Source organism: Lepisosteus oculatus, chromosome 15 (genome assembly GCF_040954835.1).
Source record: "Lepisosteus oculatus isolate fLepOcu1 chromosome 15, fLepOcu1.hap2, whole genome shotgun sequence".
NCBI lineage: Eukaryota > Metazoa > Chordata > Actinopteri > Semionotiformes > Lepisosteidae > Lepisosteus > Lepisosteus oculatus.
The window spans coordinates 32,045,647-32,173,821 of NC_090710.1; the positions used below are offsets into that span (position 1 = coordinate 32,045,647).

Sequence of the window (128,175 nt, forward strand, 5' to 3'; positions counted from 1 at the left end):
AATCCTATATTATGTGTAAAAAACCCGAAGTAACCTACAGTACTAGCACATCTTTGGACTGTCAAGGGAAACAAAACAAACAGAAATACAGTCTTCCAAAGCCCTTCAATGACTGTGGGAAATGGCTGCTTTATTTCAAGATGAAGGCTGTCAGTCTAGTGCTGTTCTGATCTTCCAGATTCCCATTCAAGAGATCAGTAGAGTGTTATAAGAGAACACTGCCCGAGCCTGAATGTGGTGCTCTGGCAGGGAAGACTCTTTCCGAGTTGTTACGACTGAACTTGAGCAATGCAAAACAAATTAAAATACCATTTGTTTTTAAAACGAATACATTTTACTTCGGCGGGAGACTACTGCTAAACCATTTGGAAGTAATTAATTACTTAATTCTGGTCCCAGAAAGAAAATGCAATCTCGATTTTTTTTATGAAACTTGAGAAAAACGGAGAGTTAAACACGAACGAAGAATAAAAACACATGATAAATCGAAAATGAGAGGATAGCATATTTTATTCCCCCTGTCCTGCCAAGAGACAGTTCTCTGATAGTCCCATAGAAGAAGTTAAGGCGGCAGACTTTAGCTGTTACAGAGTAATTTAACAATGGAAACAAACGCTGCCTTTCCTCTGAGATGTTGCAAGTAACCTAAATCATCATCTGGAAACTCTGGATTCTAGTATATTTTTTATTTTCAAATTGTTTCATAATTTCATTTTAACCTCCACCTTTTTCCTGGTGTAAAAAGATACATCCAGTATATTTCACATCGGCGTTTTAAATCTGCGCTGACAGTGGCCCACCTGTGTTGCCGTAGTTCCTGCGAGAGGCCGGGTGGGCTTGACCTTCCTTGTTTACCCCAAGATGGCGCTGCCCGTGAGGACGAGCATGAACAGGCTCTCGGGTTTCATTCAAAACTTTAAAGTGGCGAAAGTGTCGTTCAGTGCTGGAAAGGATTGTGAAAAAAAGGTAAAGTTTTTTAAGGTCGTGTTTTTTTTTTTTACTGTTGGTTAACAAGACCAAGACAGAATAAACTCTAGTGTCCAATTAGTTGAAAGAGATGGGCTGATTATGCTCATATTGTATCGTTTTTAACTAGGTGAAGCCCAGATGACAAACTGAAAAATACATCCCCCTTTTGTTATTTTAAACATCAATGAAGAAGAAATAAACAAAAAATAAGATGTTAAAAATGAAATTATGATGTATGTGGCTTTCGTGTTTAACATCACACACAGGTTGATGTTAAACACAACAGGAATTCAGACACGGAAAAACGTAACCCTCGTTTTAACACGTTTATTTGATCGCGTCTTGCGAAGGAAAGAGTTTCAATTAAAAAATGGAGTTTAACGAAACGACGGCATCAATTTACCATTTCTATTAGTCACCACTAGTTAAGGTAGTTTGTGGTGGGAGTTTCCTGCGCTTTGACTTCATTATTTCGCCTTAACATCATAGTATACCTTAGCTCTGCTTTTACGTTTGGTTTTAAACATAAGTGTGAGAGCAACTGCATCGTTTTAAAGACAAAAAATCGTTTTTCACGATGTCAATAAAGGCAAAGCTTGACTAAGTGCACTTCATCAGTAGTAGGTATCAATATACACTATGGAACAAGTAATAGATTTATTCCATGCTGAAAAAAAGAAGAAATAAAACACAACGTTTCGTCCGTGGAGCCTTCCTCAGGTGTGAACATGTTAATTCAGGTGTGACACCTGAAGATGTCTCCACGCCCGAAACGTTGTGTTTTCTTTCTTCTTTTTTCAGCATGGAATAAACCTATTACTTGTTCCTTTGCAACCTACGAATGCTGACGCAGCTCCCCGCCTGGAATATACACTATGTGCTAATAGTTCCATACTGGAAGAACTGGAGTTTGGATCAAACCGTCATTCTTTATTATAATTTCATTTACTACTCTCAGTTTATCTGCTTTTCTTTTCATCCATCAATTTATGAAAGAGTGATAGTAACGTCTTCCTTTTTATTTTCAGCTATCAATCCTTTGTGGTTAAGTTTTTACTTCAAGGCAATATTCCCATACACATGTATGTATTAGTCTTTTGATTAGTTTGATTATATTATTGATATTAATTTTCCAGAGTGTTTGCAGTCAAAAAAAAGAATTATCAGTACAAAATACATAATGTGGAATAAAATGTGAGTAATATTACATGATAGACCAAACAACGATACAAAGACTATTGAAATACTAGACTCTAGAAGCTCAGTCTCAAGAAAGTGAACAGGCGTAGAGCTTTCTGTGATAAATCATAACATCTATATGTTGATTGGCATCTTGATATATAGGGAAACATGTTAATCAGTGTGTCATTAACTGTCATGCCAGACATATTACAGGTGTGTTCGTCTTTGACCTGCATAATATTGTGGGCCACGCCTTCATTTTCTCTAGATTGGATCACTGAAATTCACTGCTTGGTGGTGCTTCTAAGCACACTGTTGATGGACTTCAGCATGTTCAAAACAGAGCTGCTACAATCTCGACCAGATCCAAGTCCCCACGTGAACACCACTTATGTTTAAGCCTCTATGTTTTGTCTCTTGCTATCTAACTTGGAAATACTCCTCCTGACTTACAAAACCCGAAATATTCAGGGGTCTTCCTACCTTAAGGATCTGCTGAGCTGTTGTGCTGCATCTGAACGGTTCCACACTTCTTAAATGAAGACCCGCTATGTCCCCCTGTGACAAGATGCTGCAGTCTGGGCGATATGGCCTTCTTCTGAAGTGTTAATCGGTGGAATACACTCCTTACATTACTGACGAGCCCCCCTGCTCTGTCTTCAGGTGCCTTTTAACAATGCATTTCTTAATTCAGTTGAATTTAAAACAATCCATCTCAGCATTTGCTTTCTGTGTAAAGCACTTTGCAGATACCTTATTATAAAGAAAAAATATTCTTCAATCTGATTCACCATTTGATATTAAAATTCCTTATTTGTTGGTATTTTTCAGTTTTAAGTGATTTTGTATTTTATGAGCATAATCAAAGAAGAGTTTTGACATCCTCTGGTGCTTTGGTGTGGTACATTCCAGCTTTTTACTCACACAAGAAATAGACACCACTTTAACAGTACTTGAGTTTACTTTGCTTTACCCCATGTTGACAGTAAAGAGATTTCTTATGGTGAAGCACCCAGAACAAATCATCTACATAGAAATTGTATTATTTTATTCCGTCCATACATCTGATTAGAACAAAAAATACTTTGTGTTCCAGCCTGTGATTTCAAGTGAGCATAAGTATTGATCCGTATTTACAAGTCAATTTCAAAATGCAAAAGTCATTATTTGTCTGCATCTCCCTTTGAGACAATAATTGCAGGATACCTGTGATCTATTGTGCTCATCTCTCTGTGTAATCATTTGAAATGCTATGCTGTAGTCATTTTGTGTTCTTACCTGTTTTTGAGGGATTCTGACTTCACTTGTTTATTCTGCATGGTTAACTCATGATTAACTGTGTTTAATGTAAGATTTTCCACTTTTTTCTCATGCCAATCTCCTTGGGTGCTTTGGCACGTGATATTCTGGGTCATTGTCATTCTGCCTGGTTAAGTGCCTCCTAATATGTATGAAAACAAAGTGGTGTTTTTTTAGCATTTGCAGTTTTTTTTCTCTGCAATTTAACCTTCTCATCTTTCATTTTTGTGAAACTCTCCCGGCTCATCTTGGCTTGCCCAAGCAAATTCAGATCTGGCGTTTCTGTTCTTGGAGCTGATGAGAGGCTTGCATCTTGCAGCCTGTAAGTCTGCTGTCTCGGTCCTCAGCAGGCGGTGGAGTTTGGTACCTCCTACACTCTGGAGGCTGCTGTTGGTGTCACTGACAGTTTCAGGGTTTTACCTGGGCAGCTCTGCTTATCTTTCTGTCATCAGCAGCAGATGTTTTTCTTGGCCGATGCGGTCTTGGCTAATTGATAATTACACCTGTGGTTTCTTTATTCTTCAGTATATTCTGAGTTGTTGGTTTTGGTGTGTCCAGTTTCTGCGCTGTGGTTCTGATTATTGTTTCTATTTTACATTTTTCAAGTGGACTCCAAGCTCTAACAGGTTGATAGGACGATCACAGCTCTTTAACGAGCCAAGAACAAACACTTGACAAGCAGGAGACCCCCGGTCAGCCAGTTGCCCCAGTAACTTTGCTCCCTCTAAAGAAAGGGCTCCAGTGCTTTCAGTTCAGGGTGGAACTTAAAGTTTTAAGTAAACTTTAAGTTGACTTTAAGAAAAATAAAGTTTTGGGGAGTTGCACTTCGCAAACATGTCTTTAATGAAATATTATTATTATTATTATTATTAGAGATCATGGTGAAAGTCTCAGTTTATACCTCACTGTCCTCATTTGACACGGTAGAAAAAATGATACATTTAAGAACATATATAATGAGGAGGCAGAGGTGGCTGTTCTGCACATATAGCCTGCAGGCAGTGTTCAGGAGACGCCAGGCAGTTCTCAGCATGGCTGTGTTGATTGTTCCAAACCTTCACAGCCATATGGGTGATGAACTGTCTCCTGCTTCCAGTTTTCATGCATTTCATTAGCTTCCACTTAATACGCAGAATATCTTGTAATGTTCTGTGGGAAAGTCGGCACAGCACTAACTGTATGTCACAAAGCGCAGCATGAAGCGACTACAGCTGTCTTATAATGACGTTGTGTATTTGCCCCCTCTGACTTATGACCAATACATCAATTTTATTGTCATGTTGGATTATGAAGAGGACATTAAATAAAGCCCAGAATATTTGCCCTTTCCTGCAACTGAATTGGCAGTTTTAATTCCACTCAAGTTTAACTTAAAATCCTGTACTGCAAAGCCAAACTAACTGCAGATGTTTTTCATTCTTCATCGTATTTCCTTGAAATTTACTGCTCCGCTGTGTTCACACCTTTGTGTTTGTTGGTCGTATGACCGTTTTTTGTCTGGTAGAAGAAGAGAATGTGTTAAAGCTGAAGAAAGATTTCCTCATTAGCTTGAGTCCTCTCCTCATAATGACTCCTTCACAAGCACTGTTGAAGGTAAACCTTAAACACTGCTGGCAGCAGGTATTCATGAGTTATGTGTTACTGCACATAACACAACGATGGAACTGGGACTTTTTTATTGCTTTCAAATTAAAGCTTGTTATTCCTACTTATTTAGTTAAGGATTAAGAGGAAGAAGCTGACAGAAGTTATTTGAAATGTGTCTCTGTGTTTGCTTTTGCTAATTGGCCCATTGCAGTCTGTCAAACTTTCAGCTGCCAGTCAGCTGGGAAGCACTGGTTTTAGCTTTGCTTGCAGTCCCCGATCTTTAAGGTAATTTTGGCAGCATCAGATGCATTTGATCTTACTTCTCTGACTTTTTAAGCCCAAAGAACCTTTCCCCCCCTCCCATCTTGTTTTACTCATTTTTGTCACTCTTTTCTTTGACATATTTATAAGAGATCTGAAAAGCCTAATCACTCTGTTCCTTTATCAGCTCCCTGGATCTTTATACTTGAGGGACTGCGATGCGATTTGAAGTACCGGTTTGTGTGCAGCTTTTGATGCGGCCAAGATTTCTAGCTCAAATCATAATGAAAGCTAAAGCACAGCAAGAAAATAAAAGGCTAAAGAAACATGAACAAAAGCAGGGTGTTGCCTAACTGTGACACGTGGTGGAATTGCTCACTCAAGAGTGCCGAGATGTCTTCGGCGGATTTTCTAGTGTGGGATTAGAGCTGGGCCTCTCCTGTCAGCATGGCACGAGCAGCGCTCAAGAGCTAATAGAGTGCGAACTCAAACAATGAGTCCCAAGGCGCATGTAACAATCATTAGTCCGTTTACCAAAAACAGGGGCACTAATTATTAGGCTGGTCCTGCATTATTGCACAAATAAGCCCCTTATGCTTTGCTAGCTCTTCCAGATGATGTATGAGCTGTGTGCTGTAAAGTTGCTGTGCAGTGTTTTATTGTTGGAATGTGAGGTAACCGCTGGGCGTCTGTGTGTTGTTAAGACTGGTCTTGAGGGTCTCTGGGAAGGTGTGTGCTGGGATGGGAGGAGGGTGGGCAGGCCCTCAACATGGCAAGAGTTCTTTACCAGAAACATCATCAGAAATGAAGTGTTAGTTTGCGTTTCATTAACCTGCCCCAAATGTGTGCGCTGAAATGCACAACGTGTGTTCTTGTTTTAAAAAAATAATTGTTCCCGTAATGTAAGCAAGAAGTTGCAGTCGACCCCTTGACACGCGTCAAGTGAGGGCAAATCTGAAACGTGTTTTAGCGGATGTGTGATAAAGAAGCGCGTTATATATTGCCTTCCACTAGAGTATTTTAATCTTTACCTATATGATTTCCGCACAGAAACAGCCCTCTTTATAGGAGAAAAGACAACAGAACATAATTCTTGTAGTGGTGGCAACTCTATCTCCCTTCTTAACTGCAGGGCCCTGTAGGTGTGGTTTGGCCTCTTTTTAAAATAAAATTTCTAGTTACCTAACATATTTTATATATATATATATTAAATCAAAATATTATTTTTAACTGATGCATTTTCCATCTGCCTTTCCTAATTATTTAGCTTTTTACTTGTTTACAGTTGTGGAGCCTGTTTTTGCATTTTCTTTTTGTGCCGATTACTCATGAAAAGCCAGTCTGACCGGCTGAGACAACAGCACAGTTCGGAGGATAAAAATCGCGTCTGTGATGAGTAAACCTTTCGTCGCCACGTGAATCTAAAAGTTATTTCTTTTTCCTGAAATGTGTGTTTTGTTTGCATGAATGTGTTACAGGCACATTTGCTCTGTGGAGCTCGGGTTTGAGTTTTTTTACAGATAATTGAAGGAATCGGTCTGTGATGGCACATTTCAAGCTGTGTGCTGCTAAGAAATACTGTTCGTTTGTCAGAAATTGATCCTGTCTGGCCTGCTCTGTGCACAATAAGGATATATTTGAGAACCAAAGTGGGGTCTCTTACTACTTCCTGCCTTTGAAATGCACCGAATGTCTTCAGACTTCAGACTGGTGTGTATATTTGTACATCTTTCAAAACTGAACTCTAGCATTTAAAAATATACACAAGAACAGTTTAGATACTAAGCATGAAACAAAATTCAATCAAGGCTTTAATTCTTCAGGCTGTTCATTAATAATATATTTTTCAAATGCAACTAGAGCATGTCCAAGAAATGTTTTATTTGTTTTTTTTTTCATTTAGATCTTAGCATTTCAGATGTATTCCTCTGTTGGAAATAAGCTCCGTAAACTCCCATAAATTTTAACGGTGCCGTATAAATACTCCACATCACATTTTGCAAAGTTTGGACAGATTTCTTAGGTTTTGATTAAAATGTCCCACATATCTGGTATCAGACCTCTGGGTCCTGTTCAAGTAAGCAGCGATTCTGCACACAGAGGAAATGACCAGAGTTGTCGGAGTGGCTCTTGGCTGGAGCTCTTCTGACTATTCCCATAATTAGACATTGATGAATTTATGAGGTACGTCTGTTATTTTTGTTTCCTTGTTTGTTTTAATCTATGTTATTTTTTAACCTCATATTCTGAGCTAAAAGAAGCACTTTCTGCGTCACTATGCTCTAAGTAGAAACACCTGGAAACGCCAAAGTTTCGGGCTAAAATATGTCCTTCCTTCTATTTCGTGTCTTATCTTGTCTTTTCTGCCTTCCTTTGTCTGCTTCCGTCTTTCAGTTATGCCTCTTTATGACTATATAGGTTAAAAGTTCATTTTAGGAACCAGCTTTGTAGACTGACAGTTAATAAGCATGGGCCTTTCACATTCATTATATATCAAAAATTTTTGGGGCTCTCTGTGGTCTGGATTTGTTGCAGAGCGGACTTTGCTTTGAAGAAATCAAAGTTACAGAGAGAAAATTTTTATATTAAATTTTACCTCAAATTGTATTGGCCTCCCGAGCTCTCATTTGAAAGCTGTACGACTGATTAAAAATCTAAGCTTATTTTTAGGTCTGTGTTTTTTCTAACTGTGTGCGTTTTTGGAGAGCTGCTTTAGTAAATATCACTGGGGAAGAGTGTGAATTCCACAAAGAGAAAAAATAACACGTTCTTAGAACTATGCGCACTGAATTATTTAAAATTGAGCTTGCTTTTAGCAACACAGCTGTGAAGTATTCTCTTGAATTTATTGCAATACAATAATTAATTGATTATTAAGTAATCTAACAAGCAGTCCATACAAAATACAGTATATACAGTACGACATAATAGCCTGTAACCTCTTTTGGAGAAAAATCACTTCATCCTTCATGATCATAGAAGACAGCTGCTCATTGTTTATTAAACATCATTATAGTAACTCTCTTGGCAGGCATGTTCCTGAATATTACCAAAATTATACGTTGATTAATTTATGAAGTGTGTGTTGATTTTGCTTTATGTGGCAGTTTGTTTTGTTAGACTTAAACATATGCTATTATAGTTTTGACATCCAAGCCATCATAAACTAAAAATAATAATGCAATCATGCAGAACTAGAACGATTCCAGTGAAGTCATTCGGTTTGACAATAAGTTACAAGCGTCCTCAATCCAGCATTACTTTAAAAATAAATCTTAGCCTCTTTGACGTTGTACGCTTTCTTATCCAGACAAATGTTTTAGAATATTTGTTTGGATAAGCAAATCTGTATTTTGAAGGTATTTGGTAAGGTAATTTCTAGTTTCCCAGGTTAATTACTTTTGCAAGTGTATGTTAATTGAAGGAGCATTAAGATAAGGAAGGGCTCTGCTACAAAGTTGAATGTAAGCCCTGTACAGTAGATCAGCGCTTCAGGCCGATTCCTCATCTGCTAGACTGGCTATTCTTAACTGCTTGGTTATTTTTGGAATCTTTTCCTAACTTTCTACTGGGAATGCTGTTTTGAAGTCATTTTAGCCTCATTAATCAGATTTCGGACCCACGTTGTGTAGGCTCTGGCTCCTACAATGTGTTTTTCTGTTTTTTTCCCTCTCAGCACAGTGTGAAGCGTAGAGGAAAATCATCAATCTTACCTGTCTGAGACGTCAGCCACAGATTTAATCAAATGCTCCATTCTGTCTCTCTCTTGCCCTCCCTCTCACTGTGCCTCCTTTGGACTCTGTTTCGTTTGTGTCCTTAATTCTTTCTCTTTTGTTTTCTTTTTTCCATCTCTTTTTCCCTGTGCAGTGAGGTTTGTATCTGTTGCCCTCGTACACACAGAAAATGGAGCATTCAATATTTCACTGCTGTTTCCTGCTTTTCTAAAAGAGATTGGAAATGTTTAAAGTACTGTTGCAGTAGGAACAGAGGGCACATTACCTAGAAATGCCTTTTTGTGGTCAGCATGATGTCTGGTTTAATGGTTTTACGGTTTACCTTGACAGAAGTGTGTACTGTGGGCTGCACATTTAAAGCACAGCAGGACCCTCAGGTTAACTATGGGGGAGTGTGTTGCAAATGTTAGGCCTCTTTCCTGGTTGCTTATGGGCTTGTTCTCCACTTTCTCAGAGGTGAATGTTCTGCCCTTTAAGTTCAGCGAGGTGACACTTGGCTCCCTACCTGGAATTTCTACCTTTGATGTGTCAGCAGCAGCTGGAAGAGCTCTCACATCTTTCTCTTCAAAGAGTTACACTGGCTGAACGTTAGGATCAGCGTTAGAAACCGTTCATTGTGCGCGCTGGGCTACACAAATGAAACAGGCCGCCGTTTCCAAGCGAGCTCTGTGGGCACTGTTATTTTCTCGGCAGCCAGCAGTGACAAAAATAAGCTTTGGGCTGCCACGTGCGCGGAAGGGGGCACAGGGATGCTTTCACACTTTTCTTTCTAAAACAGCCCTCTGTTCGTTTTCACAGTGAACCCCAGTGATGCGGCAGGGCTGTGATAAAGCAAGCCGCTCGTGGGGTGGAAACCCCAGGTACTTGGCAGGTTTGGGTTTTTAAAGCCTGAACCAGAAGTAAAAAAAAAAAAACTTTTTACTGGTTTAATTTCCACGTGTTTCTCATTTTTGCCTGGGAGAAGAAGTGATTGCAGTTGTGGTTCAAGCACTGGAAAATCAGGAGGACGATCCTGGGAAGAGTCCTAGAGTCATTATCGATGAGAAATATTTGAAAAATTAACATTTTAATTCAGGAGAGCTGAGCTGGAGCTTTTTTTGTAATAAAATGCTTAAATGCATGTTTGAAATACGCGTAGTGCATGAATTGCTGCTACCAGCAGCAGTATCAATTAATAATTCTTACACCATATGGTAGCAATGTATGAAAACCTGCTTTCCTTGCTTTCCTCAGGCTAACACAACAACATAACCTCAGTAAGCATAAAATATGAACACGGAACACCCCGTAATAATACTGCTGTGAGGGGTATCGAGAGGGACCATGAATTTCAGAAGAAAACAACAGGCTGAATTGTGGTTTCCTCAAGAACTGCCTTTCCCTCTAGTTGCAAACCTGACATAATGTTAAAGCTGAGGGCAGGAGGCACTTTCCTACACACTGAATTGTGTGAATCTGGAACAAGTTACCCAGCTGTGTTCTTGAAGCTGATACCCTGGCATCTTTCATGAAACGTCAGCATTAACTCCAGTCCATTAGATACTGGTGAGCAAACAGACTAGGGTCTTTTAAATTAAATAGCATTCTTATGTTATTAGCAAAGAGAAAGATCTGAGGGTTCCTCTCTGTGTTCTAGCCTGTCCTTTTCCATTGACATTGTTCGTGTGTTCTTGTTTTTGCAATCAGAGTAAATTATATAGAAACGTTTATTCTCAGCATTGAAGGCTAGCTTGAAGTAGTTATATTGTGATGAACGTACTTTAAAGAATGGACATAATGTTGAATTTTCACTTGATACTTAAGTACAGTGACCCAATGGCTCAAGCATTGGAGAGTCAGTCAGTTACTTCCCAAAAAATGAAGACTTATTTCCTTGATGAGCTCGAGTTTGGGGATTGTAACTGAGGTTCGAATGAAGTGATGTGTGATGCAGGTTTCTCAATTGCGCCCACGACAAAGAAAACCGATACGAGTAAGGAAGCAGTTTATGGTTTAAGGGCATATGACCTGTTCTTCCACGTTCTTTGTTACTCATTCGCAAAAGTAAGTTATTGTTTCTCATAATATGTGCCATATCTGCAGTTGTAATAAAGTTAAATTGTCACCTATGCCTGATTAAAAGTTTTCCTTTAGAGTTAGTAACTTTAATAATTTGGCCGAGACCTTGGCTTGGGCGCATGTGGGTCGTATAGACAGAAAACGTGCCTTTCTGCAGGTACTGGACGCTACCTTGCGTCTTGCAGAGGCAGAGCCAGGCCCTGTTCAGTGTAGGTTTCTTCCCCTCGGCTGTTCCCTTGGAGTAAATAGTTCTAGCAGTACTGTTTGTTTTGCATAGAAGCGAGGAGTCAAGCTGTTGCATCACTTGAACGGTATGTGCCATGCACTGCCTCTCGTGGCTCGCTTGGGAATTTCTCTTGTTCATTTTGGCAGCTTTGCATCCACACGGCAAGCTGGCCGCACCCCCCTCCCCACCCGGGCACACCTCCTCCTTCCATTTCTCCATTCTCCATTCTCCCCGTCTTTACGAGCCACATTCCTGGCTCATGATTTCATGGTACTGTACCAGGCGTTACTGTGCTGCCTGAACCACTCTGGAGCATCGCCAAACCCGTGCCTGCTGAGTCCCAGCACATCCACTAGAAAGAAAACATTTGTCCAAGGCTCAAAAACACACTGTAATTTAGTTTTAATTTAGCACTCCCCCACCTCTTCCCCCGAGTTAAGAAAGTCCTGGATTTTTTTATGAAGCCCTGAACATGAGCAGACGTTTAGACTGTTGCTTTTAGTTTTGCCAGGATGTGGGGAAGAGCAGAGGTCAGGGCTGGGCTGTCCGGGTGTAGACTCTGGCAGCCTGACTGGAGGCTTTACTGTGGTCTTTCTGGGCCGCTTAGACTTTCTAGAGAGGTGTTGTACTATCTTTCAGTACGCCTGCTGTTGCACTTAGAGCGGTAGTGGATGCTGACCTGCGTAATTTTGGTTTTCATACTAGAACATAAGAGATAAAGAGCACAAGAAAGACTGGGAATAAGTGCAGGCCATTCAGCCCATCAAGCATGTACCTAGTAGTTAACTGAGCAAGGATCTCGTCCAGTGTTTTCTTGAAAGCGGCCAGACTCCCAGAGTGCCATCTCTTTTCAGCACAAGCACATGGCAGGACTGAGAGGCCCCGTCCACCTGAAGTCTGTTCATTGAACAAAGACCGTGTTTCACGGTGTCTGGTGCCTAGTAGGCCAGATGGAATGGAGAAAAAAACTTTGCTAATACTTGACTTTTCTGTAGTGTTCGTTTTAGAGATTCTTCATGTTTTAACATCTCTTTGTTTCTCGGTGTCAGTGTTGTTAATGTTCCTGTTTGGTCTGATGATATCCATATGTATGACTTTGAGGAAAAGCTGGAAGTTGCCTTGAAGGAAAATGTCATTTAAGTAAAGAGATCTGCATTGTGCAAAACCGCTAAGCTAATTGTGCAATTAGAGAACCGTACAGCTAAGCTTCAGTAACTGGCAGTTCAAGTGCTGCTACCTTTGCCAACTGGCAGCTCACGGCTGCTTATCTGGTACCTTTCCAGTGCAATCCTTGGCCAATCCTTGGCCTTTGTTGAGTGGCAGTACAAGGTCTCACAGAATCTTTTGAACATTTCCAGTGTGCCATGTGGGCCATTGCAAAAACCTCTTGCTCCTGTCAGGTGTTTCATTTTCTAAGTGGGCTGACTTTTTTTGAAGCCTGCTATATACATCAATCGGACAAGCACGTCTTAAACTCTGGCTGGCAGTGGTGAGCTATACATGTCCTGTAATTCCAGCAAAATGGTCTGTATTTCTGTTAAATGTATCTGGTCATTTGTTTTTAAGACTGTAAAAATCCTATTACAGGACCTAAATGATCCTATTATCATTTTCGGTAGTGTTGACTGTACCAACAAATTAACTCCCAGCTGGCAGCCCACTGGAGCTCAGCAGGTGTGAGCCTGGTCAGTACCTGGATGGGAGACTTCTGGGAAAAACTAAGGTTACTGCTGGAAGAGGTGTTAGTGGGGCCAGTAGGGGGCGCTCACCCTGCGGTCTATGTGGGTCCAAATGCCCCAGCATAGTGACGGGGACACTATACTGTAAACAGGCGCCATCTTTCGGACGAGACATAAAACTGAGTTCCTGACTCTCTGTGGTCATTAAAAATCCCAGGGCGTTTCTCGAAAAGAGTAGGGGTGTAACCCTGGCGTCCTGGCCAAATTTCCCATTGGCCCTTACCAATCATGGCCTCCTAATAACCCCCATCTCTGAACTGGCTTCATCACTCTGCTCTCCTCCCCACTGAGAGCTGGTGTGTGGGGAGCGTACTGGAGCATCATCCAGGTGGGGCTGCACATTGGTGGGGGTGGAGGGGATCTCCATTACCTGTAAAGCACTTTGAGTGGAGTGTCCAGAAAAGCACTATATAAGTGTTAGCAATTATTATAATTATTATTAACAACTCTGCAGTCACTGTACCGTGCCTCCTCCTATATCAGGGATCAATGTCATGAATGGCATTAAATGGAATGACAGGCTATATGGAAATTGCCAGCGGCTGAAAGGACCCCCGGGGGAGGAGCACAGGTCCAGAACGTTGCCTGGGAATTCGTTCCCCATAATAACGGCCGCGTGTCGGACTCGTCTGCCCTGCAGGAGGTGGAGGAGCGCGTCTTCTCCGGGATCCAGCCCACGGGGATCCCCCACCTGGGGAACTACCTGGGTGCCCTGGAGAGCTGGGTGCGCCTGCAGGGGCAGCACGGCTCCGTCCTGTACAGCATCGTGGACCTCCACTCCATCACCGTGCCGCAGGACCCCGCCCGGCTGCGGACCAGCGTTCTGGACGTGGCGGCAAGCCTCATCGCCTGCGGCATTGACCCGGAGCGGTCCATCCTCTTCCAGCAGTCGCAGGTCAGGACGGCCACACACTGTACTTATGTTCCTTATACCCACACTGTACTTATACTTATGTTCCTTATACCCCACACTGTGCTTATACTTATGTTCCTTATACGCACACTGTACTTATACTTATGTTCCTTATACCCCACACTGTGCTTATACTTATGTTCCTTATACCCCACACTGTACTTATACTTATGTTCCTTATACCCCACACTGTACTTATACTTATGTTCCTTATACCCCACACTGTGCTTATACTTATGTTCCTTATACCCCACACTGTGCTTATACTTATGTTCCTTATACCCCACACTGTACTTATACTTATGTTCCTTATACCCCACACTGTGCTTATACTTATGTTCCTTATACCCCACACTGTACTTATACTTATGTTCCTTATACCCCACACTGTACTTATACTTATGTTCCTTATACTCCACACTGTACTCGTAATTTTTCACAGTTTAGGATCATCTCTGTGGGTTCCACCGATTGACAGGGAGGTTTACAAAGCATGTGCTCCTTAAATCTAGTCCTCAGTGCTTAGAGATTTGCTGAGAAATTCAGTGATAAAAGACGGGTTTTTTATTTTTGGAAACATCGGGGCTAGACGCACTTGTGAGCTCACTCCCAACACGTTGTTTTTTAAAACGCGGATACAGTGCAAAGCCAAAGCACTGTGATCAAGATGAAAAAAGATCTGTTGAGAAAACAAAGATGTCTTTCCACCGCTGTATTTCTGGGAGGTTGTTTTCTCAGTAGTGTGGTGATTTTAGCATTTCAGGATTGCTGGTCCCTTCAGACTGGAACTTTGAACGTTCACCCCCACAACCCCTGTTTTTATTTTAGTTAAACTTCATGCCACATATCTTGGCTCTGCTGGGGACCTCCCATCGAATACAACGTACAGTTCATTCCACATGTAAAAATAAAACCTATATCCAAAAAAAACACTTGACCTCACTGAACATCGTGACGAATTGAAATCAATAGTGTCTTAAGGAGGGGGCAGTGGGAGAGGGTTAAAAAAGAAGAAATCTTAGGGTTCATAAGTGAATTAAACACTTAACCTACTGGAACGACAGCCTAGGGGGGTGTAGTGTTAGTTTTTGTGGCATGCCAGTGTACAAAAACCAAGGGGAACATGCAGTAAAATTAACTGTGTGTATATAACATTTCTTGCTGTTACCAATGAGTGTCTGAAAAGAATTAAATGTTGTAATAATCCAAATCATATCTCTGATTTATTTTTTAGTGTATGATTCAATTCTTTGGCTGTTCTTTTAGGACCCGTGCTGAAATTCTAGTTTTCATTTGTTTTAACTGGAGTTATTGAAAACCGTCAGGGCTCTGAAGCGTTTGCATAAATTAAAAGGCGAATCAGGGAGAAAAACAGTTGCACTGTGATGAAACGGTGTCTGAAATTCCTTTATAGGTCCGTGATACTGCTCCTGCACTTGGCCGGGCTTCGTTCTGATCTCGGTAGAGTCCTGGTGTGTCTTCATGTGTTGTGACATGAAGCTGGACACACCCGCTCCGTCACTGGGTGCCCCCAGACCTGTCCTGCAGGGGTCTGTGTGGCCCATTGCTGGTTGATAAAACAGCTCCCAGATGTCTGCTCTGGTGTAATAGAGATTGCGCCTGGGGCAGATTCCGGACCGCCCCAGGGGGTTTTCTTCCTGTGGGATCGTGGAGGAACCTTTCAGTGGGCGCGGGTGGTGTTCAGCGTGGAGCCTGGAACAGCGAGAATCCGCACACTTGGCAGGAATCGGGCGGTGTCAGAGCCACATGATGTGTGAGCCGTGAACGAGCTCGTTAAAACCGTGCAATGGTCTTGACAGCGAGGAGCGCCTCTCTGGGCAGGAAACTTATATGAACACGGAAAGCCCCCCCTTCCCCTCTCCCTTTTCTGACTCCACTGTGGGACCAACAGTGTCCCTGGTGACGATGTAGCGACGTTGAAATGTGGAGTGTTTAACCTGCGCTGCTTGGCATTAGCCCATAATACTGGATTGGGTTCATCACACCTGGAGAACCTCGGGTTTTAAAAACGGCGATCAAGAAGTGTGAACTAGTTCAGGGGGTCGAAGAAGTAACAAGCTTGAGAGCTGGAATGTAACCCTGTGAAGTGTTATCGATCACTAATTACATTTTGGGGGAAGAATGAGCTTTTCATGCCAGGCTTGGCATAGCCATGTATTCCAAGGCTCGCAGTGAAACGTATTTTGTCTGCTGATGTTACGACTGCTGCAGCCGATCCGGAAAGAGAGTCAGGTGAGAAGAGGAGTTGCTAAGCCGAGGCCGACGTGGTTGTATCCTCGCGAGCATGTTTTGATGCTGCATAAAGACAAGTGGCTGAAGAGAAAGTAAAAAAGCTAATTCACATCCAGATTAGGGGGGAAAAAATAATGTTTCTGAAGGATTCAGACATTTTCCACCTTTCTGTTAATTGTGCAGGTATTTGCTGACCAGGCGTCGTTACTTAAGCGATCATGTGAGCGTTACCGTTGTCTTCTTTGCTTTCCCACAGGTGTCTGAGCACACAGAGCTCTGCTGGGTTCTTGGCTGTCTGACCAGCATACCTCGGCTACGACATTTACCTCAGTGGAAGGTAAACAGTCTGTCTTGGCCATTTTTGTATCTCTTGGTGACTTATTCAACACCAAGTAAGTCTTGTATGCTTCAGGAGGACATTTCTAAAACTGGCAAGTATTTTCTAGGTCAGAGATTTAAAACTGTTAGAAGTCTTGCTGAAGTATAAGACAGTTTTGACTTTGAACAGCCAAAGTCTTGCTGCACATCGGATCTTACAAAAACAAACGTGTTAAGTCATTCAGGTCCATAGCTAACATGTAAAGGGCTCCCTGAGCTTGGAAACACTCGTGCAAGTTTCCCGCAGAATGACGGGTAAGGGTCACTTCTGCAGTGGAGGTTCACTGGGATGTCCTTTTCCAAAGCAGCGTGAAACGCATCTGGTGTGTCTGATCCTTTGTTTCCTTTTTCTGCACCAGACGAAGAGCAATCGGAAGAATGAAGGCAGCGTGGGCCTGTTCGCCTACCCCATTCTGCAGGCTGCAGACATCCTCTTATACAAGTACGACGACAAGTTATGACATTTCCGCAGACAGGCATTAAGCCTACTGTCGGAAGTCTTCCAGCAACAGCCACAGCCCTGGTCATGTTGTTGACCGTCCTTAATGAAATAAAACAGCTTATTTCTTTCTGCTTTTGAGGGCTTATTAAATCCGGCAAGCCATAGCTAGGTGACACAATTTCCTTATCAGGTAAATGATCTGTGATTCGTAAGGGGCTTTTGAAGCAACACAAAAAAGGTGACCTGTTTCTCAGAATATCTGACACGCCTGTCCTTCCCCTTTGAGTGCCGACATGCGAGACGTGCTTGTTGTCAGGGGAAAGTCCAGCCGACGGTTCCAGATCCTTTACGGAAACCTCGTGTGTTGCTGCAGGTCCACCCATGTTCCGGTGGGAGAAGATCAGATCCAGCACTTGGAACTGGCGCAGGACACTGCTCGCATCTTCAACCAAAAGTACGGGGACTGCTTTCCCATCCCACAGCCACTTTTGAGTAAGTGGAGTCCGATCACCATTTTCAAGTGCTGTTTAGTAACTGTAGTTTAGGTACAGTGCAGGACAATGGGTTGGGTCAGACAAGGAGACGGGCTTTATTAAAACAATGCTGTAAAATTCAACCAAGGTTCGGATTTACTAGTGCGAAAAACAAGTCTTTTTGATGTCGTGCATTTGCAATATTTTGACCCCACAAGGAGAGAGAGTTGTTTCTGGAGCGGCTGTGGCATTCTTACACCTATGATGCACGTACCAGTCATCGCCTCTTTCTGAAATCATCTGAAAGGTGCGATGGACAGGGGTGGAGGGGAGGTCTTCGGTGATAGGAACGTACAGTTTGGATAGAACGCAAGTCCAGCTGTAGTGGGCCATTTTCTGTATTGATTTTAAAATTAAAGAGCAAGAAAGTCACTTTCGTTTATTCTTTGTTTGTCTTCTCAAAATTCAGGTGTAACAAGAAAGGTAAAATCCCTCAGGGACCCCACATCCAAAATGTCTAAATCCGATCCTCGGAAGTTAGCCACCGTCAACATTACGGACACTCCAGATGACATCCGGCTTAAATTCCGTAAAGCAGTCACGGATTTCACCTCCGAAGTCACCTTCGATCCCGAGAACAGGCCTGGCGTCTCCAACTTGGTGGCTATCCATGCAGCAGTGACTGGACAGACAGTGGAGGAGGTGGTTCACCAGAGTGAGGGACTGGAGACGGCCCAGTACAAACACGTTGTAGCTGAAGCTGTCATCCAGAAGTTTTCCCCGATCCGGGCTGAGGTGCAGCGACTCCGGGCCGACGCTGGGTACCTGGAGAAGGTGTTAAGCCGAGGGGCAGAAAAGGCTAAGGAACGTGCTTCTGTTGTTTATCAGGAGGTTAGGAGACGTATTGGGTTTTCCTGATGGAGGAATTTTCCTGGAGGCAGGAGCATTCTGGGAACTGCCGGCAGTGACGGTCATAGGTGTGCTCCACAAAAAACTCTTCTGCGTTTGCAATTTATCTTTTTGAGACATGCAAAATGTAGCTGCCAACAGAAATGCAGCTTCTGGATGTCATTAATTCACCTGGAATCTTTGCTGCTGTTCACTAAATCTTTAAATCTGTGTTGAGTAACCATGAAAAGATCATTTAGGAAACCAGCATTTAGTTGAACAAATAATCTGTTGCTTTTTTTAAGTAAAGCTTTTCAGTACTTTTGTAATAGCAAGTGCAATCTGAATGCTGTCCATTTTTTTCTGTACTTGTCCAGAAACAAGAGAGTTACGTGTCTGGTGCTCAGAGGAATCTAGATATGCTTTGGTTTCTACAATCTGTTCTGATCACTGATGTAAACTAATATAACCCTTGGTAGCCCAGTGTCATTCCTGATTAATGTCAACATCAGGCAGCTTTCGTGACTTTTTATAAACAAGGGGAGCAGCGGATTTTACTTATGGAATATGAACAGAACTTACTTTTCAAATGTTGCTAGGGACATCAGTAAGTTTTCAACATTATGAGATTCACTGAACATCCCCCAGTTATCTTTAAAAAGACAACAGATGGAGACCTACACCTTGAAGATTTCAGCAGTTCTTCATGGTTTATATTTGTTTAGTGGCTCATTCATTCATTTGATTCATTTAAGTGTGATTTTACTGTGGTTGAAAGTTAAGGATGTTCTTAAGATACATGCAGAACACAGTACAAGAGCATAGTAATTAAGTACTTAAACTTATTATTCTTTTAAATGAATAAACCTCACTAAGTCTAGGTATGTTGACAAAAACGCAAGAAATGCATACTCTAGGGTTTTATAATGTTGCAATTTTAGGTTTTAGATGTAAGATCTGTCTCTGTTCTGATCCTGAAATGTTCTTAAGATGCTTCCTCCTATAGAATGTTATTTTGTGAAATACCTCAAAATTGACCACGTTAAGTGTGTGAGATGAAGTTTAGAAAGCACTAATCCTTGTGAAATCCTTGTGAAAAATGCTTAATTCTTCACTAGCTGACTCATCTTTCCTTAAGAGGTGATCTTTTACTTGCTGCTGATCTCTAGATGATGACATTTCTGGGGGACATTTACCAGTCATCTCTGAACACACACACATCTCAGATGTAACTCCAGTGTTTGCCAGATGGGACTGAATATAACATATCTGCAAACCGACCATACAGTTTTGTATCATTTTACCCCGTGTTTAAAATTTTGTTTGCAGATTTCAACATCTGCTAAATCTTTTCTCTGCTGAGCTCCATATCTAAATGCTGCAAAATCTGTTGATGTGGCTCGTTTCCTGGATGTAGGAGTAGATCAGTCTCATACTGGATACAGTGTCTGTATTCACTGCATCAGCAATGTGAAAGGCAACGTACAAATCCTCCTATATTCTCCTTCTCCAGTCTACATAGAGATTGCAAGGAAAACACAGGGGCGAACTACATTGTTTCAGGTTGATCTGGTAATTGGAAAGAAGAGCTCTACCAGTTTACTTCAACATCTGGTCTACAAGAGAAGCTGTTAACCAATCTTATGCTGGGAATATTTAGTAAAAGGGAATTTTGTCCCTGCTGTTATGTAACTGGTTTGAGTGTTAATATTCTGTTTTCTAAACTGTAAATGTTTTAAAGTTACGTTAAATATTATCTTTAAAATTATGAAAGCTAGAGAAATGTCAAAGGATCGTGCTATAATCTCTCTGTATCGAGTCTTTGTAAGCTTTATGTTAATATTTTGGCTGTGACGTAACATAGCCAGAAAACTGAAAACAATTTGGGGGAAAAAAGACAGTTTAACATTTTTATTTTTTTATGTTTAATGAATTAAATTAATGAAGAATTAAACATGACTGATCTTATTTACAGTAACTGCTCTCCTGAGATTGTTCAGTAATGCTTTAAAAACTAAATTTGTTTTTAAAGAGCAACGGCCTCTTTAAGCAGTCCCCTTTTTTCTGATGTTTTTTTTTAAGAAAGTGCAATAAGATTGCTGTAATGTTTCTGCAATCATAATGTTTTCACCTTGGGAATAGAATTTTATAAATTGTGGACTTCTTCCTGAAATGTTTTATTCTTTTAACTCCAATGACAGCTAACAGAACACACCACTCAGCAATTTTCCATTTTTCAATGGAACATTATTATGCACTGTTTGGAAAACGGAGTAAAACTGTTTGCTATTTGTCAGTTCCAGGAAAACCCTCCTGAGCCATACCTGTTAGCTGAAAATCAAAAATAGCAATTATCAACAGTTAAGTAAAATTATTATTTTAGAAGTATTTTTTCTCTCCCTCAAGACCCCCTCTTAAAAACGAGGTTAATGCCCATCCCGCGACTAGTTTTGCTCATGTGGAGCGCAGTTAATGATGTTTCCCCAGCCTTCTCGAATGAGAATAGCGAAATTACTTCCATCTGGACCTTTTCTCCTAATGTTTAAAATGATCAAGAGTGTGGAGGGGTTAGTTCTTTTCAAGAGACAGGCACTGTTAATATGAAAAGTGTTATCATGGGACAAAATCGACGGGCTCTTTTTTTAAAGCTAAAAATGTTTCAGGCCTCTAGGTCTTCCCACAGTCCCTTGTTCCCTGTCTGTAGGGGCAGATGATTGGTAACCACTTCCCACTGCTCTTGAGGGTTTATAAGCCGAGTTAATTGAAGCTCCTCGAACCAAATTTAAATTTGTCATGTAATTGTAGATCAGTATGTTTCTTTGATCGCTACATTCTTCATACTGTACTGTATGACCCAGAGAATCGAAGAGGAAACCACAGATATTTCTCCCATCATTATGGAATGTGTCCTTAAAGGATTCTGTCAATTTTACTACGCGTTTGCACATATTGACATACTGGGGGGGGTAGAAATCGCCGCTAACAGCCAAACTGTTCGTGCCTTGATCTTATAATAATATAAAAACATGTTTCAGTCTTCCATTCGTATGTTGGAAACCCAAAATAAGTACTTCTGATACATGTTTATATTTCTTACAAGGGGACGTTTCGAAGGGCAACGTGAAATCACAGAAACAACAAGGAAAATCTTCTTTTACACATCCGTTGGTTTCTCAGGAAACTCGGGAGCCGAACTCAAAGGTCCGCTTGACTACATGAGCAATTTGCTTGAGGCGGTGATGTGCGCCACCATATATATATATATTATTAGTATAGGCCTTTGGACTCAAACTAATTTGGCTGGTTCACAGCGGACTGATAGAACAGGACACTAACTTCAGCGCTCTGCGGTGTGATGAGGCCGTTTCTCTTGAAGTCCTGCGTGTTTTTCCAGTTTGTGACGAGTGCTGTTTCTCCTGCAGTCGATTCAGCGTTTAAGGTTGTGTCGAACGAGGTTTTCAACTTCTGTCTTCTTGATCAATTCGCGTTCATTATTTAAGCAATTTCCCCAGCAGAACGTGCACTTCAAGTCCGCGTTTGAGCGTGTAAATAATACCTTTCCAAACCGGGTTCGCTTGAAGCTGGAGTATACCTGTTACAACAGTAGGGGGCACTCCAAAGATTCACAGACGTTTCGCGCTGCCAGCTTTCCGCTGCTAAGCAGGCTGTGGAAAAATGTAATGTACATATTTGATCGTGTATGCATGGGATTGGTAAGAAAAATAATGACTTTCAGGCTTTTAAAATTACAGTCCAAAGGTAATAAGCGAGGTTAGATGTCTTAAATCCCACTGACGTCGTATAGCATATTGCCTGCAATTTAATATAAATATAAATTACAACTTGTTATGGTGACGTGTAGAGTTGGCCGTTTTCAACTTGAATTCGAATAGGAATGTTTGACCTTGGCCTTTTTCTGACATACTATTATTTCCTTATACTGTATAGCCGAAGCTATGGGATACCTTGCCGGGGAAGAACATACTGCTGTTCCGTAGTTTGCCCACAAGGATGGAATAATGTTCCCCTCGCTCGTCAACATCATCGCTATAACTGTAGTTGTTATTGTTCTTGTTGCAACTGTTATTATCATCGCCCCTTTACATCTTATCATCCTGAATTAAAAACGCATTTAATTAATTTTGCGGTTCGCTTAAATATTATTTTACATTTTGAGTATTATATACCGAACTCAATCCCGTCACGTAAAAATATCATTTATTATTTATGTTATTTCTTGTGTTCTCCTTGCTGCATCTGCGCGTCATCTCAACTCTAATTATCAAGATAACACGATAATAAATGTGATCAACGTCTTTATTATTCGCCTCGCTTCGCTAATTTGCAGTGCGGTGTTGCTATAACCTTAGGCCATAGTACTCGCGCAACCAAGACACCAGAAATAATTGCGAGGTATTAATAAGATCTTAACCTCAGATCGTTGTGAGTTTTTGTGAGCGCGTTCCTCTTCGTTTCCTGTAACGGGTTCTTTAAAAAGAACAGTCCTTTAAAGTTACAGAAATATTTCAAATACCATATCACGATGCGGGGTTTTTAAACTGCTTTTTTTTAAAAAAGAAACATTGGCGATGCGTCGTTCTCATATGTCTGAATAGATGTATTAAAAGGGAACTGAATTCTGACAGGATCCTTTTTAAACGGTAATCTGAAAATATTCTGCTGTTCCTTTGCATTCTTAATTACAATTATAACATTACTGACATCCGGAGTTTTTCTCTGTCCTCCGCAATCCTGCTCTCGGGTCGGGTTGGTCTGGATTAAAATGACCGTTTACTTTACAACGGTATACGAGGCTAAAATGCAATACTTTTAAATTAACTTGTCTTTGCCGTACAGTTACGGAAATAATGACACGGATAAAATGTACTAATTCAGTTTTCGCTTCCCGCCTGCAGGCAACCTCACAACTTTAACTGTTGTTGGTGTTTCCATACAGATGGGGCTGCGTGTCGCAAGCAGGACGATTAGGATGACCGCTCGTTGCGTCTATACGTCTATTTACCCTGCTTGGTGTTTTAAAATCATGTAAAAGCCCACTCATCAGTGCGGCTGTGCTATTGTTTTTACCCAATGCCTTCCCGAACATCGCTAATTCTAGGGCCAGTTATTTATCATCGTCGCTATGAAATGGCAGCCAGGTCAACCTGCTGCTTCAGTGGAAAAAAAAAAATCATGAAGTGCGGAATGCCCAAAGACCAGACATAACAGTGTGTTTTGTGAATAAAATTGACCAGTCAGGGAAATAGGAAACTTGTTCAGCTGACGTTAAACTTCAGTTGAAACCTTAAATGAATGCCTTTCAGTATCATGAAAGAAAATCAGCTGGTTAATAGTTTTCTATTTTTATAACCTTTTTAAAATATATATATATAACGCTATAGCCCCGTTATTTAAGGAGCGCTTGTTATTATATCTAAAAACGACGGTTTTGCACCTGTCGTCACATGTTAATGGGATAAAAGTCGAGTGCGCTGCATGTCGCGATCGTGTTACGTAAAACATTCCAATTATATTTGGATCTGTGCTACAACCTTTGACCTCATACAGGACTGAAACCGGACGGTGGAAAAGGCGCTGAATTGCATGAGACGCAATGGCGTAGGTTTTCGAAGACAGGGTTCTCGTTAATGGAAATACAGTTAGTATTTTCTCTTCGATATTTCTAACAGCTTAAACAGAATAAACGTATAATCTTTTTTTAAATGAACATTTAAATGTATATGTGTGTATATATACAGTGCATGCTGTGGTGCTGGAGCGAGGGAGCAGAACGTGAACAAAATGTACTGTACGGGTTTATCGTTTCTTTATTAACATGACATTAAAGGTGGACAATACGCAATGAGGTCTTCTAAAAAGTAAAAAATGATGTGACTATTTCGACGACTTTAATTTGAGTTGCCAGTTTCTGCTCCCGTCGCTACCAGACATTCTGCTGAAGTTGGTGCTAATTCTGGGTCTGAACACCTGTGTGAGTTTTGTGACTGTGGGTCCCAGTATTAAGCTCAGTGTTTTCTGCTTTCCCTCGTTACACGTGGATGCAAGTCTGGGAGTGACCGGCTTGTTCTTGACAGGGTATTTTTCATCAGGAAATTTCCGCAAAAGAAATTCTGGTCGTCTTTTTATTCCGTTCCATTCCCTTCGTGAATCACAGTTCTGTTTTCTTTTCACAAATCAAGAACGAAATAGTGAAGAACATCAATAGAATAAAATGGACTGTAAACATTTAATCTTTTTTTTTAATACCTGAAGAAAATTTCGGGAACGTTAACGCGAGTGGGCGGAAAAAGTCATAGAAATAAGCACAATTACAGGCAACAGACATTAATGGGAAATTATTTTCTGCCATGTATTTTTAAAAGATGAATGCACTTATTTTGATCATATATTGTATATATGTTCAACAAAAAAAGTGAGTTTTTAAGTCGCACCAAAATAATGGTTAAATTACTCAGCGTTTACGTAGCTCATATACAGTATAAGTCGCGGTACTACTTTAATATTGTGCTATTATATACAATATAATTAAGACAATACGTTCATCGAATATTATTTTTTAATTTTTAGCCTGCCTTTTTACGACTCAAAACGGGAGCCGTCCAGTAACGTATTTCCTACTAAATAAATAGTGTACATTTAATAGCAGCCTGCACAAAACTATATCGAAAACAAGACATCGGGAAGAATATTATTTTTCTCCAGTACAGTTTCAGCTTGCACGTGTAGGATAACAAAACACGGAGATATCATTTTCTGAACTGAATCAAAAAAACGTGCCGTTGTTTGGAAAAAAAATATTTTGCTGTTTTTTGATTATTTTTTTTCCCACTGCAAAGCCAGAGTACCTCAATCTGCATTCCTCCTACCAACGATCTTCCCAATCGAAACGTTTGCAGTCGGGTGCTCTCCGGCATATCCCGTTTCGGCGAGCAGTTACTTTGACACACACATTTAATAGTTCAACACAGTGACGAGTACAGTAAGAGGAATAAATAAACACGGATATAGAGTCAACTCGTCGCGAAACTCGCGGGGAAAGGCAAAACCCTCGAGTCGAGGTGTGCTTTCTGGAATATATTAGGCTGTGTGTATGCGTATTTAGGTAATGTTAATAAGCAAGATAACATTTTGTCAACATCACGGCAACGTATACAGTACGTGTCCAATTAAAACCGTATTTGTTTGTCGAATTAATTTTAATTTAATTCAGAAAGACGGTTTTATTGCCAATCCAATGACATCTTAAACGATTTGCGCTGTGTAGCAGGCTGGTATTTTGATTTCACTGGTTTTCTGGGATAAGCTCTTAGTGTTTGCATAAAGTGCGATTTTTCTCTCAATTTAAGGAGTTAAAATATTACTTTAACTCCTTAGAGTTTTCTTTGCGTCTTGCGTTTTTGTGGTGGTACAGAACAACCTTTTGTATATAACAGAAAAATCTACAATTTTCACCAAATCCATGCAAAACCATTCACTACTAATAACATCATTATTAATGCTGCCATCTCACCTAAACTAATGTCAGCTACATCTGCTATTATGAAAACAATATGTACTATTGCTGGTTAAGTAGTCAATAATATTCCACTTATAATGTAAAACGTATTGCGGAGTCGATAAAGTAGATCGAATATAAACGATGAAACCAGGCAAATGATTTAAATGTCATTCCTATCGGCGTCGCGTTTAGTTAGTGTTTTTTACAGATAGATGTTTGCGACGTTTAACCTTTAACGAGTGATTCTGACATCAATTATCATTGTGAAAATCAAATCTAGTGAAATAAACCAGATATCCAGCTCAACGCGTCGTGCTGTTTCCTGTACACAGTTCATTGGAAATCTCATCGCAACGACCAAGCCACCTGCCATAAACTTCAGAATGGGACAAGGGTTGTTTCCTTTAAATATTGAGGTTAATTATGAGAATAAAAAGATCAGCGCTCTCATTCAACAACAGGTATCCTCATGTCAGACTAATGAGAAAATAACCAATTCACGTCTAACTGCCGTGGCATATTGCATGTTTTAGGATCATACCGTACGTGCGACCTGGAATAAGAGTCCTAATACGCCTTTTAGACTGAAACAGAGGGAAAACTCGCGTCTCGAAATGTGAGCCTTTTAAATGTGGTCTATACATGAAAGAAAAAAATGTATAGTATAGGAGACGTAATGAATCCGAAATATATGTGCCACACTCCTAAATAAACTGCTTTCATCACCATATGAAATACCTAACTTGCATCACAAAAATAATGCACTTTTATTGCTTTTCTAGACTCATTTTGCGATAGTTGTATGTACGGTAAATGTCAGGTTGCATGGAATAAAAGCGCATGCACATGGAGACTTTACTACTTTTAAACTCGGAAACAATGATCGCAAAAGCACGAAAGAGGGCCTAAAAGACGTTTGAACTTCTCCGTTGGTTTCCCAAATACAGGCCCGTCGTCGAGAGAGCCGGCGAGGTGTCTGCGCAGAACTCCTACTGCAAGACAAGTGTGAGAGACTTCTTGTACTGTATAGACTAAGAGTCAGCTCGGCGCTTAAGAAGCCTCTTATTATTTTAACGTAGGGAAACCATACATCAGTAGAATACAGATGCTGTGTGCGTTTAAAGCTGCAATGATATTCATCAGAATATATATAAATATATGTGTTTTCCTTTAGACGGATTGAGCCTAAACCGCAGCTGTCGCGGTGGCCACTTTTTCAGGTGCTGTGATGCTGTCAGTGCCGCGCTGTGCTGATGGGGTTAATTGAAGGGATGTCCAGTAATGACCATCTGGTTTGAGGGCTTCACACCGGGGGGTTCGCGTTTCTCCGCGCCGCCATTGGGCGACACGTTTCGCTGCGCTCCCTCTCCGCGCCGCCCATTGGACGCCCGGCGTTTGACAGGGGCACGGAGGCAGCCCGGTTCCTTCCCGAAGAAAAAAAAAAGTTCCGCAGAAGTGAGTATCAATCAGAGACAGCCCGAAAGAAGCGAAAGAAAGAAGAACTGCAGCAATCGGCGCTCCAAAGCCCGAGATCCCTCCAAAACAAAATCTCCCGACAGGTTTTAAACTAGGAAAAGCTCCAGGCATGGAACCTCATCATTAAAAGCTGATGTAACCCTTTGCTAGTCATAGTCGCTGGATTACTTTTTTTTTGGCAAGTGTTTCCGTCTTTAACATTCTCTGTAAGTGTTTTTTTTTCCGGGTAATTTTGGAAGGAGCTCTTTTTTTTGTGTGTGTGTGTGAGTGTGTTGTTTTCTTCTCTTGGATTTGCTGTACAATGAGCGACAGAAGGAGATCCGCGGCGGCGCTTAGTTCCAGGGCTCATGCCTTTTCAGTCGAAGCGTTGATTGGGACGAACAAGAAGAGGAAGCTGAGAGACTGGGAGGAGAAGGAGTTGGAGTTGTCCATGGAGAGCCTCAGCCCCAGTGGACAGCTAGGAGACGAGGACGACCCGGCTCACTGTCTGGATATCCACCCCGGTTAGTGCTCAGACGACAGGCTTGCTCGGAGGCAGACATCTCCACAGCTCCGCCGTGCGCCCGCGGGGGCTGAGAGATTCGAATAGAGTAGAGAAAAAACATGATCCCGTCTTGCCATCAGGAAATATGGCACTTTAATTGTATTAAGGCCCGTATCTGTAATACTGGATGACTGCTTGACTGGTTGTGTGTTTTTACAGATAATTTAACGAAACGAGTTCAGGAAATAGAAATGACCACAGATATTGGCTGGATTAGTCTTACATTAAACAATTTAATCCAAGTGCATTCAACCGATTCATCAGTCAAAGAGGTAGACGAGTAAATAGCTGAAGGCTCGTCTGGACCGTTTTCTGATCATCAGCAGGCTTTAATGTTATTATGATGACACTTATTTCAACTGTCATACCTGTTGGTATGGTGACATTGTGGTCCACCTGGAGTTTTCACATATTTTCGTACCGCAAAAGACCCCTTATTCCACTTTCATAGTATTGATCGATTATTCGGGTGTTCGATTTTGTTCTGATTTACAAAATCTGTTCCCCGTTTTTTTGGGATCCGGCAAAAAGTATGAAAATTCTTTATATACTTATTTTTCCAAGACGAAACATTCAGAGAGGTTTTGTCATAGTCCAAATATGTCTGCAGGTCATTTCAAATATGTCTGCGGGTTTCGGCGTGTTAAACTCTTACAGACATATTTCATTAAATATTTCTATTTATATAGTGTCATGCACGCACGCATACAAGTATAAATACTTCAGTGAAGTCTAGGGAAATCAATCTTATTACTTCGAGTATCAAACACGATCTCCTGAAACCGCCGCTTCACGATATTTACACGTGCAGAGATTGATTTGCCAGATTAACAGCGGAGAATTGTTCTACTTATTACATTAGGAAGAGGCCATTCTGCAACGAGTTCATGTGCACAATTCCTAGATGATCGAGTTGTTGATGCTCACAGAAAAACAGTACATGTAAATTATTTCATTTCTCCTTTTATTAAAATGTAACACAGGAGGAAAACAACTAATGTATTTGTTCACTATTAAAACAGAAATGTATACCTTCGCAATACATGAAAAGTTATATTTAAAATGATAGGTATATATAGGGAGAATTCTATTAAATAGAGATCGTTAGAAAAATAGTTTTGATAATGGAGCAGCTAAATACATACAAATCATGAAACAGAATTGTTCTGCTAATGTACACGCCAACAGGGATTTAGAACCAAGACATATGTTGACCTCGCTATTTTGCAACGTTGTGTAGTTGCGTTCTCTTCTCAAAATCTTTTTTTGGGGGGCTTTGAAATCGGAACTTGTTATGGATGTGAATGCTCTGTATATGAATTGAAAAAATCAAATCGACGTATGCGCGAATGTTAAATACTACCGGTGGTATTACACTGGGGCATCGGACATCGGTTTGTAGTGTCATTTTGCGAATAGAATACACACGTTGAAAGTATCAGTACTGTCATATTCCCAATGTCCTAAATGAAATGGTAAATGTATTTTAATTTTCCTGCAAAAATGAAAAAAAAATCCGAAATTTAAAAAATTGTTATATATTATAATCACGCTTAGTTTTATTTTAAACCGTGCAATAAATTGCCAACAACCCTGTGCTGCGATATTTTGATTTTGCTGCGTTTCTTAAACCATTTAAAGATACTGTAATTTCATTTATTCTTTCAATTGTTCTTCACCTACCGAGCAGTGATATAGATGCAATTATAATCCAGTTATATCTTTCTATAAATGCTCCATCCTTCACATAACCTAGTCGACATAAAACTGATTTGTTAGTAATATTATATATTTTCTTACAATTATTCATTAATGAATTAATTAACAGATTTTTGAAAAATAACATTTGAAAGCCATCATAATTTTCAAGAATATGCTCATATTCAAAATATTGCAGAGTGGTCTATTTAAATAATTTTAAATACATATTTCGACCTGCCGGTTAGTTTCTCACAGTGAGCTGTTCAAAATCGATCGGGTGACGCACAGCAAAAGTCCTGCTCACAATTGATCAAGCTGCTCTAACTATATGCCCATTTCTGCGAATTTCTATTGTAAAAAACGAACATAAAATACCGATTTTTATTATTGTCATTTTATGCCGTTGTTATTATTATCACATTAGTAGGCCTTACTGTTATTGCGTGGCGCAGTCGAGTTTTGATTTAATTATACTGCAAAATTTACTCGTAGGACCAGAGGAGTGAGTTATTTACGCGGATGTGGAATATTAAGACTTGAACTAAAGTTTGATCAGATGCTTATAAAGAAGTAAAATATCGATATTTATATTATAATAAACTTTGATTTTTTTGTTCACATTTTTTGTCGTTCACACCTATTTAAATGCTATCTCACTTTGAACGCCTATCCATGTCAATACGCGACAGCTTGTTTTGGGGATCATTGCATTGAATTTATGAACATTAAAATGGCCTGCTTTTCCATCGGTAGAAATTGAAAGTGGGACATATATTTTTTGGTCACAATGAAAAGCATGTACTACTTAAAACATGATTTGAAAGTTAATCAAGGTAAGAGGATGTACTAAATATACAGCTTCACAAAAAAGTAGGGTAACCGGTTTCTGCGGGCGCTCTGCGATTCCGTACAGTAGTTCAACCTGGACGAGTTGTGGTCGGAGTCTTACTAAATCACTGTGAAACATTTTCAGTGTTGTAAATTAATGAAAGCGACATGCGTGAAAATTAATACATAATTCATAGTTTAACAAATTCATTCCCGAATCAATTTCCCACAACCAGAAATAGATGCCTTCTCTTGTTAATCAATATTATTCAGTTCAGCGATTACTGAAGAACAACACTGAGATACAAACCTTTTTTCGTTCTGGGGTATCATTTCATTTTGAGACACCAAGCGATGTGACAGTAGTATTTTTTAAATTGGTGTGATGCGCAGATAGCCAAGCGCCTAGGCCAGTGCACAACAGCACGTCTTAAAAAAATAATTCATTCTCACACGCAGTTATCATAATTGTACATGCACGACTTCTTAATACCAATAACTAGATTTATAAATAATCTTCAGTTACTAAATAATAATAGTAAAGGAGTTATTTTCTCTGTCAGAAGTTGACTGCGTCGTCAAGCTAATGAATTTTCATTCAGTATTCTTTGCACAGTATTGTGCTCGTACGTATTGTTTCACAGCCACGTATTTTGAGTAAGGGATGAAACTGGGAGTTCCGTTTCTTCCTCCCAGATGACAGAAGCATTAAAACAACTCGACTGTGTTAACAACCGCAGCTTCAATAGCACGGGAATGGGAGCGATTCGGATTGCTGCGATGAAAAGGAGATTCTCTCTGGGAACTAGGCCGTTCATAATCCCCGAAAGGGGAAGGGGAAACAAGATATTCTAACATTTATATCACTCTTATCTACAATTAATTTGGAATTAATTAACACCCGAAGAAGGCTCCACAGCCGAAAAGTTGTGTTTCTTTTCCTCTCTTTTCAGGAAGGAATAAACCTTTACTTGTTCCTCTGACGCAGCCGCCCACCTGAACTACAACATTCATTTTGCCGATTATAATAAATTATCCCAAAATGGGGAATAAGTATTTTTCCTCATGAACTAGACCGTAATGTGTCTCACAGCCCATAGTCCAGAAACACACACCAGCCGAGTGAAATGTCTTGATGTTAAATCATTTCTGTTCACACGTCGTCCTCAGTCTTCTGCGCTTCTGCGCTTTACAAGAGCTCGCCAGCAGCGCGACTCCCAGCTCGCTCGTTTGTAAAAAACGGAATAGATCGGTAACAGCAAAAAGAACACCAGCTCCTGTCACGTCTACCCGTGACTGTGAGGAGGATATTAAAAATAGCACCGTGGTGGTGAATTCTAATCGAGATTTGTGGTAAATTGTGACTGGCTTTAACAAGAAAGACACGCATCTATTTAAGAAAATCCCAGTGAGACAATCAGGTTTTACCGAAAGATTACTATAAAAATACATTTGCGAGATTACTCGTATTAACTACTGTACGTTTGGGCTGAAATAAATCAAGTAAATACAATGGAAATTTAGCAGGGACCGACGCTATTACGGACGGCGCCGGGAGAGTGATTGGGCCAGCTCCTGGATAAGACACTGCAGGTGATTTCAGTTTCCTCGCAGAGGACAGCACCGGCGGCTGAGCAAGTCGCGTTACAATTTCTAATTCCTGCTTTATCGGGGTTAGCTTTGGTCTGTTCCTTGGAGTCGTGCCCCAGTGTTTGAAAACCTCTGCATCTTGAAGGCTATGGACTTTGAAGTTTGCTGGCACCGCATTTTTCTGAATGTGGGTGTCCTGTCTTTTCAGCGCTGTGTATGATCATCAGTGAGCAAATGGTAGCCTACACACTTTCAGAGCAGCAGCTTTCTTGTGGTCAGTGTGTGGTTATTATTATTATTATTTTTTGTTCCTTAAGCAGAGAATTGTTCTCAAATGTTTGCCTTCAAAATATTATATGCTGTACACTTGGAAGTACATGACTGGAGCAAAAATTAAGATCAAAAGTTTCAGAAAACCAAAAGCATTAGCAAAGCAGGATTCATCACGGCTGTGCGCCTTTTCGGATGATGGGCCTCAACGAAAAATGTGAAAGCTCTGGAGCAGTTTTAAGGTCAGCTCCATGAGCAAAATGGAGGTGTTTTATTCTTCTGATATATTGAATAAAGATATTAAAATATCTTTATATTTTAAGTATGTCCAGAACACTGTAATGAAAGGACTAAAAATTACTATCTTCTTTGCATTTTATAAATATTATAAGTGAACAATATACATTTGTGATAAACAAATCTGTTTTTGATTGTACTCGTTTTGCTATTGAGTGCATACATATTTTTGGAAAATCTAGACTTTCTCTTGCAAATAGGTAGGACAGAATTATATATTATAATGAAGTTTCGCATTGTAATGTTAAACTTTGAGTTAGATACACAGCAGTATAGCAATAGATGAGTATGATATCTTTTAAATAAATTTACAATTTAAAAAACTAAAACAAGCATTTTTTGACTCTATCGATAGAAAAAACAAGAAAAATCTTGTTTTTTAAAAACTGTTTTATCATATGCAAAGAGAAATAATGAAGGCCCCATAGTACCAGACAGAAGACTGCGCTGATCTCTATACCATACAGAACCCCTTGCTCTCAGGAAGTACTTTTAATTTGTGTCAGGATTGAGAACTGTGAATCGCTGTTATGCTAAAATATGAAGCTATGGCCAAATGAATCTGCAATAATTTGGTACCATTGAGGCAGATTCTGCACTTTAAATACTTTAAGTATCTATTTCAATAGAGTGAGAGTTTCTTAAGATCTAAACCACCACAAGGTGAATCATGCTTCCCTGTAGTTGTAGTGAAATTCTCAGTATACTGTAAATGTCTTCATTACTTCTGCCCAATTGGATTATCATGCCATGTACAGTACACTAAGCTGTGTCTGTTTTCTAGAGAAGGGTAGGGTTGTTCGGATATCACTGTCCGATGGTCTTATGAACTGTTCCTGCAGGGTCCGCCAAATTTGTTCCTCACTTTTGTCTATTTTACTTTATATTTTTACTCTTCGTTATAATGAGTCTCTCGGCTTTAACAGACATTGTACTCGGACTCTCAGGTCTGACCCGTTTGCTTATTTTTCTCACTAATTAATTTTGCTATACCAGTTACCAGACTTTCAGCCTTGTACACATTTGAGGTTTTCTGTGGATCTGCCTGATGTTTTCGACCTGTGGCTAGTCACATTATTGTGAAGGTGTTTCCACTCGTGTAGACATGAACATGTTTTACGTGGCACTTCCTTGTTGCGGTAAACCATTGATGTATAGTTTGTCCATGCAGTTGCAATTCAGTTGTTTTTTAAAGATATGTACTGTGTGTAACATGCTATGGTGCTGTGTTATTATAGCATTGTTTTTTTCATTTAGCATATGGTTGTGATTTGGACCCATATTATGCAACATAATCTTAACGTTTCATTGTTTGCACAGGAGTACGGATGCTTCTCTTTGTATGCACACATGCAAATTATGAATATATTTTAAACATGTATCCAGAAAATTATATGTGGATGTATTTTGAGTCCAACTAGACATTAAGTCACTGATATATCAATTGTATACACACATGTATCATATGGATTTTGTACAATACTTGGTGATTGTTTTTGCCTGTGGACCTGTCGAGTCTCAATCCAACAGCTTTTATATATAACCACTTACTCACCAATTTCTAAATACTTACAACGTTTTAATTTTGTTTGATGGAGCAGGTAATTTGTTCAATTAAGTAACTGGAGTTCACCTGGCAAGAAATCTAAATACCCTTCAGCTCTCAAACAGCATAGTTACCCTAATGGAAAAAATAACTTGTTTAATTGATTAATAGCTTGCAAGTGTTCCCCGTCGCTCGAAACAGGAAATCTAGACCGACCTATGAAATGCATTGGATTGGAATTCTGTCTCCATGACCAGGGTTGGAGACCCCTGTTTTAGAGAAATCACGTAGAGAAGGTACTGCGTATCTTGAAAGCATTGCGTCGAGACGGTGGTACAGATTTTCCGCTTCAATAGCTAAATGCAACACATATGACAGGTTTTATGGAGAGTGGGCCATGATGATTGACAAGAGATCCTCGCTCTCCTTTTGTTCCCATGGTGCCCCAGTACATCATGTTTTCCCGGGATCTCTGCTGTGCAGCATATAAATGTATCGAGCCAGGAACCACAGTACATGGTGTTTTTTATATAACTGTTGTCAGAAGGACTTTTCATCATACATCAGATGTTATCATAATATTACATTGATGGAAGGCTGGCTGTGATTTAAATATTGCTGTAGGATCTAAATATTATTATCCATATTAATTTATGTTCCAGTATGAGCATTAATACCAATGAATGGAAAAAGATTCTCTAACTTGTGTGTTCTTTTGGAGACATAGTCATAAATTGGCACTAATCTTCTCCTCTTGAAAACAAAAATTTCAGATCATGGCCAAGATCATGTGAGTCTTCTGCGATGGGTGAATTTGTCAAGCCTACAAGTAATTTTTTAGTTTACAGACCATATAATTGTATTAGTAATACCATTTCTGCAGTTAATTTAGGTGTACTGAGGCCTGCTCAAACTTTCCTGTCCCTGACACACGCGTAGTTACAAATGTTAATCGAAGTTTGGATTGCTGCAAGGCTGCGTAGACTTCTTTCTGTATATAATATAACAGTGTAGTTCCATAGATAACATTACACAGCTAGTGTCTGTTCCAGCGCAGGCCTGTGGGGACTGCACCTGTGTTCTGTGAAGCCCTCAGCATTTACCAGCTACCTACACAGGAGTCCAGAGAGCTGGAGCCTTTACCATAGGTCATTTTGCAAAAATAAATCTAAAACCGAGCTTTAGTAGAAACTAACCTACCAGCTGTAACTCTTTTCATATGAGATAATTTTGTTTTGTTTCTTTCCAGTCTGGTACTTTTCTCATACCTCTAAGGTTACCCATCCCATTTTGAAAACTGACAGACGCGCCTGCTCTCGGAAGATGCTCGGGCCTGGTTCGTACTTGCTGGGGAGACAGGGAATACCTGAATACCTGGGGGCTGTGCCACGTGTGTGAAACTGATACACTGGCTTCTTTTAAGAAGTGGCAGAATGAGAACCTTGAATCAATTAACTAATTAACTAAAACGAGCTAGATGGGCTGTGTGGCTCCCTCTCTTCTGTAACTTGTCTCATGTTCTTAAGGTGTTCCTGGGACCTCATCTGTGGAAGCAGACTGCAGCAGGGATGTCCCAGTCCTAATTGTCACTTTTCTCCTTTGGCTTGTAAGGCGTATCTGTCTGAATGCTTTGGTGTATTACTCTATTCATGAACAGAAACAGGGATAGTCAATCCCACTGTTATCAACAGAACTAACAAGTATTTCAAACAGAAGAAGAGGACGTATTGGTTGATGTCCCATTCTTGAGAGCATTATTATTTGTCTTAACACAAATGTCTAAATTAGGCACTTTGTCGTAATGCCATAGTTAGTAATTCACATATCCTATTAATGTGTCTGTCAGAGAAGAATATCCTTCTACTACTTTCCTTTCTATTTCTCTTCTACTCCTTTTTATGTTTATTATTATGCAAGTGTCATTTTATTAAATTCTAAAGAACTGTATGATATATGGTATATTTATAAACCCTCATATTTATAAACTTCAGATTGAAGGGACAAAATCTGCTAAAAGGGAATTTTGTCTGTAAAAATCAGAAATAATTGACTTTCCCTGCAATAACAGGCACACATAATAAAACAAGATCAAAACAACCACCACACAGGTTAGGTTAGAAATTCAGGAGCAGTGCTGGTGACCCAGGGGTAGGTCAATTGCTTGCAATGGGTGTTTCATGTGCTTTCAAGAAATTCTATGCAGTGTATTTTCCACACGTGAAATAAAGAGCTTGTGTATTTCTGATTGGACAGTTCAGATTAGAAGCAACAATTTTCATTGGCTGTGTTGATTGCAATTGTTAAAAAATAAGTCTAAAAAATCCACCAAGCATATTTAAAGTATGTATTTATGTTTTTTCTCCTCTAATAGTGTGTGTAAAAAATGTATTTTGTGTTTTAACAGACACCCCTTCCCGCCAGTAGTTCTGTTAACCGAGGGTTTGCTGTGCATATGTCACACTGTGTCCTGGGCTTTAACATGACTAGCTCAGTATATCTTTAACAGATAGGTGCTGCTTGTTGAAAATGTGGACTGTATTTCCAGTGAAGGCAGTTGTTCCAGTCTGGACTGTTTCTCTGATTCCCTGCTCTGTGTCAGCCTCTATTAAAGACTCACACTCTCCTGTAACAGCTCCAACAGCTCTCTCCACTGTTTCCCTGCACAGGAGAAGCTGTATGGCCCTCTGAGGTCCCTCTCCCTCTTGCCAAGCCAGTAATCACCTCGATACTTAAAAGCAGGCCCGTTCAGAATAGACACACACAGGATCTCTGGCAAATGTGAAGAAAGACACATTTCCAGAGTGTGTTTCACCGAGGTGAAGTATCTGTTTTCTACTAACGCAGGTAAACTACAACAGTAGTAATTTCCCTGGTTTATACATTAGAGTTATTATGCTTGCGGTGAATGCACAATTTAAATCCGTGAAACATAATATTCATGAGACTTGCAAGATAAATTTGAACAATTACCTAAAAATAAAGCATTCATATTCGATATTTTTAAGATGAAATGATGTGTACACATACAGTATATACACAAAATAGAGGTGTATAGAATGAAGTTTAAGGATGGGTGCAAATACACTGTTGTTGTCTAAAGTATACTTTTCTGAAAATACATTATCATGGAATACTGTTTATTGCAAGACTTCTGCAGATGACAAGTCATTACAGTATATATCCTGATAACCAGGCTTTCGTAAAATCACAGTCTTTTAAAAGAGCTAAGTCTTTGGCTAGTGTACAGTGAATACAATTTGCTGGTTGCAGACATTTTGACAAAGAATGCCAGATGTTAGAAAAATATGTCATTATCGGCTTCATTACTTTCTTAAGGACTACTCACTGAGAGGATGAGAGATGCATTTAGTTCCAGTGCTCATTTGTTGTGTTTGAATGCTTCTCCGTGTACAATGAGGGTGCTGTTGTGGGAGGGGAGCTGTTGACACAGGTCAGACCGAGAGATGAAAGCTGGTTCTCTGGAGGTCTGACCTGCATGTACAGTACGTGAGGTTGAATTCAGGTGATACTTGTTTTCTCCCTACAACCTGTAGGTCCTGTCTCTTACGCGAGGTCTGCTCACTCTTTGATCAGATTCCCTCGAGGAACTCCTGTTTAACATTACCCCAGAATGTCTATGTGCTGTTTGGAAATTTCTCAAGATCTATTGTCCTGTGGTTGTAGTCCACTCTAAGTAACCACTTGCTCTGCTGTTTGTGTGATCTGTAAATTATTCGGGTCTAAATGTGTACGTCTACTGTGCAAGCCAGACAAGAGTACTATTCTACTCAACTATTTTGCATTTAATTTTTATTAGTTACTAAAATGTTGCTACAAGGCAATGATTCCTTAATGGGCAGTTACTCATTTTAAATAAAAAGTAAAAGTACTTTTTTCTTTTTCTTGTGTACAGTATTTTAGGTTTTCTATATTCCGTATTCAATGAATGCAAACTCACAATTACGTGAGGTGAATAATCCAAAATGGAGCAATTTAGTCTAACATTATGTAGTCTGTATGGTTAACAATATTTTAATGCTGTTTTTTTTAATTTTCTCATGTATTTTTCTCACATATTAAACACATACACACAATGTAATGAAAATATTTTGTAAGGCAAAAGTAAAACAATTGATTTTCATAGAAGGCTAGTTCTAATTTCAGCAGCCCTTGACTCAGAAGTGGAATTACACCTGTAATTAAGGCTCTTGTAGGGGCCGTCCTGTTGTGTGGTAAATGTACTGCAATAATTCAACTCCTCTAGTCACCAAACTACGTTTCCTTAATATGACCCAGTCTGATGCGTATGTTGTGGTTCCAGATTATACAATCATTGTTTGTTGTTGGGAGTCACGGGTCATGGTTGTGAATCTTCTTTCACTGCCAATCAAAGATCATAATTGTCTATAATCTAGAATTCACTGGTTCCTGTTGACAGATGCAAACCTTCACTGGTTGGAATGTGCAATTTTGTTCTCATTTTTAGCCTTTAGGGGCTGTTATTGACCATCCCTAAACCATAATGGTAAAAAAACAATCATTTTATATATCGTCCATCGAACATGCGCAAATACACTGTTGTTCTTTTGCACAGCTTTAAAACCAACTTTGAACACATCAGTAATTGTTTAAAGCTATTATTGTTATCGTTGTTGTAGCTGATGTTGTTTTTGAACATGAAGTTAGGATTTCCTTGCTCTTTTGTTTTTACATGTGTAAGAAATCTGAATGTACTTCCTCTCAACACACAAATATCACATAAAACATTACTTTAGTGTTTGTCTACAATTAGCAATACATGTCTTACAGCAGTTATCTAAATTGGTCTAGAGCTCTAGACGGACTGTAATTAGGGAACAGAAATATTTGTATTATAAAACCTCCCTTTTCAGCTTTGTACATGTATTCTTTTTTATAATGTTTATATTGTTGCCTACAGAAAACAGTGAGGCGTCAATTTAAACTGGACTGAAAGCATGAAAAGGCAATAACTCCTATCGGTTCTGATACCCATTTGTTGTGGTTATTTGTATATAACTTTTTAAATGTTGATCAGCTTTATGTCTTATAACACTGGGCTAAGGTGCTTCGTGTTTTAAAAGTTCTCATTTATAGAGTGATTTTAAACACTGAAAATCAGTTTTGTGTGTTGTGTAGCGCAATACAACGATGTTAGTGTATTATTTTATAAAGCAAACTTACAATACCGTTAATGGGCCATAAAATCTATTCTGTTACCTCATAAATATTTACAAAGCTCTAGCGTGGTCAAGGGAAATTGAGACCTAGTAGAGCTCGGTTGCATAGCTGTGGTGACAACACGTGTAAACAAATCTAAAATGTTCCATGAAGTCTGCTTTTCTGTGCGGTGCGCTGAAAATACGCTTTATCCGTAGGTAATATTTTCCTAAAGATAAAGACGCCGTAGCGGTCGGCTCCGCGCACAAGCAGTGCAGACGCGCCCGGTCTGCTCCGCGGCTCGGGAGGAGTTCTGTTCGGCCGCCCGCGATCTCAGCCTGTCTGTGTCCCCCAGAGGCGGAGGCCAGCCCCGGCTCGGACAGCGAGGGACTGGCGGAGCGCACGTCCTGCTCCTTCGAGTCGCGCTCCGACCTGTGCCGCACGCCCGCCGACGCCTCCCCGCCCTCCTCCATGGACGAGATCCAGGTGGAGCTGCAGTGCGCCGACCTCTGGAAGAGGTTTCACGACATCGGCACGGAGATGATCATCACTAAAGCTGGCAGGTAACGCTGGTTTTCCATCGCCAAGTCGTGAACAGTACTATAACAACTACCAGGCGATCTCCTGCCCCCGTGATACTGTTTTAAATGAACTGCCTGCCTTATTTTCTCCTAAAAACGTTTTCTGTGTGTATCAGTGAAAGAAGGGGCCCCCACAATATGTAAAGCGCTTTGGGATACTTCAAAAAGAAAGCGCCCTGCAGAAGCAAAATGTTTTAATTTCGTTTAGTTCACCCATTGCTCCACGGCAGAAACACGGTGTGTTTTTTTTTCTTTTTAATTTTCGGCATGAAGTCACCAACACTGATTCTGCTATTTTTAACGTTGTCTTAAAACTGGCTCAGTTCTTCCGACAGCTGTTCGGGACAGACCTTTACATAATAATAATAATAATAATAATAATAATAATAATAATAATAATAATAATAATAATAATAATAATAATAATAATAATGTATTTAAACGTTTTTAATAAAGTTTTTGTTTTCGTTTTTTATTACAAATTAAAATGACCCCAGACAGTTATGGTAACGTAATATTTATTCCAAACAACAACATGTAAATTCGAAATTGTCAGCGAGTATCCGACTGGGATGCAGATTAAACAAATTAGGGACATCCCGGGCGTCATGTGTAGTCGAATCAAAATATAAATTTGTACATATATTATGTTGAAATAAATATTTGAACAACATATAAATATACCCGAAGAAGGCTCCACAGCCTCGCTTTGCTTTTCAGCAGGAATAGACCTTTACTTGTTCCTATATAGTTGAAGTGATCGTTTTCCTACTGTAGTTACTTCTGCGACATAGATCGGAAAATAATCAATTTATTTTCCAGCCGCTTTATCCAGAGCCGAAGTTTCTCCCGGCAAGTTAACGGGCGCAAGGCAGGGTACACCCTGGGCGAGACGCCAGTCCATCGCAGGGCAGACACACAGACACACACTCACGCCAGGGGCAGTTTTCACACAGGTCAGTAACTCCACCAGCATGGCTTTGGGCAGCGGGAGCCCCCGGAGCCCTCGCACGCCAACAGGAGAAGAACATACAAACTCCACACAGACAACAGCCGAGGATGCGGACCACCGCAACAACCGCCGCCGGGCCGCCCGCAGAGTCTAAAAGGGGCCATACGGGTTTCTGTACGGATGTCTCTGAAGGAACTGTCCTCAAAGAGCTCCAAGGATTTTAATTAAAAACCATCAAACGCCAGAACTCTTACTTCCTCATTTGCTCAAGGGACTTACAACTGGCTGTTAATTCTAAACATGCAGAATATCGCGCACTGCCTCAGAGATAGAACATTTTAGAAACAACAAAAACATTATTTTAGAGCACTGCTGACGCATTACGATGGATCGCTTTTTTTTATTTGCAAAATAAGAAATTCATTTCTGTGCCGAGGTCATGACGACTTCTGATGGAATATTTTCTCTCCGTGTGATCAAAGACAAAAGCCCAGGAGTAAAAATAATTAAAGAAAATATCATTCAGATATAACTTGATATTATTAAATGACTTAATATCGTTTTATTCGTTTGCAACAAGGAAGTACAGTATACCTACTACACATCCACAGACGATCAGGAAGCTAAAGACTTATTAATAAAGAATTTATTTAAACATCATGATGGACTACTAGGAACCGTAGGTCTGCGTAAGAAACGCAGACATAATAATAATAATAATAATAATAATAATAATAATAATAATAATAATAATAATAATAATAATGTTTTATGTACGTTCTATAATGTTTTATATTTTCCAAGAGTAAGAAAAAATGGAAGATAGCAGCACTATTAAGACCGAGGACTTTGAGACCGGGAGAAGTGCAGAGGAGCAGACAGACATAGTTCGGTCGAAGCCTCTGAAGAGGAATTTTTAGAGTCTGGATTTGAAAGGGATCGGGAAGGCGACTCTCGCGATTTCCTTGGGGACAACATTCCAGAGCTCTGGGGCGCTGCTTCATATCGGAAGTCTAAGTTAGATAATAGCAAATTTTGTAACAGATCGTTAATTGTCATTCCATTTTCTTAAAGTTATCAGAGTAAAAAGGAAAATAGTAAGTAGCAGGCCTAAATTCTTGATGAGGTGTGAAACATCTTACTTTGCTTATACATTTACACATTTAAATATAAATATAAAATATAAAATCCAGTTTTTTATGTTCCCGTGATATTGACGCGCTCAGCGTTTTGAACAACCGTAACCGTCGCCAGGAAAAACGGACTTTGAACAAGAGGATGGTTATCCGGAAAACTATTTTGATTCAAATAGAAATTGAGTTGAAGAAGCTGGGTTTTTCCGTCTTAACGAAAAAGATCGAGGTCGGTTTGATGGCATCTTCTTGTATGTAACTTTTCTTATACTCTAGAATCAAATTCATTTTTGTAGATTTGCTCCTACTTTTAAAGGCTGAAATGTGGGCAATGTAGAAGACTTTTAAACCGAATTGTTGTCATAGCCGCGTACCATAAACCCAGCACAACGTGTTTTCCGTGTGTAGCCATCAATCTTCAATAAATCTTAGGCATATTATTAATTAGTAATACAAATATTGAAATAAGTAATGGAAGAGGTGTGTAGTGTGAATCCGCGCGCTCGAGAAAATTAATTGTTAATCTATTTACAATAAAAATAAACAAGAAATGCCTATTTTAATCAACATAATGGAGTAGTTTTAAGTAAATACATATGGTCGACAAATGTATCATTCGTGATAATTCAAGGAGTGCACAATTCGTTAATGGGTAATTAGAGAATCGGTAAGGAAGGATTTTCAGAATAATCTGCTCCTTGTTCTTCCAAAATAAGGTTAATTTAAAATATTTATTTGACCACTAACACCTAAAACTTGGACAACGTGAGTTTGATTTATATATATATAATATAGAACCTTTTCTTTCATAACGCTTTGATATTGGATGCTCCTTCGCTGTACTGTACCTTATCGGTTTTCAGCAGATAATTCGAAATGTCCCGTATAAATAGAATATTACATTCTTAATTTGTTCGCATTAATAACGGCGTGTCGCTAAATTTCGTGAAACGTATTCTCGCATATTTTAAAACACACAATTGTTAACTATTGTTAACAATGCTTTTAATTGACATATTTATATATATTATGAATAATATATTTAATAATGTCTTCCCTGCTATTATCACTATGTCTGAAGTTGCATTTCTAGACATTTTACTAATATTTCTAATATTGTTCATTTATATAATGGAAACGTATTTTACATTATGGCTAATATAGCAATTGAATTAAGTTACCAGATACTTACAGTATAGTTGCAAATCACTGTAATTTGTTATTGTACAGTGCTAAAATGAAGAAAAAAAATAGAATCTGAAAACTATTGTTTAAATAAACTGTAGTTTTACTATTGTTTACTATGTCTAGTATTATTTATTATCTGCAGTGCAAACAATAGATACTCGAACTGTTTTTCCTTAATTGGCTAAATTCGCATAAACCTTGTGTGATGAATGACATTTTAAATTCATACCACCTTAGCGGGCATCCTTGAACAAGAATTAACTTTCGTGTTTTAAAAAGCCTTTTTAGAATCGTGGGGCATTGATTTCATGGCTCTGTTTTTAATAACCATACACATTTCAAAGTAAGCGAAAGTTTAACAAAAATAACTTTTTCTTTCATTATGAGGGCACCAGTTTATTGTGTTTCTCTAGGGGGAAAATCTAGATTTTGTAGAAGCAAAAATAAAATAGAATTAAGTTAAAATATGTTTGAATCAAGTATTATGCTGAAGTACATTTAATTGTTGATTTTCATTTTTTTTGGAACACATTTCATTTTATTGAGGTTTATTGAAAGTTGATCTATCCTACAATGCCAGAGGTGTGTATATAGGCAGTAAACTATATAGTACATTTCCCTGTTCCTGTTAGCGTGCAATCGCTCTTTAGATTTGCTTTCAAATGCACATGGACTGTGTTTGGACTGTGCAGTGCATTGTGAAAACATGTTAAAATAATTAAGAACATCATCGTGCTGACGTCAGTTTTGAAAAGAAGCAGAATCACTTCCAAAATGGTTAAAATCTTTTGTACTGAAGCCCAGAATGACTGGGTTTCCTTTAAGCGGGTGCTCTAATCATATAAATGGTGATCACTTGGGTCCAAACAATGTCATTCAAGATGATGTGTTTTATAGAGGAGCTCTGTCATTTTAAAGTCAGAAACTGTTACTTGCTGGGGTTAATGAGAGCAGAAATGAAAGCGAGTCAATGTGTAGAAACAGTTCTCCGAATTGATCAGTGCCTGGGTCAATACATTAGTCATGAACATGCCTCCTGTAGCCATAGTAGTGTCTGCCTCAGTGCTGTGAGTCTGCTCAGTCTGTGCAGTAAGGCACTGCAGTCCCCTGACTGTGTCCCATTCCGGCCAGTTTCCTATACTCCTGTAACGCTCATTACAGTGCTGGTCGTTGACATTTGCAAAGCAGCACTGATGTGTAAATACACAGGCAAATTAAACCTCCTGCCTTGTTTGCATCCTTGCACTTCTTGTGTACTCTACTGGAGCACCTCGGCGCTGAGAGACGGCGGATAAAAAGGAGAAACTCTCACATGCAATCTTGCCTCCCACTTCCGCTGTCTGCTGGTATGGAGGGAAAATGCAGATGACTGCCTGTTTGATGTTGAGCAAGTGACACTCTGCAGAGCTCGTGGGCTGCTGGTGGGTGTGCAGGAGGAGGCATGCGGGTGAATGAGCTGAGCTGAAGAGCACCGGTTAGCTCTACCTCTCCACGTGTGAGAATGTCGCGTGTCAGTAAGGCTTCCTGCAGGAACAGTATCGGAAATGGAGAGGAGGGTCTACAGGATTTCTGTTGGCCCACAGGCCTGTTCTTAGGGCCCATGTCCGGGCCGCAGGAGAGGCAGCAGTTAAACGCAGAGTGAAAGCATGTTCTGTTAAAGCAGCCCTAATACTGAAGCTGGTCGTCCGGGGATGAGCTGAAATCAGATTTCTTCCAGCCCTGTGTTTCATTACCCTTTTTTCCCAAATATATTTCTAGGAGAATGTTTCCTGCCATGAGAGTAAAAATCCTGGGCTTGGATCCACATCAGCAGTACTACATTGCTATGGACATAGTACCCGTGGACAACAAAAGATATAGGTAATCCTGTTCTTTCCCTTTCGCTCAAGCACATTCGCTGCCGATCTAGTAGTCATTTAAGTATTTCAGCAATCAGCACAGTCATAATAATGACTGCTTTCATTCCAATCTTGGGGATCTGCAACAAGCACCCAGCCCAGTTCTTGGAGCCAAAACTCCGGCTTCTTTTCAAGAAACAGCTGGACGAGATCCTCAGATCAATTAATTACTAGAACCCAAACAAGCGAAACAGGCTGCACGGCTTCCTCTTGTTTATAACCTCTCTGATGTTCTCCTGCTCCCCTTAAGTCTCTTAACCCAGACTCCTGGTACGTGTGAAAAAGATGTGCTTTTCTGCCAGAAGCCCATTTCACTGTTTACTGATTATAAAACTTAGTTGAACTTAGTAGCGGCAATACTACAGCACTTTAATGCCTTTTAAAAGCGACTGTGTATTCACACAATTGCTATTCAGCTACAGTACGTTAGTAATAATAATTCTTTACACGTATATAGCGCTTTTCTGGACTCTCCACTCAAAGCACTTTACAGGTAATGAGGAATCCCACTACCACCACCAGTGTGCAGCCCCACCTGGATGATGCTCCAGTCCTCTCCCCTCACTCCAGCTCTCAGTGGGGAGGAGAGCAGAGTGATGGAGCCAGTTCGTAGTTAGCAGATGCACAGTGCAAGCATATGATGTAATTTAATCATGTGAGAACCTCTCGTAGAACTGTGATTCCTGCCCAGTACCTTTCCTGTAGTTTATTTTGAAGCAGAGATGCGTCTGTTTCAAGACTCCAAGAAACAGACATGCACATTCGCACCCCTTGTCCACTGACACTGCCGCCAGGAGCTCAGAGAGCACCGCGCGGACTCGGGCGCTTCTGCACGTGCTCCTGGGTGCTCTCCCACGAGCCTGGCATGTGCCTGCTGCACACACGAACGAGCTCACACAGCAGGGACTGGCAGCGCTGCGAGACGGGGGGACCTGCCGACACGCTGCTTGGGCGGAGATGCATGTGTGTGGACCAAGAGCGGGAGGAGGTGGGGGGCCATCTGTCCAGGATTGTGTCACACAAGCCCGGATCTTTATTGATTGTGCTTGTGCCAGATGGCAGATTTATGAAAGATGAAAGAGACTAATCAAATTTCCAGTTCTGTTTCAGCTTAGGTCTCTCCTTTAACACTTTCCCTGCTACTCAGCCCATAACCCTAAACAGAACTTCACACAGGAAATTATAGAAATGCCTTGAATTCTCCGCAGGGGAGCGTTTAATACTTGTAAGCAATAACAAAAGGTGAAATGAGAGTTTTGTCAATTTGACCATTTAGTGTCAATTTTGGCAGAGGGGCGAAGCTAAGCTTTTTCAACTGCTAGCATGGCCAGAACTAAAGTCAAACAGCTGCTCCTCTGCTAGCAGCAATATCTCATTCTTGCAATTTGCTGGAGGAATGCTTTGTTTTGGGAGGGGCAGAACGTACTGATCGTTATATGCATTTTCAGAATTCGGAAAGTGAATAAAATCCTATTTTTGCAAAAGCTATGGTGGAAGTGAATTAAGAATACAATTTTTAACAGTTCCCAAATGCTAAAAAAATTACACACACTGGTTTTTCAAGGTCTGCAGGAATGCCAGTAAAGCATACATGAGTAATCTTACTCTGTATGTAAGCTGTCATCCCAGTTTCTTTCTTATGTGTTATATTCTTGAATACTTGTGCAGGGTTTACATTTCTGCAACTCAGGTTTTGAATAATTTTTAAATGAATCCATGTGACGTGATTTGTTTCCAGTATGATCATTCCTGAGAGTGACAAAATATCGTTATTTTAAGAAACAAAAACTTAAAAACTTTTACTAAAGAAATATTTTAGCACTGCCGTGAACTCAAACCTTTATGTCGGCCAGGTGTTGTGTTAGAAAAAAAAAATCAAACAAAAAAGTTATTAGTCTTGCTGTGGAAGTAGAAAAGGTAATACCCGAATCCTTCCCTCACTCGAAAAAGGTCGTTTATCAATGCAGCTCTTTAACACTCACAGTACATACTTCGTGACCACTGTTGCCAAGCACTGCAGACTGGTAAAAATAAAACGGACCTTTGAGTCCTGCTTGTGAAAACTGAGGTTCCTCCAGTGCCCATGACAGAGGCTGGGGACGCTGGCCCGGTGTGGACCCTGCTTTGTGCACATCCCACTGTCCCACTGTCCTGCAGTCCTCCAGTCCCACTGTCCTACTGTCCCGCAGTCCTCCAGTCCTCCAGTCCCACTGTCCCACTGTCCCGCAGTCCCTCAGTCTCATTGTCCCCAAGTCCCCCAGTTCCTCAGTCCCACTGTCCCACTGTCCCCAGTCCCCCTGTCCCACACTGTCCCACTGTCCCACTATCCCCCGGTCCCCCAGTCCCCCAATTCCCCAGTCCTACTGTCCCACTGTCCCCCAGTCCCCTAGTCCTACTGTCCCACTGTCCCCCTGTCCCCCTGTCCCCCAGTCCTACTGTCCCAATGTCTCACAGTCCCACTGTCCCCCAGTCCCCCAGTCCTACTGTCCTACTGTCCCAATGTCCCACAGTCCCACACACAGGTACTCGGTGGTACAGCATGTGGGGAGCTGCTCTCTCCAGGGGTGAAGCAGCAGCAAGGATGTGAGCACAGACAAGAGGGGCTTCCCTGCGGTTCCTCTGTTAACGGCCGTGTTCGTCTTTCTGGGCTCCAGGTACGTGTATCACAGCTCCAAGTGGATGGTGGCGGGGAACGCGGACTCCCCAGTCCCCCCGCGTGTCTACATTCACCCCGACTCCCTGGCCTCCGGTGACACCTGGATGAGGCAGGTGGTGAGCTTCGACAAGCTGAAGCTCACCAACAACGAGCTGGACGACCAGGGACACGTGAGTGAGCGCGCACCGGCTCTTGTTCAGGACGTGCACGCTCAGACATCGCAGGGCCCGGCCCGCGGGAGCGCTAGGCCCGGCTTCTCTCAGACGAGGGCTTGCCGAGCTCCACTGAACTGCAAACACGAACACGGAAGCTTTAACGAGTTTAATAATGGTTTGTCTGCCCGTCTCTCTGAACCTGTCTACTTACGAGTTCTGTGCTGTACTGTGCATTGGTATGAAGTGGCTCTGAAGGGTTAAGTAAGGATATGCTATTAGGTCCACCATAACAACAGACTGCCTGTCTGCCAGGAAACTAAATGTGTGCTCCAATCAATTTGACACATACTGTATATCCTTTACATTCCTAATGTTGTTATTGAATATTCCCTGCTTTTATTGAATGCGTTGGGTATCAGTGTTGCTTGCATTAGTTCCCTACCCCCCTGTGCAGTTTATATAAATTGGCGTGAAAGATGGAAAGAAATGTATTGAGTGTCCCCACTAAATAACACTCCATATTTATAAAGAGAAACTGTAATTCATTGCCTTTAAGAAATTAGATCTTCGTCAGAAGGGTTTTACTGACAAGAAACAGAGGGGTGGGTTTGAAAACTTGTTTTATCGATATCATTTTACTTTAATTCTCTTCTTGGCTATTTCTTTCTAAACCGTGAATGTTTTGGTCCTGTGTTTTCGAAAAAAAGGACTGCGGTCAGATTTGAAAACTTGAACGGATTGCCGTTGATCTTTAATAATAACAACATCAAGAACTCACAATTATCGCAAAGGAACCCGTGATGCTTCGCATACAGAAGGAGCTACACAGCAGAGTCTGTGGAGAAGGGAGAAATGGCTTTGAGGAGAGTCCGATTTCTTGATTGAGTGAGGACATGAGGTTTAACACTTCTGTTAGCATGAGCAGTGCCATGGGATCTCTGATGGCCACGCTGTGGGGCCCTTGGTTTATCATGTCATGCAAAGGATAGTATTTCCTACTGCAGTGTGTCTCCAGACACATCACCGAGGCACTGACTGAGGAAATTCAGCATCGCCCTGGGTTCAGTTCCTGGGCTGCTTCATGGAGTTTATCTGATCTCCCTGTATTAGCGCGGGTTTTCTCTGGGTGCTCCAGTTTCCTCCCACATGCTGGTAAGTTTATTGGCTTCTGGGAAAACTGGCACTGGTATGTGTGTGTGTGTGTGTGTGTGTGTGTGTGTGTGTGTGTGTGTGTGTGTGTGTGTGTGTGTGTGTGTGTGTGTGTGTGTGTGTGTGTGTGTCTGCCCTGCGATGGCCTGCCTTGCTCCTGTTGCTTGCTGAGATAGGCTCTAGTTCGCCTGTGACCCTGAATTGGATGAAGCCGTTCCAACACAGATGGATGAATAGAAGGTTCAAAGGGAATAGTGCCACCTACTGGTCCACTAAAGCCACATACAGCAGCGACCTGATATTTCTTAGAGGTTTACATCCCAGTACCGACCAAGCCCAGCCCAGAGCTTCTGACCACATGCTTCCTCGTCTGCTACTAATCATTATGTTCACTGTTTTTGCTCTATTATAAATTATCTGGTTGTGACTTTTATGTAAATGACATATTGAGCAATCTCTCCCTGTAGAATCAGGGGAAGTACTAGAAAAAGCTTTAAACAGCTTCCTCTGAAAAACTCTGTGCACCTCAGTGCTGACTGAGATGTTTTTTTCCCTGGGTTCTGGGCCAAGACAGATCAAAACAGCATTCTCTAGTTGCTCTGATCTAGGAGTGCAATTTCAGGTTCCTAGTGGAAAAAAAAAAACAGCAATCAGAGTCGCTAATGGTTAACACATTGAGAGACTGATTCTCGGTGTGTAAGGTGTTTGATAATAATTATTGTCCACTGTATCAGACTAGGAAAGCAAGATTTTGTGTTTTCGGACTACTGAAATTCCGCTTTTTGGTTTTTATAAAAAAGCATGGTCTGAGATCTGCTTCTACATGATTTAAGTAAAAAGTATTTGGCAGGCGTTGTAGGATTTAACAGTGTGGTCTGTCATCCTTCAGATAATTGAATTGTTTGTTTAGAAGATGGGGAATTGAAGAGATTAAACTCATGTTTAAAAAAATAAATTTGCTGCCACTATTTAGCCATTTGTGGTAAGTAATTGCTGTTGCATTTCCGAGCTTCTTCGTGGCACTGTTGATGTGCTGTAAAGACCCAGCTCTGATGAGTGCAGAGATCTGAGCACCATGCTGATTGCAAAGGCTGACACAGATTCTGGTTTCATGAGCTGCTGCTGTGTTCCTTACAGGCTGCTCTTGTTGTTGCTGTGAGATCATTATTTATTAATAGTACTATATTACCCAAAATGTGATATACGGTGCATTTGAAAATGCTGCTTCAAGTAGATCATCGAGAAAGATATTTGTATGTTTTATCATGTTATTGTTTGTTTTGTATTCATTTTTTGTTGTTGTTCTCAGTTTTTATTTTGGAGTTTGGTGGCAAACCAAACTTCTTCCCAGGTTGACAAGAAATACTAACAAATAAAAATAAACTCTGAAACATCCCTTTTGGATAGCAAAGGTGTTCTAAATATCCATCTCCGGCTTCAGCAGTCAGTCAGAAGTGGGTCCTGGCTTGTGAATAGTATCACAGCAGCTGTTTATTGTGTCAGATACAGAGATAGAAACAACAGCAAAAACAACTTTTGATTAATGTGGCACCTCTCTTGACAGCTCTTTACAGAAACAGCACAGCCCAGCTCTATTAATAAGCCTCCATTTTACAAGTTCAAGACAGAATGAATTCTTATTTTCGGCGGTAACCTGGAGATTAGCAAAGTATTTTACTTTTAAATAGTTTGCTCAAGGGAAGAACTGCAGCACCCTACGCAGGACTGAACCTTTACTCTTCTTTTACTGTTGTCAAGAGAAATGACCTCCGTTTTGATTTTCCTTAGAACCATGCCGATTACTTTGGGGTCTTGTCCATGGTGCATGCCCACTCAAACACAACTGCTAGCCTCTTTATCAGATATGCATTGATTTGGCACATGTGGCACAGCAAGGCGACAGACTCCCTATTTTTGTCTACTGAAAATCAGCCTGCGCAAGACGAATGTCGCTGTGGTAAAGAAATGCTCCAAATTGGCTTTGAGCAAGCATCTGTGGTCAGCAGAAAGGTTCCAGTGAGCCATTTGTCAGCCGTTCTAGTTATCCTGCGAACCACAATCTGCGGTGTGTCCTGTAGGCTGACCCATACTCAAGGCACGACGTCTGATTATCAGCAAAAATGGGAAATATTCTTAACTTTATTGCTTTGAGTATGTAAATAATTTAGAACATGCTACTACTACTAATACTTAAATCGAATCCATAGGTTTTTATTTTAAGTGGATAAAGTAGCATCCCAGTAGAAAAACTTTGTGTTGCAGTAGTTATTCTCAAAGGCTGTCCAGTTTGTATGATGAGTGATGTCACAAGGAAGGTGCTATTTCTAGCTGCATTGTGATTCTGGACTGTACCTCCACATCACAGCTGACTAATTGAAAAACTTGTATCAGCTGCAAACTCCACCTCCAGTACACATTCTCTTGTGGAGCTGCTGTGCCATTCTGTCTGGTGTCAGTAGTGGCCCTCTAGAAAGTATGTTAAATGGTTGTGCAGTGGAGACCCTCAATACCCTTGTGATATGAAAATCCCAGAAGAAGCATAACACACATTTCACATTTATAGTAATGTAAAGCTTTATGTCAATTTATCCAGGAGATCACAAAAATAGTTGCTTGGAGACATTGAAAATATATATTCATTTTTAAAAATATCTACATTTTTGCCTGTTATGGTGAATTAAAAACAATTTACTAACCTAAAAAGCAAGGATGATGAATTTTAAAACTGTTTTTTTCTGGCTATTAAAGCTCGGTTCTTTTTTTTTCTTATTTTAGATATTGGTGAGGCTAACCTGTTTCAATGTTTTTTATGGTGTATTTTTTATTGAACTCCCATATTTTAACCACGAAGCAACACAGAAAACGGTGTTACCTTTGACAAGACATCTCCGCCATGAAATGTACTTTTGTTCTTGAAACCAAAAACTTAGATATACATTTTCCTCCAACCTCTAACTTTGCATTAAGTAATAAAACAGGGGAAATGCAAGACAGCAGCAGTATAAGCTGACCAGCAAAAACTGTTTTGCTTCAGTTCCTCTGCCACGTTGTTCGAATTTAGCAGATCTGGCTTAGGTTTATTTTAGGTAGGGCTGAGGTCTAAGTCCCAAATTGGGATTCCCTTGAGGCAGACATACAGAGGGGGGGTGGCCGGTATATTAAATTTACTGTCACTATTTTTGCACTGCTTTCAAAATGTCTTTTTGTTTGACCCTATGGTCCCCAGCAGTACAGGGGGACATGTGCTCACTTTTCCACTAATTAAAAACAGAGACAGAGACTGGAGGGGATGTTAAACTATCCATATTTTACAGAACAGTTCTAGTGTGAAATCTCCGCATTCAGTACTCATTTTCCACTTTGAATGGCGATGTGAGGTATAATTCCTGAATTTACTCTTTCTCCCCTCATGTGATCTGTCGCAATGTGGACACAGAAGTTTCAACACAAGAAAGCGAAACAGTTGGAGGTCCTGTAAAAACACACACACTCTTAAGCATTTATTTTTTTATTTCAAACATACACCCGCATTTGGAGTAAGTGACTCATTAACACTCAATCTCGGTATGTCCCAGGCAGTGAGAACTTGCTTAGAAAACTCTCGATTATGCTGTTGACACCAAATTACTTGGAAGGCTCCAGAATTACAAGACAAAATATTTTTATATCACATACATTATATAATCAAATAACCACGTTGGGTTTCACCATTTATAATGTTTCCTAGTTATGTTATCACAGCGAAAACATTCTGCTCAGTTGCTCAATTATAGCAAGAGATTTTGTGGTTTTAAGCCAGATCTTCTGTACAAATCCTCTCAATATATCAGCTGGTTAATGTAAAAAAGACTGTACTGTAAATTGTAAATAATGAAGTTATTTTGACAATATAATAACATAGTATCTTTCCAACAAACAGACCTCGGCTAAAAATCAGAAGAACAAAAAAAATGAGATGGGTACACATGATGTGAGCCAGTCTGGCTGTGTTTTTAAAGACAGACCCTTGGTAACGGAAATGGCCACGTGTGTGGACCTGCCTCTGAGTTAGAGTTCTTCCCAGAGCTGCCGAGTCGTCTACACCCGGGTGAGGGCTCGCTCTCGATAATCGGCTTATTCCTTGCAGATCATCCTTCACTCCATGCACAAGTACCAGCCCCGTGTGCACGTGATCCGCAAGGACTTCAGCAGTGACCTGTCCCCCACCAAGCCCGTCCCCACTGGAGAGGGGGTGAAGACCTTCAGCTTCCCCGAGACGGTGTTCACGACCGTGACGGCCTATCAGAATCAGCAGGTGAGAGCAGGCGGGCAGCAGCGTTGCCAACGGTGGGGTGCACAGGAAGAGTCGCGCGCCAGGGAGGGCCATGTTCGTTAGGTTCCTATGAGCTGAGCGATCCCACAGGCCAGCCCCGGCTGTCCTCGAGAGCCTCGCCGGCCTGTCCTTCTTCTCCAGTGCTGCACGAAGATGGCTCCGGCTCCAGGGGTCGGCATCTGAGATAAAGGCCCTGAATGACTTCTGTAGTTCCAGAGTTCCTCCTCATTTGTTTCTGGCTGAAAATTCCTCTCGTCTCCTTGACCTGTCCACAGGCTACACAACTTTCAGATCACCGTCCTGCTGGCTCTCGTCCTGACACCGTTCTCCATGATGACTTGCTATGTAGTAGAACATAAAGTCATAAATAATTTGATGATTGTTTAACAGGGCCTATTTTAAATAAACCCCCCCCCCCCAAAAAAAAAAAAACCCTGAATGTCCTGCTGAGCACCCATTTATCACTTGGAGCTTAAAACGCTTGAGTATGAAGTGAGTTTTATTTCTGGAAAGCACACTTTGCCCTCACTTATACAAAATAGGAAATGAGAGCTCGTTTGTCATGGTCTGAGACAGAGACGAGGCTGTCCAGAGGTGAGCATGAGCCCACATCCCCGTTAGCCGGGATTTAAATGAGGGAGGATTTACAGCCTCATTTCCTGCTTTTACGATGGAGGACATTGAATCCCTAAGATCGAAAGCCTGAGCCTGGAATTTCCCTTCAGAAGGTTATAGCGAAAAAGCATGTCCAGCGCTTAAAAAAAAGGAAAGAAACTTAGTGGATACCGAGATAAATAATTCCAAGGTGAGAAGCCCCCTGCCATAATAACAGGGATTACATATACGTACAGTGTAGGTATACGTTACATTTTCAAATTGTGATCACTTGTTAATCACCTGGTTTGTATATTTCTTCCTGTAGGGTAGTGGGTGTAGTTATTGTGAGCCAGTTGTGAAGGACCACAACTGATGGGAGTTCTGTACTTCCAGCTGGTAATTTGCAGGTTCAAAAGCCCAGTGAAGGCAATGCTGTTGTACTCTTCAGCAGGGTGCTGAATTTTACCAGTAAAATATGCAACTGTACAAAATGGGTGCAAATGTAAGTTAAAAAGTGTCAGCCAACTAAAATATAAATGCTCTCCTGTAATTTCTGAGAGTTTTGTTTACTGACTGTATGCGGAGTTCAGATTCTTGGGTCGTATTTCTTTTTCACTTGAAAATATAGTTTGCACAGATTAAATTGCTGGACCTCGCAGCTTTTTCTGAGCTATATTTTTATATTAGGTGGTTATTTTATGACATGTTGTCTTCTTTGTGTGAGAATTTGGAATTGCTATTTACTTTTACTTCTCTGCCCAACCCGTTCTGAACAGCCCTTTGTTAATCAGCTTAGACACCAGCCCCTTGTGACTTCCTGCCAGCTCAGCAGCTAGCACTGGGGGTGCACAGGTGTGTCTCGCTGAGCTGCGGCCTCCTTGCTGGACACCTCTGGGCTCAGCCTTGGTGTTTCTCACTTAATAACTTCACATTAATAATAACCTTTATTTCTAAAGCGCCTTTCCAAACCCAGGGAAGCTGTACACCATGAACAAAAGAAAAGTACAATGAGAGTAAGTGGAAAAAAACAAAAGCATACAGGTTGTTACCAATTGACTGTAGGCAATCAGACATAGACCTTGGTACAAGGTATGTTTTAAGTTCAGATTTATAGAAGTTGTCTCTCGTAAAGTCTGAGGAAGGTCATTCCACAACACTGGAGCAGCGACAGAGAAGGCCTCAGTCACCGCAAGTCCATGACAAGCAAATGACATGTCGAGGACAGTGTTTCATAACCTTTTTTAATCCCATGGCACACTTACTGTACATCAATACAGCACACCGCCCCCTTCTCCCAACATGCCCTGTGATACACACACATCCCAGGCCCAAGCACATTATGATGAATACTCTGAACCAGCTGATTTCAGTGTGCCCAGCCACACTCCCGGCAGGAACTGGTGACTGCGAGACACAGAGACTCTTGCTCTGCTGCTCTCAGCCGTTTTGTGTTTCTGTATTTTATATCCTTCAATCTTGAAAAACTTTATTTACACCACACGCTGCTCCCACGTGAACAGTCTTAAGAGTGTGGCCTTTGTCTCGTGTGTATTCACTGGAGGTGTGCTACAACACTTTGGACACTACGCAGAACTCATATATATATACAAAATATCAAACGTGTTCGTTTTAATTACCCTCGTATGTCACACTTCTGGAATTCTGCGGCACAGCGGTTAAGGAGTGAAGGCACACTGGTAAAGAAATGCTGGTTTCGGATGAAGCAATTCCCCTCCTCCCATAACTGAGTGACCTTACTGGCCAAGTCTCTCCAAAGCAAAGTGACTGCCTCCTTGCAAAATCTCCTTGCAAAAGACAAAAGTCTCTCAAGTTCTTTTTCTACAGTTCTGTCTCGATATGTATATAATATGGATTTGAATTGCATTTTATGGAACACTAACTTTCAGCCTAAAATCCTATTAGAATGTGGCACTGCCCGAACAACTGTTTCTGCTGCTCAAGTGATTTACATTTCTCCAGAACCAGTTTGTGCTTCAGCTCTGGTATTGCACTCCTGTGAGGGCTGTGGACTAGATCTGGAGGTTTTTGTGAAAAGAATTTAGAATGGAATTTGCAACCCTTAATCTAGGTTGTTAATGGTATCACTGAGTCCATTTTTCAAACTGATGTATTACGATGAGAATTTGTTTGAAAGAGAAAATTGGTGCATGAAGCTTTAAACCCCTTTCAGAAAGTTTTCTTCCTCTTTTCAGATTACCCGGCTAAAAATCGACAGAAACCCTTTTGCTAAAGGGTTCAGAGACTCAGGGAGAAACAGGTACTGGACACATAATTTATCTATTCTGATATCTGAATAGTGCTACTTGTATGATTGCTTATTTATTTGGCTCATGGTATTTACCAAAACACAAGGAAAAACAATTTAAATGACAGAATTACAGTGAGTTATGTTGTGCATAAAGATACAGTAATAATAAACTTTATTTTATATAGTGCCTTTAAAGGTGGATTTTCAAAGCGATATACAGAATGACAACAACAAAAACAAAAAAATACACAAGATATGCACAATGAAGATACACAATGAGAGGAGACAGTAGACAGGGGATACTGAATGCAGTAGGAGCAGAGGGGTGAAGAACAGAACCAGTTAAGCAAAGGTCCTTCTAAAGAAGAAGGTTTGGAGTCTGGAATGAAGGAGTTCAGAGAAGGTCACTCTCTGATATCAGTAGGTTGCATTGTTTGCAGATTGAAGGATACAATGCAAAGCTGTTGAGGATCTTTGTAATTTTTATAGTGGTGAAGCAATAGCACAGTAGAACGAAAAAGGCCCTCAGCAGGTGTGAGGCAGTACTTGCTGACAACTTACAGATGAGACTCTGAGCAGATGAGTTTTTCGGAGGTGTATGAAAGGAGACGGAAGACGTTATGATGTGTGCAAATCATCTTTGTGGCCGGCAGTTTTTCATATCGATGAGGCTTCTACGCATCACACATTTGCCTAGGTGCTGGAAGTCCTGTACAGTGAGCATCACACCATGACACGACAGTGCTGTAGATTTGTGATCTTTCTCCTGCACAGCAGAGGCTCCAGCTGATCTTTCCTGTCTGTTACATTGGAGGGTTCGCCTCAGAATGATCATGTAACAAGGGAAATGGTGAAACTTACCCACAGCACATGAAAGTACAGCCATCTGGAATACATTATCAACACAGATATTTGAGACATCTTTTTTCATTTTTCAAACAATAGAGGGGCTGATTTATGAACTATTATTAAAATTTTATTGAAAAGAAAACTAAAGATGAAAAGATGTGAGCCTATGTGGATAAAAATCCAGTAAAAAAGACAGAAAGTTTGCAGCTCCCTGCTCAAAATGTGTAATGTAAGGATTACATAATAAAGGTTAAAATCACTGTATTATTTCCCCAACCAAAATGCATTGACTCATTTTTAAATTCCTTTGCAACCATAATTGAAGGACAAGTTTATTTAATGTAATTTAGCCTCAGAAAGGCAGTTCCCCTGCAGCACAGGCTGAAGCTTGGCTGGTATAGCACTGTGATTTACAGCAAGATGATGTACAGTACTAAATTCACAAATATTTTATTTCCACATTTTAGATGAGCATTTTTAAAATTTATTCTACTGTACAATTTCACAAATATCCTACTGACTTTAAACAGGATCCGATAATTGGATCTCTGTGCCAGTACACAACTCTTTAAATATTTGGTTAACATAAATCTTTTAGACTGAAGTAAAACAATATATTCATCCGTTAGCAGCTACATGTATAGAAAATCTCCACGGTGCAAGGCTGCCAGCTGTTCCCAAGGACTGTGTTGATGTTTTTCCTCAGGGAGGATTCCAGTTCAAGTCAAAGTGAAGGAGCACCGTGTTCTCCTGTGTTGTTTAGCTTGGGAGACACTGCAGGTCTCCCTGGATTTCTCTGAAGTCTAATCAGAAACGGCACATCTGAATACGCAGCCCAACCTTGAAAAGCGCCTGTGCTTGAAGTAATGCCATTGTAGTAGACAATCCTTGATACCCGCGTTGGCATAAACATGTCAGGGTGTTTTAGCTGTGCAGCCTTGAGGTTTAATACTTCTGGACCCGAGTTGGCAGTGGAGGCTCAGCATGGATGATCCAGAAGGATACATCTTCATACAAGTGGAGGACTGCTTTGTGAAAGGTTGGAGCTCCCTCTCAGCTGTACTTGTGTACCAGACTGGAACAGGCCTTACAGTAAATTACAAGCGCAGCGCTCAGCTTCGATCGCAGTACACCTCAGCGTTTCAGAACGGGATTCTGTACAGATTCTGAGTTCTGCATGCTGCTCATTCCCTGGGGGAGAGACAAGATGGAGAAACAAGCTCTCACCATGAATGGAATCTCGCACATGTTGTGATCAAAGGTATCTTGAGAAAAGACATCACCGGATCTCGGAGGATCCCCAGGTGATGAAGACAGCTATACCAGGCTCTGTCCAGTGTTGTTTCAGGATTTGCATTTGTTGTCATGAAAGGAGCTTATATTTTACTGACTTTACAAGCATTTTGTGCTGTAGAAGGATTCAGTTTCGTTATTGGTTAAAAACCATATTCTTGGTAAATATTAGCCCCTTTCATAGTTTCATTTGTTCTCTACTTGCATTCATAGGCCAAGCAGTGTACCATCCTTGTCGGCTAGTATTTGTACAAACTAATGTCAAATAGCAGAAGAATTATAACTTATAAAAAAACAATGATAAAACAATTTTCGTTCTTTTACAGAAACCCGACTGGGAAGGTATATAAATCAGTATGGAGTAGGATGGGGACTGGGGAACTGTTTGGAAATGGAATGTCAGGGAGATTTATATGTACAGTAAACTTGGTCCTTTAATGGTTCCCTTCTGGATTGCTCTGCCTCTGACTTTCCTCCCTCTTTTTCTGTCTCACAGAACCGGTCTGGAGGCCATAATGGAAACATACGCTTTCTGGAGACCACCGGTGCGGACCCTCACATTCGAGGACTTTACCACCATGCAAAAACAGCAAGGTGTGTGGGGCCACGGACTGATATGGAGCTTGACAGCCAGCCTGACAGCAGGCTCGTTCAGAGTCGGTCTCCTCTGATGCTCTCCAGGAAAGGCAGTGCTGTAGTATTATATCGTACAAAGGCTTGTATGAAAAACCTTTAATGTAAATATGGGTGAGCCCCCTGATTTCCAATTCCCTAATAAATTAATAAAGCCTAATTAATATGTTCATAATGGCTTAAAGTGAACCAATAAATAACTTCCTGAGTGGCCTCTCTGCCTCTCCCCTCTCCCTCCTCCTCCACATTTCCAGCTTTTGTTCTCCTGTGCTATTTAATCTGTGACGTCTGCCCTGTCTTTCTCACACCCGAAGAAGGCTCCACAGCCGAAATGTTGTGTTTTCTCTCTTCTCTTTTCAGCATGGAATAAACCTTAACTTGTTCCTCTATAGATTATGCATGCTGAAGCAGCTATTTTCCTGAACCACAATAAATAACTAATATTTTTTTTGTACTCCAGCAAGGTTGCACAGTCATATTTAAATCTTTTTTGAGGTCTAAAACAGTTACACCTTTAGAACAAATATAAAATTAAGTCCTATGTGTTGTCTCTGCTGACATTAGCCTGAGAGTGATATGACAGAAATGTTCTTGATGTTTTTCTGATGACTGAGAGAACCACAGATTCTGCCTGATTGCAGTACATCCCTGGAGTTCCAAACCGTGCTTGTCCTTCCCTACAGTCAAGTGTGTTTCTCTTGAGCACCGAAAGGCAAAAAGAGTCTGCCGTTTAGGCTCATCTTCAAAAAGGTGGATGCAAGCTATCATTTAATCTGATACTTTGGGACACATCCACGTTTGTAGCTGATTTTATTGTGTTTGGAACATCAACAGTCTCTTTCGAGTTAATGCAAAGTTTTCTCCTTCATGTTCTCCATGAAAACGCACAGCTGGGTTTAACCTGACATTATGTAGTGCTTATTTTCCCTAGTACACATGAGTGAGAAAACACTAAGCCACGGTCTCCCTGCTTTGCTTTTCTAACAACCTGAAGATGTACCACTCTTGCACTGCTGGCAGTGTTCGTATAATTCTCAGAAATCTCCTGCTCTGTCCAGCAGACATCTGCTCATTGTTAATTAATTTGAACAGACTACATTTTAATTAATCTTTTTTACTTTATGCACTTATGAGCTTTGAACTCGTGGCCTAACTGACTAATCTCTCATGTGTCTAAAGCCCTCTTTTCGTATATGAACGATACAGAAGAACCTTAGGATTTTTTGCATTACGTCACCATAATATCCAACTTATGGCAAAAACACAGCATAGAGTTATTATTGAACACACATGGTGTGAAGACAGGGCAAGCCAAGAGTGTCCTGAATTATTTAATTAGGAAGGGTTTTGAACAACAAAATGAACCCTAGCCAAATTCTCATTAATAAAAATATGTGATTGATTTCCCACAGCTACAACATCATTCCAAAAAGCTTGACATATTGAACATGAAACGGATCCAAGATTTTTTATAAATGCTAGAGAAAAAAATATTGCGTTTTTGGAAAAGATGTAAAGATTTGTTTTCATAGCAGAGGAACACTGAACATGATCCATGTCTTATGTTTCATGCCGTACTAATAGTTTAATTCTTTATTTCTAAACAGTTGCTCAAATTTCAAAAACATACGCCTCTGAGGAAAAACGCAAATCAGTATTACGTATAATTAATTTTATTCTTTGGTAACTGAAACCTACTGGTAGATTAGTGGAAAATATGTGGAAGTCTAATTAAAACTAAGAACAGGAGGCATTTCTTTACCCAAAGGGTTGTGGATGTCTGGAACAAACTACCCAGCCATGTGGTTGAAGTCGATAGCTCGGTTTCTTTCAAGAAACAGCTGGAAAAGATCCTCAGACCATGAAATGGGCTAGATGAGCCTCCTCTAATTTAACCCCCTCTGACTTGTATTCTGTTCTTCAAATGAATCAGATAGAGAGCTGGAGCAGAGGGTTACCACTCCTGAAAGCTTAATGAAATATGTAATGTGAAATGATAATTTCCTAATATAGAATTGTGCTTACAGGAGTCAAACACCATGGTCATTATCGCTCCAAAACTAATTAGGGTACCTTTGAAACCTCTGGCATCGTGCTGGTCTGTATACTGAGACAGCAGTGTAGGGAAGCGGGTAGGGCTTGGTTTGAAAAGGCTCAGATCCCAGGTACTGTAGGTCACTGCTGTTGTCCCCTTTAAAGAGGGACCCAGGTTTGACAGTTGCAGTAAAACGCCTTGCTTTAGGAATGATAACACAATGACGTCTGTAGAGGAATAGGAGGCGGTTAGAAAGCCTGGTCTTGGAACAGATCGCTGTGCAGAGACGGCTCGGTGAGAGAGGGGGGCAGGTGGCCCAGGGAGGAAGAGAAGGAACGACGAAGAGATCAAGAAAGAGATTTAGCGGAAGGCATGGTGGGTTGCAGGAGAGGTAGGCTGAAGTAGTTCAGGCAGGGAGCTGCGTCAGCATGCGTAGGCTGCAAACGAACAAGCTAGGGTTTGTTCCATGCTGGAAAGAGAAGAACAGAAACACAGCGTTTCAGCTGTGGAGCCTTCTACGGGTGTCTCTCTGTCAGGTTGCACTCGGTGGCTGTTTGTCACTGCCCTTCAGTGCTGGGGTACAGATCCCTTCATGATGGCCTTGAATCCAATGGGTCGCCTCACTCATATTTCTGGAATTCGGGCCTAAAGGGCAGCGGCTCCCCTGTCCACCGTAGCAGCACACTGCTGTGTATTCAGCATCAGCACTGGCTGCGGGGCTGTTTTCAGTGATTTTAAATGGCAAGAACAGCAGGAACTAATCGCCCCCAAAATGCGTCTGTTTGCTTCGCAGGAGGAAGCACGGGCACATCTCCAACCACATCCAGCACGGGCACCCCGTCCCCCTCGGCCTCCTCCCACCTCCTCTCCCCTTCCTGCTCACCCCCCACCTTCCACCTGGCGCCCAACACCTTCAACGTGGGCTGCCGGGAGAACCAGCTGTGCAACCTCAATCTCTCTGAGTACCCGGCCTGCGCCAGGAGCAACATGGCGGCCCTGCAGAGCTACCCGGGCCTGGGGGAGGGCTCGTACGGGAGGCTGCAGGCCGGGAGCACCCCTGCCAGCCAGCCCTCCGAGTCCTTCATGCCCCAGAGGACTTCGTCTTTAATCGCCGGGATGCAGGCCAGCCCGGCGTCTCTGCCCAGCAACAACAAGATGGACACCTACAGTGGCCAGCTCGGCTCCTTCCCCCCCTCACAGCTGCAGTACGTCATGCAAGCAGGAGGTTCGGCTTCCAGCTCCTCCTCCTCCCACATGTTCAGTGGGGGTCACATGCAACAGGGATCTTACAACGCCTTCTCCCTTCACAATCCATACAACCTTTACGGATACAATTTCCCCGCGTCCCCCAGGCTGGCCGCCAGCCCAGAGAAACTGACCGCCTCGCAGGGCAGCTTGCTGTGCTCGTCCTCCCCCAGCGGGCCCTTCGGAGACCGGCAGTACCTGGCCAACGGGATGGAGGGGATGCACATGATCGCCAACCCCTCCGGCGCACAGCAGACCGCCAACACCTGCGACAGCCGCCAGTACGGCGCCATGCCAGGGCCATCTTCACAGATGTCGGTGCACATGGTGTAGACGGGGAACCACCCTCACCGGCCTGACTCGCTCGGTTTGCATTTCCCACGTTCTTGCATTGCCCTTTCAGCCGAAGGACGGAGGCATGTCGTAGAGGCAGGCGATGCGTTCTTGGACACGACGGCTTGCCTCGACAGGAGGAGAGACCTTGACAGAACTCTCACGCGTAAACGAACAAAAAGAAGGGATGTTGTTGAACTTGAACTCTTTGTTAAGAAAAAAGGTGTCCAATAGTTGAATAGTTGCTGTGTTCGTCAGTGGTCCACGTCAGTTTGTACTTTCACCCACCTGCCTGACTGAGAAGGACTTAAGGCAAAATCACACCCTGCACTTCAACGGGTTTGCAAAGAAGAAGGGATTTCAAGTAGCCTGTGGGAAAGTGGACAGCAGTGTTGGTGCAATAGAGGAAGAGGAAACCCGTTAAAGCCGACTTTGTCTGGGGTCACAGACCCCTGTCTGAAACACTATCTGACCAGCTTCGCTGCCAAGGGCGAAGAGGCTGGCACTTGCCTTCAAGAAGCCCTGGAGCAGTAAACGCAGACGGACAAGGGTCTCTGCTGCAGAGCTTGAGGAAAGACATGTGTCTGAGGAGGTATTCTGGGAAACTGAAGACTGAAAATAGCCTAGAGCCACAATTTGAAAAAGTGATTTAAAATCCCCAGAAAATGGAAATACACATTCTGCTAAGAGTGGAAAGTGCAGCAATATCTTGGAAAATTCAGCTGAAGAGTATCACAACACTGAACAAGGAGGATGTGAACGTTCAGGAGCACGCCAAAGGGATTATCGGAGATGTACTCTGAAATGTTCTGTATCACCTCTTGAACATGCGGTGCTGTGACTAATTCACAACAGACATTGTCCTGCATCGGTCAGAACTGCCTTCACCGTATGCATTGCTGATTAGTTTAAAATATATCTTGGTGAAAGAAACAAATGCTATGAATTGTGTGCAAATACAAAATAATAAGAAAAAGAATTATTAAAGTATGTTTTGATGTGTTGTAGATAACTGTATTTATGTGCCTAGCAATAATACAATTATATCGACCCCAGAGGCCAGTAAGAGATATATAGGATGCTAAAAATGGAGAGGGAGAGAAAGAGAACTGAAACAAAAAATGCAGGGGTATTCAATAACAGGCCTACTTGTGAACCTGTAAATAGAAGTGCAAAGCACGAAAAAGTTCAATAAACATTATAATTCCTTTATGTGTTTCTTTGATCTGAATAATGGTTTGCTTTTCAACTAGTTTCAAATAAGAAACTGAAATAAAAAACGTAAGGCACTGTCTAGTAATGCACAGCATAAGGAAGATATCTTCCAGCCTGGAAAAACATCATCCACTTTAAAAGGCATGAATTAGGATACTGTATAAGAGGGATTCCTTTTAGCTTTTTTTTACTCACAAAGTTGCATTTTTCAAGCTGTGGATGTCAGATCTGTGCCTTTGGTTGAATTCAAAATCCTGTCACAATGATCAAATGCACACATGTGCCTTTGGGGGAACGTTTTAAAATTAATCACTGATCTGACTATATGATTTCTGTTCTTTAAGGTTAGAAAATATCTGCTGGTCGGGCAATAGCTGATTTTTAACCTCAGCATTTATCTTCAAAAAATTCTAATTCATTCTAATCCTCGATAGCTGCTTTCAAACTGGATATGTAAAGTATGACAAATGTACATGTCACACTGTAAAAAGAGAGTCTTGAGCTGTGAAAAGGCAAGTGAATCGCTGTAAAGTGCCAGAGTAAACGTTTTCAGTTACTGTACATCTTACAACTATCATCAGCGCAGAAACTAAAATCCACCATCACCCGACATCATATACTGTATATGTGTAAATGTTATGAACAATACAAAGTTATTTAACATAATAAAACCGTACGTGTTTTAAAATTAAAATTATCTTTCAGATTCAATATTTGCCCTCTTTTAAATGCAGGATCATTTCTGCATTTGAAATGTTTCTATTTACAGTGCAGAAATGGATCATGGGAATGAGAAAGAAAACTGATCCCCCCCCCAATTAAATAATTAAGTACAGCAGGGCAATGTGAAATACAGTACATAGTGACATATATACAGATTACAGAATACATGCATTATTTTTTGTTTTTGTTTACCAGAAGTGTGGACAGTCCTTTGAGTTTGTAGTTGTGATAAAATGGCAATCATTTCTTCAAAAAGAATTATGGCAAAGCACACAGGCTGATGCACAAAATGATCAACTTAAGACGATCACAGCACCTGTGCAAGAAACCAACGATTTTCTTTACAGTTTAAAAGTCTTTGTGTTACACTCTTGATAATCTTTTTGCTAAAGAAGAGATCAAATATTCTTCGAGAAAAACATGAGCATGTGCCTGTTATGTCTTTTAGAAATATTATATTTCTTCTGTGCAGAGACAGATTTAGTGGAAATACACAATGTGTTTGTGACTCACTGAACTCTGCTCATAATGCACTAATCCCAACATGTTTATTTTTTCATGGGTGAGTAAAACATTTTCAAGTAGTTTGCTTGCAACTGAAATGACGGAAGAAACACTGATGCTTTCATTTGACATACATGTGCAAAAGATTCTTTTCAAGAATAGACCTCCCTCTGAGACTAGATAATCAGGCCTTGAACAGGCGGATTTCTGACACATTAGAGGCAGCAAGACACTCAGTGGTACAGTATATCTGAATATCACTTAACTAGGTGCTATAATATTTGTTCTACTCTTCCATGTGAAACTCTGGTAGGGAGAGCCGATGGACAGTTCGTACATGACACATCAATTACACAGCTGTCCTCTCAACACACAGACCAAAGTTAACATCATTTTTAACAAAATAGCCACATACTTATTTATGAATGTATTGTAAATATTTTGTATGGATGGTCAGATTCTAAACAATGATACACTCATTCAGCTAGAATTCCACAATCTTTACACACATCCATGTATGCTTTCTTGAGTGGCGTGCAAAGTTATTTTCAGGAGTTACTGTAATTGGAATGGAAGAACATGCGAAAATGCCTTTTGCTACACACTTGATCCCTTTCACTGTTCTCTTTTTCTGGTTTAATGTGACCTTCTGTCATCAGATTTCTGGTAAACTGTTGCCCTCTTGTGTTTATTTTGATTTTATGCTTGAGCTTGTAAGCTCAAAATTGTTTTGAACAGCTTATTCTCACAATATCGTTAAGCAACATATATTCCTTCAGTCTGTTATAATATTTAGACCCTTTTGGCACATAACATAATATCACTTAATAAGCAAAAAGATAGCCTCCCCTGAAGAAGGCTCCACAGCCAAAACGTGTTTTCTCTCTTTCCTTTTCAGCCTGTTACTTGTTCCTTTGCAGCCTGCGCATGCTGAAGCAGCTCCCCACCTGAATAAGATAGCCTCTTTGACTGATGGGAAGCAAGGATAACATTCAGATCCTTTCTTATGGGTATGTTTGCCCTCTTGGCATGAATTTCCCTAAATACTGAATAATCTTAAACCTATGTCCCTCCATTATACCTCCATACATGCATTTGACAGCCCAGGCAAGCACTCTTCAGTCAGGTAATACTCAATTCTAAGCATCTAAGAATATATTAAATTGGCAATGCCTATAAAAGTAGTATTGGTCAAATAAAAGATAAAGGCATGAATGATCTTGCTTATCTCTCAGTAACTGCACTGTACACGAGTGTAAAAACCTCTCAAGGTTCATGTTGTTTTCCATTCCAAAGGGGAGAAGGGGCCTGTAGGTTAAATTGGTACTTGATTCAAAGCTTCTCCTCATCTCTGTGTGAAAGAAACAACACTGACCAGTTAATATTTCAGGAAGAAATAACTGCATGTGATTTTTATTGGAAAGGAGAGAAAAAAAAAGATATTTTAGTGCAATGCCCCAGAAACAGGTGGAAGTAATATAAACTGTTGAAACAACTCAGCCCTTGCATGAAGGATACCTGGTGAGCAGGAGGGTAATTTCCACCTGGGTCTTGCACAGACACTGAGGATTATCAGGTTTACACAAATGCAGCCAGTGTCCTGGCACAGTGGACTTCTGAAGAACTTCACTGTTTCGCCAGTGAGCAGCAATGACCTTCTCTCTCAGCAAAGGGGTCTGCATTTCAGCCCTGTGGAATCATGCTGCTGAGGAAATTTGCACTTGAAAAGAGGTTTAGCTCTCCTGCGAATGGTCTGCAGATGTGTGTGGGAACCCCCTGTGCCGGGATACAGCCAAACAGGTGTTAAATGTGTCTACAAGAGGAAAAGCCCGGGCTAATTTTTCACTTGAGTTGGAAAAACATTCACATTGCAGTTCAAACAGGCTTTCAATCAGATAACTGGTGCTGGCTGTTTCAAAGGGATTGTGCAGATGATCTTCTACCAGCTCTTGTGAATTTCAGGGATAGCTGTACTGTAGCTGCAGAGCCTTGTAGCCCCTAAAATGGAAACACAAAGAGGATATCGCACATCTGCAACCTGTGTTTGAAATAAGGATTGTGCGGCGCGCAGGAAGTCCGTTGCAGAATTGCTGCATGTGAAAACGCCCAGTTCGAGCTTGCCATCATTGAACCTGGTTCTGTTACAGTAACGACCCAGTAAGGGCTGAGGTCAGTGACAGTGTCTAGAAACATGTTTCTAAACAATAAGACCCACCCGCAGCGGAGAGGAAACACATCTCGAGTCTGACCCTGCAGTTGGGGAGGCGTGATCGGCAGGTTACTGCAGACGGCTGTTGAAAGCGTGGCTGACAAATCAATTAAAAACACCCAGTTAGGATTGGCTGCAAAGTGTCAACATGCAGCTTCAAGTGATCGTGCATGTGGTGTCCTTGAGCTTTTGCTAAGGGGTATGTTTAAACAAAGTCTGTTTTGCTGGTGTAGTGTAAAGGAACAGGTGTAGAGGTTTATTCCCTGCTGAAAGGAAAAGAAAAGAGACACAATGTTTTGGCTGTGGAGCTTCTTCCTTTGCAGCCTATGCATGCTGATGCAGCTACCTACTCAAGCTAGGCTAGTGTAATATTCAGGTTCTGTAATGTTCTGTATTAAACTCCCAATTCCAAACTATTCACACTGTTTTTATGTTTTGTATGGCGGCAGATCACACTAAGATGAATTAATCTTAGGCTTTTTGGTCAGGCCCTTCAAACACCATTAAGGTGATTTGTCATTAGATCCGCTTAGGGAAGCAAAGTTTTACACTTTCACCTTATGTAACAAACACCGTTATAAACCACAGCATGTCAGTGTAAAAACAAACAAACATAGATTTGTTTTAAATATAAACCCTCTTTGTCTCTTTGTTTTTAAGTCAGTAAGATATACTGTATTTTTGTAAGAAGTAAATACCTGGACAACACAGCAATTATTTTGAAAACAAATTTGAAAAAAAAATGAGTTGGTATTCAGGAAGAAAATATAAAGGTATGTGCGGAAAAGTAGGCACAGCTGTTTGATGTACAATATTTTCTCAATTAATGTTCAACAAATACCTTCAGACGGAACTCAACAGCAGCACCTCACAGTAAAATTAGGTCCTTATGGGGACTTTTGGAATTGACTGTATGGATATGCAGCTCTCGGCTATGAGCAGCAGGGTGCAGATCATGGGTGGCGCAGTGGCACAGGGGTGAGTAGTGTTAGCAGGTGCTCCCTGCCTTGGGCCTGCTGCTTGCCGACTCACCCTGACCCTGGGCTGGAGGAAGTGGACAGAGAATGGGTGGATGGATCTGAGTACATGAAAGCGTGATCATTCATGTCAGATGCACACTATTTAAGGGTCCTTTTTAAATGCAGCTTGCCACCTGGGTCTTGCAGGAGCATACTTGTACCGATGCCGTTTTTTCTGCTTTTAAGCGAGCACGCCAGTGCTGAAGCCCTCTGCGGTGCTCAATTTCAGCCTGCGTTTTCCAGTGCCAGTGAAGTCCGACTGGAGCTGCAGACGCCCTCACCTGCCTCCTGAAATTCTTTTGTGTGGCAAAAGGGGGTTGTTTCCAGTTTAGTGCCGCGGACCGCAGGGCTGGTATCTTCTGCGCTCCGAGAGCAGGCTGGTCACATGGGAATGGAAAACATTTGGCAGCTGATTCCCGAGCCTGTCATCACTGCCAGCGCAGGCCAGGAGGGCCGGAGGAAGGTGGGAGATGGGATGGGAAAGGACGAGGCCTCCATGCCAGCACTCTGTGTGCATCCTCACAAGGGACCGGATCCGCACCCCCAAGACTAGCCAGGAAGCGAGCCCCTGGGGTTCACTGCATTGCTGATTGCAGAGTAGCTCTTCGAGCTTCATTAATGTTGCGTTCAGTGATCATTATTATTGCAAACCTCTTTAGAATGTGATTAGGGTTAACTCTCTAGGTGCTGAAATAACCAATTTTGCCCTTCTCTGTGGTACTGATGGTTACAGGGGATATCATACAGTTTCAGTATAAAACAATTCTCCGTTTAAACTGGTCCTCCGGTACAGTTCAGATCATTTACACTGGGCTAAACAATACAAGGTGAGCTCTGGCAAGCTCAAATGGCACACTGTGGATAACAAGGTTAGGCGGGCGAACAAAAAATAAACTTGAATTTCATCTGGCATGTTCTCCTGGAGTGACAGATTAACAAGCCGTGTCTCGAACAGAATTTGCTCCTGCGTTCCCCACGCTTGACTTTGTTACGCTGTTACCTCGTTCAGAGGAATTTGTAAAACGTCATTAGACAGTGGAAACAACCATAATTCACGCCATTTTAAATACACCAGTAATCCGTCGGATGAAGACTCCCGAAAAATATGTGGGCTACACATGCATCGAATGAATCATTTATATAATGCTTGTCAGAAATGTCTTACTGTAACTACAAGCTTATGCGCATCCGTTAGTTTATAACAAACGTGACCGTCCAACTTGTCACGCCTGTGGAGATTCCACACTTGGGATTCCCGGTTTACTGAGCCACCACTAGACCTCCCTGGCTATAATAAATATGCTGCGTGCGTGCCTGAATGCCAGCATAAAAAATAGCACCACATTCCTCCTCATACTACCAGCCCTGCAACGAAAAAAGCCCAGCCAGCTACAGGAAAAAATAATGCCTTTGACCTTTATTCAAAGCCCTAGTAATTACCCGTTCAACTGCCCGGAAAAATGGCTTTCTATTTCCGAGTTGATAAAACTACTAAGCTTTCTCACCCCTGACCGTCGTTTGGCTGCAGCGGAAACAGGACCTTTCACATACTAGGGACGTAAATGAAAGAGAGGAGCTGAACAATGACATTGCCGCACTTCCAGATCACTGTGTAATCACAGCTAGTTTCCTCTGCCGAGGTCCGTCTGAGCTACCGGCCCTCACTCCTTGAGCTATCAGTCCTCTCTACGCAGACTCGCTGATGCACAACTGCGTAAACGTAAGGTACAGTAGCTCCATCTGCGTGCATACAGCTAATGAAATTCAGGATGTTTAGGACAAAGGTCCTCTTCCAGCTTTCGGATTTAGAAAGAAATGTCAACTGGCTCTCGAAACACCCGATGAAGGATTTTGGTGTAAACCAAATTATTTTTTTAATCGTTTAAAACTTCCTTTACAGCACAAAAGCCGCCATCTCCATTTACGTTTGTTTCCTCCGGCGTTGTGTGCGAAAGCAATTTCTGGGTCTGTACAGCCTATTGAACGCGCATCAGGGGGGTATCGGGTAACCCCTGCTGCTTACAATGTCATTCCGGGACTGGGGCTCCTGGAGGGGGGGAGTGCTTATTGAAACATATGAAACAAAAACTGACTTCAAAAACAAAAAAAAAACAGCCCCCAGTCTCCATGCTTGTTTTCAATTTGCGTAGCAGGTGAGGAAGGACGAATAGGGGTTGCAACTGAAACTCGCTCCAGACTAATGGGAAATCTGCAGATATTTATAGTCGGGAGAAGAAAGAAAGAAAACAATCAAACCACAGCAGCACGGTCAGACATTCCCACAGCTGATTTATCTCGCTTGCCAATAGCGCCGCATTCATCTTCCATAAATTACACAGTGCATGTAAAACATCAATTTTTAGCAGTAACGGTTGTGACAGCACAAGGAGGGCACCAAAAATAAAGTCAACTGCGTGTCTTAATATAGGAGTGATATGAAGTTCAAGTTCGTATGTGCTAGAAGAACAAATAGGCCGATAGGCTGTCTCCCCCTCCCCCCGCTCCCTTTCAGCTCCTTATTGCAATTGGAGGGTCAATAATCTCTACCACCTGTTGCAAAAGGCAATGTCAAGTTAGATTTACGGCTGCAAGGGGACCTAACGCAAGGAACGTTTTAATTGGACCACTTTAACTCGATGCACATTCCGCTTTGAACGTATTAAAAAGCACTAGCAGTGGTTCGAAGAGTTATACCTGCCTGTAACGAGCACTGCTGTTAAAAAGGGGGATGGAAAATTGAACATGTGTAGCAATAAATAGGATAAAGAGGTTTCTGTACCAGATCTGCCAAGCCCTGTCTTATACACAGGTCCGTTTAGATTTCGCGGAGTGCGTAGCGCTTTCTTATACTAAACTATTCACTACATAACAGCAATAGGTTTGAAAGCAAAATGTGTTTATGTTTCTGTATTTTTTTTATCAGTTTTCTTTCCGCTCCCTTTAAGTGCTTTAGCAGAAAAGACAGAAAAGGACATTCTCTTGTGCTTTTTTAAGTGCTGTCGTTTGGACTGATTTTGAACAGGGAGTGTGTGAGACTGTGAAGATTTCCGACTACTCTGTAAAAGACTTTTTCTTTTTTCCTTTGTAGATCTGAATAAAACCCAATACAGAGTATATAATAGATATGTACATCTTTGTTGGCCCACAAAGAACAATATTTACATATACTGGATCATATACAATGCTGTATATGTTACTACATAAAGGTGAAGAATGTAATTCAAGGATGTTATGTTACAATGCACAAAGACAGCTAATAGCTCATTTAGAATATTCAGAATGTATATTCGCGAGATTAAAAAAGTCAGTCCTGTGAAATGTAACCACATGCATTCTTGGTTTCAATGGGAATTAATTCCCCACTTTGTAATTCTAAGAGACAATAAGAGTGAGAAACAAGTTCTTGCAGGTGGCCAGAACAACAACAGCAACAACAATTCAACAATTCCTTACACTTATATAGCGCTTCACAGGTGATAGGGACTCCCCTCCACTAATTCTGCATAAACGCACTTATTTTCTGTCACGCAGAATTTAATTTATGAAAAGCTGACATGTCTGAAATAACGAATTTAACTCATTTTAACATTCATAATTCCATGTTTGTTTTATATAATGCCTTTGAAAGCCATCATGTCAAAATGATTTTTTTAAAGCTCAAAGCAGTTTTCTCAAACTGTCCTGATATAGACTGTGTCCTCTGTGTCTTGCTTTTACTTTTCATAGCTTTATTTTTTTAAAATCGACATAGTGGAATAGTTCCTGAAAAGTAACATAATGAGCGTTAAGCAATTAATATTTGACAGAACTGCAATGGCAGAAGGGTTACATTGCTTGTCAATCAAGCACCGTGCATAGCAGAATGTAAGGAGGAAACTGTGAGGCCTCACAGGAGCCTCTTTCTTCTGGCAATAGTCTGTAAAGAGAGATCACATCCAAGGACACTGCCTCTGCCAGTAGATTTGTTGTAATGTTGTCTGCCAGACTCTGTCTACAGCGTAGTCTACTAAATACCAGCTACTGCCTGTTGTGATCACCTCCACACAGGAGCAAAATTGCGATGAATGAAAACCATTTGTGGACGTACTTGTAGAAACGCCTTTACTGGTGTTTTCATTGGTGTGGGGGATTACTGCGTCCATTAGCATAATTTGAAGACAGTGTGTTGAGTGAAAGGCTTAAAGACTGGAACATTTTGGATTGAGTTTCACAAAAGAACAGCAGTGGATGCAGATAACAGTCTTTGTGTGATCACAAGATGGGAGTTTTTAATTCAATAACCTCATCTCCTGTAGCGGTAACTCATATTATATTTTGAAGTCTTGGAGTGATTATATTCAGTTTGTTACATGAGATTCTTATTCCTGGTACTGTAAGTGTTGGAGCTTTAGGCTGCTTATCCCAGAAACATGGGGAAGACTATAACCTGAATGGGACGACAGTCTGTCACACGTGGACACACGTGGACAATGGGCAATGTATGGACCTGAGTGGACTGGGTGAGGAAATCGCCTCAAACACACTTGTTTAAAACTCCAGTCTTGTGCAGACCTGGGCCCAGAGCTGTGAAGCAGCAATACCACTCACCACACCTGGTGCACAGCATCGTTAGAGACACTGAGTAATTAATGCTGCCAGCTGTTTGTACCTTTATCCAAAGATGTAACTTACACAAGACCCACATTCACTGTGAAATGATTTCTGTACATTCACTTGCAGCTGAGATCCACTTCTATATGCAACTGCTCAAATGAATAAGTCACAGTTTTGTTTTGCGCATGTGTGTTTTAACTGCTTTTGATCCAAAAACCAGCTATGAATTGATGTGAAGACCCTACTATGAATTGTAGATTCACTTTGGTTTGCTTAGACTGAGCCTGTGCATTTCATGGTTTTACAAGGATGGCATCTCCCATCTCACTTAATTACTGTACGCTTTCGTAGATGGTTTATCTATTCCTTCTTAAGCTCATAAGATCTGGGAGAGCACATATTCTTTGTAAAAGCAGGGCAAAAGCAATATTCATCTGAACATTAACCATCAAATGTGTATCCTGACTACAACCGCAATGTCTTAACTTTTGTTGCTTACAACATTACAGACACACAGCACAAATCCTGAATATAACTGAAAAAGCTTCACCAAAAGTAAACTTTGCCAGTAAAGAACATTTTGTTCCACACCCAAACGTTTGTTTTCCTTTTACGATAATGTAATGGAAATGTGCTGCAAGGCATTAAAAATTCAGTAAATGCCATCGGTTACAATACTCATTTGTTTTGGTTTTAATGCCACTCAGTATAGTTCAGATAATTGGTAATAACTGCAGGAGTTATAAATTCTCAAATTAAATGCATGGTGCTGTTTCCATAGCAAGCTTTAAAACTCAAATGTCTTTGGAAACAAAGCTCTCCTCTAAAATGAAGCTCAAAAGTCAGCTCACGTCTGAGTAAAATCATTTATTGAGTGCAGCAGCAACAGGTCATTTGGAAGGCATTTTTCTTAAGGTATTTCTGCAGCCAAGTTTTTTGAGTGTTCAAAGTGAAAACAGCTCTCTGCTGTTTGTGAATTATTTCACTCTACATACATTCATCTGCAGCTTAATAAACTGAAATCTGAACCCTCTGACTTCTTTATTGAGAGATCAGGATATTGTTTAATGTCCATTTAAACAAACATATATAAACATATGTGCTTACCCTACATATGGTGCACACACAACACAGGCATTGCTCTGTGCACATTTATTTAATTACTCAGGAAATAAGCCCAGTGACATTCACAATTTATTTATGATGTGTGGATACTAATTCTCTGGGATCTCAAATTGAAGAGATTTTTTCTTTTTGTTGCACATACTGTACATCCCATCCTAAATCTAGGAGTCTAATAAATATAATAATAATAATAATAATAATAATAATTGCTTACACTTATATTGTGCTTTTCTGGACCCTCCACTCAAAGCGCTTTACAGGTAATGGGGATCCCCTCCACCACCACCAGTGTGCAGCTCCACCTGGATGCAGCCATAGTGCGCCAGAACACTCCCCACACACCAGCTCTCAGGGGGGAGGAGAGCAGAGTAATTAAGCCAATTTATAGAGGGGGATTGTTAGGAGGCCATGATTGATAAAGAGCAATGGGAAATTTGGCCAGGACGCCGGGGTTACACCCCTACTCTTTTCAAGAAACGCCCTGGGATTTTTAATGACCACAGAGAGTCAGGACCTCGGTTTTACGTCTCATCCGAAGGACAGCGCCTGTTTACAGTATAGTGTCCCTGTCTCTATACTAGGGCATTAGGACCCACATGGACCACAGGGTGAGCACCCCCTGCTGGCCCCACTAACACCTCTCCCAGCAGTAACCCTAGTTTTTTCCAGGAGGTCTCTCATCCTGGTACTGACCAGGCTCACACCTGCTGAGCTTCAGTGTGCTGCCAGCTGTGAGTTGCAGGTGATATGGCTGCTGGCAAGTTAGAGGGTGATATTGCTCCACATACATGTGACTGTGCATGTTTTCAGAATAATAGAATCCTATTTTACCAAAACACACTTGCATAATGACAACAAACATAATGAAATATCATTTTTAACGTAAGTTGTTTTTTCTCTGCACAATGATGTTTCAAGTATTGTAGATGCTGCATGACATCAAAGCATGCAGTTGATGCTGTTTTTCGGTTGAAATATTGAAATATATTCACCTGAAATATTCAGTTAGATATGCTAGATACAGTTATGATTTAAGAAAGTACAGTAGGGTCCATGTTTCCATTTCTTTCAGAAAGACATGTTACATTTGTTTCTGTGCATCTGTACTTCTAAGGATATGAGGATATTTCAAGATTTATACAATATAAGGGTGAAGGATAAGATATTTAAGGGAAGAGGACCTGAATTTCACTTGTTACCCAAAACTGCTTATGGTTTGTTTTTAATACACTTGTGTCACAGAGGCACACATTCATCTCATAAAGGCAGTTCTGTTTTCTTTGAAAGAGCGCTGTCTTTCAGCGCCCCCGCCTTTGACACCTTCGACACGGCGCAGAGGGATGGCCTCACACGACTGCTGGGCAGATCCCCATTGCCCCCGCCGAGTCGTTCCACACCAAGCTTTTCGCAACCTGTTTTTCTGGAGCGAAAGCAGGATACAGTGATTTTACAAGAGCAATGCCCTTGAACAGATGGCCCAGCTCAGGATGTGACAAAATGCAAACAGGAATTCGTGAGCCCCCCAGACCTGGCCACTGGAACAGCTGATGAGCAGCGTGATGGCATGCCCTTCACAGTCCAGGGAGGCTTGGGTGACAGCTGTGATGTTTATAGGAGGGCTTCGATGACAGTTGGAAGGGATTGCTCTGCTCTTTTCAGACAGGAATTAGGTTTGTCATCAGATTCTAAAATCCTCCTGATTTATGGCATTTCCACTCCTGCTTTCTCCTTGATTTCCCCTCTCTTTGCACTGCTTGATGACATTTAGGGCATCATTCTGTTTATTTACTTACAGACACTAGAAATATCGATTTCAATTTTCCTTCTAGTCATTTTGTTTTTAGCTGCGTGGATTTGCTGTGCTACTGTATAGGAATATTTTCCGAGCAACGTTTGGAAAACATCACCCCTGTTCCCCTATCTGCTGTTCACCTTATTTTCAGGCGAGACTCGGTTCAGGATTGAGCTTCAAAAGCAGGGATTGAGATCAATGTGGAAATGAATGCAAAATATAATTTATAAAAATCTTTCCGTCATCGAGGAAGTACATGGTTAGATAAGAGATATCAGTGGAGTTTCTAACGGGAGTTCGGGAGGAGGATTAGATCCTGATCTCACACACTTCCTCTCATCTCCGCACAGGTCTCGGACCTGGGACTTCCCTTCACCCCACCCTGGCTCCCCCTGCACCCCTGCAGCAGCTCCCAGTGGGAAACAGAACGACCCCCGTGGGTTTTCAGAATGTCCAGATCATTGCCAGAATCGTCAGTTCTTTCTTTTTTTAACAGCATTTCCATACAAGCCAAAACAAAACAAAAAAGAACTGCCTGCCCCAGTGAAATCATGTTTTATTTAAATACTTTTTAACCAAAAATAGCTGCTTGTGCGCTTAAGTTCAGAAAGCAAAAAATGAAAAATAACAAACATAACTTATGTCTACAGACCCCAAGAGTGGCATTAAGGTGAAGGGTTTGCACATTTGTCATGTCCGAGGTTTATTATTGAACTCCACTGAAAACACTGAATTGTTCTAACCTTTTTACTAGTGGCTTAAACCACCACACAAAGTGGCACTAATTCAAAATCATGTTTGGAAAGCTGTGTTATACTGTGTGTATGTTTAAACAAGCAATAGTCTCTGTAGGCAAGTTCTGTACATTCATATAGGATGTAAAGGGACCGACAACACACAAGGGAAGATCATGGAATTCAAGGTGATGTTTAAAAAAAAAACAAAGGACTAATTGAGAATTATACTGTGACTTTAAAATAATCTAGGCACTACATTTACATCATCTCCAATCAAACACAACCACTTAGTTAACCCAAAAGAAGCCTGACTTTGGAAATTTTGGATTTCTAATTTTGAAACTTTGAGTTCACAAATTATCTCTCCATAAACTATAATACCAAAAGACATATCGAGCCCCATCACTTAAGAAAAATCTCTAAAGAAATCAGTGATGGTCTTTTAGGATGCTTGTTGGCAACATTAATCAAAACATGAGTGATTAAAATATATAAGATGTAACTCTCTCCATATGATGATAATTCATTCAATTAAAATGGCAATGTGCCCAGAGTTATGTGGTGAAATGCTTGTGCTTTTCAGATTTTAATGATTTAAAGTGTTACATAAATATGTAAATGTTTTAATCATGTAACTTTTTGTGTGTGTAAAAAGGAATTTGTGTAAAGGAATTTGTAACTGATAGTCACATCACATCACGCTTCAGGAAGAAGCTGTTGGATTTCTTCTGATTGTTCAGAGTGAGAGAATAAAACACATAATAAATAAGTAAAAGGAGAATGATTGATTTAGATGTTTATTTTTTTCCCTAGATTATGAGTCATTTCCAAAACAAGTGGTTGAGGAATATAAAATTATTATTCATCTCTCAACTAGTGGATTTGGACTGAAATTATAGCAACTCATTCCACTAATTTTGCAAGCAAATGATAATGAGAAAGAAAAAAGTAGCTTTGGCAGAACATGTGCTGACTGCAATTTGTGTGCACTGGTGATATTCAGACACGTAATCAAATACAGTATATCTCCATGTCCAAAGGACTTAATATCGAACTCTAAGAATTAAACAGACAGTCTCTTACTAAAGTGAATTTATTACAGCATATATTTTTGGAATTAGAAATCTAAAAAACGTTCTGTCCCAACTACCATACTGCTGATCCTTATAACCTTTACTATCGTTTACACTCTCTCACGTGTGATAGAAGTGAAATGCACAGCTCTGTACTTGCCTGCTTCAGTTTTGTCACTCTCTTTTGGATGCATGTGATCCCAGAAATTACACTAATTTTGAGCGACTGCTGGAAGAGATTTTTGAACAGATAACATCTGTTCCCTTCGGTGGGATTGGTAGAATCCCATCTGTCCCTGGAGATTTGTTTATCTGCAGTGCCCCACACTTGTAACACTTCTGTCAATTGTCAATACAATTTAATACAGAACGTTTTCCGTGTTTATTCAGAGGCATGTGCAGTAGCTCTTCCTCAGTATACTCTGAAGTGAAATATTCACGAAATGCATCAGCCCTTTTCCTTTCACAATTTCAGCCTTTTTCCATTATTATTCATTTCCAAAATGTTTTGCATTATTTTCCTAACATTTTAATTGGTCTTTTACTGTTCTTTTGCTGTTGTTACACCAACAATAATTCTGTATCAGACTTCTTTATATTTATTTTCTTTATCTGGATCTGCCGCTTTTAAAATAATTTATTTTTTGTCCTTGTATTTATATTGAATTGATTTATGAAACCATTTGATACTCTGCTTTCTAAACTTTGATTTATGCACTCATGGGATGAAACTTTTTCTGTGCTTCCAGATGTGCTTAATTAACACTGAATGCGATCCTGTCTTTACTGATTCTAGATCTGTCTTGTCCCACTCCACTTCTCTTTAACTCTCATTCCCTCATAGCCAACAATTGTTATGGACTCGACCAGTTACAGCTCAGCGTGTTCTTCAAAGCATGCAATTGTATGATTACAGTTTATTTTTATTTTTTTTATTTAGTTTTCTCTAACCCTTTTGTGATTATACTTTCTGTACAGACTGTATTGGTACTGTATGCTTTCCTAATAGAAGGTGCTGTAACAAATTGAGTAAGAAAACAGTTGTTGGCCATTTTTTAAACTGAAACATTTCTAGTTTCATATTATGGCATCCTTCACAGCTCTTCCCAATCTATACGTGAAATTATATTTCCCATGATAACAGTTTCTTTCCCTTACTCACAAATTCCAGATTTCATCATCTTGATCTGCATTGTAACATCTACAAATATTATAAATATCCCCAAACTGTACCCAACTGACTGGCTGGCGGTGGACCTATGCATGCCATAGATCTTTCTGAGAATGTCGCAGATACTGTTGCCAGATCACATGACTGACCGCTCTAAAGAAGGGGACTTGTTTTGTGTGAAGGACGCCATGTGCCTAATGGTTTTTAAAGGGTCCCATGGCACGGCCAGTTATTGGAGTGCGGCAATGCTTTCCTGACACTCACTGGTGTGAGTGGGGCCTCTCTTGGTTTGCACTGATCAAGAAGACTGCTTGGGCGTGCCGATGAATTTCAGTTCCAGAAATAGCCCCACCGCTCCCCCCTCTCCGCCCTCCGCGGCTGCCTGCTATCTCAATCATCCATCCTGTGTCATCTCATGAGCACATCCCGAGCCGGCGCTTCGTGCCAGACTTATTTTCGGCCTCTCTCTGCCAGCCATTAATCACTGGACCATTAGGGGTGAAAAAACAACAAAACCCTGTAGACGTGAGGGGCAATTTTCAACTGGTGGGAACAACTTTGCGACTTTTCAACAATATTACGTACACGGCAGGGGATTTAGCCATGAATCTGCCAGCTGATAAAAGCTGACACTCAGCAAAGCATGCCAGTTACCTTGCCTGGAAGGAAGGGAGGGTATTCGCAACAACAATTAGTACTTAATAAATCAGGGAGCCTCATTTTATCCCCTTGAATCCCTTCACAAGTGGTGACGAGCTCAAGGGTGGTTTCTGCGATCAGCGATGCACTGTGAAATTTTGCAGGTTTGGAAAGTGCTAACAGTGTCCAGGTTCAGGTGGTATCAACCCACAGGCCTCAGTAGGGGACTCTGCCTGTTATGGACGGGACCCCCTCTTGCAGGAGCTCCCCTGTGTTTCTGGTTAACAAAGGGGTTACTTAACATGATGCATGGAACTCAGTCCAGGACCTACAGGTGATGTGCAGAGAAGTGGTCTTACAGTAGTAACACACACAAGATTCAAAGGGTGAGGAGGCGAACAGATGATTCCGTGATGCAGGGATGGGACCAGGAGTGGAAAGTCAAAGCAAAAACAGTTAGTTTCTTATTGCCCGTGGATTTTATATACTCTCTTTGCTTAGACGTTCAAGTCTGTGAGGAGGGGAAAGAGCTTCCCCGGCTTATGGCAGAGCACTGCGGGCAGTGTGAACGTGTAAAAAAAATAAATTTGAATTTCGCTACAAAGCACGTAGAACACCAGATGCAGGGATGTTTTATCAAGAGATACAGCCACTAAGATGTGTTACTCGGCAGTTGGTGTGTTTGGGAAGAGGAAAATGGGGAAGAAGATAGATGAAATGGAAGGTTCAGATGCTACGGGTCTGTACTGAATATAAAGATGCTGTGCATCAGCTATATAGAGCGCATCTAACAATACACTCCGTACAGCTGAGTATCGAAAATAAAAACAACTATCAAAGACCTTGAAAGATATACTGTAGGTGAGGAAGTGTGAGAAGTATCTGTTTTTATGAACTGAAACAGCTGAAATATAGTTTTTCATGGCTGTTGTCCGTCAGGTATTGGGTTCGAAGAAGAATACTGTGTGAAAATTCTGGCATCACATCTCAAAATGCCTTCACGCTTCAGAAGCATCGACACCAGGTGAAAAACGGATTTTAACTTTTAAGATTTGTCTGACTGTGTTGAAATAGTAAAAGGAGGTTTAATGGTTTTAGTATTTTAACTCTAAAATATGCAGTGCAGTTTCAGATCATCATATTACTAATACAGATTTTTCAACTTATAATTTTCACAACATAAATCTCTGAATCTATCATTTAAATATAAACCCTGGTGAATGTATAATATTTTTGGAGGTGTCTAAGATATATTTTTTGCTGAATTTTAGTGCTGTTGGGGACAGGTTGTGGGAGGTTCATGGACCTATCCATAATCTTATGCCACTACACTTCTGTAACGGGTATTTTTCACTTGGCATGTTCTGGAAATGCTAATGGAACATTTCTTCTGTCTGGATCTCTGCTCCCATGTCCTGTTCTGAGTACCGCACATGCATTTCTAAGCGTCTTAATTACCTCAGCATTTCTGCAACTGGGTCCACGATCGTTCAAGCATTTCTGTCATCACCAGTCCCTCTACCCACCACTTATGGACAGTCAGTATGCGTGATGAGGGCAGATTTCAGTGGAAAAACATGCCGTCATAAAACAATCCGGACAGTATTGTTTCAGTTAAATTATCCTGCTGAAGAAAGAGTGGATCGTTTTCTCCAATTCAAAATATGCTTTACTTAAAAGCAGTTCATAAGCATAGAACATTAAATTCACCCAGAAAACATACTCTTTCTGTTGCTGTTGCATGTGTGAAATATACACTCTTTCCAAATTTGGCTGACAGTACACTTCTTGCTGTCTTTGAAAATTGACAAGGATAAGTGTGCTTTCTTGGGGTGGAGATAGGGTTTTGAGGGTCCTCTGTGCCATTGGTTACTTCTGCTCTGTGGCATGAGACACAGTCCCTGGTGGACCTCTGTGCTAAAGTTTCCTCCTAAAGTCTCCTACCAGCCTTTGACAGCACAGCTGGGAGACTCGTGCTGTCACACCTCAATGAAGGGTTTGATTGGGTACCTGAGGGCTCAGCTGGAACACAAACCCACAGGTGTGTGGGGCACATTGTATCTCGCCAACAGTGTGACTGGTAGAGCTGATTTTAAACATAAGGTTCATGACTTTATACACTGCAATTAAAACAGTTTTATTCTTTCTTAGTTTTCACAAGGCTTAAGACTGAACAGATTACATTGCCTCATCATCTGTGTCCAATCAACTCTCCAACTCACTTATGTGACAAAAACACTCAGGCGTATCACAGTTAGATGTGAATGATCAAATTGATGTTTTCAATACTTTGAAATTTAAATACTTTGTTCTTACAAACACATACATGTAGAAATTGAGAAGTTACTCCTGATGCTTAGTCAAATTTTAAAACACATCAGAAATCAGAAACGCTTTCAGATAGGTGTACTATCTGTGTGAATTTCTGATATTATGCAGTGAGCTTGTGTTGTTGGAGCACACTTGGCTGGGCTTCTGGCCGTTGAAACTTACAACATATCATGTTTCAAAAGCTGGCACTTTGCTGGATATCCAGATACACAAAAAATGTATTTTAATACTTGGCACAAGATACCCAGAGGCTCCACTCATCTCCTGCATTGACCTTTCCTTACTGCTAGCCTTAAACACAGACAGGCATTCATCGTTGAAAGTAGTCATTGACTTTTTTTTTACATCAGTTTCTTTTTAAATATATCTGCATGAAGCCATAGTGTAATAACAATGAATGACATTTGATATATTGAGTGTTCAGATATGAAAAACTGACATTAAAAATACAATTACAAAAAATAACAGCACCAGAAAGGGCTTCAGTTCATTCACTAGTTCTTCGGGGCTTGCTTTAAGCCAAGTGCAGTTTATCTCGGCTTCAACCATAAAATACTGCACATCTGGACCAGTAACAAGAGCACATAATGACACATACATAATCTGCCACACAGAATAATAACTTTGAAGTTCATTTTATCTGCAAAGGAAGTTTAAATGTAATTTTGATGGATGCAGTGAAGCAGTGTGTGTAATGTTCTGTTGTCATTAATGTAATTAAAATGTAATTTCAACACAAACAAGTTTTGAAAAGTATGAACAGAAATTTACGCTGCTCTCTAAAAAGCATTATGGTTAAAAACAAACATCTTTTTGGCTAATACTTGTTTGGGATTATTCCATACTGCCTTTAAACATGAAGGCCCTTCTTCTGAACTGTTAAAGCTGTTCTTCTTTACAGCTTCAACACATCAAAAATTGCAGCTCATGAACTTTTCAATTTAAAGGTCCAAGGGTTGAAACCTAAAAGAGGAATACCAAGTACTTGAAAAGCATGCAGTGTTTCCACTAAGTGTTCTGAACTGTTAACATCACATGAAAACTCCAAACCACAGACTGGTTTAGCAGACCTTGTCGGTGGACCAAAAGTTATAAATATTGCAAAATGTATAGACATATATAATGCAACTAAGCCATTAATTATGACAAACTTATATCATAAGCATGTTCTTCACTGCTTGCAATGTTAAGGTATTATCTACAATCTTAATAAGACACTTGGCGATTCTTGTATTTTCGTTGAAAGCTTAGTCGGATATCAATATTTGCAATATAACATTTACTATTTAACCCCGTGCTATTTTTTTGTTGTTGAACATTCTTTACTTTCTGGAAGAAATAGGCATAAGAACAATTCGATAAAAGAATGGAAAAGCATCATTCTATAGAAAACACGTTCGAGGACTAAATCTAGATATATGTTTGAAGCAGAACCCTGGAGAATATTGCTCTCTATGTTGTGTTAACACTGGCATGTTTAAAACAGCAAACCAGAATACATGATACCCTTAGTTTTAAACACCAAAGAGGAAGAAAATAGTAACTTAAAGTAAACGAGAAAATAAAATGTGATCCGATTTGAAGAGATTCTATAGAATATGTTTATAAGACTAAGCTAAAAAGCATATTTAAATTTTCCTCATATCACTCAAGAATTGACTTTAATTTGTTACTCAAACTGATTAAGATGATTAAGCATGCTGTACTTTTCTCAGAGTTTTACAGATTCCTGTCGTGGAAGATTGTCTCCCTTGTTCCTTAAATACCATGCAGTCTGATTAATATTAAATTCTTCTTAAGTGACTCTTAATGAAAGCACACATCCAGTGTGGAACCTTGTACTACTCTCTGTCATTCAATCATTCAATTTTTGATGAATGATACACATGTTTGGCCTTCTGATTATTATTAAAAGCAGTGGGCATGGCAGCTTTAGTGCTACTACTCAGACTAGAAGTACTGCTATTATAAATTTGTCTTTTCATCTTTTCAAAAGATATCACATTACACAAATAATGTATTTTTTCATCTTTATCAATAGATCAGAAATTGTGGCTTTAAAGACCATTCATTTTAAGTCCTTTCAGTTTTTGAGCTCATTAGATCTGTTGATATAGTATATGTTATAAAATATACTAAATAGTATTTGAGTATAAGTACACAATACAAAATTAGATCATTTTTAAATGCAATAAAACTGAAGTCTTTTTTTAACTTCAACTTGAGAACTTCTAGATAATGATTATGTTGGGTTATGGTCATATAGACTCTCATATAGACTCTCTCAAATGTCAGTTGACTGTACTGATATGATCAGATCTCAGGGGTGGTGTGAATTCTCAGAGGAAAGCTGCACAGGTGAACTGTCAAGGTTTTAAAAGAGAAGGTTCTGCGATATGTCTAAAAAAGGTGGTTGAATTTTATCTTTGGAACAAGACCACTGTTCCTCAGCCATTTTAAATCTTCACAACTCGTTGAAACAGAAAACTAAATAAAAGGGGTGAAACATCCTGCCTGGTTCTGTGTTTCATATTTTCTTTAGCTAAAAATCAATTTGATACTAAGTTCTTCTAAAATGTAAATACGTGAAATCCTGCTTATTTTCCTTGGCAGTACATAGTGTTTAATGTACTGGCTGTGGCAGTGTGCTCAATGCATGCAGTGGTAATAAAAATTACATTTACTTTGGAAGCTAAAATTAAGTTATACAGTGCATTGTCCAAAGCAGTTACATTTGATTTCCTGCTTAATGTAATAAGCATAATGTAACCTGCTTTTTACCCTATTAATTTATTGACATTGATTTGTCAGTTGATGTGATGTTTGGAGAAGGAATCTGTTAATATTAAAATAAAACAGAAATATGTTTCGTCTCTTCAAACAAGTGTATTCAATGGCCCATCATAATCTGCCATTCATTGATTATTTTTGGAAATCAACTCAATTTTTTAAAATACAAATTATGTACGTATTTAGAACATTGTTTCATAACATTCACCCTGTCGAAATACTGTAACTACCTGGTTTGTGGAGTTGCTGTTGAAAAGGGATTATCTGTTTTTAGAGAAAGTCACTGATAAGAACTGACAGGTCAATAAAAACGGAAATATTATCAGCTCAGTATTAACTGCTGCAGCAGCTGCCAAAATATTCCCATTGCACTCTGATTTATATCCCTGGTCACTATCTTTCTGTAAAGGTGATAATTTTATGGCATCAGATGGCTAAAACCCACAGATATGTTAAACATTTTCATCACCAATTCTGTGCCACAGAGCACAGTATCCCTTTTCTGAGTCCCTGTTCCATTCAAGCCAGATTAGGTTGGATACGTAAAGATTTCACATTAAAAACGAAACCCCAGCTTTAAAAAAAAAAACACAGTAGGGCTTAAGTAAATAAATCAAGATGTCATTTAGACAATATTTCTGAGATGGTCTTAGCAGAGCACACTAGAAATATAGCAAGTTGCTGTGCTAGACTTCCCTTTCTTGTGTCATTTAAGCAGAGTCTTTCCATCAATGCACACTGACAGGCTAAAAGAGCTAAACCTGTTTGGTTCTGAACGGAGAGGACTGTGAGGCTTCCTGGTACAACTGTTCAAGATGCTCAAGGGCACTGATGAAGTCAGCCCAGGGGACCTCAATGGGGAAACAGGGAGTACAAACAAGCGGAGCTCCGGATCAATAAGTGACTCACTACCAAGCTGGACCCGCTGCCCTTCTCTTATTTCCTAAAGATTTCAGGCTCTGTTGACGGTTTCTGCAGGTTAAGAGTGTAAGGTCTTAACAGTGACCACACACTGGGGCAGAGGGGGACAGCTCGGATGCAATGCTCTCTCCTCACACTGGACACACTCACGCAGGTCTTTAGTCTGCAGACTGGTTCATCTGAACAAGTAAAGGTTTGAGAGACGTCTAGATCTGATTTTTGTTGTTGTTGTTGCAGTTTTTCTAAAACTCCATTGACTGTTAGTCTCAATATTACTGCATGAATGCACGTTTAATTTATGACTGCATCAGACAATAAGTAACTGCACAGTGTTGTGATACAAGGTCTTCTAGAGGGGGAATGTTTATATCACTCTATTTTATTATGAAAACAAAACAGTTCAGTATAAACATACAAAAACACAACCATATATATAGTAATAATTTCTTACACTTATATAGCACTTTTCTGGACACTCCACTCAAAGCGCTTTACAGGTAATGGGGATCCCCTCCACCCCCACCAGTGTGCAGCCCCACCTGGATGATGCTCCAGTACGCTCCCCCCACCCACCAGCTCTCAGTGGGGAGGAGAGCAGAGTGATGAAGCCAGGTCAGAGAGGGGGGTTATTAGGAGGCCATGATGGGTAAAGCACGGGGAAATTTGGCCTGGACACCGGGGTTACACCCCTACTCTTCTCAAGAAATGCTCCAGGGATTTTTAATGACCACAGAGAGTCAGGACCTTGGTTTTACGTCTCATCCAAAGGACGGTGCCTTTTTACAGTCACTTAGTGACGATGTGACTCAGCGAACGACGCTGACAAGTTTAACAGCGCCCCCTGTCTCGCAGGATTTGGGTGGGCTCCAGCACCATGGCCCAGACCTGCTGGTGACTCCGTCTGTCCCATGCAGAGAGGTCGGGGAGAGATCGCAGAGCGGCGTCTTCCTCTTGGCACCATCGTCGCACATCGCGAAGAGTCCCCGCTCAGCAGAGGACCAAGAGGGGAGCAGGGCACGTTATTCCTCAGACTTGGGCGTTGGGTTGCTCAGACCCTGTCTGTCCATTCCTGCACCGTATGGAAAAATGTGCCCGTTCCACCCTGGGGACACAGCGTGCTTGGGGGATCAGTGACACACGGCTGAAAGCAATTCTGGGGGCGGGGTTGAGCAGATTCTGTGGATAAAATTGAAAATGGTCCAACTGGTGGTCGGGATTTGTTTTTAACACACAACTTCAATGACTCCAAACAGTATCCCAGGAAACGCTTCCTTCTGCACGAGATAAATCCCTTTTCCAAATATCATTGATCACCACTGGTTTATGTGAGGATCTCTGTAAATGTTTAGTGTATTTTGAATGCCACATAGATCATTTCGTTGTCGGCGTGTTACATTCTAAATAGACTTTATAGGTGCTTTATCATTCAGTGCGACTTACATGTTACTTTTCAATGATTTCAGCAATCAGTCCTGCTCAAAAGGAGTTTTATTGAAAGACTGAGTTATATTTGTGATGTAACCTTTTCTCAGATATTTAATTCGACGCCAGATTCTTATTTGTCACCCGAATCTAATGCATTTTCCCTGTGCCAAGTCATTTTCCTGGGATCCTACTGGTGCGAAGAGAATCAGAACTATCTCACTCTTGGTCGATGTGGAAAACCACTTGCTCCATCCATCTGCCCATGTTTACATAGCAACCAAAGTTATGTTGCTAAGGTAAAGGTCTCTCCACATGAACATGTCAATCAGAGACACTGGCTTAGTTTTTTGAACTGCATTTTTTTTAGCTCAGTGATATTGCTCCTGTGTCAAGTGAACAATCTTTATCAGTTTACAGCCATCTTACTAAATATAACTCAGAAAAAATCCCCCAAATCACATTAATCAAACATGTGAAGACCATCTGAATAGTGCCCTATGGTGAACCCATGGAAGCAGGAGGCCAGCTGGGTGCTGGAAAAGCATCGTGAGACGCAGAACATATTAATATGTCCACGGCACACTTTTTTTAAAGGTTAAGCACTGATTATCTGTTTCACAAAACACAAAACTTAATGTCATGATAAGCCCCATATATTATGTGTGGGTCAGTCCTATATTAAACATTTTTTCAAAGTTATTGGCTGAACTGAATAGATTTGCACGGTTCTGTAAGCAAAACTTGCTTTTTCATGTAACTGGTGAAGGTTATAATATTTATTTCACAGCAAGGCCACCTCAATACAAATCGGTCATACTTATGTTAATTAACTAAGGAAAGTTCATATTTCACAACTTCTCAGCATCAGAATGATGATGAGAAACCTACTGTTTCAGATCTGGTGCTTGTTTTCATATCTTACAGTAACTCTCTTTGAAATTCTTTATTGTTCAATCTTGCTGTGTTAATCAAAAATGATCAGATACAAAATTAGCACAGAATGTAGTGAACATAAATTCAATGCATCACATAATGCAAAATATTGAATAGAAAAAATTTACATTCGTTCATACTTGAAGACCTTTTAAGACTTGACGTTATGAGTGAGTAGTTTATTTTTGTTATACTGTTGCATCAATGCACAAAACAGAAGTGATGACCTATGAACAACAGTCAGATCTGTTCTTACTGCTTAGCTCTGTGATTCCTTTTAATGGAGATACTTGAACCTGTACCTTGTGCTTGTAATGGGATTTTCCTCTTATCAGAGAGCATCAGGGGTTTTCTCAAGCTCTAGTTGCTGTTCAGTTTTAAGGTTTTTAGTGCAATATTTGTATCGATTTATGTATACTGTATATATGTTTCAGAAACAGATCGAAAATGAGTAAATGTCCCTCTTTACAGTATGTCCTATAATGTTCCTTTAAGAGTAACATTGAGTTGGGTAAAATCTTTACATGTGAACCTGTCATTCTAGCAGTGGGGATTAAGTCCATTAGTGTTGGGCTGTGCAAGCACACACTCACATTTGTGTGGTGTCACTAAGGTCTTTCAGCTAATTATAGCTTGAAATCTGACAGAGAAAAATTAGAGGGAAAAGGGACAGCTGCATGATCCATGGAAGAGGGTTTTGATTTCTCGTTAAATCCTCAGCCTCCTTTAATGGAAAAACAAAATTCAATCGTCTTCATACGTCCTTCTCCCTGTCACTGCCAAGTCAGAGGTCAAAAGCAGATTAGCTTGTTTTCAGCTCTTAAGCTGCACTGGACTGATGTCAGTCCATATACAGCAGGTCATGTTGCAAAAAAGATGAAAAGGTATGGAAATCCAGAGGAGACGTGAAAAAGACCAGGTGTGTCCCCCTGTGAAGATGAAGAAAAATGTCCTGTACGATGGTGAACATATAAATACAGACTTTGTATTGCGTTAGAAGTGGACAAGATAAGTAAAGACACCCTCTGTTTATCTGTTTGCAGAGTTTTAAAAATCAAACTGCATTTCGCGTTTAAAACAGCTTTAAGATTAAACTCAGGAAATTGGGCTTAATCTGTTGCTTATATTTCCATTATTCTTGACTCCATTTTCATTCCAGTGAGTTTCTCATCTAGCAGGCTCCCTTGCAGACTGTGGTTGAAGTCTTTCACAGCCGTAATGTGCAACGAGTTAAAGAGAAGCAAAAAGATCTGCAATCTGAAGTCCATGCAGTCTGAATTTGAAAAAATAAGATCTTCTACAGGAAAATGGAAATTAAAAAAGTGTGATGCCCGAGAAACAAAAACAAACAAACATTATGTACCTACAGTATGTACGTGGAACATTTTTATATGGAGTACCTGTGCTGGGTGCGAGGTTTCTAACCTAAGCAGCTGTATCATGGTGAAAATAGTGGCAGGAGCCCGAAGTGGTCTCACTCTCTTCCTCACTCAGCTGCTGTAGATACACACTACAGTATATTTGTTCTGGTTGATGCTGGCTTGTATAAACACATTAACACTATTGTCTGCAATTTCAGATATCCCAGGGGCAGACTTCACAAAAACGCACTTTGAATACTTATTCTTTTAGTGTACAGCGATAAAAAAACATCCGTAACTGAACTATGGACATTATATTCAGCATATGATTTTAAAGAGCTCTTTATATAGTTTGAGTTTGTATAAAAATCAATTTGTTTCATTTGTCTTTTTAATAATTTATTTAAGAATAAAGATGCTAAAATTATGGTAAAGTAAATAACATTCATATTAACTAGGTTCAATGCCCACAATTATAAAGGATGTTATAGTTGAATTTCCCTTTTTTACATTTAAATATTTGTAATTTAGGAAATGCAAATTGTTCACTGTCAAAAAATAAAATAATCATGTGAATTTAATTCATATTGTAGTTGTAAAGCACTTTGTTGTATCTCTCCTCATGAAACCTGTTTTGTTCCATGTTTTATACATCCATGGCAAGAAATATGTGCTATATGCTTATATCATTCCTTTTCAAAGGCAACTCATTTTTGTGACAAGATGACATATTCAGGAACTGCAATTGGTGCCATATGAATAACAAATTACCTTTGAATACATTTTAAAAATGAACTTATCGTCATCACTTATGGCCAGCGCCTTGACCTAACCCAGTATTGCAGAATGTGCTCTTTCCATTGGAAGTTAGCGGAACCTTCTAGATTCCCAGCCCCTTGTCTTGTCAGCAGGGGGCGGAATGGCTGGCCGTGCCGTGGTCCCGCGTGTGGGAATTTGTCAGGTGTTGAGTGTTCGCATTGTTGTTGCTAAGTCACTTTGTTTTCGATAAACAAGCGCCGGAAGCATGACCTCACTGTCTTCAGCACATGTACTGTATCTAGAGGACATTTGGACACGATGGAATGATAATATCCCTCTTTCTGTGCGACAGAAACGTTCATGTCTTTCCATTTAGAAAAGTTTTTTTTTTCATGTAAGGAAAAGTGCACTTCACTGGAGAGGTGTAGGAAAGCATTTTGTTTTGGAAGAGGGTCACAGGAGGTTCTGCACAACAACTCCATGAAAGCATTGTGTTTCACCATAACCCTCTGCTGGCCACAGTGCAGGTAGTGAGCTCATTTTAATTCTCCACAGAGAGATGAGTTAATTCATTGGCTTGAGCAGAGGACCTGCTAACACAAAACTATAAAAGCTGATTTTCTGTAAAGATGTACCTGCCAACATCCATGAGCTCCGATGTCTTAAACTGTCAGGTTTTGAACATATTTCCTTTGCAGTTTGTTTCCACACCCTTTTTTGAAAGCAGGTTACCTAATTTAGCATGGAAAGGTCTTTATCTGGAGCAAAGAGGCAATTTACAGATTAGTGGAATGGACACCTCTATTGCTAACTAAGGTAGGTTTCTAGACATTAATGCAGTAAATGTCATCTAGGCATTGGAAAAGATACTTGAAAAAAAGAAGCCTGTACCGGAGTTCTTTATAAAAGGAAAACCCAATTCCTGATGCAGAAAATAAATAACACTTTAATAGCTTCTCTTATTACAACAATTGTAACAAAATGTATCATCTGAGTGCTACAACCCACCTTCCACTTCAGTTAATGATCAAAGTCATCAGGCTCAAAGGTTTATCCAGTGTTTTTTGTGGTTTTCTGCAACTTTTGTCCTGAATTGTTCTGAAGGATCCTTGGTCTTCATGGGTTAATATTCTTTAAAGTTCACTACTGGACTGAGGGACCTTACAGATACACAGGCGTCTCACCTAATTAATTGTTACATTTGTTAATTGGTTGTTATCTAACTAATTGTTATCTTGATTTTCAGCTCAACTTTGTTTATTACAATTTGCTTAGGATTTGTCCTTACCCAGAGAGATGTACCATGAATGTAAAAATAGCATTATGTGTACAGTAAGTGAGTGTGTACATAAATAACTTCAGAATGAAATGACAAAAAGGTCAGCACAAGCTGGTATAGTAATACAAGAAGCAAATTAAGCAGTAAGAACTAAAATAGTATGCAGGTACAAGGGGGGAGTGTAAATACCCTGTTGGAATGGATTGCACGCATCTTGCATTGCTGTTTTGAGAATTCTGGGTGCAAAATAGCAATTGAGCTGTTGTAGTAGCAGAGAACTGAGAGGTCAAACGCACTCTTGAGCATTCCTGATTTCTGTGGGTCGTCCATTCCACCAGTACGGGCCGAGGGTGAGACTGAGGGGGTGGTGGAGAAGGAAGAAGGCAGGGGGAGGAAGAGGTGGGAGAGAGGGGCTGTGGGGAGCTGGGTGCTTGCAGGACCTGTCTGATTCTTAATTAGCAAATGAGGGCCGTGCTTCTCTGTGAAGCAACACTGGAAGGTGAAAAGGGCAGTGAAGTGGCAGAGGGCGCTTGATCCCTGTAGAGTCAGGCAATCAAAGGAGATACCATCCTGAACCACTTCACTGGTTTTCTTCACTGTCTATACCATGCCTTGCAAAAATATTCACCCCTGCCAACGATTGCCCGTTTTGTTGAATTACACATCGTTACTAAAACATGTTGATCGCACTTCTATTCAACTCCTGTGTTACAAATAGCCGGCACGCGTTTGACACTTTCTCAAGTCAAACAATTAGGCGAGAGGCCTCTGGTCTGTTTTTGCAGAATTAATACACCTGTGTCTGTAAGGTCCCTCAGTCCGATAGTGAACTTTGAACAGGGTTCACTCAACTTTCAAAACAACTCAAGAATAAAGTTGCAGAAAGCCACAGATCAGGAAAAGGAAACAAAAACATGAAAAAACATGGGATATCCTTTTGAGCCTGATGGCTTTGATCATTATTGAAGTGGAAGTTGGATTGTACCATGCAGGCACTGTCTAGATCAGGCTGTCCCTCCAAACTGAGCAGCTGGGCCAGGAGGAAACCTCTAAATAGGACCTTCTTGATCGTATCTTTCCAGCATCTTCCCAGCTCTTTTACAGTGATGAAACACAGAGTGTATTAAGGTCTGGCAAAATCCACTGCTTGGCTCTGAAACACAGGGAACTCCTGCAGCTTTGGCATGGATGCATTTAATTTAATATAACCTGAACTTAATTTGACTAAGGACATCTCTTTGTTCTGTAGGATGTAAAGGCATTCATTAAAATAATTATAGCTGAGATCCCTTTGCCTTTTTTATCAAAAAAGTAAAGAAAATAATAATAATAATAATTTTGAGATTGCCTTTTGGCATTACAAGAAGGTAAAACGTCTTTATCTCTACCAATCAGAATTTGTTGAAATGTCTTTATTTTGGAAGCAACACTATTGCCTGGTTTAATTGTATTTTTAAAATAAATCTGTATTTTATCGTGATTGTAACAGAGCAAGTTTCTGTTGTCCAAGCTGTTGCCTGTGTCTCTGTTCCCACGGGGTAAAATCACAGCTTACAACAAAGCTCAATCATTTCCTGTGTTTAACTTTACACAGCATCAAAGACGGCAATATTGTTATTTTGTTTCATAACACTTTTATTGTTATTTAAAATAAAATACAATACATAGTAACAAAGGAAAATATACTACTTGTGAAACAGATTTGATCAGATTTGTAGTGTACTCTCTGCTCAAGGCTACCAAGACAGCAAAGCTTTTAATGACAGTTTGTATGAATTAATTTGGGTGATGCTTTACTTTGGGCACTGTGGTTAGCACTGTGGCCTCCCAGAGCCGGGGGCCCGGGTTCAGTCCCTGAGCTGCTGACTGTGTGGAGTCTGCATGTTCTCCCCAAGCTCGCATGATTTTCCTCCAGGTGTTCCCGTGTCCTCCTACAGGCCAGAGACATACTAGTGGGTTAATTGGCTTCTAGGAAAACTCGCCCTGGTGTGAGAGTGTCTGTGTTTGTGCCAGTCTGCCCTGCGATGGACTGTTGTCCCATGCAGGGTGTACCCTGCCTTGGTCCTGTGACTGGCTGGGTTAGGGTCTTGCTCCAACGCCACCCTGAATTGAATAAAGTGGTTAGAAAATGGATGGATAGAATTTGGGCAGCAGCCAATCAACCTACAGTGTCACGATCGTGATCCCTCCTCTTAAGCTCCAGCTCTTTCTTATTTTGCTGATGACGTGCACCTGCCCCCAATCCTGTCACTCCTTATTTAAGCCTGGCGCTCCCGGTATTCCTGGCTCGGAACAGGGAGATGGACGCCCGGAAGCCCGCCTACCAGTGGGTCCAGGAGAGACCCGACGGCATCGGCTTCCTCACGGCGTCCTGACCATCTGAGTCCAGGGCTCTGAACGCCTGGCCTCGTCATCCTGTTTTTATTTCGTGTCCCTGTACTGGATCCTGCTCCGGTTTTTAACCTTGTCTTGTTTCGTCTCGGATGGATCACCCGGTTTTGGACCTTGTACTTCGCCCCGGATTTCCCCCCTGGACTCCTTGGACTAGTTCGCCCTGGCCACGCCCTTCGAGCACAAGATCACCATCGTCACACCCCGTCCTGATCCTCGTCTTCTCCTCCCCTTTGTCCTACTCCACTCACTTCCGGATTATACCGTCTGCATAGGGTCCTGAACTACGCTTCACGGGAGCCTGGACCGGCCCCCATTACACACAGGCCTGCTTTTGTGACCTGAGCGCAGATAGAACATAGCAAACACCACACAGCGAGCGGCCCCAGCCTGGAATCACACCCAGGACCAAAGAACACTCTCATTTGTCAACACTGAAGGAATTTAAAACATCAATGCTTCTATTGTTTGAACAATCTACTCCTAAACTGTTTAATATTATAGATTTACAGAAGATTTAGAAACAAAAGTTAAACAACAGATTGTCTGTCTTCATTCCCACTTGCTTTTTGTCTGCTGCACCATAAAATGCAGAGGAAAAAAAACACTTAACTGAAAAAAAAAGGTTTCTGGGACTGAAAGCTGGGATTATCATTATTTTGCACTCTGTATATTTTCATGAACATTACATTGCAAAAAAATCTACGTTTTGAACCAATGCCTCCCCGAAACTGAAAAAAAAACAAACCTAAAAAAAATCTTTCATCACCTTGCCTTGTACTTGGAAATGTAAAAAAAAAACAACTTTTGACTATTTCCCTTAAAAAGAAAATCGAATTAACTGGAACTCACACAGAGACACATTTTCTTTTACACTTGAGAGAGCTCATGTTTACACATTCTGTTTGGAAGTCCACACTTAATTTCATAGTCCATCTGTCCTGCTGAGAAATATGTGGGCTTTCTTTTATTTTTGCTACTCCATTAAAAATCACGCCTCTGAGATGTAATGGCCAATTTATCCTTATTGCTCTTTATTATGTGATTCATAGCATTTATCCAGAAATGCACAGCTTCCCTAATATGTTACGTAGTGTGTCTGGCTGATGGGTTGTAATGAGGAGTGAAATAGTTTTGGAAGAAATGGAAAGAAAGGAGAAACCGTGATAAAACCTCTTTGTAGGTTATCTTCACAGTAAATCATGTTCCATATGTGTTTGCTCTGTCCAATCAATCCTAATTGATCTATAAATCAAAATACAGATATGATATATATGGTGCAAGCCTTTCAAAGTGTACATACCTAATTAAAATATATCATGTACTGCAAGAAACTTGATTCTTTCATTTTCTATGAACTGCATTAAAAAGGACATAAGTGTAAATAGTTTTTTAGACATAATCAATACTAATAGCCTCCAAACTGTTGCTAATAGTATGAAATCATTACAGGTATTTTGAGACTGAAGCTTAATCATAATTTATTGTCTATGATAAGTATTAATTAATTCGGTTTAAATGAATGATCAGCTATTCTTTTGAAATACTGATGTGCATATAGCTGTTCCTTGCAGTACTAATACTTTCTTACACTTGGTATCTTAAAACAGAGATGTGAAAACTCACTGTCAATTGAGTTTGAGGTTGAAACCTAATCCAAACTCCTTCTGTGGGGTCTGTTTCCCTTTGTTTTCTCTCAGGTCCTGGAGATGTAATTTTATGTAAAATTCACACTTTCCATTTCAACAGCCAGCTTACACATATTGTACTCCTCTGTCCATCTGAAACTATTCCAGAGTAATAAGGGGAAATAGGGAGACTTGGAAGAGTGAAATTCATGTGAAAAGAGAGAAGAGTCAGACAATCTGAGTGAGCAATATAAAACAAAACGTTTTCATCTATTCTGTTATGTTATTACTTTAAGATGAAATAAACCCTTCAGCTGCCAAAACAATATAAGATGGAACTGTATTTACCGTTCTTTGGTGATGTGCCTAGAAATGGGCAAATTCATAGACGTGTTCAATTTTATATTGCAACTCTAAAAAAGTAAAAAGCCATTCTTTCCATACACTTGTGACATGCAAAAGCAAGAAAGGGAATAGGCTTTGAAAGGAAACCATGGTTAGATGAACTTCATACATTTAGGAATGGCGTTATTGTTAACTTTCTTGATTGTACAGATCTTAGGTACAGTACAGGTACATCAGATGTAACTACATAACTCCATATCCAGTGCGAGCCAAAAGAGCTGAGTTATTCCAGCAAGTGTGCTGAAAGGCCGAGAATGTCCTTCGCGAGCTCAGCACTCCACACAAGCACAGAGCGAGAGCTGTGAACAAGAGCTTACTCATCAGGCAGAGAGAATTTGGAATCGAGAGTCAGAGCCCAACAACTTGAGAACTTTGATTGGCAGCCAGGTCCGTCCCAGTATGAGGGCAGATAATGTTAGACGAGATTTGAGAAGGCTTATCTCAGGATAGACAGAAGAGTGTGCTGCAGCTGTGGTGAAATGATTTACACTAAAAGAAACACTTGCACGTATACAACATGAAAATCAGAGGACTTAATGCCATAATGGCTGCACATATGGCCAGACTGGAGAAAACAAGCAGGAACAGCACACACAAGGTTGCCAAAAAAAATGTTTTTAATTCCTTGTGAATGGCCAGGATAGCACATTTGGATTATCCAAATATCATGTCATAAACACACGATTTATTTATTTTTACAAAATTTCACTCTCTTATTTTTTAATACTCCAAATACATATCTAGTAAATTTTTGCCATATGGCCTTTCATGTTTGACTGCCCTAGGAAGCTGAGTTAGTCAAAGAACCGAGAGTTCAAGCTTTTTTTCTGGTGAATGTGGAGATTATTTTGGCTCCTGTGGGCTGTGAAGTGTAGTTGCACTTGGTCAAATGCTGCAGATGCAGCTTTAAAAATACCAGTGACACAGAGAATCTGACACTCCTCCCCAATAATTCCTTCACACCACATAGAAATTCTGTAACATTTTTATCATGGTGATATTCGGATTCCGTTTGACCAAGGTCTTCTAGCTCACTTTTTCCTTTTTTTTTCCACAAACAGCTGTCAAAACCTAGCAAAGAAAACACCAGGAAAACGAATCTCTGGTCACTTTTGTTGAAAACCTGCTGTTATGATTTGGCTTAGTTTACTCTCTGCCTCCCATCTAAATAAAGCAGGTTTCCAGTTCAAACCTGGCAGTTTTCTATAAAGTTTAAGTGAATGTTATCTTAATCACAGCCTGTTTTATTACTGTAGCTTTTGTTCATGCTCAACATAAACAGCAGCAAAAAGCACTTGCGAACACTACTTTTAATATGCATCTATACTGTATATTGACCACAGTTTAAGTAGTTAAATGTCAGTTTTCTGATCTCTACATTTTTTTTTAATTTAGTGTACCATACTTTTTAGTATGGTACACTAAATTCATCGGAAGACATCTTGTGAACTTCTACAGTGTATATACTGTACAAATGCACGTATATACGGTATATACAGGATGCTTAATATAATGTGCAGTGTGATAATGAATAAAAGGACAGTGTATTATTCAGAATTAATCTATCACTTAAAATAAAGGAAATGTATAGGTCACCTTTCAATAAAAATAAAAGCACACCTTTTAATGGGATCAAATCCCATTAATGCTACACACAATTGAACGAGTGCGATTGAGGGAGTGCATCACTTCAGTCACAGCTGTGTTGCAAAATTACAGCAGCGAAGGACGTACTGTAGAAGAACATCTAGTGTGCAACCTGCCTGGCCCAGCAATGCCCACTCTTGTCAGGGTCCACACCCACGTGTTAGTTCTGTGAATCTACACGACCCCTGTGCTGTGATCTGTGGCTGAGCTCCTGCAGTCGCTGCGGTGAAGTTAATGGAAAAGTCTAAGGTAGCACTAAGGGCTTGACATGAAATCTGTACACCCTGCAGTTTTCTATTTTCAGTCTATCTTTTAGAAGCTGAAAAGACTTAATGCTGTTAGCAGATGGACCTGTGTTATTACGGAGCAGGGAATTGGAAATTCTCCATATACAAAGCTATTAATATTCCTATGACATTTATTATACTCGCTAGGGTACAGGTGCTAAAACACTTGGATTGCAGTCAATTTCTGATTTTTTTTTCAGCCAAAGTAGTTAGTTAGTCACTGGATTAATACAAACAGATAAAAGCAAAGTTAATCTAATCTCTCAGTTAGAAGCCAACTCTAAATGGTCAGAAAGCTAATTTTACAGTTATTTTACAGAATATTGTTCAGATCTAACTTGGCCACTATGAACCATGCTGCTAATGGCGTGTGTTACACCGCTAGCCACTGTATCAAGCTCAGATGAGCAACGGGAATTTAAACTGAATTTTATTTATTCATTGCAGATTAACAGAACAATTAACACTCCTTTTTTTGGTCGTTGGGAAGGTTTTTACAGTATGTGCCTTAAGAATTTTCTAGGATCATTTTACTCTTACCATGCACTTGCATTTGTCTTCCACAGGAGTAAAGAGGTCAGACACAGAAGTCTCTTATGTTCAAGATTATGGATTGTAAATAACCATTTAGAACTCAGACGCTGTTCGTGTGATCAAATGTCTTTGAATTCAGCTGAAAAGAAAGTCTTAGGGAAGTTGAAAGCTCCCAAATTTAAATCAAATCAGGTTAGGATTTTTTGCCCTCGGTTTTGTTATAGATCTCACATATTCTCACAGGACAGCTGTACAGCCTCTAGAAAAACTGCAGCAGACTCAAAGCTTGGATCATCCGACTATGACAATCTGCCTTGTCCAGACGTCAGTCATGTGTTAAATGTGTTGAGCAAATATAACGTCTTTAGTGATTTTGGACAGCCTTTCATTTGTGCACATCAATGAAGACACTATATATTTCATGCAAACAGTATACAGTAATGTTATTAATTACCACTGTCATTTGTAATGCTTTGGTAACTTAAGTAGTAACTGGACACTAGATATTTCTTTTTTTTTATATCCTTTTCATTTTTACAACTGTTGTAACATTACTAAACACTCCTAGCATTGGCTTTGTCACTCTAAAAATGATGGAGGAAAGTCCAATTAAAAGGATAACATAATAATAATTGCTTACACGTACAGTACATAGCGCTTTTCTGGACACTCCACTCAAAGCGCTTTACAGGTAATGGGGATCCCCTCCACCACCACCAGTGTGCAGCCCCTCCTGGATGATGCGACAGTACTCTCCCCACACACCAGCTCTCAGTGGGGAGGAGAGCAGAGTGATGAAGCCAGTTCACAGATGGGGGTTATAAGGAGACCACGATTGGTAAAGGCCAGGGGGAAATTTGGCCAGGATGCCGGGGTGACACCGCTACTCTTTTCGAGAAACACCCTGGGATTTTTAATGACCAGAGAGAGTCAGGACCTATTCTGACTTAATTCTGTTATAGATATATCTCATACATCTCAATTAATTGTTAAACAGCTGATAGATACATACTATATATAGTATGTCACCTTTCAATGACATTTTGTTTGAAAGCATTATTTTAATACATTAGTTCCATGTACTTTTAAGAAAACTGAAGAATTAATTAGATCAGTTACAATAAATCAAACTGATTCCAGCATTTAACCCTTTTTTCTCTTTTTTCTATTTGAAATAAAATGCATAATTAAATAACAGATACACTTTGCTAACCCTAAGGAAAGAAAACATGCAGTGCACAAGTTTTACATTTTGTTGTTTTGGCGCTTACAGTCATGATACATTGAAGTAGCAATTGTAATGCATCATTATATATACAAACTAATACATACATTGAAAATACAAAAGAAAGGGAAAAGTTAAATAGGAAAAGTTATGATTGCATAAGTATTCAAAGCCTTTGTTGTGCAAACCTAAATTATTCTTTTTTATTAAAAGAAAGACTTAAAAAACAGGATTCTTAATTGTTGAAAAAATCAGGCAGAAAGAGAGGACTTAAAAAATAACAGGATCCAGTTAAAGAAAAGGAACACAATGTATTCCAAGCACAGGTGAAAAGGGATTTCAGAAAGGCCAAGAGATCCATTTAGAGGAATATTGCAATGGAGGCTAAAATAGAATATCAACTATTCTTTCAGCATGACAACATCAAAAGAACCATCAAGGATGAAGTAAAATATATCTGGGACAAATACTGTAAACGTTCCAGTTGAAAGGGAAATGTTTTTCACTCAGGTGCTTGCTAAGGACAAAGTCTGTGCTGGACACTATCAGTGTAGAAGAGGCAAAAGTGTTTGGGGTACTAGAAGCACTCAAGATTAACACATCCCCAGGCGTCTGATGTACTGTATTTATGAAAATGTTAGATGTCACTCAGAAGCCATTGAACCAACTTTTGCAACAATTGCTCAAGCCAAGGGTTGTGTCCAGGAACTGCAGAACTGGGAGACAAAACTGACCTAAAGTAATTATAGACCCAAAAGTCTGGCTTCTATTGACCTCACTCCTATTGAAAGTGATGCTTCATTTCAAATTGCACTCTGTGCTTCAACATGCTGAAGAGTTGGGTACAAACAGTCCCATTCATCTTTTTGTTATTAAGTCAACGAAGGGTTTGATTATGAAACTGAGGGCCTGTCTGGAACAAAACCCAGCAGGCGTGTGGGACACCAGCACCAGGATGGGAAGTAGGTACAAAAGACAAACTATTGTCAACATGTATGGTTAAAAGTGTAAATTTTAAATAAAAAATGTTATGTGAAATTGTATAATGCACCAGTAAGGCACATTATTTAGATTATGGTATATAACTTTGGGTACCACCTTCTCGAAAATATATTGTTGGTCTGGAACCAGACAGAAATGAGCAACCAGATACTTGCCAGAGTTTAAGCGAGTGTTTTACAGTGACAGGCTGAAGAAACAGAATATTTTTAGTTCTAAACAGGGAAGATTACAGGGGGACCTGGTACAAGAATTCACAATACTCACAGCCAAAGACCAAGCACCAGGCATTTTCCAAATGAACAGTGGAACACAAACTGGAGGACACAAGCTGAAACTACATGATGGGGCATTTCAAACTGGAAACAGGTGACACTTCTTTACACAAAGGGTCTGGGAGTGTGGAGCAACTACTCAACCAGATTGTCAAAGCCTGGTTTTTTCAAACATATCTATAGCTGGGTGAGATATTTGGATCAATTAGCTCCTATCGTAACTACCAAATGTAGGAGATGGGATGAATAGCTTTTTCTCATTTGTAACAGTTTTTACATTGTAGCTTCTGTACGAGCTGTGATGTGAGAAATAGACAATTTGCTATTCCATTTTGTGTGTGGGTTTATCACAAAAAATAATTATTGGTTCTGTATTACAAAGGAACATAAGAAAGGTAACAAGCAAGAGAAGATCATTCAGCACCCCCCTAGTTTGGTGGCGACTTATCATGACTTTGTCCTGGGTTTTGCCTTCAACAATGTGTTGGGTAGTTTATTTGAGACTCCATTTTGTGTGTGGGTTTATCACAAAAAATAATTATTGGTTCTGTATTACAAAGGAACATAAGAAAGGTAACAAGCAAGAGAAGATCATTCAACACCCCCCTAGTTTGGTGGCGACTTATCATGACTTTGTCCTGGGTTTTGCCTTCAGCAATGTGTTGGGTAGTTTATTTGAGACTCACAGAACTTGTTATTGTAATCTCAGTAAATCGATTTGGATTAAAGTGTCGGATCAAGTAAAATCTCTAGTTTTACTGAAATCTTCAGTTAGTATAGTATTAAATGTGCAAAGGACAAGTAACTGCATAAAGCATTTGTATATTGTACATAGAAGCGTTGTGCACATTAGGGTCTAAAAGCAATATTGCAGGAGTACTGAGCTCTAGCTGTGTCAGAATATGTTCATGCAGAAGCCATCTTAACCAGCAGGTGGTCTGCACACGCAGATAGCTCAGAATGTCTCATTTTTTGAAACGTAAGGAAATGATGTCTCAAACCAAAACGACTTTATAAATCAGTTCACCTCTGGGAAGAAAGCATAGCACACCTTTTAAATCCTTCCAGTTTGTTTTTTGTTCTGTACAGATATAGAAGAAGCACTGACATTTTCATTTTTTTTACACATGTGCAGTGAAAGCTGCTGAGCCATAGCCTTTTAACATAAAAACACTCTAAAAAAGACAGCTATCTAAAAAAAGACTAGACCACACGGAATCCACATGTAACTTCTACTTGATCCTATTCTCTTGGGAACTCTTAACAATACAACGTAGTAATTTAGAACATCTGTCCTTTACTTTGAATAGAGTTGATACGGGCTTTAAAAGTAACATAAATCAGGTTAACATTGGACATCTTTAACAGTCTTTGTACCACAATAATTCATTTATAACAATTGCTAAATAATGCACAACACTAATTCCATTTAATTAGCAGGAGGAGATGGCCCACAGTGTGAAGACAGGAGACCAGAGTTAGGAGAGCGAAGGTTGTGTGTTGGGGAGTAGGATACTAGCATGCTAGGATGAGTAGTAACTCAAAGATTTTTTCTTGATGACTAAAAGATAACAAATGAGCAGCTATGTGTCCACTATCAAAAGACCCGCTAGTAAATACAGATCTGGTGTATAAAAGCATGACCTGTTCTTCAAGATGATATTTTATTTGGTAGTGTGTAATGTTCTGTATCATAGCCTCTTCCAAATGTTTGCTCCAAATTATCTAACTTACGTGGAATGTTAGAGTTTTCTTTCTGTGTTTCTGTATAACTATATAAAATATAAGGTATTTCTGTATATATCTGTACTCATTGTTTCAGAAAACCAAGGGAAGGATAACTGACATGTTACTTGTGAAAATAAACACAGCTGGATGCTGTATCTTCAGGTACACCACATTCAATATGAAATATGAATAACTGTGCATTTAACATATGGGCTTGTCTTTCTGTTCTGACAAGCTGAAGCTGTTTTATAAGATTAAATACAGGTCAAGAGAACGTGTGTTCAGAACCACACAAGGCTCTATTAATTTCAAGACTCTGTTTTTTGTGTCAGCTCAGAGCAAGAAACCAAATCTTAAGTTAATGCCTATGTACAATCAAAACATTCTACTTTAATTACAGCTACACAGAATAAAATTAAAGCATTATATGCCTTTAGGCTTAGTAGAAAGCTCTAATTATTTATTTAATTATGTAAAGACTGGGATTATTTACATGGAGAAATGTGGGAATCTAATGGTAAGGAGCCACAGGGGAAAGGTTATTGGGTTGAGGTTTTTTACAGAGATTTTCTTTCTTTGAGCTACAGAGGGTTACAGAGAATCAGTAGTGAAATGTGGCATCACATTCAGAGTTATTTCAATATCACCATTCACAGCACACGCGTTTCCTTTGAAGTGTAAAGTTAAAAACAGAGAAAGGAGGAAGAGGTCTTGTGAAAACGTATTTAAATAATTCTCTTCTGTAACCATGCAGAACACCGTGAGTAGTCTTTATATCAATGTTTTCTGGTGATAACAGTATATAACACATTATTTGATGTTTCTCTAAGTGGGAGGAGTACGTGATCCTGGGAAGCTGCATTTTCATACAGCTTGTACACACAGAACAGGAATGTCCCCAGTCTCACTTCTCCAAGGGCTGGTTAAAAGAAATTGGAATTCATTTCCTGGCCATGATTCAGTCACACAGCTGATTTCCTCTCCATGAAAAATAAAGTGATAAGTGATCAAAAGTCAAAAGAAGAAAACCTGATGTTATCTATTTTCATTTAGATACAGCGGATCTCCCACATTATTGGGCCCCAAGCCATACAAACCTAAAGTTTATGTTTTTATTTTGTTTTCATGTTTTACCTAAAAGAAATCTTTGGAAAAGCAGCAGTAATGTCAAATGAAAGATTTACGATCTCCTGTTGGATTTAATAGCTTGGCAGTAGGGCGTAGTTTTACGGGTGTTTTGGTGCCAGGTGCCCAGTTCAACCATCTCCTAGCCCCTCAGCCCCTGTTAATCCAATGGGCAGCCCCTCTTTACAAGTGCTAAGAGGGCCCAGAGATCACGTTTTGGGAGAAGACCAGCGGTCTTTAACAGTGACATCAGAGGTCATCTGAACTGGGTGACCAAATAAGCATGACTTGCAAAAACACAAGTGTTAAACAATGCTGTACAGCTTGTGTGTTTTTATAAGTGCACTTTATACTTAATTTATGAAGCTTCTGTGCAATTAAGAAGTTATTTAATGGCTTCATTCAGTACACTGGTATCCTATGTTGCTTGAAGGACTAGACAGTTTAGATTTATCTATTTTCAGTAGTTCAGAAACAAAGAGTGATGTATGCATAACCCAGCAATTCTGTGCCTTGTATGACGCATTTTTAATTATGTAAATCAAGAATTACAAGAATTCACAATTTTGTTATGTCTTGATTTTCACATATGTGATTTTCAAGGATTTTTAATGATCTAATCACAATAAAAATTATACCTCTCGTCATTAGAGTTCAGATCTTTTGTATGTCCAGACATTAAAGTACTTAATCTAAATTTAAAATGAAATCTGAGCTTAAAAAAAGACAATGCATCAGAGGAGGTTGGTTTTTTAATGACAATAAGATCCAGACGTGTCACCAAGTGCTGGATCATTCATGCAGTAATACAGAATATGTGCTCAGCACAGTCGACATTTTTCAGATCAGGTTTAATTTATCCTTCTGATGAGGTGTTGTTGCACCAGACAAAGAACAAAATTAACATAAAAAGCTGTTCTTAAAACATTGATTATACATTTTTAATGAATTAAGCAATGATCAAAATAGTGTATGAGGTCATACAGCGCAAAAGAAGTTCACCTGAGATTTGGTACTATCTGTTTGAATTAAACACTCACCATTTACATCACAGATGACTTCTTTAGAAACAGATGTAAAGGCTGTACTGTGCAGAGCAACATCAGTTAGGCAGCTAGGATGTCACTGTTTCTGGTGATAGCTGGCCAGTGTCAAGGGTCCTGGCTGGCCAAAAACCTGACACGTTCTCTCCCACTGGGTCATGGAAGAGCTTGGGTGAGCTATGGATCCCACATTTTCAACCCCGCAAAGAGAAGTCTGAGATTTCCAATGTATGTGTATACAGTACTTAAATATGTACTGTACACATTATATACACTGCAGCATATGTAAAAACGAAACATCAATAATCCACTTCTGACACTATTGAACTAGTCCAGCATTAGAATATAATTATTACACAGGAACAGTACAGATTATAATATATTGGGAGTTAATTCTCTCATGCCTCTTTTGTCTTATTAATTATATGCATTACCATATAAAAAGTAAAAATGACAGTGACATGAAAGCTCCTAATGTTATTATAACAATTCACTTTTCAGTTTTATAGAGCCTGCTGATTTTTGCCAGCTCCACCGTCGAAATCCGTAGAAGAGCATCTTAATTTTTTTAAGCCTTTGAAGATTCATTAAGTGTCTTGATGTCAGTAACTCAGTCTAAAGCTCGGCTCTCTGCTTCCAACCAGTCATCAGGTCTTGATAAGATCATTCCCTGCATTTCTTTTCTGGTGGTACAAATGAATTTCGAGTGAACGAGGTTTTGAAATTGTAGATAATTTGTTTTTCAGACTGCAACCGTCTAGTTTAAATGAGAAAGTGAGAGGGGAGGAAGAGAGGGGAACGGAAATAGAATTTAAAGGGGAAAAGGAACAGGTAATAATTTTAAATGGTCATCTCGGGAATCAAGTAATGATTTAAACAGACCTGATTCTCCCAGCATTCCCAAAAGCTCCAAGCATCTTGCCTTCGTGAGGCTATGATGTCAGACCCTGTATTTCACAGCCAAGCACAGGCGATGACACGGGCAATTTAGCTTGTGAGTCCTCTCTAACCCTAGACATGGTGTTGTGATTACACGCTCCAGTGCAGGCTGTACATTCCAGGACAGGGGAAAACCTTTTAAAATAACTTTTATAGAGTACAGCTCTATCCTTCTAGCTCCTCATAAAACGCTGATAGATTTCGAGAGTTACGAGTAGTATTAACTGCCAGGCTGCCAACTGTTTTACACTGAGAAAACACGAAAATCTCCCAAAAATATCATGTTCCTGAGGAAAAAGCTTCATGCATTTTTACCATTTATCATGCATTGTAACTCTAATATAACACTTTTCGATTCTGTTTTTTTTACAGCCAGTTTAAGTTTCACAGTTGCACCAGGTGAGAAACTGAGGAGATTTACATTAAGCTTGGGAACTAGAAATCAGAGCCACTGTGACGGGAAAGCAACATCAGGAGCAGGTGGGTGGGCTGTTCAGAATGGGATTTATGCTGTGCTTGATAAGGAAGTGGAAATTGTAGATGGAAATATCTAAATCTGAAATATCATATTGAATTGGGATTATAGTTTTGAGGAGTCAATTGGAAAATGCTAAGCTGCTGTCTAGGCTTCCACAACCTTAAACTGCAACTTTCTTTGGGCATTTTCTCCCATTGCAAACTCATTAGATAAAGAATGGTTTCCCTGTATCCGTGCTCCTGGTGGATGTGCCCCATCTGCCTGGAGATGTGCAGAGAGCAGCTGCACTGCAGTCAGGGGCACCTTGACCAAAGTCACAGCACAACTCACAAGTTCCAGCTGCCCTGTTTTGATCGATTCTGCTGGAATTAGCTTCAGTTTTTCCTCTTTCCTCTTTCAGACCCTGATAACTAATATTGTATGTGTTGTATCCATTAGTTGCCAGAATAAATATAATATATTAAAGATGTTTGAGTGGGGAGCTGTGTCGGTATGCGTTGGAGGCAAAGGAACAAGTAAAGATGAATTCCACACTGAAATGTATATTAAGAAGAAACACAAGTTACTGTCTTTCTACAGTACCTTTCTGCATGGAATTCAGCAAGGATTATTGTTAGTTCCCACCTAGCCTGTACTCAGAACAATGATGTAATTTAGTGTAATATTAAATTCATTGGTTGAGTTTTCCAGAAACCTCAAATTTTAAAATAAAAAGCCCAAGTTTTTTACGGACTTCAACGGCAACATGGACAGTTTCGATGGGTCCTAAAACACATCTCATTTCACCAAACATGTTCACAACACTGCCTATGGACAAATGCTTCTGTTGCTAATTGAATGGTCCCCAGCATTTCAAGAAGAACCTGCTAAGTGATTGTAATACAAGAAGTGCCTCTTAAACCTTGTGTGGAGTGTTTAAAGAAGTCTGTGTGCTTGTCTCATGCAGAGCCATGAGAGTGTTAGCAGTTGACTATGACACAAGAACATCAAAATTATCCAGTCCCCCAGGAAGAGAGCTATTCTTTATTCTTTGGAATTCAGCAACGACAGCTCTCTCCCTATGGAGAAATAAACATGGATACTCACTCAGTGAGGCAATCCCCACTTAAGCTGGTATTCCTGCTGGAGGCTGGGACCCTTGACCTTTCACACTTGACCTATGGCAGCTCAGTTACCCTTCCACTGGCTTAAACAAGTGGGTTCTGGAGTATTAATACCTGCCCAAGCCAATGGGACATGAGCAAGATGAAACTACATGTGTACAAAAGTGATATGAGCTAAATATTTAATTGTGTCACAAACTCCATTAGCTTTGCTATGTAGCCCTCTCAGCCACTTGCTAAGAGGCTAAAGGCTGCATCCCTCAGGGGAAAGCAGAGCTGTTCACTGAGATGCAACTGTTAAATTTGGTTGGCATTTTGCAGACACAAAGTGTATTTCAATGCATTTTTACAGATGGGGAAATGAGAAGAATAAGGTATCGCTGTCATTTGAAAAACAAAATCTATGGAGAATGAAGTGGTAATAAAGGATTAAAGAGAAGTTGGTTTGATACCATCTAGTCTTCCCCTTTGCCCTTTCCTATTGCTCAAACCCAGCTCTTGGGATTGACAATTAATATGCTGATATACAACAGCTCCCCAGCCAGATGTCCATTTTCATCACCTCCCCTCTGCAATCACTTGGTGAAAAAGGAAAACAAGCCGACACAGTGTCTACACCCCTGCTTGCGCCAGGAAATTAAAACATTTTCCCCTCGGGATTCACACAGGACAGATAGCACAAGTTTTGTCTGGCTGGCCCAGTTGCGTAGCTCTCTGTCGCTCCTTTTAATTTAGTTTTAGTTATCATCAGCTCAAGGACAGCAGCAATCCCCAGCTGCTCTGAGCTCAAACCTTCGGAGCGTTCAGAAGAGAAAAAAAGCCCTGGGATCATGCTCTAAAAGAAACAAGCAAGTTTTATGGTTGAGTGAGGTGTAGAGATGCAACCATTTTGGAGACATAAATGAATTTCACATTACACCAAATATTACTGCAGGAGAGGTTAAAGTTTCATGTAATAACTAAATAAGGCCATTGGGTCATTAAACTGACATTTACTGTATAAAGGATGCTCAGTCTTCTTACTGAAAAAGGAAATGCTGGAGAAACTGAGCCACTTTTCTGTACAGGGGGTTGCAGTAGTCTGGGTCCTTGCCACGCTGTCAAAGCCAATTCTATCATTTCTGTCAGGAAATGACTGGATGAGATCTGCAGACCAGTAATCTACTGGCAAGCAAACAGGCTACCTAGCATCAGGTTGGGGCTGAGGATGCCAAGATGCATTTGGGACACTTTCAGTAGTAGTGGGGTCAAGATCCTGCTGCGATACCATTACAACTAGCCCTGGGCTAACGGCACATTCAGTAGAAACATTGCTTATCACTCCCATGAAGCTGCCCATCCATGTGACCTACAGTATTGTATTTATACGTCAACAGCATTCTAAAGGCACTGGAAAATTCAAATGTCCAGCTCATCGGTATTTAATCAAGAAGTCATTGCATCAATCGAATCTCAAGAAACTGATTTAAACAAAGACTCAATTAATGAAACATTTTGTAACATTCTGAATTACAGAGACTCACCTATAGTTACTGTATCTGTAATATTCTACTTTTATAGGACAAGAATTATCTTATTGACCACAACAATAAAATCATATCTCCTTTCCCTAAATCTAGCATGATTCCCTATACTGCCTAACACCCGATAGGTGTTAGTTTGTAATGGAAGAATCCAGTACTGGAGACTGGTGAAGAGCTGTGACCCTCTCTCTACTGCTATAAAGCTTCTTCCTCTATGTTTTCTCTCTTTTTAAGTATGTGTGTAGTGAAAAAGTAAGAAGACCCCCTTTGAGTGTGTAGAATCAGGGGCACCAAAACATGTGCAAATTATTAATTCATCATCGGGAAGTGATTTCCACCTGTATATAAAGTCAGAAACTTTATCAGTTTAGTCTTATGCACTCAGGTTTGTGGTAACACATCATGCCCAGATCAAAAGAAATCTGTGACAGTCTTGCAGAAAGAATTGCTGCTGCTCATCCATCTGGGAAGGGTTATAAAACCATTTCCAAACAATAGGAATCTGATCATCCCATTCCACATTAAAAAAAGATCATCTACAAATGAAGAAAAATTCTATACTTTTGACAGTTCACCAAGGAATGCCAAATTCTTTCCAAGATCTTTCCAAGTATGATGCTCCTAGATGTCTAAAAGAATGTTACACCCAAGGATCTCCGGGCCTTTCTCACTGTGGAAAATGTCGGAGTTCACGAGTCCACCATCATGAAAAAACTGAATAAGAATAGTTTTCATGGAAAGGCAGCCAGGAGGCAACCCCTGCTCTCCAAGAAGAGCATGGCTGCACAGCTTAAATTCGCAAAACTGGAAAAACAAGCTGAGAAACAAGAGATCTGGAACAATGTGCTCTGGAGTGAGAAGTCAGAAGTGGAGTTGTTTGGCCATGGTGTGAGTCCATCTGCCTGACAGCTAAAGATGAAGAGAAAGGGTATCATGCAACAGGACATACTGTATGATCCAACACACACAAACAAACCTGCAACAGAATGGCTCAAAAAGCCGAAATTCAGGACTGTGGGATGGCCAAGTCAAAGTCCAGACCTAAACCCCATAGAGATGCTGTGGCAGGACCTAAAGAGAGCTGTGCATACAAGAAAGCCCTACAACATCACTGAGCTGAAGCAGTTCTGTAAGGAAGAGTGGCCCAGAATTCCTCCCAGGCCATGAGAAAGACTGATCAGCCACTTACACATTTAAGTAGGTAGCTGTATCAGCATGTGTAGGCTGCAAAGGAATAGGTTAATTCCATGCTGAAAAGAAAAGAGACACAACATTTTCGCTGTGGAACTTTCTTCAAGTAAATTTGAGATGTGGGAGGCCGATCAATTCTTACAGGAAATGTTTAATTCACGTTATTGGCGCTACATGATGGCATCACACATTACTGAATCAAAGGGTGCACTTGCTTTTTCACACAAAGATATTGAATTAAAATAAATAGTGACAAAATAGAATTTTTGTGTTTTATTTGTCAGTTGAGGTTAGTTTTATCCGCTAATAAGACTTGGTGAGAACTAGTTAAAGGTTTAATATGTCTAAATATATGAAACCATAAAATCTTAAAGGGGTGTTCTTACTTTTTCACCACACTGTATGTTACATGAAAGTTGACTGGTCAGCTCTGGAAAATTCCAACTCAGAAACTCTGCTCAGCTGAGGGTGTCAGTGAGTTAGAAATCCCTACTGTATGTTTGTGGGCTTGTTTATCCAGAGAAATGCCTCAGCTATCCATGTGCTTGAGCAGAAATAAGCCATCTGATTAACTTGACTTTTAAGAAGAGGGACACAAAATAGGCCTGCACATCCACACTACACCAGCACACAACATGATCGTCCTTCTAATGGTGATCACTAACTTTGAGAAATATCTTCGGTGACAGTAGAAATGCAACAGTTTCCTGCCTTTACCTGAGTGCTGACAATAGTCACAACAGGCTATTAGAGACACATGGTCATTGAGAGAGCCAGGGATTTTAGGTGGCTTCTTACTAAACTTCGACGGTTCCTCTGTTGAGCAGACTTCATGATCAGAGGTGTTTTCATTTATCTACAGTGGCAACCAGAGGCAGTAGCTGTGAGGTCAGGCCATTTGACAGAGGGGGTTGAATGCAATCCAATCAGTATATTAATTATGGATTTTTTTTTGTTTCCGACATTTAACTTATTTCACCAATAAAAGTGTTAGTTTGAGCATTCAAGTTTTGGTTTAAAATATTCCCTTTAAAAAACGAAACAGACATCAGTGGAAGTGGGTGAATAATTTTTGCTACGCACTGTATATATGAAAAGAGCAGATTAAGGTGTTTAAGTTGTAGGTAAGAGTAGGAAGAGTATCATCCATCAACTAACCACCTACTGTAGCATGGGGTCCACAAAGTCTCAGGCATTTGCTTTGCTAATGGAATATGCTATATACTGTCCAGTAAGCGCACATCTGTAGTGAACATAGAGCTTATTTTATTGACTGTCATGCACTGGAATATGATTAATAAAAACATAGATATGTCTAGTATTTGTTCATTCATCGCCCATTCAACAGATTTTCTTTCGGCCGAGAATGTATTTTTGATTTTTTTTTTACACTTAGAAAAGAAGTCAAAGAGGTATGCCGACGCACCAGCTCTGTGTTCAATTAAGTGAATCGCAGGCCAGTGAGTGAATTGCACGGGAGCATTTCAAAAGCTTTCACATTGCCTTTGATACAAGACACTGCTATCAGAAACATGGATTTTCAGTGTCTGCTTTAAGCTCATTCGAAACCTGTTGCTGTGATCCTTTTTGGGGGATCCCTCCTGTGTGTTTGTGAGCTGTTTGTGTTGATCTGATATACTGCTCCCATTTTTCCTGTCCTGACTGGCTTCAGGAGGCAGATTTATTGCTCCCTGCAGGAAACCTGAGATTTATAGAAGTGAAACCTTATGCATATATAAGCTTTTCCTTGATATGTTTAAAAGCGTATGCAAGGATGACTTTTATATAAAAAAAGAGAAGGGATTGATCTTTTGGGGAGTTCATGGCAATGAACTCCCCAAAGGGATGTAAGGAGGAATAGCAAGATGTTGAAATTAAAGACAAAAATTTAGGAGATTTATGAAAATTTGTGATTTGGTGAAGCAGCTCTGAGAAACCTGCACAGGACCTGGTTTTAGGGGAATATTTGCTGTGGTAGCTTCCTTGCATCGCAAAACATATTGAGCTCAAAGAGATCTTAACGAGCTGCAGAGAATTGCTAAGAACACATTATGATAGGAGCAGACAAGGAGAAGACAGGGTGAAAGTGCAAGATGTCTAAGCAACATCTTTGTTTTGGAAAAACAGAGTATTTAAAGGTCGTGTTAGATCATGATACTTTGGACGTCTCTCTGCCAGTGATGGTCTGGTTATAGTCTTCTCTTCTTCAGTAAGTATAAAATGTGAAATTTGTAAATTATGTCTTTTGTGAGTTTTGCACCATTACTCCACCAAGGGTTGGACTGGCAGAGGGAAACAGCATTGGACTTGTTCGTATTCAGGATGAAACTACACCTGAGCTGTAACTTGCTGTAACTTCGTTCACAATGCCAGGAGTATGACCATCATTTTCTTCTCTGAACAACTGTTATTACACACAAAGGAAAACATATTTCAGTGGCAGCCCTTGTGAATATATTGGAGCAAAACAATCCTGGCAGCAACAAACAGTGCCTCTGGAACAATCTTAAGCTAAACAGACATTCAAAGTGCTTAAAGTATATTCCTTTTGATATTTGACAATTAAAGCAACACATATTGCTTTAAAATATCCTATAAAAGAAAAAAATGTTTTCAACTACAATGTTGCATTTCTATTCATCCTTATTTAAGCCTTGCAATTCAAAAGCGCTTCATTCGAAATTCACATACAGTATCGCTAACTATACTGTTCAGTTATGATTGAAACCCAGAAATCATAATGCCATCTGCTTCTGTTTTGTTTCTTTAGTGGAATTGAATTTAAATCTGCAGTATATTTTGACAACAGTGTTCAGATTTATTGGTGGAAATGCATTTGTTTCTGCTCCTCGCTGAAGCAGTCTGGATACGTGGAATGAGCTTTGAGAAATATTAAAATATGCTGACAGGTTTTGGAAGGAGGGTGACCTATTACCTACCCTGCTGCTGGTGCTGCATCCTCTATCTATATATCAAAGACCACAGAGAGGGAGAGAAAGACAGGAAGAGAGTCCCTGGGAAGAAAGAAAATATACTGCATCTTGCACTGAAGACGACAGTTTCCTTTCTACCATATGGACGAGTCATACAGCTTGAATGCCAACCAGTTTCTTCTCCAGGCAAAGCTCCCTCTTACGACAGCATTCGGACTCCTGCAGAGGGCAGGCCTTCAGCTCTTGATTTATCGGTGTCTCAGCAAGGTTAAGGTTAATATCCAAGCTTATCTATGCCGCTGACTTTAAGTGAGCTACATCAGGAGAACCGGTAAAGGGCCATGCCGATCCACCTGGAAAGTGTGTGTCGAATATGCTATACACACAGAGTTAAAATGGGACAAATAAAAAAGAAAATGCAACACCAGTTATGGGTTATCCATGTGTTAATTATGAAGGCTTCTTTACAAAGGACGTGCTGTTTGTTGTACAACAATACATCCGAAAATACATCTGTCCTGAGACTGTAAGCCAGGCCTCTGACATCTGATGGAGCAATGCTTTTGTCATTCTGTCAGACAGAGAAAAAAGGAGCTGACAGTTTAAAGTCATCCCAGCCAAGAGCCCAGATAAGAGTCAGTAAGAGTGGGAGCCCTCTTGCAGTGAAATTTCTACTTATTTTAGGAACTCTATGTCAGGGCAGATCACAATGTTGGTCACACAGACCAGACAAGGACAATACTTGAATATTGGTGACTTACTGTAACTGCTAATTGAACTTTGTAATGCCTCTAAATGGCTTTCAGCCATTTACGACGTAATCCAAGAAAAAAAAATTAAATAATAACAATAACACGATCTCCATCAGAAACAAAAGTGTTTACTTGAATGTGAATTAATAACACTTTCTAATAATGGGTTCAATAAATGTCATCACATCTCAAAGAATGTTTGCGAGGTGATCACCTGGTGTTCTATTGAGATACATTAGGAATTTGTGCCTGATATTAGAATTTGTAACCAGTTTTTCTGTTTATTTTCTGATGTTTGTTGAGGTGAAAGTATAAAGGAGTCTTCTTGGCTCACAATGGAAAAGCCCATCTTGTTTCAAGGAGAACAGCAGACTCAGCTTGTAAAGGCCTTTTATTGAATAGAGATAGATGAAAAATCTCCACAGAGAAGGTTTGTAGAGTCAATGAATAATTTCTTTTTCATTGCTGCACATGCTGTGTCGATATTTCACAACCCACTGAGTGAGTAAATAGGGGGAAATTTATAGTATTTCTTTTTTATGAAGTAGCTTATTTTCATAATCATAACCGCCTGTTATAGTCTACTGCTTTTTCTGAGAGACACCAAACAGTTCATTTTTAATCAAAAGCCATCTGTGCTCAAAATGTGCTCAATGTTCTTCAGTGAGGAATCGGCCATCTGTGTCATCCTTTCGAAGGTAACAGAAGATGTAGGGCATGTGTAAATCTTGTGGTGTTTTAAAAAGTAAGTGCTATATGGACAGCAGTCTGTGATATTTATGACCACAGTACAGTGTAATTCCATATGTCTATTTCTTATTTTAAATGTATTTCCATAAGAATAAACTGCTGAAAGTAAATGAGGCTATGAATAGCCGCAATGCAGGGCACCATATTCACAAAAGGACCATATAACCGTAAGCCTTAGAACATAAGAACAGTTTAAAATACAAGAAAGTCATTCAGCTCATCTAGCCAAATGGGTATTAAGTAGTTTGATCGATCCAATGATCTCATCAAACATGGAAGACAAAACAAGACTTACTATCTATATATAAAAAAATCATTTTCTACGATTCACTCAAAACAGCACAATCTTGACATGCTCTGAACTGCACTAGCAGAAAGAGAACTTCAGGGTGAATAATGACAAGGATATTCTGCAGTAGCAGTGGTATTTTTATGATTGATCTTATTTTGCTCCATGTTTTTACGGTGTTGTGTGCTCTTCTTGAAGCAGACATAGCTGTTCAAGTAAGGAAGACTGCCCCTTATAAGTTACACTTCACAAAATGAAAATAGCACTAGAGACTCCAATTTCTCCTAGTGTGGGGAGCAGTGTAAAACAATCTGTTAATATTGTTATAACAAAGTGCTAATATTAACATTGTTAAAATGATATTTTTGAGTCTACATGAGACTGAAATGTGGTGCTACAGGAGGGGTCTTGGGTTTAACAGAATCTGAACCCCACCAGCTGTGCTGTCAGTGTGTCAGGGTCAGTGTGAGAACAGTCACTATACTGCTATCGCACGCGCGTCGTGCCTCCTGAGTGAGTGCGTGTCCGGTGGGAAACGCTGCTGTGAATGCACCCCTGCTCTCTTCGCCCCAGCGCGGCAGTCCAGCCAGTTTCCGCGGAAGCACATGAGCTGAGAGCCTGGAAGTACCAACACCAACACTTTTCCCAACATCAAAATCCGGAGGAGATGGTGGATAGCAGAGAGAGAGGATCAGGATGGTTTAAATCAGCTCTAGGAATGATCCCAGTTCTATTCTGCCTATTTATCTATAATTAATACTCTTAATTAGATCTATTTTAAAGAGGTTTCTAAGTTTTGGTTGGATAATGTAAGCTCGTAAATCTGGTTCACATTAATCAAATTTGAAACATGTAAATAATTTAGAGATGTAGGTAATCAGTTTAAAGATTCGCTTCATTGATCGGCATTATTAATAATCGCACGATCACTGCATTTATATTTTGTTAGTAAGATTTTTTGGACCTCCAGCATCAGAGTGGTAATTGCATGGTTTCAGGGATCGTCAGGTCAGTAGAGGTTCCCCACTGACAAATGAACATCTGTAAATATGGAGAAGAAATTCTGAAACCTCCCAGAGAAACACCAGTCAGCTTGGAGACCACAGTCCCTACCATTTAACGCTGAAAACAAGTGCCTGATACTGTGAGAAATAGCACATGACTGTAACAGACCACTGAAATCTGTAACATTCGTCAATCCTCTTCTGTTTCCACAGAAAGAGCATCCTGGGAGCTTTGCATTTTGGGATTTGATAACTTTGCAGATATGTCGTTTGTCTTTGCATAAAGCATACTGGTAAAATACGGTTGCCAATTACCTAATATCACTTTGTAATGAAGCAGATTACTTCAGAGGTTTGTTTATGAATTGAAATTCTTTTTCGATAAACTATTGTGCTTAATTTCCCACTGGCTCATTATAAAAAGCGTTACTGAATATAGACTAATTTTCAAAACTGTCTGGCAAGTGGCCTGAACCACTCCCTGAGGCACTGCTAATTTCTTCCATATTTCTTATGATTGTTTTACAGGAGGTTTTCATTATTTATGAGTTTACATCAGTATTAACAACTGATTAATAAACCATTCGAAGTTTATGAAGAATGTTACAGGGCTATAAACAAGCAAAACAATTCTCCTTTTTAAATTTATGAGGTGGGAGTAGTTCATTTGCAAATGTTTTTATCAACATGCCACGTAAATAATGGGGCTGCATCACTAACACACAGTTTCCCATGTACACACGTCTGTACATTCATACACATTTCACTTTTATGTAAAGCATAAATCTACAATGGTACAATGTTCCATATAAATCTGTGTTAATGGCTGTTTGTTTAAATCTTTAAAAATGAAAAACTGCTCCAGTTCCACTTGGAATTTTCTGGTAGCTCTGCTCGTTAATGACTTTGAGAAAAGCCCAGGATTTCCAGAATGCCTAACAAAGGCCTTTGTGATTTCCATTAATGAAATTTATGAAGGGGAAAAACAGTGCCTTCCTGCTCTCCATCTCGAGTCTCAGCGAGAAATGTAGCTGTGATTAATGAGCGACTTCAATGAATTAACAGGTGGTTTGAGGCTGATGGCTCTACTGGTGGTGTCAGAGCACTAGCAGAGAGTTTGCCCTCAGATTCCTTTCCAGAGCTGGGCCCAGGATCCTGCCTCTTCTGGTCTCTTGTGGGAAAATACGGTACCCTGGGGCCTAGTGTTTAAGGCTAAAGAACCACATACTCAGAGAGATTTGTCTTTTTCAATTATGAAATTTATGTGGAGTGATGAAGAAAAAAAAATCTGCCATTGTTTTGCTGGGGAATGGAAAAACTGTCTTTTTGCAATCTGTAGCTCATTTAATAGCTATTGAGACCCCCTTCGAGCAAAGGTGCCCACTAAACAATTTCCCAACTTTATAGACCACATATTTTCCATTGTTTCAACTAAACGAAAGCCTGTGTCATAAATCACGGTGAGCACCAGCAGCACCAGAGTGGCTCTCCTGGGAGTTACAAACACACTGTGGCGGCAGATTGCAGCTCCAGGTTCTTACTGCAGTGCTGTCCTGGCAGAGCGACCTTCAGCAACACAAGCAGCCTGCAAATTTCGAAAACAAAGCATACGTTGGAACATCAGCAAGCTTACAGCGTACTATGTGGATCAGGAGCTACACATGAAGTATAATACTATTGCGTGCAGTAACATGGGAGACCGAACTATCAATACGGAGAACTTGAACACATTAAGGGAACTGCAGCTGCTATTTTCATATTTTAGCGTTAGAAAGGATCAGCATTGATGAGTGCATTTCAAAATGCAATAGAAGTAAAATATACTTGTACTTGAAGTTTTGAAGTAAAACCTTCAATTTACACCACAAAATAGATAACATTTCCAAGCATGTGCAGCGCTAAATTCAGCGGTTCAGATCGAGGCAACAAAACTTCTGGTGAGGTGTGCGGCCCTGTATTGTATACAAGCAGGCTTGTGAACACACCTCTTTAAATCCAATAGAAATAATGTGCTCAACTTCAAGACAGGTTTGCCAACAAATACTACGTATTTGTTAAATCTGTATGTAGATCACATTGAAATATTTCTGTGGTGATACACAACCTGGACTTCGCTTGAAAATCACATTACATTAGTCATTATAGTGACTAGTGAGCAGGAAGGGCAGAATCGTGTCGCAGTTCGTGGGAACTCAAATGCGAGTTTCCAACAGCAACTTACAGTACTTTCACAAAGTTCACAAAGTACTTTCACAAAGTTTGAATTAAGCACATTTTGTGCTTAATTCAAAATATGTATTTTTTATTCTATAACCTCAATTAATTTATTTTGTTGCCGAGATTTAATAACCAGTCTGAGAAATTCGGTTTGCAGTTCCCCTTAAGCAGAATCCCATCAGCCACCACCTGCTACAGGTGCTGTTCCAGCAACAGGGATTTATATAAATGAGCAACAGCATACTGAAATAAAAACTAAGACAATGGCAAACCTGAAGTGTCTGAGGAGCAATGGTTTATTCCATATGACCTCTTTATCTGATTTATTTATACTGAGATTTTCTCTTTGCATTTTGTGTGTGTTTGGGAAACGCCACTTCACTCTTCAACACTGACAGGCCCTAACAAGAAGAGCAAGTCACAGTAATCAGCGTAAGTAGAGACTCTCTAAGTAGAGCCAGAAAGAAGACCTCTAATATTTAAAGAGTCAACACTGTGATGTTTTCCAAAACTGCAGAACAGAAAAACAAAAAGAATGTTCCTATCATTTTTAAAATGATATCACATCTGGATTCTGGCATTTTGTTGAAAAAAGGGCTTAATTGCTTTTGACATGCGCCTGCTTGCATTATACAAAATCTCATTTTGCATTATATAACAGATTAAATGCGCCGGCAGATGTCAGAGATCAAATCTGGAAGCCAGAAACCGTTTCGTGTTTGTTTGCCTGCCCTTATATGAATATGAAATGTAAATGGAAAATAACAGTATAGTTCATCCCAGGATTACCTGACATTCAGGTTTGTTGTAAACTGTAAAAAAGGAAAAAAAGCATCCACATTGTTGAGTTTCAGGGAAAAACTTAAAGGTTAAACCACAAACATCTGAAGTCTATTCACACTGTATAGTCAACCTAACATGGCTGCTGCTGATAAAACCAGTGACCTTCTAAGAAGCAGCTCTCCGACGTGTTTTACGGAAGGTAGATTTAATTAGTTAAATAAAGGTTGTAGAAAAGGCCACATTGTGCTACAGTTGTAATTACAGTGGAAATGACATCACAATTGTATTCCATGCTGCTATCGTGGATCCATGTGAAGCCCTTTGGACTGTTCTGCTGTTGCAGTTCTCTTTTTGTTTTTACTGTATGTGTTATTATCTGACTGGATCCTGTCCAGTCTTCCGTTATTTTTCATGTTTTTTATACTCTAAAACTAAAGGTATACATAACCTACATGTTAATTATTACAACCATGTCAAATGGATTTTACGTAGAGAGTAAAATATTTTAAAATCTGCCATGTAACCTGCTACATTTCAATACAGTATATGAACAGATTTTGTAGTAGGATTTTTAAAAAAAGTGAATCACTTTATATGTACTTTGTGCTTGCAATCATGTGGTCAGTTGAAGAGTTATGAAATCTTGTGCTAAATCTCTTTAGTACATGTAAAAAAAACTGTTAGAATGAGTCAGAATTGCATTTTCAGTGTGCAAAACATACAGTCGCAAACATTGTGGCATGAGTGAAGAAATTCCTGGCAGGCAGTGATGTAGTTTTTTCTAAAAAATAACTAAATTAAAAAGATAGGCTTAATATGAGAAAGACTATATAGTCAATTTAAATCATGCATTCAAATTTCTAAGATTCTACTTTTTTCCTGCAGACTTCAGATCTGTACAGTTACTGTGAGTTTATAGCCACAGTCCCACGTCAACATTGTCAATTGTAGCTTTCCCTGTACAGCATCAATGATAACGTACAACTTTGAGAAAAGATACATTTCAACACAGTCATCTGGATGAAGCAACTCACCATCTTCAGTTCCTAAATGTAGGAAATTATTTTAAAGGTCTGAAGAATTTATAAGAACACGGTCTTAATATGAGTGCCTATGCGTTTCTAAGAAAAGCAATGTTATGGTGAATCTGGGTAATGTCAAACCCACATTCTGCATCTTTAAGTACTAAATCTGCAGATCTGGTTTTAAAATATGCAAACCAGTACTGTATGCTTATACATACAGTGAACAGTCGTACTCCTTATCCTCCGCTGTGACATTTGTAATCAAGTGAAGATTTCTCTGTATCGCACACGTGTGGCTCATTCTCATAAAGCTATGCAGCAGTCCAGCACTGATTTATGAGGGCTGCATTTCTTCCAGTGATCCCTGCTGGTGCGGCCTTCAGCGATTTCTCTTTCATGTGCCGGTGTAAAGGGGCAACTGTGGACCAGCTGCAGAGAGCTGGTAAGGAAAATGCCATTTCATTGGCATGTTATTGCACTTGCACATGTCAGATACACATGTACGTTTAATTTGAAAGAGAAGCTCTTAATTTATTAAAGTGGGCCGATTGATCTCTGTGCAGCCTGCTTGGTGCACAACACTAATGGCAGAGTAACTTCGAAAGCAGCAAGAAGGCTTCCCTTAAAGGAACAATTTCTTTTTCCTTCCACCATATCGAATTTCTACTAAATCCTTTATCTCGGCCAGTTCCACTAATTCATTTTCATTTTCATGCTTTTCACAAATCCGGCTCCCATATCGATTGATACCCTTTTTTCAGAAATTAGTAGGTTGCTAAAGCCTCAAGACTGAGACAACTGTATGTTACAGCTTGATAAATCCTAAACCATGTTCCTTTTGCAGACATCAAGCTCTTAAAAAAGGACTTTGGTTTGATCTACAGATCTATGAGACGTCATAACTTCCCACACCTGGCATTTCTGGTGAATCTATTATGAAGAACGGCTATATTCTTATTTCACATTAATCGTGGTTAATAGTAATCTTTGTTGCTTTTATGTGCTATGCTTCAACATCAATGAAAGTAGAAAATGCCCTGTTGTAAAAGAAAAAATGCAGTGGACCAAATATCAGAATAGAAATGAAGAGGGAGTGGGTCTTTGTTCCAGTTAATACTGTATCACAGATGCCTTACTGGCATTTTTTAAAATTGAATGAATGTATCTGTAAGTTTACATTTATTAATTGGAAGGAAAGGGCTCTGATTTGGATAAAGAAAGTGGCAGAATTTAATTATTACGGTGTGTGCCCAGAAAAACGAAGGGCTTAGTGAGACTAATACGTAAAATGCTTGATAATGATTGATGTATATAAAGTTAATGGAAAACATTCTGTGTTTCATATTAATTGCTCTACAGTCCTATAACAACATGTAGATGATGCACAGTTAGTATGTTTCATACCGTGCTGCAGGACGTTTACGTGTATATCATACGGCAAATGTAGAATATGTCGAGCACTTATCAGTTACACAGCAATCAAAAACTTTACCATACTTTTTTAATACATCATTTATCAGTTTTGTTAAAATCTCATATATATTTGTTACCTAAGGCCCTGGGTTCAGTTCCTGGCCTGCTGTCTGCAAGGAGTTCACGCGTTCTCCTCCTGAGCACCTGGGTTTCCTCCCACTCCAAGGACATGCTGGTGGGTTACTTGTCTTCTGTGAAACTGGCCCTGGTGTGAGTGTGGGCGTGTTTGTGCATCTGCGTGCTCCCCGGACTGGCGTTTCGTCCAGGGTGTACCCTGCCTCTTGCCCAGTGCGTCCCAGGCTGGGATCCTGTGACCCTGAATTGAGTAAGCGGTTATTGACAGTGATGATGGCGATGGAGACTTGTTTATCCATGTTGATCATACTGTACCCATACAAATAGAAATGAACATGACCTGGGCTTCCAAACCTAAAACAATGCACACTGAGCAGCACAGTCTCATGTCTGGATTAGTCCTACTCATCACAGATTCAGGGTTGCTTAAGCATGGAGAGCGAGGGGCTTCTCGGTGCAGGGTTCTGATGTAATAGTGGCACCTGGTAAGAAAAGGCAACAGAGGAGGAATTTCTCAACTCAAAAGCCCTTTGTTTAAAAAAAAAAAAGACCCAGAAAACAGTAATTGGCTTCCATAACATCTTTTACACCCTATAACTTCTGAAAAACCAGCACTCTTTTAAATAAGAAAAGGGGATACTGTGAAAAGGGCAAAGATTTCTCAGTAGGTGGAGGTATTCCAGGCATTTTAAGGAGTGTGTAATGAGGAGCTAACTTTAATTACAGCAGCAGCTCTCTTCTGATACTGCGTTTGCTCTTGCAGATCATGCTGTCACCTGCAGAAAAGCGAAGCCAGGCCCAGCTTGGCCTTCTGAGCACTCTCTGTAAACAGCACCAGATGTGGAACCTCGCTGTTACAAACACTAATTGATTTTTGCCAGTCACAATATGGCTATTGTTTTTAACTAAAATAAATACACCCATACATTTTTTTTTTGCTAAACTCTTGAACCAAAAGGTATTCGATTAGAACAGAACATGTGACTAATAATGAAAGGACCCCCCCCCCCCCACACACACACACACACTCTTTTTCATACTGTAAGCCCACTCGCTGCGGGACTGGCCATAAGCGTGATCGCCAGTGTGTGTAAGCCGTTATTATTTGTTATGTGAGCAGGGGGATATGACAGGCGTTCCGGCCCGTACACCTGCTGCGCCAACAGAGGCATGAACAGCTGTATGCACTGATTTAGAAGTTCACTCCATGGGCTTCAGGAACGAATCAGGCAACAGCTAATAAAAAGGGGTTTTATGATTCTCCCCCCTCCCCTGCACTACCCTCCCTTTCTGCAAACAAATGGCTGCATCATATGTTTTTCTAGCACTGCTATCGCTCAGAATTAAATCCCAGGCTAAGGTGTCAGTTTTGGACAGTCTCACAGTTCTAACAGTTGGCTCAGAGGGTGCAAGCAGTGTGTTGCAATAACATACAGCGTCTACCGTAGCCTACTATGAACACGGACTTGTCTTTCTAACACATGGTTTCATACAGACCACAAAAACTCCATGAGCATCAGCCGTGCAACTTCATATTTATATCAGGGATCTCAGGCCTTTTATAAGCGATGCGCTGTCCTATTTATATTATTTCTTTTCAAGTGACATCGACATACTGCACCTTTTCTCTTTTTCTCTTCCCAAGTCACGTGTTGAACTGTTTTGTAGCGATGTAGCGGATAAGAAGAGATTGGGGTGAAGATACGTCTGTTGGTGGTCAGTCTGATTTCTCACTCACTCTCTGCTGTGATTGGTATCAAATTCTTTCACACGATGCAGGGAGCTAAACCCGTCTAAATCAAACCAAAACCTCTCACAGGGACAAGCTGCAAACTTCCACTTCTAGTTCCACTTGGTGACGGCTTTGCTCTGGGCAGACGAGGCCCCAGTTACCCAGAAAGCCTCCTGCTCCGCGGGCACCGTGCTCCTGGTGCGCGCGCGGGTGCTGTGATGTAATCCAGGAAGGGAAATGCAAGCCATTCGCTGCTCCTCAAGACTCCGAATGGGCACGCTTACGAGAACTGAAATCTGCATCTCACGTGCATTTCAAAGGAAGTGGACATTTTTCTCTCCTGGCCATTTTCAATCCAGAATTTAAAAAATGTCCACAATGCACACACTTGATCTTGATGCAGTGTTTGGACTGGGGAAAACAACAAACTCAGAATTAGAACTGGAAGTTGTTTGATGAGTTCCAAATAAATACTGTTGTTATGAAATACTTTAGCAAAGCCATGTGGAGGTTAGGTTGTTATGAGATATATTATATGTTACTTGCAAAGAAACAATGTACAGTATAAAGAATTATTTGCATCTCCAGTAACATAATTACTGACATCTGGAATATGCTGGGGTCTTGAGGATATTTTTTAAGCTTCCAATCGGTCAATGCACTGGTTCCCAAGAGAATTATTTTTTAAAAAGTAAGCCAGACTTCCTTCTAGGCAGATCGAGAAGCCTCAGTTTTGCTAAGATTTCAGCTGTCCCTTCCCTGGCACTATACCTCCCACGCTTATCAGAGCTGGTCATGGTACAGTACAAGGTGTTCGACTTTGAAATGTGGGCAGAAAGAAGAGGAAAGCAGTCGCTGTGAGGTTTAAAATCTTCTAGTTCTGCAAGCCTGATGGGATATTTACAGGCCTGTGGCTGTGAGTCAGAGATGAGCCATGTGTTCTTCTCTGGCACTGCATCGCCTGCTCTCCGCACGCTGCCACACTGACCCACGGGCCACCCTTCAGCACCACTGGGGGCTTTCCAGTACGAAGCAATGGAGCCCCGTGATAACAGAAGCTCCTTTGTGGTGGCTCTCCCTACAGGAAAGAATGCCCTGTACATGGGAAATACATTGAATGCCAGTGAATTGGATATAGGTCATATTACAAGAAAGGAGCACATACTTATGTTGCACGCTGAAGCTACAAAGGTCCTGTTACTTTTGTTCATTTTGCTTCCCAGAGTGTGAAGGTCTCTGCTGTATGAATTATATTCTCTGTGGCACACAGCACCTTAACTACTAATCTCTTGTGCATGCAAAAAAAAAATCTCCTAATGCATTTTGTCACAAACACAGGATTTCCGAGGAGGCTGGATTTGAACTGTTACCCACCAATCTTACAGTCTGGCTTTCAGCCTCCCCTGGATTTTTCTCTACTTGGTCCCGGTGAAGGAAATTCTCCAATGTCAGAACTCTCTCAATGACGAGGAGGTCTTCCCACTTGCCAAGGATACCTGGCAAATATAATGTGCACTTTACTTTTTTACTTTAAAAAACTAATAGCTGCAAAGAAATCCTTCATGACAGCATCTTCAAAAAAACCTACGATTTAAAAGATTTATCTAGTATCACTTTTTCCCTTCTCATACATAAGTGAACCAGTCACAGTAGTTAAATTACTCTTTACTCCTCAAAAGACTGTAAGTATAAAATTATACGTTTTGATATGTGGTTTATAAACGAATTCAAAAAGAGTCACTCATTTAGAAAGAGTCCTGTATATTATTTTACCATGACAATTGTGAAATCACATGACAATGTGATTTAAAGCAGAAAACATTGAATCAAAATACAGATGCTTTGTTTTTTTCCCTAAATAAAAAGGAAGTAACACTGGAGAACTTTAACATCTCCGCGTAAAACCCAGTGTGGCGTCTGTTCCTCTGGAGAAGGAAATGAAACCTCTTCTGAGATTAGCCAGACCTCTGAAGTAACTGCATGCATTTAAGTACCACTTCCTGAGAGTATCGTTTAAGTAATAACCATTTCCTTTTTTTATGGTGATTTAGAAAAAGTCTCACTTCTGAAATAAAATGTAATGGCAGATTGCTATGGCTCTGTGTAACTCAACTGTCAGACTCAACTGTCTTAACTTTACGTTATTAAAACTGCAACTTTGCTTCACTTTTTGAAGATTAAAAAGACAGTCGCTCGCGTGCTCTGCTGTTCCTCTCTCTACTATAATGAAATACAATACTGTAATTTGTTTTAAATTTTCCACCCTGAGGGTTGTTGTACTGTACCTCTGCTTGAGCATCTTAACTTCATAGTGCTAAAAGATAGAAACTGCCTATTCAAATATGAATTTGAAGTGAAGAATAAACAGGGAAATAATTCACTACCATGAGAAGCCTCTGAATTCACAGCTGTCTAGCGCTCTGACAGAGATTAAGAAAGAACTATCACCTTCTAAAGATGTATAATTGGAACACAGAGTGCTTAAAATAGGCTTCTCTGTTCATCTGCTGATAAACTGTGCATCACCTCAAGATGTATAAGATGTGAGATAAATGTCTCCTCACACAATATTGTGGAAAAAGCAGCACACAGAATAGGCTCCTCACAGCTGTTTGAAACCGGTTGGCCAGTTGTTTTTTTCACATGCTCTTACACCAGTATGGAGTGGGAACCAATCCAGAATTCCTGGATGATACAGAATGCCCAGCAAAATGCACAACATATGAAGTGAAAATGTTGGAGATTACTGTATATACATCTGTGTGAGGCACCTTATCGCACACTTACTCCACAGTTTTAACTTCTGTAGGCTGCAAAAGCACAGGGATGCACAATCCTGTTTTTTGATCGCTCGACTTCACTTACAAGTATATATTTTTTTAAAAAGATGTAAAATAACAGAGTTTAGTTTACCCTTGCTTCTGGCGGCCTGGCGTTTTTCAATGTCATTTCACATCCCCTTAAAGACAGAAAAAAGGGCTTGGATCCTCAAGTGAAAACTGCGTACAATGTGCTAAAGCCATCAGTGCGTTCTGTGGTGCCCTGCAAAGAAAGGGGTCTCGTGCTAAATGACTTGGCAGTAAAATACAGGTTGTCTGTCCTGATCTCAGCCCTACTGCAAGCTGGAGGAGGAAACAGAAAAGTGAAATATTTCTTTGTTTTATTCTGCCCCATAAAATGCGTAGCAAATTTCATATTTGCTGGGATAATCAAACGAGGATAAGGAGAGTTCACTTTGAGCCTTCGAGCTGTGAGAGGGAAATACTCCTCTCTCATACAGAATATTTTCTCTCATGCTGTTCTCTTACACTGAAAAGATTTTTCTCCTACTTTAATTAAAATAAATTCATGGGAACTCACTAGCGGTGTGTTGAATTTATATTTTACAAGTCCCCACAAAAAATGCAGATTATCTATTAAAAAAATGATAAATACTGAGCACCAAAGTCCATACTGTATAGACTCACCTCCTCTCTCTTAGCCTGGCCACCAATTGATGTGTGCTGCTCATCTTTTTCTGATAAAAAAGAACATCTTAATGCACTCTTGTCATCTCATACTTTAATGATCTGAGATGAAATGTCATTCGGGATGTACCACTTGATGAGTCTCAGATTAAACAGAACGTCATGTTCTACGTATAGAACATAGAGTAAATTCAGATGAGCTTCAGTCACCTACAGTAGATCAAGTTCAAACTCCTTCTTCAGACGTTTTAAGAATATCGTTTCTCAACACAATAACTGAAGTTCAATAGGATCTCTGATTATTATTATTGTCCTTCCTGAAGGATTGTTCAAGATCACAGTGAGTAAAGATAACAGCATAGACTGTTCAGGATAAAATAATGCAAGCTTTTACATGCTGGACTGAAGGTGTCCTAGGATGGATCAATAATACTTAACAATAATATTAATCCTAAAATGATAGACTCTTAAGTTTACAACATGATAAGTATGCAGTGTAACTATTCTCAATCTCCTCACAAAAAAGTACAAATAATAAAAATAATAATAAAAATGTACTAAAATAAAAAAAAGATTTGCTTTTGAATTATATGTTGATTTACATTATAATGTTGCTAATTAGGATCTAATAGACCTTAAAACCTTTGGAAATCTTGCAGTCTGAAGTACACAAATGTCTGATGTCCCCAGTTGCACTCACCCTTCATTACATCTAACTTTAAGACATTCATATAATCAATCACCTGTGTTTGCATTTCAGCTGTGGAAGTTCAGGTTTTGAGTGCCAGTTTTCAGTATAATTTTATGTAAGTCTGTTTTCAATGTTTTTTTTAACTAGAGCAAATTATTGCCTAAAAGTCCTTATAGTAATAATTCTATTTACATGAATGGACAGATCTGACATATACAGTATGGTATGCACAGGTACATACAGTATACATATGCAAACACACACATGCTATAAATACTGTATACAACAAAGTCTGCCTTCAGAAAGTGTGCAAAATTTAAAATTCACCCATATGAATGCTGAAGCATCATCCAGAGCCTACAGTATATCCATATAGAATGAAAAGGAGAAATACGCTAACGGGACACGTTGAAATAGAACTAACAAAGAATGACAAAAATGACAGCTGGAGCACAAAAACTGGAGAGAGGCTGTTTTAAGCCTAGAATGGTGCTTTGGAAGACAAAGGCATTCTTGCCCAATTGCTATTACTGTTAGCTTGCTGTGGAAGTGTTGGTTGTACTGCAGAGTGTGGGAGGGAGTCCTGTCCACACACTCTCTGCGAGACGTGATTTAGTGTTGGGAGCCGCATAGTTTATTTACTACTTTTTACTTCATGAAATTGAACCCCAGGGCCCTAACGCCAGCATGGGTCACTGAACAAACATTGGTTACCTGCGCCGTCAGGATGCGAGGAATCCCAGATCTACAGTTCGAGTTGCTGCTGGGGAATCGGCATTCGTCTGAAAGCCATTGAAAAGTGAAAGCTGTTTAAACATGGGATTTCTGACTGGGCTTGGGGTTTATCTTATTGGATTCCGCACATATCCTTTAAACAGGCCTCACGGCTGCGCGGTGATGAGCGTTGCAGCCTCATATCCCTGGGGCTCTGGGTCCAGTTCTGGACTTGGGCTGCTGTCTGCATGGAGTTTATATGTTCTCCCTGTGTTGGTGTGGGTTTCCTCCAGGAGCCCCGGTTTCCTCTCACGGTCCGAAGACATGCGGGTGGGTTTATTGGCTTCTGGGCGATCTGGGCCTGGTGTGAGAGTGTTGGCCTGTGATGGACTGGTGTTTTTGCCAGCTGGTGAATTCAGAGGCTGAGGTAAAAGAATTGTGAGCTAGTATTTTAACACAAATCCCTAAAACACATTTTTAAACTAATTGTCTGTTAATAGTCCAGGTACAATGACTCAAAG

General features: G+C 40.2%; 2 protein-coding genes across 2 annotated transcripts; both read left to right on the top strand.

The window, feature by feature from the left end:
• The first annotated feature begins 843 nt into the window (after positions 1-843).
• On the top strand, positions 844-20,356 carry wars2 (tryptophanyl tRNA synthetase 2, mitochondrial). Its single transcript, XM_015364028.2, has 6 exons — positions 844-966; positions 13,696-13,950; positions 16,478-16,558; positions 16,959-17,041; positions 17,415-17,533; positions 17,984-20,356. The coding sequence occupies exons 1-6, from the start codon at positions 862-864 to the stop codon at positions 18,430-18,432; spliced, it is 1,092 nt and encodes a 363-aa protein (XP_015219514.2). The 5' UTR covers positions 844-861; the 3' UTR covers positions 18,433-20,356.
• A 6,911-nt stretch (positions 20,357-27,267) lies between these two features.
• Positions 27,268-63,841, top strand: tbx15 (T-box transcription factor 15). Its single transcript, XM_006639213.3, has 8 exons — positions 27,268-27,900; positions 39,707-39,914; positions 44,964-45,065; positions 47,758-47,929; positions 53,190-53,357; positions 56,186-56,250; positions 58,880-58,977; positions 61,845-63,841. Exons 1-8 carry the CDS (start codon positions 27,699-27,701, stop codon positions 62,627-62,629), a joined length of 1,800 nt encoding a protein of 599 aa, XP_006639276.2. The 5' UTR covers positions 27,268-27,698; the 3' UTR covers positions 62,630-63,841.
• Positions 63,842-128,175: the final 64,334 nt, after the last annotated feature.

What these genes read in the sequence shown, in the direction of transcription:
- tbx15 (XM_006639213.3), top strand. Translation starts at nt 27,699, where the DNA reads ATGAGCGACAGAAGGAGATCCGCGGCGGCGCTTAGTTCCAGGGCTCAT. An exon ending in CGGCCTATCAGAATCAGCAG is followed by an intron (nt 53,358 to 56,185) that starts GTGAGAGCAGGC and finishes TCCTCTTTTCAG; the next exon opens with ATTACCCGGCTAAAAATCGA. An exon ending in CACCATGCAAAAACAGCAAG is followed by an intron (nt 58,978 to 61,844) that starts GTGTGTGGGGCC and finishes TTTGCTTCGCAG; the next exon opens with GAGGAAGCACGGGCACATCT.
- wars2 (XM_015364028.2), top strand. Translation starts at nt 862, where the DNA reads ATGGCGCTGCCCGTGAGGACGAGCATGAACAGGCTCTCGGGTTTCATT. An exon ending in TCCTCTTCCAGCAGTCGCAG is followed by an intron (nt 13,951 to 16,477) that starts GTCAGGACGGCC and finishes GCTTTCCCACAG; the next exon opens with GTGTCTGAGCACACAGAGCT. An exon ending in GCAGACATCCTCTTATACAA is followed by an intron (nt 17,042 to 17,414) that starts GTACGACGACAA and finishes GTGTTGCTGCAG; the next exon opens with GTCCACCCATGTTCCGGTGG.